Source organism: Passer domesticus, chromosome 7 (assembly GCF_036417665.1).
Source record: "Passer domesticus isolate bPasDom1 chromosome 7, bPasDom1.hap1, whole genome shotgun sequence".
In the NCBI taxonomy this organism is placed as follows: domain Eukaryota; kingdom Metazoa; phylum Chordata; class Aves; order Passeriformes; family Passeridae; genus Passer; species Passer domesticus.
In genome coordinates this window covers 10,001-124,083 of record NC_087480.1, presented here as the reverse complement: position 1 = coordinate 124,083, position 114,083 = coordinate 10,001, and the positions used below count along the sequence as shown (strand labels likewise).

The 114,083-nt window shown below is 43.1% G+C and overlaps 5 protein-coding genes and 2 long non-coding RNA genes across 12 annotated transcripts; 2 read left to right on the top strand and 5 right to left on the bottom strand.

Moving 5' to 3' along the window:
* Positions 1 to 201: 201 nt before the first annotated feature.
* CD40LG (CD40 ligand) lies at positions 202 to 8,275 on the bottom strand. The gene is made up of 6 exons (XM_064426408.1): positions 8,066 to 8,275; positions 6,109 to 6,246; positions 4,883 to 4,925; positions 4,526 to 4,582; positions 4,184 to 4,246; positions 202 to 2,290 (listed from the first exon to the last, which is right to left on the bottom strand). Exons 1-6 carry the CDS (start codon positions 8,219 to 8,221, stop codon positions 1,899 to 1,901), a joined length of 849 nt encoding a protein of 282 aa, XP_064282478.1. The 5' UTR covers positions 8,222 to 8,275; the 3' UTR covers positions 202 to 1,898.
* Positions 8,276 to 21,390: 13,115 nt separating this feature from the next.
* Positions 21,391 to 36,030, bottom strand: VGLL1 (vestigial like family member 1). Of its 3 annotated transcripts, none has more exons than XM_064426405.1 (6): positions 35,032 to 36,030; positions 32,455 to 32,518; positions 31,691 to 31,896; positions 30,677 to 31,093; positions 28,543 to 28,602; positions 21,391 to 27,915 (listed from the first exon to the last, which is right to left on the bottom strand). In XM_064426405.1, exons 3-6 carry the CDS (start codon positions 31,875 to 31,877, stop codon positions 27,875 to 27,877), a joined length of 705 nt encoding a protein of 234 aa, XP_064282475.1. In that variant the 5' UTR covers positions 31,878 to 31,896; positions 32,455 to 32,518; positions 35,032 to 36,030; the 3' UTR covers positions 21,391 to 27,874. The 3 variants fall into 3 exon arrangements, with proteins under 3 accessions (XP_064282475.1, XP_064282477.1, XP_064282476.1); XM_064426407.1 differs by having other exon boundaries at positions 30,677 to 31,090; XM_064426406.1 differs by lacking the exons at positions 32,455 to 32,518; positions 35,032 to 36,030 and having other exon boundaries at positions 31,691 to 32,446.
* Positions 36,031 to 36,623: 593 nt separating this feature from the next.
* Positions 36,624 to 51,498, bottom strand: HTATSF1 (HIV-1 Tat specific factor 1). 2 transcript variants are annotated; one of them, XM_064426402.1, is made up of 9 exons: positions 51,146 to 51,497; positions 47,435 to 47,636; positions 47,080 to 47,127; positions 45,774 to 45,928; positions 44,584 to 44,747; positions 42,893 to 42,992; positions 42,264 to 42,353; positions 41,647 to 41,784; positions 36,624 to 41,249 (listed from the first exon to the last, which is right to left on the bottom strand). In XM_064426402.1, the coding sequence occupies exons 1-9, from the start codon at positions 51,317 to 51,319 to the stop codon at positions 40,965 to 40,967; spliced, it is 1,356 nt and encodes a 451-aa protein (XP_064282472.1). In that variant the 5' UTR covers positions 51,320 to 51,497; the 3' UTR covers positions 36,624 to 40,964. The 2 variants fall into 2 exon arrangements, with proteins under 2 accessions (XP_064282472.1, XP_064282474.1); XM_064426404.1 differs by lacking the exon at positions 47,080 to 47,127 and having other exon boundaries at positions 51,146 to 51,498.
* A 2,943-nt stretch (positions 51,499 to 54,441) lies between these two features.
* BRS3 (bombesin receptor subtype 3) lies at positions 54,442 to 61,570 on the bottom strand. Its single transcript, XM_064426401.1, has 3 exons — positions 60,221 to 61,570; positions 58,689 to 59,040; positions 54,442 to 58,085 (listed from the first exon to the last, which is right to left on the bottom strand). Exons 1-3 carry the CDS (start codon positions 60,649 to 60,651, stop codon positions 57,678 to 57,680), a joined length of 1,191 nt encoding a protein of 396 aa, XP_064282471.1. The 5' UTR covers positions 60,652 to 61,570; the 3' UTR covers positions 54,442 to 57,677.
* Positions 61,571 to 65,568: 3,998 nt separating this feature from the next.
* Positions 65,569 to 95,987, bottom strand: ADGRG4 (adhesion G protein-coupled receptor G4). Of its 3 annotated transcripts, XM_064426399.1 has the most exons (26): positions 92,769 to 92,873; positions 92,224 to 92,355; positions 90,243 to 92,011; positions 88,796 to 88,876; positions 88,253 to 88,347; positions 87,807 to 87,859; positions 87,045 to 87,084; positions 86,698 to 86,723; positions 85,493 to 85,641; positions 84,443 to 84,575; positions 83,826 to 83,944; positions 82,623 to 82,833; positions 81,339 to 81,504; positions 81,069 to 81,218; positions 80,134 to 80,256; positions 78,756 to 78,845; positions 78,334 to 78,379; positions 77,398 to 77,501; positions 75,939 to 76,060; positions 75,032 to 75,300; positions 73,751 to 73,844; positions 72,395 to 72,684; positions 71,711 to 71,812; positions 70,212 to 70,370; positions 66,080 to 66,202; positions 65,569 to 65,776 (listed from the first exon to the last, which is right to left on the bottom strand). In XM_064426399.1, exons 3-26 carry the CDS (start codon positions 90,244 to 90,246, stop codon positions 65,733 to 65,735), a joined length of 2,793 nt encoding a protein of 930 aa, XP_064282469.1. In that variant the 5' UTR covers positions 90,247 to 92,011; positions 92,224 to 92,355; positions 92,769 to 92,873; the 3' UTR covers positions 65,569 to 65,732. The 3 variants fall into 3 exon arrangements, with proteins under 3 accessions (XP_064282469.1, XP_064282470.1, XP_064282468.1); XM_064426400.1 differs by lacking the exons at positions 65,569 to 65,776; positions 66,080 to 66,202; positions 90,243 to 92,011; positions 92,224 to 92,355 and adding exons at positions 67,052 to 69,544; positions 95,858 to 95,987; XM_064426398.1 differs by lacking the exons at positions 65,569 to 65,776; positions 66,080 to 66,202; positions 70,212 to 70,370; positions 90,243 to 92,011; positions 92,224 to 92,355 and adding exons at positions 70,383 to 71,339; positions 95,858 to 95,987.
* Positions 95,988 to 96,127: 140 nt separating this feature from the next.
* Positions 96,128 to 99,154, top strand: LOC135304200 (uncharacterized). Its single transcript, XR_010365626.1, has 4 exons — positions 96,128 to 96,267; positions 97,282 to 97,435; positions 97,610 to 98,872; positions 98,975 to 99,154. It is a non-coding gene; the product is annotated as an uncharacterized LOC135304200 (long non-coding RNA).
* Positions 99,155 to 99,583: 429 nt separating this feature from the next.
* Positions 99,584 to 112,895, top strand: LOC135304199 (uncharacterized). The gene is made up of 24 exons (XR_010365625.1): positions 99,584 to 100,489; positions 100,592 to 100,633; positions 100,727 to 100,895; positions 100,978 to 101,063; positions 101,150 to 102,196; positions 102,299 to 102,340; positions 102,434 to 102,602; positions 102,685 to 102,770; positions 102,857 to 103,903; positions 104,003 to 104,044; positions 104,145 to 104,298; positions 104,382 to 105,588; positions 105,678 to 105,719; positions 105,816 to 105,984; positions 106,067 to 106,152; positions 106,239 to 107,403; positions 107,498 to 107,667; positions 107,750 to 107,812; positions 107,890 to 108,956; positions 109,057 to 109,098; positions 109,199 to 109,243; positions 109,470 to 109,510; positions 109,592 to 110,425; positions 110,984 to 112,895. It is a non-coding gene; the product is annotated as an uncharacterized LOC135304199 (long non-coding RNA).
* The last annotated feature ends 1,188 nt before the right edge of the window (positions 112,896 to 114,083 follow it).

The window sequence follows — 114,083 nt, the reverse complement described above, 5'->3', positions numbered from 1 at the left end:
TGGCCCTGGCACCTCAATGTGCCCCAAGGAGCATGGTAGAATGGCTGCCTCTGGAGGCTTCTGGGATTGGCTGTCCCCACTGTGACCCCCAGTGCCACCCCACTGCCCTCTTGGTCCCCAGATCCCAAGCAGGACCCTGTGAAATCTCAGCCTGGGTTTGGGAAGGGTGAGCAGCATTCAAAACATACAGAGCCACCTATGTCTGAATCCATAAATTGTATTAATTGTGGGGTGATCAATGGAAGAAACCACAATGGAAGGGGGAATCATGAACACTGAATCATGCTGCAAAACACAGCATAATGCACAGTCCTCTCTGGTTACAAATATAAGATGGGTTTAGTTAAATAAATAGTTTTCATACAAGATGTCAGACAAGAGTGGTCCACCCCTAAAAGAGTTAGGTAGTTTTGGAGAACATTCAAAAAATACTTACTAAATTATAGTGAAACCAAACAGTCCCTGAGCTCTATTGATTTTGAAGGGGGCTGCACGAGGCACCCAGCTCTGCAATGAGCTGTGCAAAGAATGTCCTTTCCGTCCCACCAGTGGTGGCATTTGGACACTGTGTTAGGACTAGACCTGAGCCTCCAGCACAACAAAGCCTAAAGACTGTCTAAATCTAGAAGCTCTTCCATTTGCAAACTCATTGGCATCCAAGATTATTTCCAAACTTCAACACTCTGTGTGACCTGTATAACCAAAAACCCCAGGCTTGTCACATGTGTCATCTTCAAATGTTTTTAAAATGCAATAAATGTCCTTGTGCCCTGATCACCTTCCCTGCAGACTAAGCTGGAGAATACGATTGGGAAGACCTTAGTGTGCAGCGTCATCCAGGTACGCCCTGCCCAAGAGGACATCTTCATAGTCCTGCTCTCCTGAAGCTCCAGGAAAAATGTCCCTGTGGACACGTCCTCACTAAGGATAGCCAGAAGATGCTCTGCACATGTGCCTTGGAGGGAAGAAGTAGGTGGTCTTGCCACCCCCATGGCTTCCTGGTTGTCCTCCTTGGGTAGGAGGGGTCTCAGGAGAAGATGCAGCTCCAATTTTGATTGTGGTGCCCAGTGCCCCTTCCACAGGGTAGTGAAACTGTCCACCGGCAAAAGTTCCTCTGCCTGCAGAGGTGGGAGGACAGTCTGGTGAATTCATTCAGGTCACCAAGAGCAGACCACCACTAGTGCCCTACTTTCTCTCTGCCTTGAAATCTGCAGTCCTCCCTCAGCCACCAATTACCCCTCTGGTGTGGAGCGATTGTCACCAAATATGAACCCAGCCAAGGCAGTGCCACCCTGAGGAAGCTGGTTGAGTTTCACAGACAGGCATGGATGGAAAGAAGGAGGTTCTCCAGATACAGCTGACAGTTGGGGAGGCAACATTGCCTCACCAGAAGCTACCATGTAAAGGCAGTGCAGGGCTTCCTGATTCCTTTAGAGAATATGTTCTTAAGCCTTTTTATGATTTTCCATTGATGTTTGCAAGCAGATTGGTTCTTGAGATATGCATAAACCCAGCTTGGCTGAAGTGCCCTGAGCCATCCTATGTTTCTAGAAAAGAAACATTGATGGCAGAGTTTGATAAACAAAGCTCTTATGACATAACAGGGACATCAATCCTGCCAGGAAAGTGGTGTGTGGTGGACCCAGACACACAACACCAGCATGTACCGAATCACTGGCTATGAAAGAATAAAAACTGAAAGCAAATAATAACAACTCCAAACTTTGTTCCATTTGTGTTCTCAGGGCCCCTTGACCCTCATTAATAAATAACAAAATATACAAATTAAGAAACAAGAAAAACAGAGCGGCAGAGGAACATAAATAAGGGAAAAAGGGAAAGGCACTTTGTCCAAGAAAGTTGGGCTGGATTCCCAGCTCAGGACAGCCCTTTCCTCACTACAGCTTGAAGATGCCAAAGTAGGTGTTGCCATGGCTGTACTGCACTTTTGTGGAGTCTGTCACATTGACAAAGACCATGTCATCTTCCCGGAGGTTGAAGACACCTCCCACACGGATGGACTGGAGTTCACAGAGGGTCTTCAAGTGTCCTTTTTCATGTGTCTTCAAAGAGCTCTGTGTCTTTTGTCCTTTCAGCAAGAGCCGGTCCACTTCCTTGGGGATATGTAAATAAATATAGAGGGTGAAGGGTGCCAAAGACACTTCCGTGGTGCAGAAGCTGACTTGGGAGTAGATGTAGTAGAGCCCTGCTTCCTCCACCTTCAGTTTCCCTTCCTTGTTGGATATCAAGCTGTTTGTGGGGCCATACATGGTCTCCCTCCACTCCAGCACTATAGGGAGAAAGCATGGCAGGTGAGTTCAGAGAAGGAGACTTCCAGTTTGGCAGGCTGATTTGGGGGGCACCTACAGACATCTGGCCTCAAAGCCTTTGTCTGTCTGTGGGGTGCATTTAATGGGGTACCCAGCCCAGGACACCAACCCCAGCCCAGGGGAGCAGAGACCCTTCGCCAATGCTGGAGCAGATTTAACCCCTGTTGCTGATCACTGGCTTTGTCAGCCTTGACTGGATATGTGGGCGGAGGTACATGTAGCTTCCTTCATCCAGCCAAGTGGAAATGCTTAGGGTGGACGATTGCTTGTGTTCACCACAACAGACCAAAGACTGTGTCACTTCCATTTGCTGCCTTTATGGATCTCAGTGGGACACTCTCAGAGCACTACCAAAATATGCTGCAACTCTGCTCTTCAGAGCCTCCCATCCCAGTTTTTCCCAGCTGGGGGCTGCCTTTCCTCCAGAGTCTTTCCTCCTCTCGGCCTCTGGAGATGGCAAGACTTTACCAAGGAAGTACAAAAATTAACATTGCACAGTTGCTATTCCTACCTAAGTGCAGAGCTGCAAGGGCTTAGCACAGTGAGTGCTGTTTCCCATTGCCAAGACCAGGGCCCACACAGATCAGGTGATGCCATGGATTTTGGGACACTTTTGGTGTCATCACGGTAGCTCATGTGGTTAGTGCAGATGAGCCCATACAGAGATCTGGAAGCAATGGCTGTAGGGGCTGAGCTCAGCTATGACCTCTGGAATTTGGATGTCTGCTTTCCCCAGCCTACAGGTACACCTGAAAGAGCAGCCAGGGAAGCAACTTGGCTCCAAGGGGAATAATGTATTCGACTACCCCAGCCCAGAGACAGTGTGCCATGGGTAGTCCTGGAGGAGCCACGCAGCCCATGGGCCCTGACCAAGCATCCCACAGGGATATTTCCCCACACTGAGTTGAGCTCCAGGCAACTGCTGCTCTCTGGACCGTGCTTTATAGGCTCAACAAGTGTTTGAGCTGGGAGTTTTAAAAGACAGCAAGTTTCTCACTTCTCTGATCTTATCTAACACTAAGCTTTCCACAGGTAAACTGAGCACTGGGTGAAATGCTGCGTCAGAGATGGAAAGAGCAGTTGCCGATTACTGTCAGTTACTCCAGAATTAAATCAGAAGTGCTTAGATTGTGAAATCCTTGCCAGATGGAGTGACTGTCCTTGCAAGCTCATACTCACTTTGGTAATCCTTGCTGCTGTGGGAAGTCCCTCAGCTAAGGATAAGGCAAGGGATAGAGCAACAAGGGCAACCACAGTCGATACAGTGGGATGCACAAATGCAAAAGGACTCAGGTGTTTCTCTCAAACCTGATGTGGCCATGGCTGTGAATAATTGCACCTTGACTAAGCCAGTTTTGAGCCCTATGTTGTGACTCTAAAGCCCTCAGCCAGCCATCTTACTATTACTATGGGTGAGAAGAGTATTAAGTCAGCAGACGCAAATGCAAGCAGAGCCCTCCAGCAGCAGCCACCCTGGCAAGAGATGGCCAGGAGACCAAAAATATCTATTTTAAGAGTGAAAGAAAAGTGGGAGGTTGCTTTCCTTAAATACAAAGCTAAACATTTTCCACTCACAAAAAACACTGGAAAGTTTAAGTCCTTGTGGTGCATTTCTAGGAAGGGCACACACAGGGCTACTGAGGACAGTTAGGATGTGTGAACCCCACATGACGCAGGTGCACGTGGTGATGTGACCACTGGGAGGTTTGCTGTGTTTTGGGGACACACTTTTGTGCTGGAGTTGTTCTGCCCCTTTCCCCGCCCTTAGAGAGCTGCAGGGCAGGGCTGGGAATGCACACTGCTGTAATCCTCTGGCTCCCTGGTCAATGTAGGACCAAGTGAGTCTGTCTTACCTGAGCCTGCCTTGTTGCTCTGCTGACCTGCCAGGTGAACTGCAATTGGCTCCCTCTTCTCTGCTGCAATTTAGAAAAGCCAGAGTTATTGATGCCTTGGCACTCACTGTTTCCCCAGTGCTCCTCTGCAGGGACTGCAGCACCTTCTGCCCTTAATGTTTCTCTACAGGTGAAGACATCATCTCCAGATTCCACCCCCAGTGCAGAGGGAGGCAGGACTCCACTCAGCAAAGACCTTCAGGTGCCTCTGAGGTGAAAACTCTGATGGATGAAGCCTGTGGAGGAGACGATGCCACCTTGTCCACTGTTGTTGGAACAGGACCTGGATGTGCCTAAGCTCACCTGCCACAGATGTCTCATTCTTGCGCATCAAATGAGGATGCTCATGGTGCTCAGGACCTGCGATATAAAAAGGCCACAGATTTAATTTCAGGCTCGATTTCAAGAACTTCAGACTGTCTACTCCGGCACCCAGAACCGCCTGCCCTGGGGAGACAGCCATGTCCAGTGTCACCCTCTGCCAGCCCACACCAAGCTCAGTCCTATACCCATGCGGATGCTCCAAAGCCCAACCCATCCCCTTCCTCCACACCATGTCCTGAGAAACTCATGGGCTGTTGAAGGAAATCCCTTCCCAGGCCAAGGAGCTCCTCCTGCCCCAGCAAGCCATGAGTGCATTGGTTACACCAGGAAACTCACCTCTCTGCATTTCAAATTTAGGCTGCTCCTTGGGGGGTCTGTCCTGTTACAACAGCAAAAGTATATGGTTTTTTTTCAAAAGCAATGATTTTTTGAAAGTTTCTATATAAAAGATACTCCAGTCATTGCTGAGGTTTGTAATATTTGGCTTCAACAGCCCTGTCAGCTTGTGACAGAGGATACCTGAAGCCAGAGAACCCCTCTTGTACCTCCCCCAGCTTCACACATGACCATGGGCTGTTTGCAGCAGGAAGTTTGTAGGGTTAATGTTCTTAGGTTTTATTCAATTAAAATGATGGGCAAAGTTTATTGAAAACAATAAGATAAACAAACAAGAAAAATCTCCTTTTCATGTGGGAGAGACATGATGCAAGTGCTGCCAATGTACATCCCTGCCCTGCAGTTGGGGTTTTCAAGACTGCTGAGCACAGCCTAGCTTAGACATAATTTTTAGTGGTCTGTTGGGTACTGTTGCAAACCTGAAGATTTAGCTGAGGCAGTTTTAGCTGAGGCATTTGTTGTCATTGGGCAGTGATAATGAGGAAGAAATGTTCCTCCCCTGTCTACTCTGGCCAGCACAGCCACTCCTAAGCAGTGAACTCAGGGCTGAGCAGGATGAGAGCACCTCATTGCAACGCACGTTGCAACGCAAATTGGCTCTTCTGCTTCCAAATGTGAGGAGTCTGCTCCAACTAGAGATGCCATCCCTGAGTCCATGGGGTGGCAATTTGCATAGCACCCTCATGCGACTCCTCACTGGTTGCCAGGAGCTGTTTCCTGGCCCAAGCCTTGCACTGTCATTGACACCTGGGCAAAGTGGGGGAAATGTGTTCCCAGTGGCAGGTGGCCACAAGAATCCTCACAGCCAGCACAGGACTGGAGCAAGGTGCCAGACAGCAGAAAATCAATTATTTTCAGACTGGAATCAGGGAGTAGTGCCAAGGTGGCTGTAGCTCCATCTTGCCCACCACAAGCCCCAAACACACCATCGCATGTTGCAGCTGGATGTGCTTTGATCAAGGGCATTTTAGGAAAAAATCAATGAGATTTTTCAATAATATAAATATAGTGTAAAAAGAATAGAGTATAAAAAAGGGCATGTGCTACACAGCCTAAAAGTAAAGGGCACCCATGGTTTAAAAAAAAATCTTGGGGTGAAGCTCTGTGTGTGATTGGGAGCCCCTCTCCTTCTTCAGTGGAATCTTTATCCACCCAACAGTATGTACCTTGCACTGGATGTTCTGGAAGCCCTTTATAACCTTTTCACAGTCCAATAATGTTGACTTCTGACCTTCTGCTGTCTGACATTTCTGTACTTTCTTCAGGAAGATATAATCTTCATTTAAGCTCAACACCTCTTCCATCTGCCAACAGAGGAGAGAAGGGAGGGTCAATGGGATGTTAGTAGGAAACCTGCAACAGCTGGCAGCAGAGCCATGTTGCATTCCTACCAGCAATAAATCCAGCCTGGGAAGCTCAGGGTTGGATGTTCAGCATTGGGATGATATGGGTAGACACATCGTGGGCAACAAGAGCTCCCACCAGACACTCAACACAGCATCTGTGCCCTCATCCACTGGGAACTGAACCCATGAGATTCACCCTGAGATTCACCCCGAATGACAATGCTTAGGTGACAGGAGGATTGCTCAGGATCTATTTTCTATCATCTTGATAATTAATTTAAATGTCCCTCTCTGACTTCTCCTAAAGAAATGGAAATCACAGTGGGTGGCTCAGGGGCTCGGGCTTTGCAGGTCCTTCCCCAATGGCCTCAGCCAGTAGATGCTCACTCAGCCCCTCACTGCCCTGTCCACTTAGAGGGGTTTTAAAGTTTTTCTACTCGCTTATTGACTAAAAGCGCTGCTATCAAAATAAAACATGTAGGTTGGAGCTGAATTGTGCCAAGATCTTCAGATTAAAAAAAAAATCAGAAAGCCAATAAGAAAATAATTAAACGCATCCAAATACTGATTTTTATATTTACACCTGGGGTTTTTTTTGCTTGGTTTTCTTTGGTTTTTTTTTTTTGTTTGTTTTTGTTGTTGTTGTTGTTGTTGTTCCTTGTAAAAACCTAACATTCTGTTAAATGGTAAAGAGAAAGTGCAGCTGGACATGAAGGCACACAGCCAGGCAGAGAGCTCAGCACAGGTAGCAATAAGATATGGAGGATCAGGTTCTGAAGGCAAGTGAAATCTTCTTGCCACCTCTGTCTGCATTTCAGCTGCCTCTGATCCTTGGCCATGTCTCCCTGTAGTCACATTTGCCTCTGCCAGAGACCCTCTACACATTTCTTCATGGGAGCCTGCAGCCTGCATGCAGTGAAGTCCCCTTCCAGCCCTCTGATACTAAAGCCCCTCTAGCTCAACATTGTTCTCCACCCTTGTAGATCAGAAACCACACATCTAAATTTCAATTTAATTGAAATGACACGTAAAAATCAGTAACATCCACCATATCAGTGTATCAGGTAAGAAAAATGCATTCTGGATTTTTGCCACATATTTCTTTAGCTGGCAGTCATTTCTGGCTTGAAGGAAAGTAGCTTTAGATTGGTGATTTTAGGCATCATGCAGTGCAGCTGCAGCTATAGCAACCTCAAAAACAGCTTTCTGGACTTTAACATTTTGGTAGATATTGTCCCAAGTATGAGACAGGATCACTAGTACTGTGTACCTTCAAAACTGGAGAAAGTACTAAGGTCCAGCCTTTTCTTCCCTAAACTGCAAGACAGCACCTGAAGTGTGATGTTGATAAAATCACCAAAACATGAAAAAAATTTTATTTCTGGACCTTTCATCCTCTCAGTTAATGTCACAGTGCTACTAAGTGCTACAAAATCAGAAAAACCACCACCAAGCCTAAAACAGCCACTTGAATGTCTAAACCACACCCTCTTGTCCTCAGACTAGCCATCAGCTAGCAGATTTATTCTAAATGTCTCTTGGCAATTGGGCATTCTTTTTTTGTTAGCAAAGGGAACAGATCTCCCACATACGTCTCATGGCAAATTAAAGCAGAAATGAGAACATGGGTGTGAAAAATAATACTGCTGCCTCTATTCAGTGGTCAGCACCATTTTCCACCATATTCATCCTCTTGGTGAGCAGATCTCACCAGACCTGAAGTCAAAGCACGCCAGCAATCCAGCAGGGACAGAGAAAACCTTCTCTCTCCACTTACCTTATCTATCCTCATGTGAAGATACAAACAGAAGAGCACAGTCCCAATGATCTGCACTACCATAAATACAGTGAGGAAGCCCATGAACATTTTCATGGTGCCAGGAGATGTGCTGCTGATGGGACGGGGAGCCTCAGGGCTATACGGTTCGTTCATCCTCCGTGAAAATTGCTGGGGCTCCTCCAAATGCGCTGCTTGCAAGTAGCATGAGAACTGTTGTGTGAGCGCCTGCTGCTGAGGGGATACAGGGTACAGCAACCTACACTTCCTGGAAAAAGATCTTCGTAGTGGGTAGGTTTGTTCACTACCATCTCCCAGAACAAACAACAACAAAAAAGTTGCTTAGACTTTCTTCTCTCTTGCACTTCCATGCTTTTTCCTACTGTTCTACCAGAAACAGAGAAAGGTTCTTATTTTGTGTATTCATATCTGCCCTTGAATCACTCAAAAATATTCCCTGGTGGGTTTTTTTTTTTTTTTTTTTTTACTGTTGTGGATGAAAGTTTTTGGCAAATTGCCTTAAAAGAAGTGCACACTGAATACAAGTACAGAGCTGCTGAGCAGTGCTGTGGGCTGCCAGGGGCTGGGAAGCACTCAGAAATTTGGTTGTTTCTCAAAAGGGGAAGAATGGCTTTTTCCTTTTGATTTCCTCTAAGAGAAGGATGATTTCTGCAGTGAAGATGCTTGGCTGAGGCAGGTGGGTTGTGCTGGTTTCTGCTTTCCCTCGTGCTCTCCCTGGGTGATGTCTCTGCCTGGGTAGGCTGGATGATCTGGGAGAAAGGACCATCTGTACAGATACTGTAACCCTGGTGTGGGCACAGCTTTCATGCTCTTCAGCAGACAATGAGACTTCGAGCTTGGTGCTTGGCTATTAGTTTGGAGAGACAAGTTTTAAGCAGCTTTCTTGATACCCTAGTGGGGTGCTCACCCTGTACCCAAGGGCACAAGCCATCTCATACCCTGCCCCACTTATCCCTGTTACCTGTACCTATGTACCTAGACATGGAAAGGGCTGTTGGGAATGCCAGATATTCCAGTCAGCTTCTGACCACCCAGTATCACTGCCATGCAACTTTGAGAAACCCATGTCCTCTCTACACCCTGACCTCTCTCGAGCTGGCTGCAGGGATGTGAGGTCCTGCCCCCCAGCTCTTCAGGAATCCAACATTCATGAGTACATGTAACGCTGCTAAAATAATATACCAAGTAAATACCAGGGGGTCCTCATTGCTTGCAAAAGCGGACAGAGCTCATTTTCTCCATGTAAAGAGAATAAATGTGGGGGTTTGTTGGTATGCAGAGGAGGGGGGCTGCAAGAATATGTTGAGGAGGACTGGAGTGCTGGTTTGAAGGCTTCATCAACCATCATGCAGAGTTGTTTTGAAAGTGGTATGCTAGAGGAGGTGTTATCAGCTGTGCACACAGCCAATACAGGGTTGGATCTTGTTGGTGGGGAGTGCTGAACAGGTCCTGCCTGCCAGCACCCCCAGGAGAGGAGGGTACACAATGCCTTTTGGGGCTGCTTAGAGCATTGCAGGATGGAGTCCAGCATCTGCTTTTCCTATCTGCCTTCTCTCCCGCATCCTGCCCTGTGTGGTTAAGGTGCTGTGAGCTGCAAATGCAAATGCTGGTAACAAAGCACAAACACCTCTGCAACTAAATCAGGGTTTGATCTTAGCAGGTCACTGTGCTCCTAAATATAACATCCTAATCACAAGTGTGGGATGGCTCCAGGTTCTTTGTGGGTAACATTTGAGTAACAGGATAGAGGATGTCTTGGGGTTGAGGCCCTGGCTGGTGCTTTGGAGTCTTGTAACCCTTCAGCTTGCCAGGACTGTCACACCGCTGCAGTGAGGAGTTGGGCTCATCCTTTGGGAAGAGGCTGCCAGCTCTGACGTCAGCTCCCCTTTTGCCTGCTAGAGGAGAGAGTAGCCGCTGAAGTCGCTCTCCTTGAGTGCCCGTACTCTGAGGGCTGCCCACACACCCTGACCATCCAAGGGCTGCCTTGCTGCTCAGTTCACCAGGGCTTTCCAGTCTGCTCAGGAGTGTCATCCCAGTGGCAACAAGGTGACCTAAACAGTTCTGGGGATACATTAATTGTGTCCCCAAAGAGTGTCTCCTCAGCATCACTGAGCTTTAGACCTGGTCCTTCAGGCTTGCAGCTCTGCTGTACAGAGGATCAAGCCCACAAACAGCCTGGGGCCACTACCAAGTGTCTGATTTTATTTCTTTTTGTCTTAAAATTGCCATAATCTTTGGAAAGACCAAGCCTGGTCTGCTCTCAGGCATCTGGTCTGACATCAAGCTCCTGCATACTGTCCCTATCATGGCAAGTTTGCCACAGGCAGAAAGCCATTTGAAAATCTCCAATAATACTCCAGACAGCTGAGGGCCACGAGGCCACAGTGGGGAGTGGCACCAGCTCCCCAAAGTTGTCATGCTTTGCCTTAGCCCCATCACATTCACCAGCATTTTCCAGGGCTCTTTAGAGTTTCCTCTAAATTTAACACATCTGGGGGATGTCACTAAATTTCATGACAAGTCATCATTTAATACTGTTCCTGAATGTGTTAGGACAGAGGCTGTGGTTTGAAACCACAGTGCTGAGTGTTGCAGAGAGTTGTTGCACAGCTATTCCTGAGCCCTGGCTTTCTCCAGTGGACAAAACCTTTCCAAAGATATTTCTGTAGAGCCACCTGCTTCACCGAAATGAGAAGAACCTGTAGGAAATGTTGAAAAGCCCAAGCATGTCACTGGTCCTGTTGCATGCTCCTTGATGGAGGCTGGAGCCTTAGATGGGCTGACAAGTTTGGTGAGGAGGATGGGGAAGGGCTCCAGTTCTGGGTACCCGCACAAAACATCACCAGTTGGCCACCGGTACTGCAAACCAGGAAACTGAGTTGTTCCTTGGCAACACCCTGAGAGGAGAAACCAGGTGGAAAATATGACAGTGGGGATCCTGGCAGAGGTTCAGCAGCAGCAGTTCCTCTTCAGGAAACCATTGCTCCACACCACCAATCGAGCCCCTAGCTGCTGCAACTGGTGGGGAGCAACCCGTGTGAATGGTCCACTCTGCAGCACCTGGTCCTGAGGCTTCTGCAGCTCAACCTGGACCACCACAGCTGTTCTGCCAGGGGTGTTGGATCAGACAGGAGAAGCTGACCAAGCTCTGTGGCAGGCAGACCACCAATGAGCTGTTCTGGCACTGTGGCTCTTCAGAGCCAGGCAACCCAGGGACCTGCTGCAGGGTATGTGAGGTCATTGGCCTCTTGGAACATGCTCTATTGCCACCTCAAATGGATAGTAGGGATGGAGGGGACACATATCTATGACTGTTTGGCTGCTGTAGGAACATGGGGGAGCGTAGCAAAGCAGGGAGCACAGTCTTAGGGAAAGTGGGACATGATCCAGAGAGATGATGGGCAAGGAAGAGAGGATCCAACACCAGAAGGAACAGTCTGCCTTCATGGGATAATCCCAGGGAAGATGAAGTCACATCTTCATCTGGTGATGAGCCCATCACCAAGAAACCAACTGGGTTTTCTTTCACGTCCCAAACTTTCTGAACGTAACCATACCCACCCACTTGCAGACCCAAATTGGTACAGTTCCTCCAGCCAGATAACCCCTGGGTGAGACAATGGGAAAATGTGATCCACTGCTTGCATTCCTATTGCCCGAGCTGTGGTATTTCCGCTGATCAGCAAATTGTCTCCATTCGTATTCAGGGTTCTGAATTCTGTTTACTGAGAAAATATCCGGTTGCCTGCCCCTGTGATCTGTCAAAGGCTGGGAGCATCTCTGAAGGCAGCAAGGTGAAAGCTGCTGAGAAGAGAGTGATTTTTTGGGGTTTTTTGGGTGCACGCTGTGGTTTCTTGACTAGCTTTTTAAAATGTGATGCTTGCCCCATATGCTCTTTATAACTAACAAAAGTTGGGTGTTGTGCAGTGCTAAGAACAATACACTCAAAAAGATTTTATTCTGAGTCAGAAAAGGAGTTTGCCTGCAATGCTGTGGGAGTGATGCAGAAAGGAATCTATGAGAGAAACCTAAATTAAGTCACTTCAGCCCAGAGCCAGGGGCAGAAGGGAAATTTGAACTTTTCTGCCATTTGCTTTTTCACTTCTTTAGATTTTTCACTCTCCTGTACCTTCTGAGCTTTCATGTCTCCAGGACAACCCTACATTCAGAGAGGAAGAGAGAACAGAAATAGCCAGAGCACAGCAGAAAACATCACCAGCATCCAGATAAGGAAAAGTTGCATTATGGCTTCTGTTCACTACCTACATTAGTCAAATAAGATAAAATTCTTGGAGTCCAAAGCAGCAAGAAGCAGTTTCAGGGAGAGAAAAACATGTCAATGTTTGTGAAGAAGCAAGCATTGCTTCTCTCCTGTGGAAGAGAAGAGCAGAATATGCTGGTTGTAGCCACCATGGTGGCAATGGCAGGCTCCAGCACCATTGCTTGCCATGGTCCTCAGCCACAGAGAAACCCATGTGGAGATGAGCAAAAGTTCCAAGCTCCAGCAGATATGAACACAGCAGGTAGATCAGATCAGATGTACAGTGTCATCTCCACTGCATTCTCCCTGCAGATGTGAGAGAACATCTGCCCCTCCAGACATCTCTGCCACCACCCAGAGCAGCAAAGAACAATGGAAATAGAGCAAGGGGGGGATGGCACTGGGATGCTGCTGTCCCTCTGAGCAACCCTGTTCCAAGGGTCACTGTCCCTTGTGCCCCCTTCTCTCCTTACCCCCTCACCTCCCTGCCCTTCTGTACAGTCCATGGTTGCACTCCAAGCCAGCCTTTTCCACAGGGAACTGAGGTGGGTGGAGAGCAGGGAACAGCAAAGAAACAAGCCCCAGTGACCCCACAGAGGATGGAGGGCCCCAAAGGGCATGTGGCTTTCATGCCACATCTGGGTGACAATGCCAGCCCTGCTGTGCTGAGCCACAGAGAGCACCTGGCCTCAGAACTGCTGATGCTGAGTTTTGCTGTAGCTGCGAAACCGCAAATGGCACTAGAAACTTCTTGCTGTGAAGACTGCACCTACTTCTCCCAACTTCCTAAAAATAGAGCCCAGTGTGGGGAGGCCCACGGCCCCAGCCCTGCCAAACAAGCCCCTCTTGCCTGAGTCACGGCGGAAGGGAGCAGAACCTCCCGTGCCTTCCCCCATTCTCGGTCAAGTGTTGAAAGCTGCTCTCCCTGCATGGGGTGCGGGGGCCTGCACCCATCAAAACTGCACTGAAACACCCTGGTGAGGCTCTGCCTTTTCATGTTCTGAAAGGAGAAGGGAGGAGTGGGGGAAAGCAAAACCCGGGGTAGCTGCAGGGCTGGCAGTAGCAGCACTGCCTCCCACAGCACGGCATGATGGGTGGGTGGGGAGGGTCCTAGCATCACCTTTGCATCTCTCCTTCCTCACTGCCTGTCCTGTTCTGCCAAAAAGGTAGACAGAACTGCCTGTTCAGCATCCGAGTGGGGCACAGAAACAAAACAAAAGCCTTGGAAGGAGAGGGAGGATGCTGCCATTCCTCTCCCCACTGTACAGCTTAGCCCAGTCCAGCCACGACTGCAACTGGCTCCAAGAACTTGCTGGCCCCCACGAACAAACCTTGCCACTACACAGCAGAGCCTCCTCAGCTCCCACCACCCCACAAGGGTCCCTGGCAACTGGCTGGGACACGCCAGTGGATCAAGGCATTGAGCCTCATGGACAGCTAGCTTCACAGCTTTTGACCAAAGTCCAGGAGGAGATGTCATGTGCAGCTCTGGGATGGATGGGATCCCAAGGATTTAGTGGGGGTTCGTGTCCTGCGAGGTGGGTAAGACACAACCTGAATCAGCTGTCATTGTACTCAGCCTTTCCCTCCTTCCACAGGTGGAGGCTTGCAGTGAGCCTTCACCATGGCTGAGTCCTGGGCTGGCCATGCCTGGTTATTCCACTAGGGCTGCACAGCAACACACCTGCAGCAAGTCATCTGGATCCTGACTGGAAATTATCAAGACATGAGCAATCTCCTGAGGCAGATTTGGCAGCCACTTGTTCAATCTTTTTCCTGTTTCTTCTCCGTTACACCACAATCCCCCTGCCAAGGCAATATTAATGCAAATTACTCATCTTTTCCCAAACCTTTCACACATCAAGCTCCACAAGGCTCTCATCACAGGGCTTTCTTCACTGCTACAGGAATCACATCTGTGGCTCTTCACTGATCCCCTTTCAGTCTTTGCTGCCATTTCTCCTCTCTCCTCATTGATCTTTGGATCTCCTGGGGTGCTTGTGCTCCAGCCTCTGGATAACTAGGATCCCGTTGGGGGTCACACACAGCCCCAAGGTAAGCAAGAGAGAGTGACACTGCTGTTAGTGGCAGGAGATGAGCCAGGCAGAGTGAGCAGTCAAAGATGTGAGAGGCAGACTCAGGAACACTACTCTGACCTGAGAGCTTAGGGGAGGAAATCCTCAGCTCCTACCTGGGACGAACCAACCCCATGGAGAAGGCAACACCAGGGGCAGGTGGAAATTCACATGCAGCCATATCAGTCTGGGAGCCCAACCAAGACACTGTATAGTCAGAGGCAGCAAAACCAATCTCTAATCTCTTGCAAAGCAATGCAAAGGCAGAGCAGTGCTGTCTTCCATACACATTTAGACACTGCAGTGGTGTGACACAGCCCTTTTGCCTCTGAACTGTAAGCCAGGGTGCTCTGAGCACGTCATGTTGGCATCACATGGAGTCCTTTCCCTACATGCTTCCACTCCTGTCTCAGCTGTGGCATGATGATGGGAACGCTCAACCCAGCTCCAGCCTGAGCTTGCTCCTTGGTCAGGCTGAATAGTTAAGGGTATTGTCTTGGTAACAAATCTCCCATAAAATCCCTGTGAACCTGTAAGAGGAACAGCAGAGAGCAGAGAACAACTCTGCCATCTACTGATTCCTCCAGCTCCTCTCCCTGCCTGATCTACATCTCCATTGCTGCCTCACACTGCCACCCAGAAAATTGTGGCTAAAAATGAAGGGTTTCCATGCTGGAATGTGATGCCTCAGGAGATGCCAGAGAAGCCCTGCAGACAAGCACATATCTTGCCTCACCTGCCCAGTGGTCTGGGGATGTAGCCACAGTTCAGGCTGCAGAGGTGAAAAGAGCAAAATAAAACTGCAAAAGCTGCTGCTGACGTAACAATGTTCTCTGTTCTCATGCCAGGGACAAAACCTGCTTAAAGAAAATAAGAAGTCTGGTTTCCATAAAACATGGATGTTTCAGGAATTCCTCTGTCTGAAGAGACCTCAGGTGCAGGTTTCCTTTGCAAGGAAGCAACACCTCATGATTGGTGAGTGTCTTGTCAAAGTTCACAATGGCTTTCCCCACAGTCCATGGGAGCAGGGCTCGCTCAGTGTGTGCCCAGCCCAAACACTGGCAGCCACAGTGGGGAAGAGTGGGTGACAGCCCCAAGCCAGCCTGACGGCTCTGACCAGAGGGGGTGCAAAGCCTGGACTTGGGCTGACTACTGACCTTGCTCAGCTGGTTCTGCTGGTGGCCAAAGGAGCATAGACAACCCCCAGGCAGAAGTGAATGTCCTCCCTTTTGTAGAAACTCCTGACTGTGGGCTGAGTACAGACATCTGAGCAGCACAATACCCTACAGAGCCATCAGAGGTGGCTCCAACCTGGGTGGATCACAGCCAGCAAGTCTCTAACATGCCAGCAGGGTGTCTCAAGAAGGATGCTGCAGTGCCAGCTCCTGCATCGTCCTGATGCTAGGAGCAAAGCTGCTACAATTTGTAGGTACCAGACATTTTTACTGGCAGACAGAGGATGCTTCTGAGAGCTCACTGTCTATTTACAGAGGCTTGGAGACCTCAGCTCATCTCACATTTACCACAGGGGCCAGATGTGCACCCAGGTAACATCTGCAGAACACCAGCCCTTCTTGTATCCCCATGCCCAGCCTCTCTCCCACCATACTCAGGCTGTGACAGGCCAGTGACTGGAAACCCCTAAATATGTTGGCTGCTTCATCCTTGCCAGAGCTTTCCCATAAGATGTGAAAAAAAAAAAATTGTGTAGAAAAAACAGAGAAACATGACTTGTTCAAGCACTCTGTTTCAGGAGATGATGGTGCTAAGAAAACCCCAAAACAGAGATGATTATCCACATGCAGGTCCCCCAGGATGAAGTCGCACCAGAGGAACAAGTTTCTCATGGAGAAGACCCTTGAAAACATAACTCATGCACAAAAAATCAGACACAGGACTATGTGCCTCATGAGTGGATGCTACTTATGGGTCCAGATCACCACATCAAATTGCAGAGCCATGGGATTTCAGTTTCTTTGCTGGTGCCCAGTCTCATCCAGAGTCCCTGGCAGCACATCCCCATACCCCCTTGGAACAACCATGCCCTTACTTTGGCTGACGAGCCCTGGCCTGGGGACACACAGATGCTTTTCAGAACAGACATTTTCTTTCCAGAGCAGCTCCCTAATAAGCCCAGCTGTTGGACATATTTCTTCTCACTCGCTTGAATGAGTCACCAAACCCCAGAGGCTCTAATTCTCTTTTAGCAGAAAAGCAACCTTATTTCAAAGAGGAAAACCTTTGGCCTAAAACCCCCTGCGCACCTGGAGGGAAGTATTACGCAGAGGTGATGCAGTCAGAGAGGCTTGAATGATGGAATGGCCACTTGCTGTAAAATACAGTGAAAGGAAAACCCCAGACACCCTGTTCAAGGAAAACACTACTGGCACTAAGCCTAAGGACAGGGAAAAAAGGGCCGTTTCTCCCCAGTGTTCAGGGAGGGGAAGATGAACATGCAACAGTCACCATTTTGCTGAGCCACGAGAAAATCTACCCACGTAGGTATTGTGTTGTCATCTCTATGACAGTAACTGGGGAACCATACCGGAAACTGGGTTCAGTGGTTGGACAGGAAGGAAGGCAAACCTAGAGCACATCCCAATCTATGCCCTCAGCATCAGCCTCCTTGCATCCCCTGGCAGGACATGGGCTAGCCAGGATATGGATCCTGTTTGCCTTTGGGATCTGGGCATATAAATGGAAAGATCTGGAAGGCAGGACACTCACTTTCTTTTGCTGCCTGTGTCTGGTTGCTTATGATATCTTAGATAAGTCACCTAGTCTCAGTTTCATCACTGATGAAATGAGGCATCTCTGTAGCTGGATAAAGATCCAGAGATATAAACAGCCAGATAGAATCAGGCTATATAGAAAATAATCATTATGCTAGCTCTGAAATTATATTGCTCTGCAGATTAAAGTGTATTGTATCTCAAAGTGAGGCTGCAGGATAAGGAAAATCTTTCCCCCCCCCCCGCCCAATGCTGAATATGTTTTGGACATGATGGTAATTTCAGAGTCATGTCCAAGCCCTTACGTCAAAATTTTTTCATCTTATCTTCCTCCCCTGTCTTGCTGAGTGGATGGGCAGCAAAATAAACCCACCACAAGGTCTCAGCCCTCCTATGAGCTACTCCTGAGTTCCTACTCTGCAATGCAGCTCCTGAGGAACATCACTGCTCTTCCTGGCTTCCTTACTCAGGAATTCATCCTAATTTTCCAAGAACTGAGCTCAATCACTACAGCTACTAATGATGTAGTGCAATGCTGGGTCTTAGTGCTGCCACAAGCACACAGCTGTGGAGCTCTGTTGCACTGACACATAATGCAGAGAGACTCTCTAAGTCACAGCCTGGATTTGGTGCAGGAAGCCAAATTTATCCCAAATTCCCTTCATAACAGCAGAACATGCAACCTCTGGAGTGGTTGTTGGAGGTCTTTGAAAAGAGGAGTCAGGTGGGTTTTTTTTAAGTTTTGCAGGGCAAAAAAAATCAATGGAACTGAAAGTAGCTTCACACCACAGTGCCCACCCATGCAAAACTGTCATGAACCACAAAACCAGGTAATTACACAATCTCCTTCCAATGTTTACTAGGTTCATTTTCTGAGCACTGGCTGCTACTTACAGCAGTCTCAGAAGACTTTAGGTAGAAAGGACCTCTTGGTCTGCAATAGCCAGGAAACCCTTTGAGCTTGTCCTAGAGGGTAGAAGCATAAGATTCAAGTCTTTGAGAATGAGCCCCAGTTTTCAAATAATCCTGAAAGAGTTTTGTATAAACCCAGAGCTCTCGCATCACCTTCCGTCACATATCTGAGATCACAGGGAGAAGATATAAAGCAAAATTTCTGCCCTGTGTGGTGAGGAAGGACAGGCATCTCCCAGCAGAATAGAGCTGAAGTCCAAGGTGCCTGGAAAGAACTGTTTGGAAGGGTCGGATCTGATAGACAGCGGGCAATGGGTATCTCTAAAACAAACTAAGACAAACTTTAAGCCCATTTCAGTAGCTGCCAAACACTGTCCCCACTGATATGCACATCAGGTTCTCTTTGGTCACGGCCAAAGGTGCTATCACACAGAAAAGAACTGGATAATCACTCCTTGCTCTAAGCAGATTTACCAAAACCCTGATATATATCTCTCCAGACTTGTGAAGAAGCACAATTTACAAACCCTTCACACAGGTGGGGGCATGCCACTCTGCTTGCATGGTGCAGGAGAAGCAATATTCCCTGTAAACCTCCGCTGAAATGTCCTCTTCATAGCCTGTAGATAATCTGTGTTCATAGGATGGGGCAACTTTCTGCTCCATCCCGGAATGAAGAGGAAATTTCTTCCCTAACAGCCACCACAACAATCCTTTGCAATGTGCTGGTTTCCTGCTGGGTGGCCACATGCCAGTGAGTCCTTCATAAAATTATGCCTCAGGTAGGAAAAAGGCCAGAACTCTGCATAGGAAATTAAATGCTCTTGAAATTCTATAGCTGTCTTGGGGATATTAATGTACAAAATTAATGAGGAGCCCTTGAGGGTTTAATACATCGGTCCCATGTGCAGCCTTGGTAAGTACAAAATCCCAGCATTTGCAGCTCTGGGATTAAGGCCAAGGAAGAACTGACCAGAGACAATTCCTGAATTTCTGTGTTCCTGTAGGGTGTGGTGGTGGCAGGACCTCTCACCTGGATTGGCAGCACATTGCCCAGTGGTTTTGGTCCACACACACAACATTAGAGGATGCAAAATGGGTTTACCTGATGCTCAGTACACACCATCACATGGAGCAAGGGCTGGATTACAACTCCAGCCCAGTCCATCTGGAGCTCAAGAGACACAAGGCATGAAAGCCATCCTACATTAAGATCAAAGATGCAATTCTGATCTCCAAGAGCAGCTGGTAACCAAAGAAATTAAGGATTTGTGCACATCAAAGTTTGCTTGTAACTTCCTACACTGGGGGTTACACCCAGAGAGCTGCATTTCAGAGAGACCTGTGCTTCCTGCTGTCTCCCACAGCATCCCTGAGCTGGAAGCACCAGTTTGGTCACACACTGCAACAGAAACACTTCTTTCTCCTTGCTTCACCTAATCTGATCCTTGCCGAGCTGCTTTACAGCTTTCATTTCCTCATCCCCGAGAATTTGCTGGTTTTCCTGATGAAGTGCAGTAATGTGGCACTTCTCCAAGCTAAACCTGATGGAAAGTTTGCCTCCCACACTACACTGTTTGACAGCAGCTCTGGGACACAACGTGGCTCCCTGGGAAACAGTGGTAGCTGTTGAAGCCTGGACCTTAGGAAGATCTGGCTTGCCTACAGCCTGTTACTGTCTCCTTTCGAGGACTAAGGCATATGCAGAGCACTGTGCTCTGCAGGCATGAACTTTGCATTATTCTTCTTCCACTGTGCATTGCAGGTGGCTTTACCAATATTTTCCTCTTTTATCAAAGGACAAAAAGATACTATTTGTGTTCCTTGTCCTAAACCATCACTAATTCTTGGGTCTTTTGCTGTTTATACAGCCAATGTACTGTTCAAATACTGCAGCAGTAGTAGAGTGTGATAAATTTCAAAGTCCTCAGGTTCACTGAGCATCTTTTAATTCTGAATATCTCCACAGCAGGTGAGCCCTGTCTGGATGGAGTCTCTTAAAATTAACATGCCAGCATCACAACATGGCATCTGTCACCCAGGAGCTGCACATGTATCTCTCAGAAGCCCCAGCAGCACCATGAGTGCACTCACAAACCAGAGGCAAACTTGATGGTACATGTGCAAATACACTGCACACCCTCAGGCACACAGAGTGATAATTACCAGATGATGGAATATGCAGAAGTAGTCAGACATTTGGATTTGCTGTTATGCCTGTTCTCCTTCCTTCCTAGAGGCTGAAGCAACAGAAGGCAGGAGACAAAGAGAAAAACCCCAGAAAGCAAAGAGAGATGCAGCATTTGCTTGATCCAATGACACAGGGTACTATGCACACATGTGAAAACCTGTTGCAGAAAAAACATACATACATACAAAATACATACATAACAGCATGAGATCAAGCAACCTTTCTGACTAAGCCGTGCTGACACAGCTGGACTTCCCAAGTCAGGAGGAGATGCTCATCCTCTCACCTTGCTGCCCACAGACCAGCAGCACCCAAGCACAACACAGAAGCCCAGCAACCTCTGGAGTGTCCCTGCAGAATAAATGACCACAGACAGCACAATCACAAATATTATTATTTTTTCCGAAGAGACCAGCTAAGAATACACTAAATTTCTTGAAGAGTGATTTAGGGAGGTCCAAGCTCTGAAAACAAACAAAAAATAATGGATCACATTTATCCCTGAATATTCAGTTACACAGCAGCACTGAGCATTTAGAAAAAATGCAAGATCAGACTAATTTCCTAAATGGGCAATAACAGTATCTCCTTTCATGGCATAAAGACTACACACTCTCAGTATTTTTCCTGTATGCTAGATGAATGAAATAGAGCTACTTGATTTTAGAGCCACCAAGGAATTAGACTGAAGTGAGTGAAGCCATTACTTCCAAAGGGCTCTAAGAGAAGTTCAGAAACAAACCAGATATGAATGCAGGCTAGCAAGAAGTGCTCTTAGTTTTACATACAACTACATTTGATCAGTGAAAACCCAAAACCTGGTTATTATCTGAATAATTCATCCAAACCTACTTCTGAATAATCATAAATCACCAAAGTAGCTGTCAGCTGAGAAAGCATCAAGAACACACATCGAGAGCCAATGTAACAGTTTTAAAAAAATCCTGCAAATGCTTAGAATGGTTTGACTCATTTAATTGCTTAAATCAAGCCAAAATCCAATGTAATGACACCCTTATATACAAAGAATATGTCACAAATAATGCATCAACAGAAGTGCATATTTTACACAAAGAAGTAAAACTGATCCTGTGGCAGATGCTCATTTACATGTGTATTGATTTAATTATAGATTGCTCACCATCCTTTTAAGATTGCTAAAAAAAGATGAACACAATCCCAGAACTGCACAAACTGAGCCAGAGAGACTAGGGACAATAATTTCTTCCTTTGATCACGCCTACAGAGATGTGCAACATTCCTGCTCTTATTGACTTAAACGAAGTCAGAGGCATGGGCAGGACTGCCACAGCTGCAGCTCCTAATGCTCCGCTGCATCTGAGGGAGCCTGTGTCTGCCTTCATAAGCATAAAAGGCAGAATCAGGCCAGGAAATCCTGGGCTTTTCAGTCTGTATTAAAGCAGATTTTTGTGTGTGCTGCAGCTGTGTGTACGAGAGACCAGGGGGTGGATTTGCACAGGGGTATAAATCTGGCTCTTGTGCTCCCTAGTTTGCAAAACCACAGAAAACATTTTTCCCAGTCAAGGAGGAGCAATAGAGAAGGCTCTTATTTCCCTGAAACCGCTCCCTTCCCAAGCTTCTTCATAAAGACAGGCAGCCGTTCTCATTAGTCACTGTTACACGGTTGTTTTGTGCTCTGCAGCCTGTCAGTGTGGGAAAACTGCCTGGAATCAGAGCAGCCTGGCAGCTTGCTGCAGCATCAGCACCCTGCAGGATGATTCCAGAGCTGCTTCCCAAACTGTCATTTCTCAACAGCAGTTTCAGGCTGCTTTCCTGTGAAGCAAGGGGAAAAAAAAACCAAACCCCAAACAAATGTGATTGCTTTTTGGGATACCTCTACACAGTCTGTGGTCAGACAACAGGCTTCTGTGAAGGCCTGTGTCAGGAGAATGCTGCCCAGGATGCCTTGCAGGGATGAGACTCATCCCTGACTTGCTGTCTGCTCATGTGTGTGAGCTCCACTGTGACTTTTCCTCCTGATCTTCCCCATTGTCCCACCATGCCACGGGTGTTTCTGCGAGACAAGCTCCACAGCAGTGTGTTTTGAAGGGCAGACTTAGAAGCCTCCTCTTCAGACCCAGCTCATCCTCCAGCCCTGTCCTGACTCATGCCCTATCAGCATCTCAGCCCTGGCTGGGGGTGGGACAGGGGGAAGGAGTGCCACAGACCAAATCTGTTCATTGCACCACCTTAGAGGTGATATATGTGGATTTTATGCCTTAAATCTATCTAATAAACCAAATTCTCTGTAATAATTTTTTTTGCAGGAAACAGTGGTGCAGCCATGATCCTGGTCCTACAGATTTGAACAAACCCAGAAAAACAATCCCAGTCATCCAGGGCAGGAGTTGGGTAATCATTTCATGCTTTGTTTGCAAATGTAGATGTCAGCAAGAGGGTGCTTAAATCCTGCATGGAGCATAGTGGAAACAGGCCCAGCCTCTCCTGCCCTTGCTCTTTTACTCATAGTAAAACACTCACCTTTGTGCTATGCAACAAACTCAGTTTTTGGGCACCCACAAGTGGCACAATCCTTAATGCCGTTTTTCTAGGATAGTCCCTTTGTGATTTGCAAGCAAAATAATGCCTCACTGTTCTTTGCATACTTGCAGTCAGCAGTCATTAGTGCAGCCTTGGAAAGGAGAGGAAAAAGAGTGTTTTCATGCTAATATTTTCTTAAAATATGGCACAAATCCAGCACCAACAAACAATGTGGGGTGGAACTGTGATAGTATCACATGCCTCAAATGTCTTAGTTATGTGACAGCTTAACTAAAGCCAGGGAGTTTTCCTTAGAATCGACTTTGTCTACCTTGGAAAAGAAAAACCAAGAAACTTTATGCATCAAAAAGTCCAGCTGGAAGATTTTCCTTATTGCCAATCACTTCAAATTAGCTGATGTGTTTTCTCCTGGAGTGGGTTGAGCACAGCACCCAGACTGCACACGTTGTTCCTTGGCTGCAGTGATGCACATGGCAAATTTCTCTAATATATCATTTATCCTGCGCATGCTTGAGACTTCATGATGTTTGGGCAGTTCACATGGAGCCCATGTAGCATGGGTGCTTCTGCACTGCTCTCCAGGCTCAGGGTGACAGTGTCCAACAGACAGCTGGTACAGGATTATTTTAGGCTGCGGTCAGACACCAGAGATGCCCTTTGGGTGTTCAGTACATTCAGTTTCCTTCCATCCACTCAATTTGTTTTTCTGTTTGATAGAGGGATCTTTCTAAAGTGACACCTTGCTCTGGGAAAACATGGTATTGAGAGCTAATTGATTGCATTATAATTCTGAGCACAGAAGCTTTTTATTTTTGTGTGGGAAAGAGCTGTTATTTTATCCCTATCTCAGGTGGAAAGGTCATAAGCAGGAGCTGTAATACTGTTGCATTCCAGAATGAAATGCTGCTTGATAATATTTTTATAAGCCTGCACTGATTCCAGCATTAGCCTTTTGGAGAAAGATAGATGGGGAAAACACAAATATCCCTGGTCAGACACAAATCCAGCGCTCACAAATCCTGGCTTGGGGCAATGGAAGGAGATGCGGGTACAAGAGGTGAGGATGAAGGTCAAGGAAGCAGCCACTTTTCTCAGGGCTTTGCTGCACCCAACTTAACCCCCACCTAGAAACCAGGCTGGGGGACAGCATGAATCAGCAGTGAATTCCTGGCACTGGGCTCAGCCAGGTTCATGGTGGCTCACAGGGGACCCTAGGCACTCCTGCTGGACCCTGTTTTGGGGAACACCGCATCTGAGCTGGCTCACATTGGCTCAGCCAGCTCCATTATGCCTCCAGGCATCTAAAAACATTCTCTGTGCTGTCCTGGACAGCCCAGCTGCTGCCTGCCCAGCACTCAGCTAGTTTTGCTCCTCCTCAGTAAATAAATTTTGATCTGTAGCATATGACCACAGTGCAGCTGCTTGTGAGCAATATTGTCAGACCAGTAACACACAGCCCTCTGACACGGCCTGTGATACTGAAACCCCTCCCAGATACCAAGGCACAAAAACCACCAGTTTGCACCAGTTTTCTGCTGAAATCCTGCAAGAGTAATGATATATGCTAGCTCAAAGGAGTACCAAACCAAACTCTCAGTGTGTCAGCAGCTAAGTGGAATAGAGGCCTGAGCCCAAAACATGCAATGTTTTAAACCAGACACTGCAGGAAAACAGAATAAAGTGGTGAAACAACACTTTTACCCTGGACCAGGACTGCCGTGCTTGGTAAAACCTGCAAGAAAAGGGGATTAAAAACCACGAGACAGTAAAAAATTCCAGCGATGAGTGAGTGTTTACCAAAGGCTACATGCCACATGGATACATGAGATGTCCCTTGCTCATCTGGGATGAGACAAATTAATTGACACCTGAACAGAAATTAAAGCAAATTAAATCCCTTTGAAAGGGATGAGCATTCCTATTTTTTTAAAAATAAAAAATATATATAACACTTTAGGTTTTTCTTTCACAGCAAAATAATCTCTCTTGTTTGTCACAGCAGTCTGGAACTATTTTTAACACTGCTAATGAGTGACTAAAGTGGGGTGGAGTAGCTAAGCCAGCTTGCTGCTCCAGCCACCCACAAGGTTTTTCTGACAATCAGAGGAGTACCTGGACCAGAGCCAGCTCATATGAGGAGTCAGAGCAAAGTGCCTGCAAAGTGTCTGTGTCCTGGGACACACATGGCGGAAAAAATGCACCATGGTGGAAAAAATGCAGCTGAGTAAAAAAAGGCCTAGACTCCACACAGGGCAGGTATGTCCAGTGCTTGACATCAATCTCTGAGACTAATGCATCTCAGAGATGCATTAATCTCTGACCAGAGCTCATAAAGGATGTAGTTGGCATCTCATTTCTCCATCAGAAAAAGACAGGAGAAAAGCCATCTGTGCAAACAAGTTATTCCTGGACTAGAGAACATCCAATTAAAGGCAAGTAGTGGTTTCTCACAGGGTCAGTAAATTAATAGAAAATGATAAAGTCATTATGGTTGGAAAGACCTCCCAGATCATCAAATCCAACCATTAACCCAGCATCCCTGTGTTCACCATTAAACCACAGCCCTGAGACCCCCATCCACACACCTCTTGACCACTTACAGGGATGTAACACCTGGCCCCTGTCTATCCTTTGGAATGGTCTTGGCAGAGGTCCATTGGCATTCAGGGGATTAGAAGCTGTTGAAAGCAGAGCATCCAGCATCCCTTCTCCCATGACCTCCAGGACCGCTACATTCAGAGGAAGGACCGAAAATAACTGGAAAGTACCAGATGGCAGCTGGTGGATGCAGCATCCCAGTTGCCAAGTCCTTGCCAGCAAGGAGAGTACACACTGAATGGGAGCGAAGACAGTCACTGGAGCACGACAGCAGCAGGGCAGCTCAGGAACACAGCAACATCCTGGGCCTGAATGCAAGAAGCACTCCAGATAAACAATGTTCTAGAGAAGCCTATATGTGTATCTATATTGTTTTAATCTATACATGTATAAAGAAAAGCCTGCCTGATGTAGAAAACTGCTGTGAAATGTTCAAAAATCTCTTATGCTAAATCATTAAAGGCAAATTATAGTGATGGGTTAATTATGTTTATTGCAGAAGAGCAGTGAGATGTCATAAACCCAGGAACACTCTGGTGCATGGTGCTGTAGTGGTATAAGTCAAAATGCCAGACTAGCAGAGCCTCTGTGCCACAGCCCTCTATTCCATCCTCATGCCTCTAAAAGCCAGGGAAGAGAGCAAGCACCTGTGTGCCTGGTGTGGAACCTGCACTGGCAAGGGGTCCAGACACCTTTGGGTTACTTGGACACTTGTTCGCTTTCCCCAGGTGTGCCAGACAGCTGGACAACGTGGACACAAACCTTGCAACAATGGCTCATAGCATGACCCTGTCAAGGCAGAGCCACTGATGCCTCATGTTCTTGCAATAAGGGGCACCATTTAAAAACAAGGGCTTTTGTCCTCCCACACTGTCCAACCTCACTTGTCTGATTCACCAGAACCAAGGGCTTTATAAGCCATCTTGAATATTTCCAGCCTCCCAAGGGAAGCACTACATTTAAGAGCATTTTAATAGACTGTCCTTTCAGACCTTGCAGAGAAATTATATAAGCATTTTCCTTTGGAAGGGATGGAAGAGGGAGGGAAAAAAAATCAATATTTTTAAGTAACAGAATTATAATTCACTAGAATTATAGCACATGCCAGTAAGACAGATGTACACAATACAGGTTGGAAATCTTTGCTTTGGCTCATAGAGGAAGTCAAATTATATTACCATGTAGCCTTAAAAATCAGGTAATTAAGTGACTTGGCATAACGAAACAAAACTACTTGGATAAGTATTTGTAAACTTAAAAGAGAAGAAATGTTTTTTTTTTTTTTGTAGAAATATTAAAAAGGAGTGGTTTTTTTTTTTTTTCCAGCGCTCATCTATAGTGAGACAGGACATTTTTGTGTCTTTTATTAGTTTAGTTGAAACAATTCCCCTTGTGATCTCAGATTGATGTAGAACATGTGACTGCTAGAGCAAACTTGTCAAATTAAAAAAAGAATTCCTTTAAAAAATCTCAGTTTGTAAATAAGTACCATAAATACCTGATGTGGCTAAACTTGTATTATTTATAAAATTATGCAAGGTGTTATAACTGGAGTTGTGGCAGCAGAGATATTTGATGTAACAGTCATAAACATTTATACCAGCTCAGAATTTGTTCTATAAAAATCACAAGCTCTGCTATCTCAAAGGTCAGATTGCCTTCAGCAACTACATAGAGCTGTCAGAAAAAGCTAATCATGCTCTATTATATTATATTAATGTATAACTAATGGACAATGAAAGATAAACCCACAGAGCTTATTTACAAAAAGAATCTCTTACACCTGCAGAGGCTGGGAAAATAGAACATCCTACCTGCAGGTTTTTGCTGAATGGTATTGTAATCGCACCCAATGAGAATCAAGATTTCCTCTCAGAGCTACTATGAATTCATTGCTTTCCAGAAGATGATGATACATTAGTGAGAGGGCAAAATAGAACCTTCAGGCATAAGTATATTACAGATCTTCTAGAAACTGCAAGTATGGCCATAAATTGCAGCACTTTCAAAACATAAATTATGTGCTTTGCTGGCCTGTGGTTGAAGTCTCTTGCCAGTGGCCTAAGACTGTTTTAAACAATATGGAGATCTCAAATCAAGCTAAGAAGTTGCAGCATTGAATTTATGCTAACTGCATCCCTGCACTTATGGGTTATCAGCTGCATTGATAAGAATTGTACTTCTTATCAGGTGATGGTAAATTAATGAACACAAAGATTAAAAAGGCCTGGAGTCCTTTCAAGAGGGTTACATGAAAAGCCTTAAACAGCCAATCTACGGCCACAACAAGCATACTGCCCAGGTTAATACCACAAACATTAGAAATTATTTACTGTATAGAAAAGGATTGTTTTGTCATTCCCCAAACAGTATTCTTCCAGCTGAGAGAAAAACACAGGATAGCTGCAGTTCATTTCTTCTTGATTCACAGTTGCAAATAATAAAAGTTCACAGAAATAACTTTCTCATTCAAAACAAAGTAGAAACATTCAGTTGCTAGAAGTACACATCCCGTCTTCTGTCATGAATCTGAATGCCTGAAAGACACGGCAGCATCAGGACAGTCAAACAGCACAGTCCTTGCAATCTCTTAAGATGCTGTGCAAATAAAATTGCACCTTTGGGTTTGGTGCAAAAGAACCCTTACTAGAATAACAGAATAACCTATTCAAAGTATCCCCAAAACGCTGCACATCAAAGAACCAACAACGGGGTATGACCAGTACCAATACACTAATAAAACTAAGGAAGCCTGAATGCTTTGGGAATAATTTCTTAGAACAGCTCATCCAGCAGTATGGAGGGTTTGTTGGTGCAAACTGCAGCAGTGCTACCATATGTGGGCTGTTCTATCTTTCTGGGACCTGAAACTTGGGCAGCAAGTGCAAAACAGGCATTGTGAAATGGCAGACTGAAGGCATAAGCACAAAAACTAAGTAAACTAAGTAAATGAGATACATGGGTAAAAAACCCCCATGTATCTCATTTTAATATAATGTAGTGCTTTTTTTCCCTCTTTGTTAATGTAGTTATGGGAGGTGGTGGCTCTATCTGGGGGAAAAATGAGCTTTTGAAATACAAAAGCAAAGGAATATCTTTAATACTACATGCATAAGCAAGACTGCTGTCTGATTTGTTCTAAACCTGCTGGTTTCTTTACTCACCTGCAGTGGCATGGCTTACACTGGGATTTTCTGAGCCTTGGTAAGAACTTGCTTTTCTCTCTTAAAAAAAAAAATAAAATACTGGGGATGAGCAGAGATTCAGCACAGAGCTAAAAGTAGACAGTAGTTACTAAAGAAACCTTGTGCTTTTGCAGCCCAGCCTATAGCACAGGTGCTGAGGAGCTCTGTGCTGTCTGGCACAGCAACATACACTTCCATAAATATAAATATCAGCTGTTCTTAAACATGACACAGAACAAGAAGAAGTGTATTTAACACATAGAGCCAGGAAACAAGCACTCCTACAGTTGAACTAAATGTACACATCCTAGGGATTTGCCAAAAACTCCCTATGAACATGGATCAGCCATTTCTTTTTTATCTATGTTGTGTTGTTTGATAATCACAAGGATGGTGTTACATGTGTGGTGCTTAGAGACTCTCGAATATTCAGAATGGCCCTGTATACATCCTGAAAGAAACAGCTTCAATTGGTAATGGCTGGAGAACACCAAACTGTTTAATTTCCTTTTCAATTTTTTCCTCACTCATTTTCTTTCTGAATTTTTGGGAAAAAAGCCCACTGTTGTTAACAGTGCTTCCCTGTTATCAACACAAGATTAATTTAATAAAATAGCTCTTTTTCTGAAGGAGTCAGTTCCTGGGGCTCCCAAGACTTGATAGGCTCGCAGTGCCCCCTTGGGGGAAGAGAGCACCTTACCTTGTTCTTAAATGAAATCCCAGTTCAGACTAGTGTCTTTAAAGGAATTAAACTCTCATTCACTACCTACATTCACTAGGGTGAGTGCCTATGCAACACATACAGAAAACCTCTCCTCATACAGCATGAGCAGAAAGACTGAAGATACAGACACTCTCCCTTTAACATGAACAGACAGGCATTAGACATTCTAGCAGTAATGAGTTAGCAAAACATGTACAGTCACAAAACACTCATAACAACATAGATCTGTTGTATCCTCAAAAGAAGAACTGTAGATAAACTCCTGCTTGTATCCGCAGGCAGTTTTAGCCCACATTCTGCCAAATTCCTGCAGATGCAGTTTCGAAACTGGTAACCAGGAGGTATTTCACAGCTGCTTATTTTTCTAAACCTAAGCCTCAGGATTGCTTCTTCACATGCCCAATGTTTTTTGTTTAGAAGCACTGGGAAGGATGTACTGTATTTTTCCATTAGACTCCCTAAACAATTTCACAGCCCTTTTCCTTGCAGACAAGTGTCAAACTGCCTTACTAGGGAATGCCCAGGAAGAGCAATGCAGATGTACTCCAACAGGCATCAACGCTTTGGCCAGGAAGCCTGACCCCAGAGACCTTCTCAAAGACAGAATTACTCACAAGAGAACAATTTTATCCAGCAGATCTAGATGCTGTGGGGACATAAATGAACTTCAGGCATCTTTCTGCTGTGCACTGGTAGTACCTAGGATTGGGATTCCTAGTAATTGTGGATAAAAAGCAACAATCATCACTGTGTGAGTTACATTAGCTCTGGGAAATCTGCAGGGAGCAGACATAGCCTTTGGCAGGCAGGGCAGCAGCACCTCATGGCAGGGAGCTCTTAGCCAGGACGCAAGGCAAAGCTGGTCCACCAGCCCCTGTACCCTTCACCATTCCAGCTACAGACAGAAACTGAGAGGGAGAAAAACCCCTGGCCATGCTGGTAAGAGCTGCAGTTTCCCACCCTGTACTCAGAACATAATTAACAGCCTGCACAGTAAGAGAGGCTGCTCAGGGATCCTTCCTGGCCACCCCTTTCTGGCCACAATGAGGGAGTATCTGGTATACACCACACCTAATACCTATACGTATTAGAGATTAAGATAGCACTATGAATAATGCTTATAGTCACTTAAAATGTCTCCCCAACATAAGCCAGAAGGTGAAATACTGTGTGAGTAGGGACAATTTTTTTGCACATTTTTTTATTAACCCATACTATATGGCTAATTGGTTCCAAGTACCACAGTATATACCAGGGTTATTTACTGTAAAAGATTTCTGTGAGTTTGCCAGAAGTTGGATCCTGCTTGAAAAGCTTAGGAACAGATGGCATTATTCTGGCACTTTACATCAGATGTCATCAAAGAATAAAGTGATAGTATTTTCTTACCTCCCCCAGGAGCTGAACTTTGACTCATATTTTGTAACCTCGCAGGTCCAGTCATACAAGCAGAACTTGAGTGTTGCTTCATGGTGCATTCTTGCATGGATGTTAAGCATCTTTCCTGTTGCAGAAGGCCAAGAAGAGAACTGTATTTCCTGTCAGAGATCAGCTCATCAGCTGCATGCAGGTCAGGAAGGGTGTGAGGATACACTGGACCAGTGACACTGGGAGTCCCAGTTGGAGAGAAGGGCCATAAATCTGTAGGCTGAGCTGGACGACTCCGCAGAGATGATGGCTGGCACTGGCCTACCACACCAGCAGCAGAAAAATTCAGAGCAGAATTTGCCATGCTGGTTGAAGATGATGGATATGGTTTGTAGCAATGCGAAGAGAAATTCCACTGATGGGGAGACATGCTGTCTACTTAAAAAGGAAAAAAAGCATCTGAAGTCTCATCAAGTCTTACTTTTTTCCTAAGGCAAATTCCAGTGCACTTCTAAGAGAATGCTACCAGATTGCATATTCATTTTTACAGAAATACAAAATCACTTTAGTGCTGCTTATCTTAAAAATCAACCACAAACTCATAATAAAAGCAGATTAAACACTACCATCAATCTTTCTACTAAGTATTTCTACTGTGTTGTGTGCATTACACAGCCACCAATTTGTGCAGGTTTTTGACAGCTGCAGGCTTAGACAAATATATTTTTGTGAAGATGACAACTTAAGTCATAATGCACTTATTGCATCCAGCAGGGATGGGGACACTTGGCTGGAAAATGATGATCTAGTCCTGCCAACAGGCCCATGAAAAGCTTAGGATTCACTCCAGCAATCACAGGGATTTACCCAGGAATTCCCAGCCTAGGGCTTTACAAGTATGATTCTCTTGCTTTCTATTTGCACACAATTTCAAATTTAAGCTCAAGGGATCTTAAATTCCTTAGTAAAAGCCAGTCATCCCTATCCAACACCAGGCTCACATATGGAAAGGAGCTCACTGTTTTTCAGTCTCACCTTTGTGCTTTGTGCTCAGGTCTTGAGGGTTCTTGGCAGTGCTGAGAGCTCTAGAAAAATGTTCATCTACCATGCTGTTAATGTCCCCTTGGAAATAGGTGAACACCACGCTCTGAGATCCCCATTCTGTTTTCACAGGCTCTTTGCTTTTACTCAGTTTTGGGGAAAACTTCCTTGTTTCTTCCATTTTCAATGACCAAGAGTCTCTGCAAAAAAAACCCAAACGAAAACCCAAAAAACACAAACCAAAAAACCCAGACAGGTCAAAGAGACAATATTTAACTTCAAGTGCCTAGAGGGTGGCGAGCCCAGCTTCCTCCCAAAAATGGTAGGGGCCAGAAGAACACTTGGTAGGAATGGATTCTCTGTTTTTCTGCTTTTTCCATGCACCTCTTCTTTACTGATTTCCCTGTTAGATACTTCTAAAATGAAATACTTAGGTAGAATGGGCATATCTACCCACCAGCTTTCATTTCTCACCCTGACTTTTTAAGTCTGGGCTTAGGATGTATACTGTGCGAATGTGCCCTCTGGAAGAACTGGGACACTTAAAAAAATAATTCAAAAGTGGCACTATCCCTGAATGAAGTTCAGGGTGAAGTTATCAAAATGCTTTGTCCAATTTAGGTTTTTGTGTTCAAAAAAAAAAAAAAGACAGAGTGAAAAAAAAACCAAACAAAACAAGAGCAACAAAACCCCCAAATCCCACTATACTACATTAGAGCTGAAAGTAATAATTTTAGATAAGGTAAAGTCTCAAATACCTTAATGACTGTCAGCACAGATCTCCAAAACAAAAAGCCTTCTAAGAGTAATTAGTTGCTTCACCTGTTGGAAAAAGACATTCAGATTAAATTATTGGAAATTCAAATCATGGCAAATTCAAGTAAAAACACACCACAAAACAACATCAAAAGAAATAACTTTTTCTTTTGAAACAACTAACCTAGGAACATGGTGGTTCTGCCAGCTGCTTAAAACTTTGGAGCAAGACTGCTAAAACACACACTGTGGGTCAACCAGAATTTACAGGTTTAAGACAGGAACTCCACTAAAATAGTTTGCAGGAAGTTAACAGAAGAATATAAGGCTCCTTTTTGTTCTCTTTAAAAATCTCTGATGCCAGGTATGGTAAGAATAGGACAAGGAATGTCACTGCTTGCCTGGAGAAGCATAATTTTCATGCATTTGTACAGTTTCTGGCCACAAGGGAGCAACTTCCCAGCCAAAGCTCACAAGTCCTGCTCTAATCAAAATCATATTTAGCAAGACTCAGGCTACAAATGCAGTGAAGTGCCTGCTGTTTCTATTCAATTTTCCACTCTTATTGTCAGCTCATGACACTGCATAGTATAATTGATTTACTTTGGGAGCAAAAAGAAAGGCTGTTATTTTTCAGAGATCAGGGCAACCTTTGGCCAATAGCCAGCTGTATCGCATAAAACCTCATGAATCATTAGATATGAGTTTCCAACCAACTGACTCTGCAATACACACCACTGCTTAACCCAGTTCAACACATTCGTCTGATTTCTTTCCTAGTCATACATCCCCTAATCCTCAGAAGCTTCCCAATAAAGACACTCATCTGTATCTCAAAGGATATCCTGAAGTGCCTGTGTAGTCTGCCTTCAAATGATTTCTCAGAATTCTCTTGCACATGAAAAAAACTGCTCAGGCTGCAAGACAAATATTCAGAAAGTACTAGGAAACATGAAGATTAAGGTTGTCAAGCCATAATCTATCCCCATTCTAATGCTTATGCCTTCACCTAAAAACTTTTTGTCCATGTTTATTATTTCCTTCCCTATTTAGTTTTGCTTGTTTACCTCCATCTCCCACCACTATGTGCTCTGTTCAATTCTCCCTGACTCATGGTCACTTGCTCAGCCAGCCCTAATCTCCTGTCACCAACTGCTAACTCATGTCCAAACTCAGGAGCTCCTTAGTCCTTATTTTAGAATTTCTATTGCTTTGCCCCATCCTCCTAGATTCACCTAAACACAGCAGTGGGAGCAGGACTGTAAGGCCACATTCTGATTCAGAAGACAATCTTTCACAACTTTAAAACTGACCCAGCTTTCCCAGACATAGAAAACTTAAAGAAATGCTTCCTCCCAATTTACAGGCACCTTTCCAAGGCACATGAGGGGAAGCAGGAACTAGCACAAGCTAGCCATGCAGCTGGAAGGACTTTGAGCACAAGGAGAGACGCTGGTTTTTCCTAGTCTTGTTTTGGAAAGCATCCTGTGATTTGGGTTAATGAACTTTACGATTGCTCAGCCGGGGACCAACACCTACCATTGAAAATTCCAATCCTAGAAGTGAAATCTTAGCAGACATGAGCAACCAGATGACCTGAGAAAGGACAAGTCATCTTGACAGCAAGAAACAAAGAAGCTTTTCCTACTCTGTGCCAGTGCTACACATCAACGTACAATTTAGGAAGCATTAGTGCTGGCCCAGAGCATCACTTTTCCCGTTCTTCACTCAGCACAAGCCATTATGTCTTTGTACCACTTTATTAACATGCTTAACTAGCTCCTGACATTAATTCTGGGCTCCTTCAGCATCATTTACTTGTGTGCAGCAGCTTGTGTGATTGTGACCAGTTAAAATGCTGCAAAAGTAATATATTTTAAAGAAAAAAAGGTCATTTATCTCTTTTTTTTTTTTTTCCAGTGTTTCCCTTGAAAATCTCTTCCGCTTTCCAACAAGTAGGCAAAGGAAGGCTGGGTATAACCTAGGTTAAATCTCAGTCTTCTCAGTGATCACACGGGCATAAGGATTCTAGCATTCCAGGAGACAGGACCTGAATTTGCAGCACTAGTCTTCATTATCTGAACCCTCCTATTATTCCATCACCCAGCACAAGGTCTGCAAAAGGCAGAAATCCTTCCAACGTGTGTCTGACACAAACCATTGTCAAAACAGAGTAGAAGTGGAGCTCAGGATGAAATGGACTCAGCTCATATCTCACTACTTTTAGAATGGGTTAATAATGGCAAAATAGCACAAATATTTGTCCAAGTTATTTCTCCTTCAAGTGGACAATGACACATGGTCAACACAGGGTTAAGAGTGGTGGCCTACCACAAGACCTAATACATTAAAATATGTTTCACATTTCCCACACTTGCCTGCAGTATTAATTTACCAGCACTGGAGCATCTGACATGGAACTCTTCATTCTTGATTTCATGTAGCTCAAACCAGTTTCAAAAACAAAAAACCCTCCCACTTCTCAAGTATTAAACCACAATTTAACAAACAGGCATTCCCTCTCATCAAGTTACTCCTCAAATAAGGGAACATTTGAGGAAGTCAGTGAATTTTCCTACCTTAACTCACTGTCAGTCAGATTTTCCAGATGTGGAACACTCATGTTGTGTCTAGCAGGCTGGGATCCTTCCTGGGCCCAGCCAGCTCTGTGTGCACTGCAGCGACTGCAGCAGAAGACAAGCCACGTTCATGAACTCCCCACACTTTCTAGCCTCCAGCAGCGCGGAACAAGGCGTTTCCTTCAGCCTATCTGCTAAGAATGCATGAAATGCACTCCAACGAGTCAACCAGGTTAGGAGGTTTCAGGAACGAGGAAAATAGGATTGTAAGTAGGTTTAGGTTTGTTTGGGGTTTTTTTTATGACAATGTGTATACAATAAAGAAGATACTGTGGACTTTGGAAAAGTTTGGAGTAAGATAAAAACAAGATATGGCAATGAACCAAACTTGCCCAGGATGATAAAGGACTTTTCCTATGTTACAGAATATTCACTCAAATTGGTAACAACAAACACCTATGAGAAAAAGACCTGTCTCCAATCCAGATAAACTGGATAATCAATTTTCTCACTTTTCTTTGCTGGATCTGTTTTAATAACTACAGGGAAGAAAAAGAAAAAAACCCAACATTCTTGTTCTGCAAAGGCTGTAGCAGGAAAGAGTTTGTTTTGTTGGTTTTTTTGTTTGTTTGTTTTTTGTATCAAGTGTCCCAAAATTAGCAAATTGCAGCCATTCCAGAAATGCTAAACAGGGCCAAACTTGCCAGTCTCAGCTGGAAAAAACACACTGAGGAACTAGCCACCAAACTGGTGACATCTTTCATAGAGTGGCTTAGGAGTTTGTTTACTCATCCAGAAAGCTGGAGAGCACAATCCAATTCCCTCTGCCTAAATACGTACGAATCCGCCCTCTGCCCTTCCCAGAACAACTTAACTACCAGGCTGGGAGAGTTCCCGTGACGGTGCTTAGTCTTTTATTGACACACTGTGTAAACACGTTTTCATTGTGACAGACTGGATTCCAGTCCACCAGCAGGGCAAGTCTTCAACGTCTCCACTGCTCTGTCTCATACATCACAGATTTCCTCTGCTAAAGCTTTTCAAGACCATATTTGAGATCTTTCTCTCATGCTGATAGTTAAAGCTCTCCTCAGGTTAAGATGGCATCAGTTTAAAGATCCTATAAAGAACTACAGGGTAAAATGGGATTTTAATCCCTATTCTTCAGTACAGAAATTGAATGACTGATTTCCAGTGCTTTTGAAGCAAAGTGTCAAAACTTTGAAGAAAAAAAATTTAAAAAACCTTTGAGAATAAAAATTAAAATTCTACTGGTCCTTATTAAAAATATCTTCACAATCTCAATTTTAACTACAGTGTCTGCAGCGATCCCTCCTGCTCCTTTTCTCTCCCTGCAGGTCCATTAACACTCCAAGCCAGGAAGAAGGCTGAGACCAAATCCATAAATAGGGAAAAAAATACCATATTCCCACTTACAGTTCCAGCAACATGTCTACTGGGTCCCGCTGGAAGTTTTGGCACGTTAACACATGTAGTTTATAAACTGAAGCCCCTGTGTACCAAATGCTATTGTATCTTTTATTGTGGAAAAAGACAAATATGTTACCTTGAAACTAATCAGCAGAGAAGTGTTCCGTTCATGAGTTTGTTTATTAAAAAGGTAGTATAAAACATAACCCCTTTAAGAAACAAATCGAAGACAAAGTGTATTCTCAGATGCTGTCACAAGTCCAGACATTATTCAAATAGCATCTGCTTTGTTAATGTTGCTTTTCTAAAGGATAAATGAAAATGATTAATTTATTAAAAGAAAATCTCCTAAAAAAAATTCCAAGTCTACTTACTGAAAAGTTTAACCTAACAATATAGTTTTCATACTTTTCATATTACAGAATGAGCAAAAAACCAGTTTTCTGCAAAAGATTTTATAATTCTATAAATATTTTACAGAACTTTCAGAGTATTCTGACAGTAAGATGTCAAGCTATAATGAGCACTACAATATACACAAGGCAAATCAACACAAATACACAACTCACAGAATTCATTTACCATACTGCAGTATGTTTTTCTCAAACGCAGAAATAAAAATAAGAATTTAAAATCCAACTAAAATCTATAGGAATGTATTTTTAGTTTTTTTTATTCTAATTTGGTTTGGTGTAGTTTCAAGAATTCTGGGCATGAATATTGATGAAAGGCAAGTTTGGGTTTCTGTGAAGCATCCAACGTCTTCAAGTTTTCTTAAATGAATGAAGCTAATTATTTGTAACTGTTAATAGGTTAACCTTAACTGAATAACGTGTAGGATGTGTTTTAGCTAAAACGCACTGCATTTAATATACTAAAGATTTTAAGTGAATTGCAACCCTTATACAAACCCTAAGCTGTACAAGGGACTGAAATTCAATTAAAAAAAAAATTTAAAAAGCCAGCAGGAGAAACAGATAAACATTTTGATGCAAAATGAAACTAATTCTCTCTTTACACCAGTATACAAACATTTGAGAACCTGCGAAAAAAAAGAGAAAACTTTCTAAAAAGCCTTTTATTTTGAGGCTTTTTGTCTCCAGGTGTCTACTTTGGCCATGTCCCTCCAGCATGTCATGTCTGGCGAATACCTGTAACTCCATAAAAATTCCTTCCCGCCAAACTACTGAACAGCATTTGATTTTAAAGCAAACTACCAATTTATCCTGAAGCTAAGCAATTATTTTGGATGGTTCAGAAAGTGATTCTGCCAAATTATGCTGAAGGATCAGTTAATACTTTGTTGTATTGTATTGAAGTGGCTTTACATCCCTTTTTTTACACTGAAAATTGGTAGGAACATCTATCCCTCTAGTTCAAAACTGAGCAAAATGAATTATCCACAAAATGCTTCAGCCCGCTGCTAGTTACTGTTTTCATCATATACAGAGGAAAGGAGACAGATTCTCTTAAAATGAACGTCTCATCAAAAGCACAGGGATGGAGGAACATGCAGTATACTTGAACACTGGAATGGGACCTAAAAAAACCCTCAGAAACTGAGCAAAAAGGTTGTTTTTTCCACTTCTAATGAGCAAGGAAAGTAAATAGAAAACACTTAATTAAAGAAAAAATAAAGTGAGAATTCCTTTAGGGTTTTCATTTCTTACTAATTTATGTATGATGCTGATCATTAAGAAAAATACGTAAGTTTAAAAAGCAACTCTGCTTGTTCAGATGTGTTAAAATTTCTTATTAAACATTACTGCTCCATACTATAAGAACTTCATAATCATACTTCAAAATAGCAATTTTAACTTCTGTGAAAATTCTTGATTTTTGTTCAGACTGATTTATACAAATTTCATAAATTCAAAATAATTTTGTAAATCATTTCTAAAAGGAAAATATCAAAAGAATTTGGCTTTAAAGAAAATCTGCTGAAAAGAATCACAGCTGCATTAACCTCTCCTTGGACTATTAAATGCCTCAATAACTCAATTAATAGTTTATAAAAATATTTTTTTTTTTACATTTTACTGGGGAAAATGGAGGTAGACAAAACGAAAACATAAGTTTAATTCCACACTTGAGAACAACATATTTGCAAGGAAAAAGAGCTTTTATTACTTAAGAATCCTAGTTAATAGGAAAGCCAGTAAAGCATTTGGTCTCTGTCTTTGTTGGTGCTCTACTTTAGTGTGAGGTCTAAAGGAGAAGGTGAAAGGACTAGGAGCACACTGAACTTCCGCACCAAGCCAGTCAAATTTGCACATCAATTGGAGAGAGGAACATACAGCACATACAGCAATTCCTTATTTTTCAAAGTCTTATTTGAAACACTAACCTTGTTCTCCATATCTGATACCATGATAAGACTCCATAGAACTTTACAATTTTACACATATTTCCACAAGTTTCCCTATATCAGTTGTAATTCCACTGTAAAAGAAGTGATTTAACTGTGTAGTGTTACACAACTGGGCTCCCTTAAAAAAAAAAAAAAAAAAAAAAAAGGCAAACAAAACACCAGAGTAAGAACTCTAAAGCCTGGAGTCTACAAGCTGGAAAGAAAAAAGGAGCACTGAAAGCAATACTCGCCACACTAAACTACACTCCTCATATGCAAACACTTCCAGCTCTCAAAGGTCTGTGGTGCTTCTCACCAAAAAGAATAACTAAAGCAGAACCAACACAACCCAGAAATGTGTCTGAATACACCACTATGTGCAGCTACTAACTAGGCAGTGATCCAGATTCCCTGAATTCTTCAAACACCTGCTTACTGAAACACTCAATCCACACAATCTCTTGGAAAGATGAGAAAATTGACTTTTTTTAGCTGGCAAGAGCTACATCTCTTCTTTATAATGCAACTCAAAATGGGAAATTTGTCATATCAGCATACTATGAGGCCCCAGACTTTTAACCCCTAAATTCAATTATGACAGCTATTTTTGTCACAAAAGAAATAACTCATAACCACAATGGCAAGTTATAACTTAGACGCTCTTGTTGGCATAGCCACCCACACATATTGACTATGTATTAAAAACTCAACAAAATAAACTTAGACAACCATACAGAATTCAAGAAAAAAAAATCTGTATGGTAATCTCAGAGGACAAAGTTTGAAAATAACATTTTCAGAGTATTCTGATTACCTCATGATGGAAATACAGCATCTATAGTTCCCTGCAACCCAATATGAATAAAAAAAATTAAAAGGATCCTCCTTGAAAATGTGCACTGGTAACCATCCATATAAACAGCATGCTATGAATTTTTAATTGTTTAGTGCGTAAATCCATGTTCTTCTAGCCTTCCTTATCAAAACAATGGAATTCTAAATTAAGAATGACTATGCCCAAAACAGCTCCCTTCAGTTATTTTTGAAAGCCTGCCACTTATTAAAATATCCTAAGTTAGAATATCTTCTAAGTCCTTGCTTTTGGAAATATTTTGAAGAGGACTGGCATTTGTTTTTTCCATATAAGACCACTATTTGAAAGCATATTTTAAAGTATTCTAACTTTTGCACAATAAACTGCAGTTTGGGCTGCCAAAAGCATTTAAATTTTGTGAAATATGGAAGATCCTCCCCACTATGAAGAGCATACATAGCTAAATGAAAATGTTGAGGAGAACGCACATTCATCACGCTAATAAAGTTAAGAAAAAACCCTTACTCTAATATAAAAGCAAGAACTAATAAAGCCACCAAAAAATCCCAAGTCTATTTTGATACCTACTGCATACAGATGATTAGAGCGTAAAACCAATGTTCTTATGGCCTAGAGTACATGTGTTCATGCACTTCTAGTCTCCTTGAGACAATTTCAGCCTCTAACATCAACAGAAGATCTAAACAGGGCAAGGAAAACTTCATTTGCTGAATGCTGTCAGTTAGTAACCTCTCTTCGATGGGTTTGCCTTAGGGTTGCTATGGCAACACTGTCTGCCACTTTAAGCTTGTGACCTGATACTACTCATCTGCCACCTAATACATAGCAACACATCCAATGCATTCACCCTATCTGGAACATGACACATGCTCCATAAAATGATCCAACATACCAGGACACAAATGATTGAAATACTGAGAACCAAGGGAACTTAACAGGAAAATTAAATTAACAGTACAATCCACAAATCTTGTAAAACCTTTGTGTTACATAAGTTACATATAGTTACATAAATTTAAGGGTTGGAACATATTTCACACTCATATCATGAAACACTGAGAAGCATAGTCAGAACAAAAGAAGCCTGATGAGTTTTACTGTATTCTTGAAAACTTGAGTTACTTCACCTGAACAGCCAATTAATACAAACTTTTAGAACCCCATTAAATACTGTTTTTAACGAAAACTTCAAAGCACACAGTTGACGACATTCTAATACACCTATATAGGTATGAATATTGCCTGCAGTCACCCTGAAGAAAGGGATACACTCAAACATCACCCTAAAAATCATGCTTTCATAAAGCATTAGAGATGTTATGTATCAGCTTCACCATCACTGCCTGCAAGGCTGCTATCTGTGGATGGAGCTCCATCTTCATTAATACCCCCACCATTATTCTCCCTCTTATGAGTTTCATCATTTGGATCCTCCTTAGGTGTGTCATTAACCACTGGAGGTTGTTTCCCTTCAGGCAGTTTAACACTACTTGATGCAGAATCCGAATCAGATGTAGTTTGCTGCTCCTTTGCATCAGGATCCCCTAAAAATGACTCCCACACCTTGAGCCTTTCTTCCCTTTCTCTTGCAGTCTCCTCCACCTGTTAAAAAAGTGTTTATACACATCATTAGAGTCATACTTGTCAAAATTAGTATTTACACAGATGAAATGAAACAAATATTTATATTACAGAAATATTTTAAAGTTGACTGTGAACGAATTATCTGTATCATCAGATATCCAGATATTATCAGATAACCAGCAGCTAATCCTCTAAGTTGACATTTTCAGTACGCAAACGGGTCATCTAATTTTTTGCTAAGTTGAATAATTGAGAATGATTTTTGGAGACTTTCTACAGCTTTTGAAGAGAGGCAAGTTAATGCAGGCATGGGCAGGGGAAGGGTATAGGGACAGGAATGCCAAGGACACCTAGAATTCAAGGAGATTTACTGTTTGGAGTACATATTGGATAAAATAGAACCACAAAAAGCTACCTGATAATCTGTTACACCATCCCATGTTTCAGCACTGAGCTGACGGCCACCAAACCACCTTCCATTTAGAGTCAGCTTGCACAAATCAGCTTCTGTTGCTTCTTTAAATGACACAGAAGCAACGCCATCAGGGTGCCTCTGTAAGGACAGGCAACTTGCACTTAATATTTTAACTAATGCATTCATTCCAATACCCTTTATATTGTCTTAGAAAATTAATCAGGATATAGCTCCATTCTGATCATAAATAACCATGTTTGAAAAGTTCAGTTTTCAAGTTTCCATATGTTGTTCTACTGGCACACAGAACACAATTTTTGAACACAAAACAAAAACTATTTCACTTAGCTTAGCTACAAATAATGTGTCCATACGCTTTCAAATTTGCAACATATATCCAAGCTCCTGGAAAGAGCTAGTTGCCTTTACATAGGCTGAAGTATACAGGTGCTTAGACATTAAGTTTCTAAATTTTAAAAGTACTGAAAGATTAAGTCAAGTTTCCATGAAGTAAACACACCCAAATGAATGCTCCACTCATATTTAGAGCAGCCTAAATGTTTTGCACCTTTGCATATTACACCAATTCTGCCAACACAACATATAAAAATACCTACATCAAATATGAGAACCTTCTTTACTTGACCAAACTTTTCACACTCCGTCCGCAGATCTTCTCTTATCTCATTTAGCACTAGAGGGTCCTCCTACAAAGCAATTACACAGCTTTAATTAAACACAAGCACTCACTTCTCTCATCTCTATTTTAGCTCCAACAGCAGTGGTACATATCTGTCAATTTGTTAAAAGTCAATAAATTAAGTGCTGTTATGCTGCATTTTCAAAGCCACCTAGGAGTTGGCAGACAGTTCTCATCTGAATTTAATAAATACTACTTGTTAATAAAGCTATTTTGTGCTCATTTCTCCATTCTAACTATTATTGTTGTTTATTCCTCTTTCCATCCCAGTAAAGAGTATTGTCAGATATATAGGTTTTCCAGACAGTGAAAAACCCCAACTTGAAAAATACATGCTTATCAACATTTTCTCCTTGCTTTTGGAGAGAGATGAATAAATTTAAAGCAGATGTGTGGCACAGGAGAACACCCTTCCCAAACAGCAATTTAATTTTGTTTAATTTTGTTTTCATCTGCTTAGATTTTTGCTACAATTTGTATGGCAGAAAATTGAGACATGTTAACTTCTAACAGCACAAGCTACAGAAGCAAACTGCATCTTCCTACCTCAAAGTCCTTGGGGTGAAACATATTCCTGATAATAATGATGCGTTCATGCCGCATTCGAGCTGCCCCATCTTTCTTCTCCGGCCTCCAATCCAGCTGTCTAATGAAATGAAGCAACAGTAAGAAGATATTGTTGCGGCTCTCTTCAGTTTCTACAAGTATTTGTCGAAAAAAAAATTATTAATTTTGCATTTCTTGCAATATATTAACATATATTTTGACACATAGACTTAAGTTATTCTTGTAAAAAACACAGTAATTACCCAGGTTTACTACTGCTAGAAAGCATTTGAGGTTTTAAGGTACTCAAAGGCTCATAGAGGGAATATAAATAATTTTTCAAAGTAAAGTATTTTTTGGAACACTGGGGAAATATTCATGAAGTATTAATTCTTTCCTAATGTCAACTCAGATAAAGGAACCGGCTGTTGTCATGTGCAATTAAAATGTCAGTATTTCACCATTTTTTGCTAACTTATTCTGGACAAAAGGAGATCCACTAAACCCCTAGGTAAAATTTAACTGCTTTTATTTAAAAGAACATGTAAGAACGCATCAACTCTTCCACAGGTAACACTACATGATGTACTTTGTTCCCCAGTGTAGAGCTACCAACACAAACTAATCACATAACCCAGCACATCTGTTCTAGGACTTCTCACAGCAAATCTTACTTCTTGTAGAAATGCCTACTTCATATCCTATTACAAAAACCCCCACAGGTTTACTTACACTTTTAAATCTCAAGATCATACACTGGGGTGGGGAAATCTTAAGTTTCTTCTTGTACCTGCTACTTTAGCTGAAGAAAACTTGGATTTCCAATAAGAGTAGTTATACTAGTAAATTAAACTCTTCAACTCAAAAGGAACACAGTGCTTTTATTCACACAAATTGCTGTCAAATGCAATCTCATACTTTTCATACACCCACCTACACACTGGAGACTTCTTACAGCAAGAACCATCAGTGTATTTTTGGGCAAGATATATTTATGGCTTTAATTGATAACAAGTAGCCTTGCTCCCCTTAACTATGGGAAAACATTCCTGCATTACTATTTACAAGGCTTAGTGAATGCTGTTTTTATTGAAATATCAAAAATATTCAAATTTTTTTCTTCTGTAATCTACACCTTCTTGGTTCCAAAAGCATCTGCTTGGTTCCAAAAGGCAGAAGAACAATTTTTAAGAGGCAAAATGAATCAAAGTACAACTCAAAACCCAGTATATTTTATAGCAGAGAGAGATGTCTGGGGGAATCTACAGAGATAATTTAGTATTTGCTCCAAACAGCAAGCATTTCTTGACCTTTGCAACTACTGCAGTATGGCACTAAATATATGTGAGCAGCCAGAGTGTTATGACCTTCCAACAGTAAGTCCAGATATTGTGACAGGACTTGCATGCTCTCATCCACTGAGGAGGAAGAGAGTCTTACTTCCCCAGAGTTTTACTATTTCCTTCTACATCTGAAGGAACCATTACTCCCCGTGTATTGATTTAATGTGTGAATCACAAAGAAGTTCATCATATAAACTTAGGAGTTAGCCTCCTTCAAATGTGCAATAGTTAAGCTATTGCACGGTCAGGTAAGTTTGCAAACCTTAGCACTGTATTTGAAAGAAAGTACCGCTTTACTAATAGCACTTAGAATTCAAGCAATATTTTACTGAAATAAAAAATACAAACTTCTGCTGCTGCGACAACTTCTTCTTGTAGTCTTTACATTTCTTCTTCTTTTTGCTTGCATCGTACTCCCCCTTCAGCTGGAACTTTGCAACTTCCACATGCAATTTATAGCCTCGGATTTCTGCTTCATCCAGAAGCCTCAAAGCAAGTTGAACTGATTCTCTCTATTTGAGAATAAAACACAGTACAAACTTTAAAGCACATGGCAAAATCAAACTGTATTCTAATCACATGTCATTAAGTATACTGTGCTAAGAATCAAGTCCCTGTCACTGAAAACCATAATGCTGTCTTCTGACACACAGCTGGCACTGTTTTCTTGATCAAAACCTAGTATTTCTTCACTTCTGTTGTAATTAATTAATACTTGCAAGAACAGCTGCATATATTTCATTCAAATATATCACAGACACTAATCTGCAATATCTAAGCAAGCTGATGAACTTAAAAGCAAGAATAAAAAGGTTTCAGGGGACCAATTTCCTATAAAACAAGTATCACTCTTCCCAGAACAGCAGATGTTGAGACTCTTAAGTAATTTTTAATGTTTTCCTAAAAGTCGTTTAGAGTGAAGACTGTGTTTACGCTTGCGCACTCCACCATCCTAACTACTACAATTACAAAAATAGCACAGACTACAAGCCGTTTGATTTAGTACTGCCTGGTGCTTCTTGCAGAACTAAAGCCAGCTGCACTTGCAATCACCAACTTTCCAAATGATTCACAACTGCAACACATAAGGAAATAGTACTGCAGCCTAAACTTTTATGGCTTAATAAAGAATGAAAGCACAGTTCTGAACCAAGACAGTTCTCAATTAAAAGTTGTAAATACAGGACTACAGTATGTTTCTTGCTGGCTCATCACTTCTCTATTTTTGGTTACACAGTGGCATATTTTCAAAGTAAAAGATGAAAATCCTCCCATTTCAGCCCATCATCTCTGGCACCCAGACAGGAGCATGTAGACACACATTCAACAGGTATTATGGTCATTTCCAGGATGAGGGTAAGGTTGGATAAGAGGAAACAAATGAGCTAAGTGGGCATTTCTGTGTAAATGATTAAAACAAGACACCTATATTCCAAACTGTGCTTTAGATTTTCAAGAATCTTCTGAACGTGATTCTGAAACAATGGCCATGTGTGCCTTCAGTGGGATGGAAAACTGCATTTTAGCGTGCCACTGACCTTCAGATAACAACAGAGGCCATCTCCTTTAAGATTTCCTTCTTTATCTTTGTAGAGTTTGATCTTGTGTTCTTCTGTCTGAGGATCTCGCATGATGATGCCACATTTTGACATGACTTGTACAAATTCATCTTTTGTAATGTCTGGAGGTAAACCTGCAAAATAAATTCAAACACAAGGCTTAAGTATGGTCCATTTTAAAAAAAGCCTCATTAGAACAAATCTTCCCCATGCGTTTATTTAAACTCAAGATATCAAAATGGACAACAATTTACATACACTGCAAGAAAACACTGCCCTTGGGCCTTACCTTCTAAGCATTACCTCACACTAGTATTTTGAAAATCCTTGTACTTTATAATAGGTGCAATGTGCCAAAAAATCTCTGTGCTCCCTAACATGCACACCCAGAGATTTATTGTCACACATCATCAACACTGCAGCAGACAAAAAAGCCTCTGCAAACGTAACTCTCCTGCCTAAGCTTCAAATTCCACTGCACTTCTAGGTATCAGAGAAAAAAACCCAAAACATAAGAACACAACCTATAAACAGACAACTGTTTTCTCCACTCACAAATTGAATAAAAAGAGTAGCTGATAATGTATAGAGTTTTAAGAACTCAACTCTCCTTGAGGAGAAGAAAAAAACCACAATGGATGAGAAAATTGTGGGGATGTCCCATGCCAGTTTGGAGTGCATGAAGATTTTTGAATCTTTCTGAAAATGATTGTGAAAATGCAAGTATGTGCACTCCTGCGACTGCTCACAATCACCAAGTGTACCTAAGTATAGGCATCTAAAGATAGCACCACCCCACCATCCAAAAGAGGTAGGAAAACACTGTAATAAATAAGTGAACAGATAATTTCATTTGAGCTTTCACGTTACTGTCTCACTGTGTTCCCAGTATTTTTTACTGTTTCCTCCTTTTTACCTAATAATTATTTATTAGAGCAAATGAAAATTATAGATTAAGTGGTGCATATAGTTGATCCACTGTCTCATCATAAACTTGTCATTATCATATCCCTTAAAAACCTGCAGAAACCGCTTTTCTTTGAATAAATTAGTGACTTGGCTGACACAGCTCACAGAATACCCCATTTAACAGATAAAAGCATGGAATAACATCCATTCTACTTCCTTCCCACATCTGCAATTTAAAGGTCACAAAGACATTACTCAGTCAGGAATATAACATTAAGCAGCTTGCAAGTGACAGATTGAACAGATAATATTAGAGACATATGAGTCTCTTTTACCATCTTTAGCTCAAAGTAGATAAATAAACACTATTACTTACCTGTCACATAAACATTTGTGTTCCTGTCTTCTTCAACATGAAACCAGCCTAAATACAAGAGTTTAATTCAGTTATAGTAATACATTAAACATAGTACCATAAACGTTTACATTCCATCAGATTTATAGGAATTTTTGCTTGCTCACAGAAAAGTTCTGAACATGCCTTGCCGTTTTTCCTTTTGTATACAGATTCAGGAAGATACCTATGAAGGACCATACAATTACAGAACCATTCTGCAAATTACCAGCACAACCTTATCTTTGCTGTACCAGATAACAATGATCAACTGCCAGTTTTCCCTCAGTACAACACAGGTCACAGCCTACGCAGAGGGAAGTGCTTTGTCACTTACCTGGCTCTAGCTTCCTTTTTTCCAATTTTTGTTTTGGATCTGTTTGCTTTCGTCCTGTCTCAACTGCTGATGGTTGTGTTCCTGACTTCTCAGAAAACGGTTGCTTACTTTCAGTGGCTGTACCAGAAGCAGATGAAGTATCTGTCTCATCTGCATGGAAGCCATAGTTGGCATGATAGGTTGCCAGGAAATCTTCTGTTATCTGAAAAGAAATTAGGAAAAATAAATAACATTTCAAAGAAGTATAAAAGTTAGTTAGGTGATGGTCATTCTCTGATCTGGCAACATAGAAAAGAACAATATTTTAAAACTTTTTAAATGATCTTTGCAAAGCCATACACACAACAAGAACCATCACTTCAGGCATTACCTGAACTAGACCAAAACACAAATTCCAAACATAAGCATATGTAATTTTTACACAAACATTTCACAAGTTCTGCCATTTTTCAAACAAAGCTTTCTGCTTTCCATGCGAGTTCAATCTGCCTGAAGGACAGAAACCAAGTGCTCCTGGCCGTGGCGCAGTGTTAAAGTGATACTGATGGTAAGCCAACAACCGATCCACAGATGATGAATGACTGACACTTGCAGGCATCTGCCTTTTCATGGAATCATTTCCAGAGACGACATATTTTTGTGTTGACAGGCAGTAAATATTGCACTTAACCAGACATGTTAACACATTGCTTCTAAGGCAATAGGCTTTACATTATATCCTACAAATAGATAGAGAGAGACTACATTTGGATAAAATATAAAACTGGCCAATGCCTATGCTTTAGAGATCAAAATAGAAGAAAAAAAAAAAAGAAAAATTACACACAGCACTTCCAGCCACTGGCAATTCCAGGCAAAGAGATATATCATAGCTCCTTCTGTGAGCATCCCCACATTATGAAGTAATTTCTGAAGTTGCACACTCTGAAATATTTTTTTGCAAAACTGAGCCTTAACCTTTGAAAAATCTTATCTGACTCTGACCTTTGCTGCACTTGCTTCATTTGTATTGAAAAGGAAACAAAACTTCATGCCATTAAGCTATTGTTAGAGAGCAATTTCAAGTGTCAGTTATGAAAATGTAATCTCTTATCTTCCGTAGTAATTTGAAGCTTGATGTTTGAACTCTGAAATTTCATTATGACAAATCAGAAATGCAAAACTGACAGTAACAGGCTTGTCAGGAATAATGCAAGATGCCATGGAATCCCATAACTTTAAAGGTTAACACAAAATAACTCTTAGGCTAAACAAGATTTGCCACACACCTCGATGAAGAATGTAAGTGGCTGCTCTTACAGGTATGACGTAAAATAGCATAAAGACAAAGTACAACCACATTTAGTGAAAAAAAAAAAAAAAAAGAAGACTCTGCTCTAATCAGGTTCATTACCTTTGACATTAGCCATCTTAGCAAATCCTTAGTGCCACAATTGATGAGATCCAGAGAATTAAGAAGCTTCTGTACTTGATGGTGAACAGCATTTTAATTTTCATCAGAGAACCTACTCGTAAATTAGTGATTAAACCTGCAAAAGCATTACTTTTCAGTTTCTGGGGGAACTGCACTCTGTGTAAACCTCCATTTATTCTTAGCAAATTATCTACCACAGACTACAAAATTCTAACACTCCGTAAAAAGATGTTTTTTGCATAAAACGCTATCATCCTACCATATAACCATTACCACTACTTCACCTTAAAATGTCTTTTACAAGCACAGACGAGTTTATACACACAAAGGCTTTTATTGGAACTCTTGTCATACCTGACAGCACTAGAGACAAATAGTCACAGAACTACTTACTGGGCACCTCAATCCAGTTCTGGTGGAGAACATCAGAGATCAGTCCTACCTACACATGCACACAGTCACACAGTTTGGGGTGATTAAGCTTATAGAAAAAGAAACACAATACTGGAGGACATGTGAGCGTGTAATTAACTGCTGGTGCCACTGAAATGGAAAGGAATAGAACAACCAAATGAATTTGTGCTTGCAGATGACAGCCAACATCTGTATTTTCACAGCAAGTGATGCAAGCAGCAGATGAATTTCACGTGTAATTTTGTGCTATGTCTGTGAAGCACTAAAAAAGTTGGTATTCATCAATACAGTATCACTGAAATAAAAATAATTAAATAACAAACATTGTGGTTTCTTCTATTAAATATTTTACTGTCTCAAATTTTTTCTGGGGAATACTAGCAGATAATATCATCACTATTTGCACTGCTTTGAATTATGCTTTAGTGGAAGTTCAGCAGACACTGTATTCCCAAAGCAGAGCAGCAGTGCAATCCCAGTCCATAGATAACAATTACTTAGACCAGTCAGAATATTTTAAGCTTTTGTCAAGAAACAGAGATTAAAAATTTCATTACTGCCCAAGGAGAAAGAAGTACAGCTTCTGGTTACAACAGTCTCCTCGTTTATCTGGATAAAAAAATTCTGTTAGTAATCATCAGAAAAACTCTATGGGATCCAGCTGGGTAAAGAATCCTTATGCAGCACTGTGGGTCATGGATACGTCACCAACTTCTATTATACATCATATTCACTAATGAACTTTTCTGCTCCTATTTAACCTGTCCAACCTTTAATGCTATCTCCTCTCGAAGATGGAACAGACAAGAAAAGCACTTAGGAAAGACAAATGCTACTGACAAAAGACACATTTCAGAAGAGAGGCAAGACGGGGAAGAAATAGGAGCAAAACAAGAAGAACCCTCTTACAAATTACTGTACTTACTGGATATAGCACCACACAGGGAGCCAGGAATGCTCATTTCTCCACTGCTCCACTTTCTGAGTCTGTATTTTTCACATTTTTACCCCTCCGTAAGCCATCTGCTCCTCAGACACCTTCCTAGGTTTACAAGCATTCAAACTTGGCACTACAGGCTTCACTCTCACTCAGATTCTCTGGATTGCAATGAATTCAAAGTCACAAACTAGAATTGGCAGATTACATCCATCAAGCAGATGCCATAAAATGTCTAAAGATTAAATTAAGTAATTGCCCTTCTTCATTGCTATATATAAGAAAAACTACTATTTCACTCGCAAATCAGTAGATTGGCTCAACATATTAAATTTATGTTCACTCGCCCCTTGAGGAGTGTTATTATAGCAAGATCATATTTCATAGTTAAAACATTTAACAAATTATTAAAAAACGAAAAACTGTAACGTATTTCCATGCTGTGGAATGCCACTAAGACAAATACACTTATTTTTCAAGTGCACTTCTTAGACTGATGGAGATGGAACAACACATCCCTTATTTGACATAATTTTCAAATAACAATGAAAGAGACATAATACTACTCTATTTTCATCTAGACTTTGTAACATAATAATTAATTTCTACACTACCCACAAAGAGATCACCAAAGCTACTGTGACAGAGAGCTAAGCACATCCCAGGCACCTCCGATCAACATTCACAAATATAACCGTGACTTCATCCCAGGCCCGAACTCTACAGATTCTCCGCCTAGGGGAACAGCCAACGGGTAGCTCCTCACGACAGCGCAGACGGTCAAGGACGGAGACGACATCGTGGTTTTGTCGGTAAAAAGGTGTTTTGGTGTTGCTGAGACTCGCAGCAGACACAACGTGGGTGAATGCGGACACCTCCGTACCGACGAGATCCGTCATCAACCGCTCCTTCTTCTCCCCATTCCCTGGCGCTCCCCCGTACCTACCTTGGGGAACCAGGCCTTCTTCTCCAAGTCCCACTCGTAAGCAGCCCCGTCCGCTGGGTCCACGTAGGTAAAGGGGTCGGACTCCTCGCCTTCGCCCTCGGCTGGCTTGGCCTCGTACTGCTGCTGGAGCTGCAGCTGCCGGTAGAACTCCTCGTTTCCATCCTCGCCGCTCATCCTGCCCCGTTCACTGGGCTCGGGCAGCAGCGCTCCTTCCGCCGCCGCCTGAGGCACGGCTGCCCAGCCCCTCTCGGCGGCGGGAGCGCGCGCGGACAGCCCCGCACCTCACGCGGCCGCCGCAACCGGCCCGGCCCCGGGCGCGCGCACAACACCGGAAACACCCCACCCGCCGCCGTACCTTCCGCCCATCCCGCCCCTTAACCCCGAGTTCAGGCCAATGAGACGAGCGGTGTTGGGTCATGCGGGGTGCGGCGGAGCCAATAGGGAGCGGGGGAGGGCGGGGCCATAGGCGGGGCCATAGGCGGGCCCACAGGCGGGGCCGTAGGCGGGGCCGTGGGCGGGCCATAGGCGGGGCCGTAGGCGGGGCCATGGGCGGGCCATAGGCGGGACCGTAGGCGGGGCCATAGGCGGGGCCATGGGCGGGCCATAGGCGGGGCCGTAGGCGGGGCCATGGGCGGGCCCACAGGCGGGGCCGTAGGCGGGGCCACAGGCGGGCCACAGGCGGGCCCGTAGGCGGGGCCATGGGCGGGCCCACAGGCGGGCCACGGGCGGGGATGGTGTTGTGCCGCTGGGCGGGCCCTCAGGTCAGTGTGTCCATCGTGGGAGCGGGGCAGTTGCCACAGCAGCCTTGCCCGTTTTTCTCTTGCCGTGTTTTTTTTTTTCCTTTTCCTTCACCGTCAGGCTGCAGCGCTGTTTCGCCACAGGCAGGGGCTCTGCATGACGACAGCTGCCCCAGGCGCACCAGACTGCTTTGGGCGAGAAGCTGTACCTTGATCGGCTTTGCATGGGGACTGCTGCAGCTTTACTTACATGAGAAATAAAAGTTTAGGGCACAGAAAGTCCTCCCTGCTGCATAGTTTTCCCCATTGCGTCTACGACAACACCGGACATTGAAGCTGTTTGCTGCCGGTGGTGCTGTGCAAGGCTGGCTGCCGTTCGGCACTTGAAGTGTACTCATGTCCTACTAGAGGCAAAGGTAGAACCAAAAATAGAAACATGAGATTGAAATGGCACTCTAAATGTCACGAAATCACACTGCTTCTCTCTGCTGTCTTGGCTGAGGGTGTCCAGTTGTTGTGTTCCCTTAGGAAAGGGTTGGTACATCGTATTAGTGGGATGAAGCTTGACTTCAAAACACTCGATTTCTTTTGCGTTGATGAAGTCTGCAATTCCTACTCTGTCTGTGGATACTTAAATATTTTAAATACAAATTTCTCCCAGTTCTTTTAAAAGCCCTTAATCTAGTGCCATCTATTGGTTTTTACAGTGTATCCCAGACAGCATTATATGAAAACTGAATTTTTATTGCTATTTAATTGTATTTTAAAGTATTTCTATTTAGAGGATTAAGCAGCACACTCTTCATGTTTTCTTTTGCAAACCTTAACCTAGAGTTGTAAAACCCCGTGTATCAGTGTACATGTTATGAATTAAAACTGAGCTGAACAGCCACTGCAAAGCTGGCAGTGGCTGGTTGCCAGGGGTAAAGCAATATTTCCACTCAGAAATAAAAATAATAAACAGAAGTCTTCTGGAAATCAGTATACCAGGAACAAATATACAGACTGGAATGACAATAAAATCAAAGACGTGATTGTGAAGCCCTGCAGGGAGAGGTGGACATCAGCTCCCTGCCTGGGCACCAGGCTGTCAGACAAAATTGCTCAGGATATAGGATTCTAGTAACCTTTCCTGTTGCACAAAAAACATCCAGCCTAGTTAATGACATTTTTGATGCTTCAAGAATTTTCTCTAGGCAGGTCTATTACGGTAGTTGTCTAGAGATTGCTTTGTGATCCTTTATAAGCTTACCACCTAAGGGACATTTGTCTTCACTTTCAGTTATTGGATTTTGGAGTGGAGCATGAGAGTCTTGACATAAACTGTGCTTTCTTATAAAATATGGAATTGGGTATATATTTGGAAATCAGATAATGATCGCCTTGAACTTGTAAGAGAAATACAATTTAAGTCTTAAATTGGTTGCTTTATTTTTGCAAAGTTTTTAATGTTTATGACCTGAGTGTTTGCAGTGAGGTCTGTACAGGTTGCTCTGCTGTGCAGATCTGCCTACAGCAAGGCACTGGGTTAGTCCTGGTGAGCAGGAAATCCAAATTTATTCTCAATCCAATGGGAGTGAGAGAGTGCTTCTGTGCAGTAGGGTTAATGCTCAATAAATCTGCTCTGCACACTTTGATGTAGTTCAGAGGACAAACTGCCTCGTGTTCCCTCACACTTTGTGTAACAGAATGTGTCACAGCAGCTGCTGCAGCACAGCCTCCAATGGTGTCACTGTCGTCTGTTACCTCATCCTTGGAAAAGACACAGTGAACAGCCCAGGGAGATGACTCAGCTGGAAACTCATCATTTTGTGGGGTCAAGACAACTTTCTTCTCAATCTCACCCTTGAAATTACATAGATCATGGCTGCACAAGCACTGCTGCTGCAGGCTGCATCTTCTGAGGAGGGTGCAAAGAGCTCAAGCATTCCACAGCTTGGATCAGTCCAATATGTCAAGAAATGATGTTTTAAATTCTGGCAAAATGTCTCAAAGTAAATATCAAAATGAGGCATTAGCATGATGATTCTGTATCTGTGTCTGTGAGATACAAGCCAATTTTGGCTCATCGGAGCTGATTGGTGTTCTAAAGATACAACCTAAATGTTGTTCTAGAGGTACCACCTACTAAAAATACAGATAAATTGGTTTTCCTGAACTGTTTTTCTCGCTTTAATAGGGGAACCAGCAATTTGCTGGCTAATCCTTAATTAGGTAGACACTATTTTCCTGAGCTGCTTTGTTATGTTAAGGCAGTAACTAATGACTAAGTACAGACAGGCTACTCCTCTTTGAGCTTTTCAGGGGTCTGGAGCCTGTAGCTGTTACACAGATTACTGGCAGTGATGAAGAGTCTTCATGGTAGTATAAATTACAGAACCAGTACAGATGTACTGAAAATTCAATATCGTGTCCCATGCATAGAAATTCCACATCACAGTTCACCTTGCATTGAGGGAACCACCTGTGGCAGAGTAAACCACCAAATGCTGATTAAAGCCCATATTACATTTTCAAAGTAACACCGATTGAAATATGCAAGTGCTGTAGCTGTGTGTACCTTTGGGTTATTCTTTAATTGTAACATTTTCAGCAGAAACACAGGCAGCCCATGTAAAATAAAACAATTTTTATGGGAACAGGAGTTTTAAAATGGCTGTAATTGTGTAACTAACATTTATACCCCAGTCACTCTCACTTTAGTAGTGTTTTGACATAGGTTTCTTAATTTTTGTGGATTTTGGGGGGGGATTAACTAACTACTGATCTTGAAACTGTTGCTAATGTGCACATGAAATGTGTACATCTCATTCACAAAACAAACTAAAAAAAAAAGTATGTCCTAGAAGTTGTATTTACTTTCTCAGTATGACTCCACATGGACAGAACCTTTGAGGGAGTCAGCCTTTCAGTACTTTGTGCCTTTTTTTCTACCTATTCTTACGCCGTGGACATAAGTAGTGAACCCCTAATTATTCATCCCTTTTATTTGCTAGATAATACTCAGTATTTAGGTAAATAGATTGTATTCCCACACGCTCTTCTAGAATTACACTTGTATTACTTAGGGATGAAAGAATCTGGTTTTGGAACGCTGAGAAAAGATTGCAAAGGAAACAGCCCTTTTCCCCTAAATCCAGTTATGGTAATGTGGAGGCGTTTTATGCATTATGATATTGTGGGGAGTAGATGTAATAAATAATATCAGATTGGTTAGATAAAAATATACATTGACCCATATATCACTCCAATACATCATGCCATGAATATTTGAATGTACAGAATTATCAATGCATAAAGTACACAGAATAATTAAATTGTGGCTTGAAATATTGCCAGTCTTTAAACAGAACATGTGCAGAATGTAGCAAAAACATCAGTTTTGTAACAAGATATATTCACAGTAAAAAGACAATTCAGTTAGAGGAGGAGTTATGCAAGCAAAAAGTAGCTACATGCAAAGGAAGAAAAATTGTGAATTAGGAAACTGGGTTTTAAGGGTTAGCCAAAGATTTTGCAGTGGGAAATTTGGTCTCTGACAGAGACAAATTGTGAAGTCCAGAAACACGTAGCTCTGTTTCCCAAAGACACTACTAAGCTAAAATAAAAAATGCTGTAAGCAGTGGTATTGTTGGTGGATATTTCTTTTGTTTCCAATTCCCTATAGTAAGATCCAGGAAGATAAATGTAGGTTCCTAAGTGTGTATGCTGATCTACTTATTTCAGTCTCACTCTCCAGCTCCATGAAGGAAAGAGAGAAGAAGAAAACAGCAGTGCAACATGTTCATATTTGTACATGGCTCTCTTCCAGGCAATGTGTTACATTGAGATAAAAAATAAGGTCTCTGGAGTCTGCTTTGCCATAAATTATATTTCTGTATTATTGGATTTCCATTTATTTCAGTGATCCTATCCTGGTGTGCAATCCTGTACTGTGTTTCAGTACCTATCCTGGTACAATAAAAGGAGGAATCCATTTGAAAATTAGTGCTTGCGGCCTTCAAGCTTGTAACATGAGGATCATAGTAAAACAAGGCCAGGTCTGATGGGATTAAACTGGTCCGTCATTAATTGGTTTACAATGGTGACAGAGGTTGTATTGCAATGCCCCTGGGAATTATAATTTGGCTTTATTTTTCTGATTAGGGCAGGCAACAGAGAGAGCCTGTAAATACATTTTCTCATCTTGTAATCGACTTAGTTAATGATGCATAAGTGGATGGATTTCCAGCCATATGTTGCTAAGGGGCTCTGTGCAGTTGAAGGGGGGATATACCTTCAAGGGTTAGTTAAAATTGAAGCTTCTGTGACTGACAGAATTATTTTAGTTCATATGCTGCAACTTCTGCTCTATATTTTAACACACAAATTCTTTCTTGGAATAGAAGTCCCCTAGTTTAAACAATAGAAAATCTATTGTGTTTTCTATCACCAGCTTCCACAGAAGAAAATTTTGGTTCAGGGAACATAAAATTCATAAAAATAAGTGTCACTCAAATATTTTGTGACATGGGGTAGGAAGACTTGCCTCCTGTACTTCCTGATGGGAAAGCAGTCCCTGCCAGCAGTGCTGCTGAGCATGGACAGGCTGTTCTGATTTGCCTCTTCAAACCCAGTCATAAAGTCAGTGGATTTGAGATTAGAAGGCCTATGGCATTGAGACAGCCTATCCTAATGTTAAAAAGGGATACAACTTGAAGAATAGAAAATTAGTATAGTAGAAAAATATCCAGCTTTCCCAGTGTGCTCGAAGATGTGTAGGCCACTTAAATACAACCACATACACTACAGCAGGAGTGGATCTGTGCAGGTAAAGGGTAGGTCCGACTCTCCACACTGTACATTTTTCACTTCAAACTCACTCTAGTCTGGTTTGGTGGATTGGACACACAGTTCCACCTTAGAGAAATCCAGGCTGTGCACTCAAGACTACTTTGGGATATAAAGTAAGGCAGGAGCGGATCAGAAGTGCACTGTAAATTCCAAATAGAACTCTTGATACAGATCCACCCCAATTTATTGATATGCAACAATAAAAAAGCCTGCACTATTGAGATGTTTTACCCATATATCACAAAGAATTTTACAAATGTGGTTAAAGGTGATTATAACTTTCTCAGAGAAATTATCACCTGCTCATTCCCTTGACTTCCTTAGGAACATCCATCTCACTACAAAGCAGTCAGCTCTTACCCACAATTTCTAAGTCACTGACAGAGCAACAGCTACTGTGGATCTAGCGCATAATGCTTTTTCCTTTTTTTATTTTTACATTCCTATAAACCTTAGTCTTCTTTCATTTTAGCATTCTTTCTCAATGTGTTTACCCATTTTTAATATTCAGGACAAGAAAATAAATAAATCAAAAATGTGCCTGGTTGATCCTGTTATGACCAAGTGGCTTTGCTTGCTTGCTGCAGATGCATGTATTTGTCTGAGTGAGCTCTCAGTCATGATTCAAACAGCAAGTCACCAAGAACAAAACTATCCTTACAGCAAATTCTTGCACCGACTCTGCTAAGTCCCCTCCTGCCCAGTCCAAGACTTCCAGCTAGGAATCTGTGTTCATGCCTGGGAACATGAGTAATCCCTTTGAGCTTATGCTGGAAAGTTCAGCTGCTGCAGCTTCTTCCCCCCCACAATTTGATTTCTTTATTCTATATTTTGAAAAATGAGGAACTCCTGATGAACACACTTTCACAGATAGGGCAAGCCAATGCACCTTTTTCCGAGATACCAGTGGCAGTGACTTGATAGCAATGATGCAGTTTCTGTCCTTCTTCTTCCCACACGGACTAAACACTTTCCTCTTCTTTTGTGATGCTATAATCCGTTAGCAGTGTAACACTGATTTCTGAGCCATGCATGCTGCCTGTGACTGACAGGGCTCTGGTAGGAGAACTGCTCCGGGGAGCACTGGGAGGCTTTGCACAGAATGCTGCCTTGCAGCATGAGACTTGCTTTTTAAAATGTTGCCGGAAACTTTTACTCAGCCAATAAAGAGCAAAAGGATTGACACAGGAATTGCTGAAGGCCAAGGCGCGGGAAAAAATAGTTGCTATCAGATGAAAGGCGGAAGCATTGACAGAAGTGTGGTAGGTGAAAGAGCGGTACAGGTACAGGATGTGGTTGGGCAGCCAGCAGAAGGCAAACAGAGCCACAAGCACCAGCACTGTCTTTGCAACTCTCTTGCGGGATTCAATCTACAAGAAAGAAATGCATAGCTGGTATTAACAGCAATTAGTAAAATGTTTGTGTTGTTGGTGCTGATTTGCAAAGCAGGGTAAAAGCCTAAATGCTTGAGTAACCAAAAAAGCAAAAAGTAAAAATAAAATGAGCAAACAAATAAAACCAACCCCAAACCAGAAGACCTAAACCAGAAAATAAATCTATTTCGTATTTTTTTAACATTAAAGCATTCCCAGTGAAGAGCACATTTCTTTTCCATTATGCATCATATGACACTCTCATCTAGACAAGGACTTCAAAATACAGTAATTAATGTGTTGGCTGACATGGATGAGGTCCCAGTGTTTAAAATTCAGTGTTTTAACTCTTGAGTTTACAGGGTCATGATAAAGCACAACAGACCCGTCTCTCTTTAGCAGAGAGTGGAGTCTCACAAATGATGAGTCATGAGCATGTGCCTAAGTGCACAGATTAGTTTGGATTCAAATTTGGCATGGGCTAAGTTTGTGGAGCTTTTTAGTCCATAATGAGGTAAAATTCTGTACTTAAGAATTAGTATTTAATCAATAAAATAGACTTTGGAAAATTGGAGAGTTTAGTGCTTGATCAGATCTTACCTGCTTATGGGCATGAGAGTGTTCTTCTGCTGGCATGTTGGATGTACTTTTATATAAAGTTCTGGCGATAAGAAAGTAGTAGACAGAAATGACAGCTAAGGGCACAATGTAGAACACTAAGAAGCAAACCAGGGAGTGAGCTTCCTGCAGAATCTTCTCAGATACAGGATAGGGGGCACACGCCTCAAAAGTTACATTTTTCTCAGGATTGCTGAAAGAATACAAATCTGAAAAAACAGCCTCTGGGATAGCAAATATCATGGAGACAATCCAAACACAGCCTGCTTTACAGCAGGTCTTCAGGAGCGCATCTGAGGTCTGTAGTTCCAAGGGTTTAACAATGGCTCTGTACCTAAAATGACCAACATTGCTATCAGAATAAACACAGAAATAATGTGAGAACATACTGCAAAATTCTTAAGGCTAAACCCATTACTGTTCTTGCTAAACTAAAGGATGCTGGAATTCTCTTGGAAATGAAAGCAGACACTAGCTCTTTGGAATTAAAATCAAAATGTAAAAATTAATTTCAGGCATATATTTTAATGGATTGACAGGCAGGAGTTGCCATTAAAACCTTCCTATGTAAAGATGACTTCTAAAGTTTGGAATGGGATCACTAAGGGCAATCATCACTTCTAATTTTATGACACTGCCTTGAAAGATAAACGAGGGAATTAGTATGCAACATTTATGAAGGTATGAAACAGGTTAACTATTTCATAAATAGATTTAACGAAGCATGTTCGCCCCTCCTTTCTTCTGTCTTCTTAAGACCCCTTCTGAGTGTTGTGGTGATCTGATTGAACTGAAATCTCCTCTCAGTTTTGTTCATTCAGGAAAGAAGTACATAGAAGACAGATTCAGCACCTCCTGACAGCAGTCAGAATACTGATTCCTTCTAGCAATCCTGTCATTACAACCTGAGTTTAATTTCACGACACCTGGGCTAAAATATTTCTGTAAAAGACAGAACAACTACAAGACAAAACAATTTTTATATATATGCACTTCTCAAGGTGAAAATTACATTAGCCATCAAATCATGAGAGTCATTCCTTTGTCCCCCAGTCTGTTCTGTTTTCTTCTGGCTTTTTATCCCATGTTTTTATGTTCTAGGATTTTAAAGCATCCATGAGTGCATATGTTAAAAAAATTTCACTCATAATCAGTTTTAATTTTCATCTTCCTTGACTACTTCACTGTACCACTAGATAGCACCAATATACTGTTTTTTTTCCCAACTTAAGCCATTTCCTTTTTTGTGCAATTGAGGAAAACCTTTGTACTGTACCTCAAAGTAATAAATGGTCGGAAGTGTTAAAGAGTTTTCCTCACCTCACTCCCTTAAAAAGAAGCGCTACATTTTTACTAACACGCATTTTTAACATACATGGGAGGATGGTAGTTTGGGATTTTTAGTTATTACAATGTGCTGTTTAAGACTGTGCAAAATGATAATATCTGCTATTTTATTAATTTCTAATTTCAAACCTGCAGCATCTCCTGGCAAATCAGTTGCACAGACCCACCTGTCAGCACTGAGAACAGTCAGGGTAAACACTGATACTCCAACTGATGTTAACTGGATAAAAGACAGCAGCTTGCACCCAATTCTTCCGAAGAGCCAAGTATCCACAATGTAACGTGTTGCATCAATAGGCACACACGTTAACAAAAGCAGCAGGTCTCCGAATGCCAGGCTGGTGATGAAGATGTTGGGAACCGTCTGCATTGATTTAATCTTGAAAAAAACTTTGATGAGTATTGCATTTCCAAGGAGACCCACCGAAATGATCACAGCATATGTAACATAAATTGTGCACAATATTTCTAATCCTGGAAAGGAGTCTTCAGTCCATTTTTCATTTGTGGTTTCATTATCAGAGCTTGATTTCGGTTCTGTACCATCCACAGATGCACACAAAGTCTGATTAGCTGATTGTAAGTATAATTGAGACATTTCTTTAACTGTTTCTTCAACTGTTTCTTCTCCCCAGGCTGGACTTGAATTGATAAAAAAATGTTTAATATTTAGCTTGCAGCATGTCAGCAGGGTCAATGGAAAGGTACAGGTTTGTGTCTGAAACTCAGATTCCTGTTGCACATTAACTACTTTCACCCCCTTCTGGATCTCAAAACGTGCCTAGGAGAAATGCACATAGACCTTGTTCTGAACTGGAGAGGAGGAGAATTTTTTTATTGGCTTTTCAGCTAGTGGAACAGAGAGGGAGGAGGAAAAGAGAAACGGAGCTCCTTTAAGTACATTAGCTGAAATGAAGTGGGATTTTTACTGGCAAGTAAATATCATATTGTATCAAAACTGTAACATTAGGGTTTGTATATTACATAGCAAACTTTTATTACTGTTGTTCAAAATTTTCTAAAATGAGAGTATAATGAAAACCTGAAATAGTTTTCTCAGTAGTATGGGTCAGCAGAGAATATACTAAATTAACACAATATTCTTCAGTACACATTAATGGCAGATAAAATATGTCAGAATATAGTTGATATTTTCTGACAAAGCTATAGAAACAGACTATGCTCTTGTTGCAGCGTGGCAGGGTGTAGAAATGCTGCAACCTTCTTTGAAATATCTCCTTCATAAGCCGCTGAAAGTAAGGCCACAAGAGCAGCCATTTCAAGTCCATGCACACACACACGCCACAGATAGCCCAGCGAAGGAAACACAGGAAGGGTCTTTTCATGATATATTCCAGCGAGGGGTTTATTGCATCCACGATGCAAAAGGGACCAGAGAAAAAAGACAAAACCATGTGGTCTGCAGGACTTCAGTGTGGGGTCAGTGACCAATGACCGGAGGGTACAGAGGCGAGGAAAGGGCAGGGCCAAGGGCAGCAATCTGTAGGGGGCATGAGGATTGAACAATTGGGGTGCGCAGTGTCCACTGGCCAGTGGGGGAGGCAGTCTCACGTAGATTGACAGTAGTGCTGCAGAGCATCAGGGGTTAAGTCTTCTCTATCAGCCTAGGTGGGGAAAACTCTATGATATAGTCTTCTCTGAGGGGAAGGAGTCAAAGGATTCCACATGCTCTGATTAGCCTTTCTATCACACAAATGGAGTGACCTTCCAATAGGCAATATAAAACCAAAATTCACAGCCACAGTCTTGGTAACACTTAGGTTTATTTTTCCTTGAAACAGTCCCACTGTTTCAATTTATGCCAAAGTATGAAGAAGTTTATAGGTATTGCTGGATAGATGCCTATTATCTTGCAATAACCTATGTACATATTGGATTTGAATGGTACGACTGATGAGTCAAATCTTCTGAGAGAAGATTCCTGATTTCCTGATGCTTTCTCAAGCAGACATGTTAGTAGTAGTATGGGTTTTCTTATCTGTAGATAAGTCAGCAGTCAAATCTTGAATAATGTCATTATGTGCTTAAATCATCTTACGTTGATGAACTCCTGATTAACTTTTCTGTAAACTATGATACAAGAAATGTGGTGCATTGAGCCAAATTTCCTATGATTAAGAAAGCCAAGATCTGATTTCTAAATAGTGGGAGTAAAAAAGGGATCAAAGGCCTGAAGCTTTATGACTTGAAAATTAAGATCAGTCACTGGAGTATTTTTCCTTCGGATTGTTCTTGAGCTGTGACATTGGAGTGGTGAAGGTACCCTGCTCAAATCACAAAAGCAACCTTATAGCTGAGTCCCTTTAGCTGCACATATGCAGACACACAAATCAAGCTTGTTTCATTTACTCAAAAAAAATTTCTCTAAGTACTGGGCATGAAAAGCCTTATTTTTCCTCTCCCAGTCCCAATCCTTTCAAATATAACCATGCCATACATATCAGGTGGTGAAAGACCAGGTGGAAGAATGTACATCAAATGGAAGATCTGTGCTGTGGCATGGTGGGAGAAGGAGTCACTGATAGAGGTTTCATGGGTTAAAAATTCCAATTATGCTTTTTGAAAGTGCTTTCAGAAGAGAAGCTCTTGTCATCATCAACCAGAATATGTCCTTTCATGCAGGCACAGTATGTAGGCTGCTCACAGATTAAGGTACCTTTGAGGATCCCGATTATGTTGTCCGCCCACACTGGCATAGTACCATGCATTATATTTAATAGAGAGTTCAGTAACTGCAGCAGATTGTGACAGCTTAATGTCAGATACTTACATGAAATGTTTCATTTTCCTGTATGGGAGATTCAGGGTGTCACCAAACATTGGGAAGTAATTGTACTCCACCAAGTGTTGAGTACTCAAGGGTGGCATCTGAATGACGCATCAGGTGTTTAGCTGAAACTGGAATTGATCTGAAAGAAGCTCATTGCTTGTCTTGAATTGCACTAGAGGTTGGTTGATGCACCAATGCTCCACCAGCAGCAGAGATACCAACCAACTCTTACAGTCCCTGAGATTCCAGAGCTGTCCAAGAGATTCGGGCTGCCAGCGTGGACTCTGAGGTTTGGTAGTTCTGTCACTTGAGCATTTTGTATGCTGGGATGAAGGATCTGAACTGAGATCCCTCTGTGCAACTCATAATCCACAGGACTGGATTCTTGAGCTGTGAGTTGCTCCCAGCAGTTGGTATGGCGGATGATTCAGGTATGAAGGGAAAGCAGACAGACCTCCCAACCCATATTAAAGTCTCTTGAGGACATCAACATGTGTCACAGATGCAAGCAACTCCAGAAAGTGGCAAAAGCTTAAAATTCTCTTTATTCCTGGTACTTCATGTGCTGCTGGACCAGAGTTCGCATATCTAGAGCCAAATGCCCATTCTGACGTTTCATTCTTCAGAACCCCCCACTATCTGGAAAGACAAGACTCATTTTTCCCTGCTCTTTCTCTCTCTATCAGGGCACAGTCACATGTCTAACCCTGCTCAAAGCAGCATGAAATTCTACCTGATTTTCTCTTTCCACTGAGAGACTACTTTTCCTCCATCTTTCTGCCTCCCTGGGGTAATGTGGCAGCAGGAAGTTTCATCATTTCTCACAATTCTTTCCTCGATCCTTATATTACTGGAGGTTTTAGGTAGTTGCTCAGCTTCCCTCTTTATGGAGCCTAAAATACTGTCTTAGTGGAGGTGCAAACCTCTATTTTCAAAAAGGACACAAAATAACAATGTCTAGACCAAATGAATATCTGAAGGACAGACAGCAAACCGCATCTGCAATTTGTTTACAATAGCAGAATTTCAGCTATTCCTTATAGCTTTCTGTTGTTCAAATCTAGCTCTAAAGGAAGAGAATGATATTGTTATTCCAAACTGTAAAGTACTCGAAGGTATTATTTTTGAGTTTTGCCTCCTGGCCTAAAAAGCAATTTAAGTAATTCTGGCTAGTTTTTCAGGTTCCAGTTTCACAGAAAGTAAATGCTCCTTTTGAACTCCACGCTGCAAAAAATACAAATAAAATACTCAAGAGTATATAATTTCGCTGTATTTTAATGTAAATTTTCTGCTTTAATGCAGTGTGACTATTGATTTAAATCATTGCCATGTGATGCATAGTGTCACGCACTCAGAAAAATATTTCAAAACCATTTGCTCTGCAACAAGCCAAAATATGACAAAAACAGCCAAAATCTGAACTCACTCATTAAAGAAAGTTATTTTCCAGAATAGTAATTTTTTTGTTGCTTATTTTTGGTATTTCAAGGAGCATTGGTCATGCTGCATTGATCGTTATTTATAAAAATATGTCAGAATGCTTTGCAGCTAAAATGCTAGGAGCACAAAACATACTAAACTGCAGCTATATTAACCAGCCTGGTTAAGATAATTTTAAAGTTAAATTACCTTAAAGTTAAGGTAATTTTAACTCACTTTTTTTCAGTTGTTATTTGTATCAATTCTGAATAGAGCTATTTTGTAGTTTTAATTCTTCTTTTACGTCTTAAACTCATTTTAAACCCTTTGATTGTCTCTCCTAGCAGTTTCACCATCTGTTTATTGCCGGCTGATGCATCCTTCTGTCTCTCCAGTGAGTGAACTGACGTTTATGTTTGTCGGGTGTTAAACAGTAGAGTGATTCTGAACAGCTTGCCTATCCTAGTTCTGAATTGCGTAGACTCTGTTGTGTCATCTTCTCTTAAAAAAGGCGTTTCTTAGGTTAGGATCTCTCCTGGTTTCTGTCCATGTGCCCAAACTCTTTAGTGCAAAGCTGGACTTTCTGCTGGGACACCACAGGCCCATTCCTCCTACTACTCCCATGATGGAGAAAATTCATTTAAATCTAGCAGTCTGACCATGATCAATGTAAATCTGTCCCTTTTAGCAAATCCCAGTAGCCTTCCTTTTAGGTCATGTTTCTCTGACATGATGGACAGCTTTTTGCTCCTTCATCAGAAAGTCCTGACCTGGAGTCCTTTAACAACTCCAACTTGTAACACAGACTTTGCATTTGTAACTAGGATTTCTGAAATGTATTTTTCTTCCTAGTGTTTTCTGAGCGGCTTTGCCACATTTGTTTTGGGAAGAGTCCCTGCTCTAGACACAACCTTCTCTCAGGGATGGGTGTGTAATTGCCTTGTTTCTGACTTACATCAGTCAGAATGTGTTACAGTTTTAGTGTCTTCTCCTTAAACTGAAATTGCCAATGGCGTGACACGTAACGGCGAGATGAGGGAACAAAAAGCCATTTTATAGCTGTGTTCCCAATACAGTTTCCCGTTTTCAGGCAGGCAAATATTAAGTGGAAGAACCTGAATGCATGCTGGAGCGAGCATCCATGTCAGAGAGAGCAGTCCATGTTCAGAGCAGATTACCAAAACATTCAGGGCTGTGTTCTGTTCTGCTCTGTCCTTCTGGGAGGGTGGGAATACGTCATTTCCGTGTACCACATCGAATGCCTCCCAAAACATAGAGAACATCACCTCCCTGTCTTGCCAGGCATCTTTTTCAGAGTGACGAGTCTCAGGCAAAGAGGAGGAATGTTGCCGAGGGCACTGCCCACGCTGGATTTCTTCACTTGTGATGACAAGAGCTTGATTTCAGTGTCTGTCAATCTGATGGTTTTCACCACTAAGTGCGAACATCTCTGTCCCGTATTGATTTTTTTACCATTGCCCAGTCTCCTGAGCAGCTGAAGACAAAGCAACTTCTGAGGTATGAAAATGGAAAATGTTTTTAGTACACTTCAAAGACAATTTCCTCATCTGTGTCACATTCATAACAGAGGGTAACCATTTTTTGTAAAAGACTACCTATTTAGGAGAAAAAACCATTGGTTTATTTCTGGATTTATCTGTGTGGAGCTGATTTTACACCAACGGCAGAGGGACCTGTGCAGGTACTAAGATTCGGGGCATCAAATCTTGCAGCAATGTTTAATTGGAACAGTGTCCCTGTTTTTTGAAACTAAGATGAGATATCCAGTTAAACTTTCAAATACCACAAGACTTACCAGCATGCCTAGGAGCAAAAATAGCGCCATCCCAGCCCTCACTGTTACAAAAGTGAGATGGAAGGTCAGTTCGGAGGAGCTGTCCAAAGGAGCATTCGGTGATGCAGCAACAAGATGGGGTATCTTTTTGGTTAAAATATTAGAAAAGAGTTTCAGATCTCGTTACAATGCCCAAATCCAGGCGGTTCAGTGGAGTTATTGTGATGCAATTTGCCTGCAACAGGATCTCAAATGCTGTCATTAATCTATGGTTCCACATAATTCTTATCCTGTTTTTCCATTCTTGCATCCCTTCCAGACCCTTTCTCCAGGAGTTTCCTCATGCCAGTTTCAGTATGGGAATGGCCAGTGAAATATCAGTGTCATTTCTTAGAAAAGAGAGCAAAATAAACACTGGAATGAAACCCTTGCCCTTCTCTAGTTACAGGAGCAATCAGGCAATGAAGTTATATAGCAAGGATAATTCTTCTGGGCACCCTTGAAACTCTCCATGATACATTTAATTTGGAATCATTAGAGTGCCATGACATGCTAAATACTTTCTGATACCTAAAAGCACAGTGAATTGTGCATTAAGGCTCAACAGTCATATTATGCAATAGGCAATTATCTTCCCAGTATTTTAATTTTTAATCTCAAATTATTTCCCATAATAACATTTCTTTCGTTGTCCCAGTAATAACTGTCTGCTAAACGTAGAAAGAATGATACATCTTGGCTGTACTGATACCAATACTGCAGATTCACACAGGCAGGAGGAAGCTTAAACAAGCTGTACCGACCTTTAGCTGTCATCCTATGTAAGATTTATCTATCTCAGGGTTGCCAAACCACTGTACATATGCTGAAATAGAAGACAGCTTCAGCTACTTTCCCATGAAGAAACTTAAAAAGTCTCCAGGAACCCATGAATGAGCTGCCTACATCTTAGCTCTGCACTCCCTGACTTAGCTAGGAGGAAGAGTGATGGAGTTTTGTGCCAGTCTAAATAGTAAGGTGGGACTGGGGAGATTTTTGTTCTATTTGCCACAACTGCTGCTGTGATTTTACTGTCATTTTTTATTTCTTTTGTATCGTCTAACCTATTGTTAACAACCCACTGAGATCTGACTTCAAATAATTCAAATAAATATACCTTCTGAAATCCTTTTATTGCTTTAAAATAGAGCATGCGTTTCCTAGTGTTTGTATCACTAAAAATAAACAAACTGGGTGCAAATTGAGAACAACTTAGAAATCCAAGTCGCTTTTACACTGAGTCATAGAATCATGGACTGGTTTGGCCTGAAAAGGACCTTAAGATCATCTCGTTCCAGCCTCTTGCCATGTGCAGAAGTCAACTGATAGAATCCAAATGGGGAGGAGGAGGAGGATATACTTTGTCATACACCAGTCACAGCTCCAGCCGGAGCTGCAGAAGCTGCTCCCATCATTTAAAATTATCAGGATGTGAAACACAATTGCTTAGAAATTTTATAAGCTTTGTTTCTAAGTGTGTCCTCTCCCTGTTAAAACCATCAATGCACAATTCTGTGACAGAATGTCAGTGCAGATATGCTGGAGAAGAGCAAATACAACAGTGCTGATGTGGAAGATATTATTTCAGCCTAGGGAAAATTATACATTTTCATTCCAGCTGACAACCTACACAATGCCATGCTTGAAACATAAATGATACACTGTTTAGCTGGAAAAGCCATTAGGCGGGTGATGGAGAGTGGAAGTGAGATAACCGTCTTCCACACACACACAGTGCTTTGAATTTTACGTAAGCAACTTGACAGGTTTTTAAAAATTGACTTCCAGATTTTGCTTAAAAAAAATAAAAATCAGTAGGAAGAATGGACACCTTCACTCTGTGCAGCTTGCCCTTGTCCCACTGGTACACCTCCAAAGTGTGAAGCATGCTGATGGATCTGCCCAAGAAATGGTATTTCCAGACTTTTCTCGGCAGCCTGAGAAGTCTTCTGTATTCCAGCACTTCTCTTGCTGCTTTTCCAGCTATTACCTGAATCTTTGCTGCTCCTAATCCTTTACAAGGGCATGTAGCAAAAACTTTAGAAAATCAAAGTACAACTTTTATCCGGAATGTAAAGAAAAAAAAAATTACAGCATGCAGGAGACAAGCCAGTCTTATGTTGCTCTCATGTCTTGCCCTCTTCTGCTGTCTTTTTATTTTAAATTAGAGTCATAGAAAATACATTTGGGAGGACTTGCTGTAAGGCAAAATCAATCAATACCAATTCTGGCAGGTATTTATTTTATCACCCTGAGTGTTTTGTAAGACCTGCATTGGTGGCAATTTCATGTGCTCTCTAGACCTCTTATTCCTTAAAAATAGAAATTGTTACCTAACATCTATTTGAAATGTAAGCCTAGACTAGTATTTTCTGTCCTCTGAAGTGAATGTAGAAAGAATTACTGCATGAAGGAGAAAGTGCAGGTCAAAGCAGGTTGATGGAGACACATCAGACTGTCCACCCACTTGGTCTTATTGATGTAGTGGAGACAAATTGATCTCAAAGGGACTTGGGGGAGGACTAAAATTCCAGTTCCCCCAAAGAACTACAGAGCCTCCTTCCTTAGTCTCTCAGGATCCCCATGGGGTGTGCAGCAGCCAGGTTAGGGGTACAGGGAGGTTAGACACAGCTTTAGCACCACAGCACAGTGTGTTGTGCTTCACAATTGAAAGCAGGGAAAACTTGTATTAGCAGCAGCAGATTGTGGAACAAAGAGTTTTCTAAAGAAAATAAATACAATAGTTAATGCCCAACATACTGAACTACCTTTGTTATTGAATTTCATTCCCCTTGAAAGCAATTTCAAGGTAGAAGTACTGGGTACAAGGTGGAACTTGTTTGCATGTTTTTAATGCCAAGATTTCTCCCATAAAGCCAAGGAACTGAAGGGGATCAGTCTGATTTCAAGTAGATTGGCTGTAGGTACTGTACCTTAAAATATTAATATTTTTCCACTAATTGCGATGTGGGAGTTATTCACTGACTGAAAGAACCTTTTGTATTTTGTATCATACATACCAGTTCTAAGACATCACTTCACTATATTATTTTACTCCTCTGTCATGGGTACAGCTTAGTGTTCCACTATATTAACAATCATTTAAAAAACTTTACTTGAGTGATATGGAGAAGGACATTCAAAACAGAAACTAGGATTTGGCTGAGCAGGCAAGTTACCAAGTCATGGGATGTTTTAGCTCTATAATTGTGTCCAGAGTGATAACTGTACATTAGACGTAGTTCTTTAGAACTATGTTTGTTTCTATAAGTCTCAAAAGGAACCACCATTAGATAAGCAGAGGAAAACAAATTCAGTATCAGTTTAAAAATTCTACTTTCTGTGGATAGTGTAACCCTGTATCCATATATAGTATTCTTCATGAAAAAGAATGGTTGGTCTCGCCATCTTGTGGAGATACAGCACTGGGGTTGCAATGGACTTCAGCTGTGGGAAAGAATTGGGAACATTTTGGCATTCTAATAGCTTGGTTTAATGTGTTTAGAAAGAGTCTGCCTATGAAGTTTTAGTGTCTTTGGGGAAATAATAAAAATCAGCATTTTTTCAAAAAACAGCTAGGAATGTTTGGTGCTATTCCTTTTTTAGAATACAGCCCTGCAACAGTTTCTCCGTCTTAGACAGCAAAACCTTCTGCTGGGATTCTTCTGGTTTAAAAAGGCTCACAACATGACCTGTTTAGCTTTCTGTAATGCCCAATATCTTTGCTTTTTTGGGAATGCAATTCCAGTTAGAGAGCACCACAGTCCATCTCAAGACTACAGTGCTCCCTAACTGGAAATAGGCCCCATGTGAGTGTCAGTCAGCTGGCAGAGGGTAGAATATTCCTTAGGTGCCTAAGGTGGCATCTGAGCAGGGAGTTCCTGTCTTTCTGCAGAAGAACTATCCTAGGATTTTAAGAGCTTTCTTATTTTCCCTAGTACAGCAAAAGCCATCTGTAACGTTGCCTTTAATCCTCAAACAGAAGCCTGGCATGGGACAAAGCAGTGAAAGGTTTCCTATTTCTTTCCATTAGTTAGGATTTGACTGTCACCATATGGAATTTATTGTGATACATATCTATTATAGTCTATGCAGTGTACGCAGTTTTTCTTACCAATCTTAAAATTGGTATCTGGAGAAGTTGTGGGAAGCAAATCTGTATTGAAAGTTGAACTTGTTCCATTAGAATGTAGACTCCACAAAGCCTGGGATGGTGATCTGTGGTTTAAGTGCTTCGGTGTAGATCCAGCGGTTGCACCTGACCCACTCCAGTCTGAAATCAGATTGGAAGGTGCAGAAATAAAATTCTGTACAGGTGCCACATCTCAAACTACCAGACAGCAGAGAGCCATCCTCATTCCTGCCTATCGGCCAGGGATCTCTGTGCCACCCAGTGCAGAATTCCCGATCTTAATTTTTACATTAGCTCCATCACGCTTGTGTAGGTAAGGCTGGATACCAGCAATTCAGTCTTCTATTTCCCTTTGAGGACCCAGTCTAGTAATACTAATTTGATAAGGTCACACAGAAGGAGGCAGGAGTCACACAAAAGTTAGGAATTGCAGCCTCATCCTTACTGCATCATATAACACTGAGCTGGTTCCTGCTCAAGGGAGAACAGTCTGGTTGCTACCGAGAGCACTTGTGCAGAATTTCACCTCTGCAAATGGAAAGCTGCCTCTTCCTCAGCAGCACAGGGTGCACAGGATGCTGGTACAAGACAGGTATTCATACAGGATTTTTTAGTCTGGTTTCCTGAAAACCAACTGGTTAAGCTTCTCCTTTGTTATACCCATTCATAACATCATTTCATTTTGACAGACACACAGAGTTATTCAAAAAAATCAACATCACTGGAGTAGGCCAGAATAAGCCCATGCTGTTCCTTGCTGAGCTGGCAAATAGAAGAATCTTAGAATAGTTTAGATTGGAAGGGAATTTTGGAGGTATTTGCTCTAACCTCCTGCCCAGAGTTAGATCAAGCGGGTCTGGCATCTGTCCACCTAAATTCTGACTCTCCTAGGAGAGGGATTCCCCCCATCATCTCTCTGGGCCACTGCCACCCAACTAGTGAAAAAAAAGTGTTTATAAATAACGTGAATTTCCATCACTTGTGGCTTGGGTCCATTGCATCTTGTCTTCTTGCTGTGTACCTCTGAAAATCCATCTCTTTTCTGTAATGACCCCTCAGCCAAAGACAGCAAGACATCTCCCTTCTTCCCAGGCTGAGCAAATCCAACTACTGCACACAAAAAAATGACAACTTATATACCCAGTATTCTGCATAAATTTCAGTATCTCAGCTTTATGAAGACTGGAAAGCCACCAAAAATATGGCTCACATAAGGGAACACTGAATGGCATGTGAGAACAGAATTAAGAGACTGAGCTGAAATAGGTTAGGGAAATCTGCAGTTTTTACTGCATGCTGTCACCCTGTCATCATATCACAAGCAGTTAGTGCAAGAGGATAAAGACCTATTAAAGAACAATTATTCAATGCAATGCAGAAGGGCTGTTGAGAGGAGCCTTATTTCTTAATGCAGAACAAATGTGACACCAGTAGCAGACGAAGATTTATGAGTCAACTGAACAAATCCCTTCAGTGCTTACCAGAATAACTACTCAGACGAAACCTCCCCCAGCAGAGGTGTACTCGGCACTGCTTCGCTACTTCATCCTTCATTAGGCAGTGAAACACAAAGATAAAGAACCCTAAAGAAGAAAGGATAGATTCATGGGTTTTCATGTGTGTTCTCCAACCTGTTGCCCCTTTTCTAAATTTCTGTCATGCCACTGATACCAATGTGTTCTGTGTGGGTAAAGTGTCCCTGGCCCAGCATCAAGATCTTTAAGATCTCTTCCAACCCAAGCCACGCTGCTATTTTATAATCATGTTGGCCCAGAGTTGCACTGACTTCTTCGTGCATATGAAGGGTTAGTAGGAAGAGTTTTTTGCAGATTTGGTTTAAGAATAATCTGCAAGTCGATGTGGATTCTATCAGCCATTTTTATGCCCAGATGAAAAGAATCATGCCAGTTCCTGACAAGGCGCATTTACTGGGACCTGTGTTTCCAAGATATGAATTTATGTCTTTAATAGTCTACCTATCACAGCAACTTATCTAAACACTGTCATCCCGCTGCAACAGAGCTTTCCTTTTAAAATAGCTGAAGCTTCTAATACAAAAGCAGTATCAGTTCTCTTCTCCCATGCTTGACGTGATATTACAAATGTATTGTTACTTCACATCCTTAAACCCTCGTGTTTATAGCACTATGCCATTCAGAAATTACCTTGCAACGTGTTAAATATGCTGAAGAGATACAAGAAAAATATCCTCACTGCTCCCCAGGCAAAAAAGGCAAAGCCCCAAGTTAAGCCCAAAAGGAACATCAGGCTGAAAGCACTTTTGAGGTCTTGGAGAACACCCCGTTTCCAGAATCCGGATGTCTTTTGTGTCCTTGTTTTCACAGAGTGGATTTGAAGGAGAACAGTGATGAACATAGCTGTATTCATCAAAAATATTAAGAAGAAATAGGCCACAACAGAGATGTAGAACACTGTGTTGTCCTGGATCCAGCAACTGCAAGAAAGGGAGGTACGCATTCAATAAGGAGTTTTGTGAGGGGGAAATTCAGGAAGCTGGTTCCCCAAATAAACATTCTGTGTGGTTATCCAATGACTAGTTAGGGGCATTCCCTAGCGCTCATTATTTCCCCCCAGTGAGGACATTCATAGAATGCCAGCACTGGTCTTTTTTCATGGATGTTATGGAAATTTGGTAACTTTAACACATGGATATATCTGGCAAATTCAGATAAACCTGATGATTGTTTCACACCTTAATAATATATAAACAAAAAGACACACTGCCTTAGGAAAACCAAGTTGAATATGACTTAACTAGGGGTCTAAATAATAGCATACCACTTGTTAGCTTTTCCTTAGGCCTAAATTAGTGGATTTTACTTCTTTTTTTCTTTGTGTCTTTTTGTTAAAGATGGGGGCCAAATTTCCCTCTGAGGTGTCACACATGTGTGTAGCCTCTCTGATGGGAGAAAACTCAAATACTCCAGGTAATCTTCACCAACAAGTGATTGTGCTGAACAAGAAGCAGGTGAAAAAATGGAAGCATTTTTTGCTATAAAAGCATTTTAAAAAAGGATGAAAGAAGGCAGTGTTTTCCCACTGAAAGAGGGAAGAGGCTGAGATGATTGAAATAAAGCTACTTGAAATTATGATGAGACAGTGATGTGAATTGACATATTAAAAAACAAAACAAAAACAACGAAGGAAATGTGCAAAATACTGGAGCAATTATTGTGCCTTTACATTTTTACCAGAAACCCAGAACATGCAGAAGCACATACAAATATCCCATTAGACTGAATTAATGCAACAAAAGAAATTCACAGAAACTAAAAGTGGAGTTGGCTGGCAGAAACCCTCCCTGTCCTCAAGCCAGGTTCACTGATGTGAGAATGACTCCATGTAGTAGCCATGCATTCAAAATGTTCCTATGAACCAGAACCACTGAAAGGAGAGGATAAAGGTGAAGGAGAGGAGACAAAAGTGAGTTATTTCTGGTTATCCCTTGTATTCTTCAGATACTCTGGTGACCATCAAAAAGCTTAAAGTATTATACTTACAAATTGCTGTAAGGATGGCTCTCGGAGAGCGACCCATTGCCGTAGAAGTCCTTATTTATAATGAGCACAAGAGTAATTACAATAGCTGGTATTCCTGATGTGGAAAGCAAAAGAAAAATAAATAGTTTGATTCAAAAGAAAAAATTAAGAATACGGAAAGATGTCAGATAATCTCTGATATGTAATTGTAGCAGGCCTGTGCATCTTCAGATCAAATTCTATCCCCAGAGCTCCTTGTGAAACAACTGCAATTAAATGTGTAGCATAGCAGGTTTAATCTCCTTATTTATGCAAATTACAAATGAGTAGGCATAAAAATATCTGTGTTTGCAAAATGTTTCTGAGTCTTCAAACATCTCCAGAAGGGATCCAATCTGGCAAAATAAAACCAACTGATTATCACAAAAGCTGAGTGTCAAAGGATAAGGAGACCACAGCATTTTGTTTTAAGAGGTCATAGAGACACATGTTTCCCAGGCAGTGCTTTATCAGTCTTCCCTTTCACACATTTCCCAGATTTTTTCCGTTCTGGCTTTTCTGTAGAGAATAGCTGCTGCCAACAGCACCATCAGGGATGGCTGCCCCTGAGAACAATTGTGTGCGACATCAGATCTGAGGATAGGGACGATGTGCTGCACACTATTTAAGAGCAAAAAAACCCAAACCCTCTTTAAACAGCATCTAATCATGACCCAAATAATACAGCCCAAATTCTGCTGTAGGACACTGCTTCTGATAACACCTTTTCTAGCAGGTGAACCAGAATTTGGGCTCTTTTTGCTATGTTTCTTCCACACAAGTCTCTGATACTTGTCAAGGGAAGTCCTTGGGAGAGCAACGAAAGAAAGCCAAATCCACTCTGTGCATGAGAATCAAGAAGAGAATGCCAAAAATGGACACAAGGCCCAGAGAAGGAGTTAAAATGACCTCTGAGCATCCTCACATAGGGGTGAAGCCTGTGGGCAGCATTACTGCCACAGTCACACCCACTCATGTGAGGTACCCTGATAAATCATCCTGTAAAGAGAAGAGGGGTAAGAAAGCAGTGCCTTACACCCACTTTCAGTTGCATATGACTGTGCGGGGACCAACAAGCACTCTCTGCTAATGTCTCCCGGAAAGACATTTAAGCTGAACAGCCTAGGGGAAGAGATCCATCCTTACAGCACAGGGTGTGCATCACATTTCTGAGAGCTCAGTGTCTTCACTTATTTCTGTAAAAATGCCCAATCTTAGAGAAGCTGACAAGCACAGAAGTGGAGAGGAAATCAGTCGACTTACCCCAGCCAGCAATGCAGCATTTTAGGATGTACTTTGGGACATAAACATTGAAAACTTTGACAAGAGCCAAATAAAAGTGAACAGACTCCAGGCACATCCACGTGAATGCTGCAAGAAGGAAATAGTGGAGGAGCATGGCCACAGTGATGCAGAGGCCTGGCTGGTTGAATGAGGTCAGCCAGGAATTGGTGAGGAAGACAATGTTCAGCATCAGCAGCGCAGCACAAAGGTTGAGCAGGATTTTTGAGGGGTTGTCTCTCCGCACCTTCCTAAAAGGAAGGGAAAGTCCACAAGGTTATCACTGCATCATCCAATTTACAGCGTATTTACTCCCTACAGATGTGGGTTTGCAGCTTAACCCTAACCCTATACACAGGAATATTCCAGATTCTTGACGTAATATCTCACCCATGTCCAGGGGTAAACTTTTGAAATGACAGAAATTTTACTCTTTACAGACATTTTACTGTGAGTGTGGTGAGGCCCGGGCACAGGTTGCCCAGAGAAGCTGTGGCTGCTCCATTCCTGGAAGTGTTCGAGGCCAGGTTAGATGGGGCTTGGAGCAATGTGGTCTAGTGGAAAGCATCCCTGCCAATGGCAGGGTGCTGAAACTAGAGGGCCTTTTAGTAATCTCTTCCAATCCAAAGCATTCAATGATTTTGTGAAATTTAGGAACATAAAAATTGCTGAACAGTTCAGATAGGTACTTGTATTGAGGTAGAAGTATTAAAATCTATCTAATTTTGCAGCAGATAGACATCAAAATAAAGCAATAATTATACTGTCAGCTCTCAGTCTTCCCTTTTGTGCATCATAGCATCAAATACTAGCAAACATTCTCGTAATTGCTGCAAATTCCTTATTGCCGAAACATTAAAATCAGTTTGAGAAAAAGGATCATACTTACTCAAGGGCTAGGTATGTCATGAGTGTTATTCCCAAAAAAAGAGAAGAAGCACCACAGCCTGCATAGCTTATCAGAGTTAATATATGATCATGTGTGACACCTACTTGTGTCCGGGCCAAGTCCTGTGTTACAAGATAAAGAAACGCAGTTGTTTGCCAAGACAGATTTAGAAAATTCCTTTCACATTGTGAAATTACTGTTCTGCTCACTGCTACTGTTGGAGATTTTCCATTAATATATTTATGTGTTTCTTATTGTATAGTCTCACAGAATATTCAAACTAGTAAATAGCAAATTAACCGGCAGTATTTAAAGCATCCAGCAATAAGTTGTAAAGCTAGAAAAGCTATTCTTCAGAAACCACAAATTGAACATGGATTCCAGGATCTTAACAAAATTATTCCACAGGGGTCTCGCTTTGTAGAAGAAAATACTTTGTTTCAGTTGCAGCTGCCATGCTTGGGAACTGCACAAACCTGCTAAATGTCTTGGAGCATGGTAAATCCTCCCTGTCCAGAAAGCACCACTGCAAAATCAGACAGGAGGCTGGGCCCTGCTTCTCCACAGCTGCTTCCAGGAGGAACATTGAGAGGATTTTGCTGTTCCCTGACACAGCCTCTGTTCTATTTCGCTTAGTAACCTACATCTCCTACATCCCATGGATGATGTTGCTGAAGACCTGTAGCTATGCCGATTACCAAAGTGACAGTGTGAAGTGTGATCTGAAAATCAGACTGAATTCTTCTTGCTTGAACAAAAACTTAAGCAAGTGTCTGGAATCTGAACCATCTCAATTCCTTTCTGTAAAGCCACAATTTTACTCCCAGGAGAGCTTTTGCCTGTGGAACAGTCATGCTGACTTCTAGGGGAAGCATCCAAAGGCAAAGGCAGGGCCTCACCCCATCCTATGAGCTGTGTCCTACCAGGAATAGACAATTTAATTTACTTGATTTGCTTAGAACCCGACTGTCTCTTTGCCTTTTGTGCAGCCCATTCTCAGGCAGTCGTCCCAGCTTTTGACATTTTGCTTTTAGGGGCAGTTTTCTCTGTATTACAGAGAAATAAGAGGTGCTAGATAATGACATCTCCCATATTTATACTAAACTTCACTTTCTGATGCAGCATAGATAAAACTTTCAAGAAGGTGTAATGTCATTAGTTGTCACTGACAGTTAATAAATTTAACACAGTACTTCCATCACATATTAAGGTTGATTAAGTTACACTGCAAAGTACAAACTACATCTGTAAAGCAAAACTGCCTCAAAGCAAGTGACATTTACAGGACTTTACACCATTAAATTATTAAAACTGTTTTCTTTGTTATTGTTGATTTTGGCAACATGGCAGATATCTAAGAGCTTGTATAGATATAAATCTCCCATCTCTTCTGTAAAGCTACAGATGACTGTGTTTAGTGCCATGGGACTTTCTGGAAGATGATTCATGGAATACTCACCAGCAGGACTCCAAAATGGGTAAGATGGTTACAGAAACAGATTGTATAATTCATATCTGTATATTCCATTTCACACCCCGATGTATTCCAACCACCCAGTCCATCTGTGTAATAAAGAAAAATGATTTTTAAGCAGAGTTAGTCATCCTCCATAATTTATAGCTCTGCAGCATGCAGGGAGTGTGAAGACAAACTCAAGTTAGTACAGATTGCAGGGTCATTTAGCAGCACACAAGTGAGATTTCACACAGAAGCACATCTGAAGTTGCCTGAGAACCTCAACATTTGGATGAAAGCTTTTAGTGGCATGAAGAAATATTTAAAGTGATTTACATATCTGCACACATAGAAAGAAGATAAAGAACCTAGCGCTGGGTGAGATTGTGCTGGAGGATGTGGAAACAGAAGAAACGCACAGGGCACAGGGTTTTTTTAGTCAGAGTGCAGCACTGAAACAGCCAGATCTTCCCTGGTAAGACTGCATCTTATGACCCTATTTGTGCTGTCTGCGTCACATATTCAGAAGCTAAGATTCTGATCAAAAAGAAGCAAATAATTTCTAGTCCTGGTAATTGCAGAGGAAACCTCTCCTACATGCTCTGAGTTAATGCCATTCACAGTTATCTCTCTATGGTGACTGTCTGAGCCATTTGAAAGACCTGATCCCAGCAAAGCCCTGCTGTATTCTCTAAGTCACGGTAAGAGTTCATCTGACATTTCATTGCATTTCTGCCCTTTTCTTCAGCAAAATCTTATTATTCATGTAGATGCAGAACTGCACATTGCCATACCCACGTCCCTGGGGATAACACTGAGTACTGAGATGTCAACATCAACACAAAGCAGCTACACACACTCGAGTTTCAAGGTGCAATGTCGAGAAACCAAAGCCTTTGCGATGCTGGGGACAGAGCCAACTTGGCGAGTAACACTTACCGTTTTTCCCGAAGTCCCAAAATACGCAGTGCACTGCTGCATTGCCCTGGAAACAGAAGAAAGGAGGCCGTGACATTTCTTCAGGACACATGCACTCCGTCTGCACTTGCAGATGGTGTATCTCACCTCAAATTGGGGTGTATAACCAAGGCACATGGATTTGATTACCCCTTCACTGCTTGGCAGTAAAGCCCACTTATGTCTGTGATTATTTGTGTGCGGTGCTGCAGGGGGTCTGTGGGTGAGTGGAGACACCACGAGGTATGGGGCAGTCGGACACTTGGGCTTGGGGAGCCAGCCAGGATATTGGCCATCTCACCCATGGCACTAAACTAGCAGAGCCCCAATTTTGGCCTTCCCCTTTACCAAGTGCAATTCTGCGAGGCAATGATTTTCCCAGTTTTACCTGTATCTTTCAATACCTTGTAGTCTTTTAAGGACAGCAGCAAATCTGACAAATTGTTCACCTTATACCAATTCCCATGTCTAATCTCATTGGGCTCATGTGGTGCCTGAGATGTCACACCAAATTACTGGTGAAATTCAAAAGTTATGACTAAGATCTGCAAGAACAACCTGAAATTTTATACATTTGAAAAAAAAAAAAACAAAAACCCCAAAACCTACAAGAAATGTTTACTTTAGAATTTCAGGAATTTCCCCTCTCTGAAACCAGGCAGGGAAGACAAGGGACAGGTGAACAGATGTAAATGGATATTCAATGCAATGATTTCTCTTGGGGACATTCTAGTTTGTTACTCGTGATGCTGCAGCAAACTTTCCAAGGCACAGATTCATTTACTGTTATTATTATTATATCATTAATAAAGTTTAATAATGCACAGAGTTTACAGGAAGCCAGCCTAACAGATAAGCTAAGATGTATGATTTGTAGGCTGTCAAATATAATTAGGCACAGAGCCAAAGATGTAGGTTTAAATGATAATTTGGTAAATATTTAATTAAGATAATTTTAAAAGGTCAAGGAAAAAATCTGAAAAGTGCCAGATGGCCTGGTAGAGTAAAAATGACAGACGAGAGGGGATATCTGGGTGAAATTTCTGGGTATATATTTGCTGAAAGGAAAGGGCATTTTGCCACAAAAGCAGCAATTACAAGTCCTCATTAACTCAAACTTTAACCAAGTTCATCTTATTGAATAATTTTCTTCTGCCTTGGATTTGTAATAGACTCATGTGGAGGCTGGACCTTAAACATTGCCAGCACAAAATGCTGAGGAATTCAATGAACAAGTTTGACCCATGCCCACTTAAAAATAGACTTTAATTTAGAGTCTATTTAGACTTTAGACTAAGTTTAGACTTTAGGTTAAAGTCTAAACTTAAATTTAAAATAGACTTAAGCAAAACAAAGCATTTTGATTTTTAAAACACCTTGCCAAGGTTTTGGGTTTTTTTAAAGTTCCTCTCTTTTGGTGATCTGACCTATTTTCCAAATTCAGATCAAGGATAAATCATTTCAGTCCAATCCAAAAACCCACTATTTTCTGGTAAATAAACTATACTTTGAAAAAAAATTGCCTGGATTAGAACAAGGAAACAATAAGGATGTCCCTTGTTGCTAAGTATGGATTTAGAGTAGAGACACAAGCTTTAGTGACCTGCGAGGAATTATTAAACACTGAGATCTGTGTGGTCAATCAATTTTTGGGTCCATGCATCATGGAGAGGTCAGGCAGCAAGGTGTTTTAAGTTTATTTGTCCTGTTCCCAGTTAATTGAAAGGGTAAGTGAAGTCAGCTTTGCCTCACTCTATCCCTGATGGAATGAACACATCCTACCCTGTTCTGGTCTATGTGGTAGAGAGTGACAGTCACGGGCTCGTTAAGGTTCTGAATTGATGCATTTTCAATGCTGGCACTCACAACATATGTGTTCAACCTCGCCATCGTTAAACTGTCATCCTGCAGGGGGAAAACACACACATGCAAAATGAATCCAAGCTCTGGCCTGCTCTAATTTTTTTTTTAAACTGTATTCCTTGGATATGGTGATCCGCTAAAATCCTTGGGATGACCAATGTGATTTAGCTACTTGCTACATCATTAAAACATGTCGTTAGCTGCAGCTGAGGGACAGTGTCCACATCAGCTGAAGCGGAAATGAGTTTCAGATGCACCAGCTGGATTGGGAAAGCTATGTAATTGGTTCAATACATTTAAAGACTTGGTTGTACATCACTAAGCTCATTAGACAGGAGACACAACTGTGAATGCTCCTTTGTTGTGCAAATGCATTGTTTAGCACACTCTATGAGCCATCATTGCAAAGAAATGTCTCCCTTTCTAAATTATACCTACCTGTCCTTAAGAAAAGTAAGTACTGGAATAGTCATAAATCCTGCACATCACGCTGCTATGTTATTTTAATACAGACATAAGTCTTGAAATTATTTTCATGATATTTGGCATATGAAATGCATCATCCTTACTATCAGAGAAGGTTAGGGCATGTTATTTTCCTGCAGAACAGGAAAAGAATAACATCAGCTACAGAAAAAAAAAAAAAAGTCTAAGGTCTACGGGCACCTCTCAGAGCATCCTTGCCTCAGAGAAGGTTTTGCTGCCTGAGTACATTTTACCTGCACATCCCTCCATCGGTCTGATGCTAATATGCCCAGAACAGATGATGCTGGGATTGGGATTTCTTTTTGTAGGCACTGAGAACAGCTGAGCCCATTCCTGCTGTGTTAGGGTCTGCTGGGAGTCATAGTTACCAGAAAAAGTGAAGTAGTGCCAAAAAACTTGAACTGGATCTTTGAATGCTTGTCTGGGTCGGAGTACTCGATGCCTAGGAAGTTCTTCAGGGATTTTGGCAAAAACACAGAGGCCAAAGCCTTTCTGAAAGGGTTTTCTTGTACGCTGATCTGCAGGAGAAAGACGATATGCTCAGAGGTGCCATCCTCTGTCAAATTCAAAATGAGGCAAAAGAGTGGGAGAATTGTCTGGTTTAGTCAGTGGTCCCTGAGATGGTACTTTGGTCTCACCTTGAGATCCACACCCCTGTTGTAGGAGGCAATGCCAAAGGCCAGTCCTCCAAACAGGCTGGGATCTGGACGCAGCACCAAGAGGGCCAAGGACGTGGTTATGACTGACATATTTCTCTCTGTGTAGGTCACCTTATAGCCCATCTCCTCAGTCATCTTCAGGATACTTCAACAAGAGCAACGGAAAGAAAAAAAAATACAACACCTGAAATGTTCCGCTGGTTTCATAATGCACACCCAAGAGACTAAAAGCCTTTCCTCTGATTTATGATCATGAGGAGCAAGCACTAGAGCAGAATGGGTCCATTTTGGGGTAGATGGCATTTTGTCTGCACAGGCTCAGGTGATGGCAAGCAGTTGAGTTGGCATAATTCAGTGGCCTCTGGCAGGTGGAAGATACCCTCCCTGCAGGAGCCACAGAAGGAGGTTCTGAGAAGACCCGAGTCAAAATCCATACCCAGTCAAAAACTGCACTTCATCTGGAAGGCAGTAACTTGTAAAATCTGCTAACGGGATTTTTTTTCTATCATCTAATTGTACCAGGAGATGAAATATCAGGGCCAGAAGAATTTAGTCTGGTAGGAACCTCTGGAAGTCCATCCTCCAACTCCTCACCCCCTCAGGCAGGATATGCTCTGAAGGCAGAGCTATTGCTCAGGGGCTTGTCCAGCAAAGTTCCAAATGGGTAAACTCTGTGTCCTTGCATTTGTCCTTGTCAAGACCAGCTGCACTGCTCTGGACAGTGCTCTGCTCAGACATTCAAAATCAGGCAGCCGAGTTCCCTTTAAGACCTCAAAGAAGAGAGGTGTTTTTAAAGCTAAGAACCTTGATTTTAGCATGTGTGAGAATCACATAATGGATGCAGCATCCTACATGTAGATTTTGACGACTAACATTGCATAGCTGTGTTTAAAAAGTCTTTATCAGCAAGGGTACAGAGTGGAAGAGAATTGTGTCTCCAGGCTGACCTGACCACAGCCCTCACTGCTGAGCCACAAAGATCCTTGTGAGAGGAGATGGCAGCTGGGCTGTCCCTGGGCTGCCTCCAGGCTGGGAGGCCCACAGAGAACTATGCTGGAATGGGGACTTCTGCAAAAGTGGCTCTGCCAAAGGCACCTTTGACAACACAATAACCAATTTCTGCTGGTAAAAACCTCAAATATGTTTAAGACCAAAGCACAGAAATTGCTAGCGCCGGTGATGATATTGCAATAGACTGAATAAATTACACCCTAGTGCCATTTCAGCCTAGGAAGCCTCTTCTGGGCAAGTTATCTAACTTACCTATTGGTTATTTTTCTAAAGTTCTCATCTTCTATGTCTTGCTGCAGAATATAGTCTAGTATAGACAATACACTGTCTGCAAGTGTCACACTCACATCTGAAAGGTCTACAATATCAGAAATTTTACTTGCAATGATTTCTAGCTCTTCCACATGCAGTGTTGCATCAGGCAAGAGGTATAAAATATGCTGTACAACATCTTGCGCGTTCTCTGGAAAAAAAAAAGGAAGCGCACATGACTTATGTGACGTAGCTATCTGCCTGACCACGCAACTACACGTCTCTCAAGTGTTCCTGATCTATTACAAGCTTACATCCTAAGAATAAGTCAAAAAGCCCTTGATATGTCAATGATACCGGCACAAAGTACTAAGTAAAATCTGCATATCCCAGATTGTATTTTAAAGGAAGAAAATGTACTTTTCAAAAGAATACTGTCACCTGCTTTTGGATTTATGAAGACTATCTGTAAGTAATATTTAGTTCTAACTTTGGTTGTTTGCAAGAATTTGTAAATTGTGAACTACAAATTACAGAAGATCTGCCCCCGTCCCTAATGCTGCTTACCCGGTATAGCAGCAAAAACAAATTCTGAATGGTATTTTGTATTTGTCATTCATCATCTCATCATCGTTCTATAATTTTTTTATAGAAGCAGATTTTACACCCTGGGAGTCAGACAGACTGCGTGCAACTGCAGATATCTTTCCACGACCTATTATTTGATGCACTGCTGAGGATAAGGATAAGCTCTGGTATTGGGTTTGTTCACCATTCAAACTATTCTCATTGTTAGGCATAGCTTTAAAAAAAGTATAAATAAGTGGTAGAGTTTCTCTCATAGCTTACATGAATTACAGCACCAACTTTTCAACTCCAGACACTGATTTGTGCTTCTTTCCATGACATACGGTGAACTGCTTTGATGTGCTAACAGAGCACATAGACAAGCAAAACCTGCCACATTCACTGGTTTACTTACCTAGCTATAAATCTAAGTGCAGACTTTGAGAATAGATGATTCAATAGAGAATTTGGAAGCTCCTGCAAAATTCATCAACAATAAAAACCTTCAAGATGACCAGATGCGCAGGATGCACAAAAACAACCTTGTAGGTTCCTCAGATGTGCAACATGAGCATTATCTAACTACAACAATTTTTACTGTGATTCACTGTGTCAGTGAAGTATCTGGTGCCATACCTTCTGTTAGCTTGATATCTTGGAGGTCTAGAATATTATTTGGAAGTTTTTCCAGTAATTTGCATTTTGTCACGTTTGGTTTCTTCCAAGAAGCTTGCTCAAGTTCAATACTAATTTCACTGAAAAATGAAAACAAAACATGCTGTTACAAGAAAAAAATATATACTCATGGTATTCCTCATATTTCCCACTCAGGTAGCTAAGAATGCAATTTATTAACCCAACTTAAAATGGACTTTCAAGTCAGATCTGACTTAGCACTCACCCAGCAGAATGGCGGCAGAGCCCAAATGCCAGAACCACGTGAAACATACCTCGAGGTTTTGGAGGGCAGGAGCCATTAAGAGAAGGCATAAAATGCTAAGGGGCAAGATTTCCCCTTCCTGCCCAAGCAGAAAGTTGGGTCTCTGAAGTGACAGCAGGTTCTGCCTGCAGGTGGTGGGAACGATGCCACGACCTTTTCCTGCAGTCCATGCAGGACCAGCCCCGGATTTCTGTGCATCTTCCTTGGCATGGCACTGCTGCATGCCACGGCAGACTGCCACCTGATTTGCCATTACCAAATCTGCTGCTCCCTCCTGTTTTCCATGGAAGAATCAATACAAGATGTCACTCACCAGCTCCTCTGAGCAGACTGCAGAGGGTTTTTCCTGCAGCTGACCTCTGTCTCAGAGTCTGGACTTGTTACAGGCCAAGAATAATTCCTGTTGCACCTCGTGAAGAAAAAGCTTTCCGGACAAACCACTAGCTCTGAGGAGGAAATAATGTAAAGACTCAATAGTCAAAAAACAAGACATTCCCCCCCCCCCCGCCCCCCCACCAACCAGGTGGGCCAGCTGTCCTGTGGACCCGGTTTCCTGATGGGAATGAGCTCTAATTTGCAGACCATGTAAGAGCATTTTACAGGCTTACTGTCTGTAAGAAAAAATTTGGTTAAATATTTCATCTCTTCTTCTACAATTTTTTGACCTTGTTTGACAAGGTCAGTTCTCAGGTAGAGAGTTTCCCGCATCAGAAACAGCATTCAATGACAGAACACCCTCCAGGCTTCTCTAATCCATCAGAAAGTGCTTTACATTGCCCCTTATTAACCCATCAGTGTCTTTCCTCCAGACTTGTTTTATCATCTGCAACTGATATTTTGTAAATTACTGCTATAAAAAGGGTTTTGAATCTCAGGTGTAGTCTGTTAGCTCTTATCTCTGGCTTACTCCTGTTTTTTAAGGAAGAACAGAGACAGTAACCAAACCAACAAAATACTTATTTGCCATCTGAGGATTGGTCCAATATGCAGAGGCATTGAGAAAATGCTAGCAGGCAGATTTGATTTGGTTGTTTGGTTTCAGTCTCCCTGGGGTACTTGCCACCACCAGGAGCTCCTGGATTTGTAGCCGAATCAGCTTTACTCTGCCTTTGTTGCAAAGATGGTCAGACCTGCCCGGGCTCCGGGATTCATGTTTGAACTGGTCCCCATTTGTCTGGAACCCAAGTTTTTTATATCACTGTCACTGCATGATCTTCTACAGATTGTACATCACATGAGGTCAGTCTGGTTACTTGTAAGGATGTTTTCTAGCCTAACTTCTAGAATATAAATTTGACAAAAACCACTGATGGACAGAACTACAAAGTATGTGTTTTCCAATGAGGTTTCAGTGAAGTTTTACCTATTGACTTCACAGCCACATCTTCAGGTTTCACATACAGGGAAAATGGTCCCTTTTTGTAAATGTCATTCAACAACTCTTTGATCTTGAGACTCAGGACTTCTTGTATTTCCAGGGATGGGACCTTTACAGTGGCCTTACAGACGTAGCTACAAAGAGAATACACAAGCAAGGCTGCCATGTTGCTAACATTCCACAAATATAAGTGGCTACAAAATTAAGAAGTAACCCAGATGATTGCACTGAATTGGATAACATACGTATTTTTCTCACTGTAAGCGCAGCATTGAGGAAATGCTTTCTAAAGCAGAAAATATTGGAAATACAGGTACAAGAATCTCTCTATAGTTGCATGGTATATGCCTCTAAAGGTTTCCTAATAACCTTATCTTGGCAAAGGAACATCCCGTCAAAAGTAAGGGTTTTTCAGCATTCAAAGGCTGGAGAGAGGCAGTCATAAAACAGGGAGGTGCTTGTGACCCTGTGACTCCACGGCTCTCTGGAAAATCTTGATTTAACCAACCACTTTCAGTGGACCACTCCGGTGGACTCTGCCTTTCCTCAGAACAGCTTTCACTCTAAGTAATTACCCTCTCTGACTCCGGAGGGTTTGGAAAGACTGTATGTCTCTTTGAGTGGCTTCAGGCATGTCAGAAAAATGCAAGAACCCATGGATGGATCGCCTCATGGACCTGCAATTTAACTGAGTGATAATGAGTGTGAGAGTTCCTTAGGGCTGGGATATTTCAAGCTTTTTCAATTCACACCACTCACCAGGGTCTTTCTAAACCGTTCACAGCCCCTTGGAGGTAATGGGAATTCACCTCCTCCTGGCCCGGGATCAGAAGGCAATTAAGATTTCCTACAGAAGAGGTGCAGGATTTGTCCCAGTATCCCTCTTGGGCACTGTCCACTCACTGGTTCCGGCCCCAGCGAAGGACCCTGCTCAGGGCCAGCTCTTACAGGGAAGCACAAACTTCACAGCTTGCCATGGAAGCACTCCTAAGATCTGGGGTATGAGAAGGAAACCTTGGATGCCCAAATACATTTCCCCCAAGTCAAGCATTCCCTGTGGTTCTGACCTCCATGTGTGCTTTTCTAGTCACAAGAAACTCAAAGATTCATGGACGGATATAATTTCTTCTCCCCCTAGAAATGAAATCACTACAAACTATGCAAATCCAGTTCATAACCCTGGGTCTTACCTTTGTGATATTTGCTTTACCTTCCCCTTCAGTTCGCATGGAAGGACACAGAAAATTAGAAACTGGTTAGAATCTACAGACACAAATTGTTTTTTAAGGAAAGCAATTAGGAGAAACTCAGCGTGCTCTTTAAAACAGAGCCTGTTGCTTTAAATGATACTGGGACCTGACACCTGGGAGGACCCTTTGTTTCACAGTACTGTCAGGGGTTCATCAGGATAAATAAATAATTTCAACAAAACACAAGAGCATTGACATTTAGACCCTTTAACTGCTATATTCTCTATGCAGAGGTAAGAAAAATATACCTGTCTATAAGACGAATCAGAAAATAACTAATTACATACGTGAATCTTCTTATAGGCACCGTGGTGTGGATAAGTATCCCTGAAAACAAAAGAGAACAGACCAATTATTTCACGGTAGCATGTAACTGTAACATGCCCAATTCTGGTACCACCTAAAAAAAAAAAAAAAAAGACTTGCGACCACAATAAGCCAGACTTTACAGCTCAGAAGTCATCTTGAATTCAGCATAGGTATAGCTACAGAAGTTACCATGACCAAGTACTATAATTGATGTGCATGCCGACAAAAAAAGTTTCTTCCAAAATGGGAAGAACCTTCCCTTAATGTTTTATGGATTGGATTCATCCCATGTGAACATTGCATGGGATGCTACTGTATTGTCATCTATAAAACAAGCAGTACCTGTGGAAGTCAGAGAAGAAAGTAGGAAGTCAAAATAGACATAAAATGACAAAATTCTGCATCTGTTCACGTGATGTGTTTACAAATGGCTAAAATATCCCTCTCCGATGCTCACAGTTTGGACGTGAATACAGGCAGATTGAACTAAAAGGAACAAAATGGGGGAATCAGATGCAAGAAATCATTGTTTCCAGCAGCGTTTCCAAGCTATAACATCCTTTCATTAGACACTGCCACATGACAGCCAGTGTGACCCTAGCCAGTCCCCGAGGTCTGTGAGCCTCGTTTCCCTCTGTGACCCCCAAACAGACCGGTCACTTGGGAAATGGGTATCTGGAACCTGACTGCTCAAAGCACAAAAGGGTCAAGGTGACATCACCACACAGCCAGAACCTTACCTGACTTTAAAATTTGTCACAACAAATCCTTCTCCCGTAAATATGATATTAAACTGGAAAGAAAACAATAACATTTTTATTAACATGATATATCAATGCTTTTTCTAGACCTGCTTGTAAACTCAGAATTGTCAAAGTCCTAAATCCCAATGACAGTGACTAAGAATTTTGCAAAATTTTTACGCTTTTCCCTTCCTTCAGAATTTCATTTTGTCCTGTTATACGTTGAATAACACAGTTCTGGAACACCACAATTGCTACATGGATGCTCATTTCTATGTTGTCCCAACAGTTTGCATTCTGTACATTGCGTGTGGGTCTAGATGTCCTATAGGGGTCCCTTCCAACCCGTTCTATTCCAACCCAAAGTATTCTATGACCCTACCAGCTGCCCTCATGTGATACTTGCTAGAAACACATGAGAATGAGAAAAGCAAGCTACTCACCCAGTGTTCAAGAAGCCTCCTTGCATCATAGCAATCAGGTGCCCTCTCCACTTTGTAGAGAAGAGAGAAGTTCGTGTGAACGTTAAAGAATCCAACTGTAAGGAGAGGACAGAGGTGAGAAACGTCCTGCAGCTCGCACGGAAGGTGCCCGCTCTCCTTCCCGTCTCCTCAGTCTCCTGTAGGACCATGGTTGTGTTCCCATTCCCACATCACCGAGGCTCTTTGGGAAACTCCAGACCACAGCATCCAAGTCTATGTTACTGCTGCATCGATAGGAATTTTATTAAAGACCTCAAGGGCCCAAACACACAGTTACACTATCAGACCTCAACAACCAAGCTGTGGTTCATACCTGAGGTACACTGCCTCAGTTTTTAGTTCCTGCTGAGAATGCACATGCAGAGACAGGTGGATTTGCTGACATGGGATGCCTTGCTAAGCGGCAGGAGTTTAAACATGTGACTTCACTTGTCACATCTACAGCGTTAGTGAGTGTCAATGATAACCATGTTAACTTTTAAGGCGGCCCCCCTGAGCACTTACGTGGCATGGTACCATTGGTACCAGCTGGAGGTACTGGGGACAGCATGAGGGCCCTTGTTGAGGATGCTTGACTGAAGGCTGCTGGAAAGAACCATAAAAGGCCTGAGAATCCACACTGGCAAAAGGGCGAGGGAAAGCACGGTTCAGGTGAAAGAAAGGTTTGAGTACTTCTGCAAAGGTCATTGTTACAAGGACCTGCTGTGGTTCCACAGACCTCAGCAGGGTGAAGGCAAAGGGCAAAATACACCCACACAGAGTTTTCTTCTTCATAGAGAGGTCAACACAGCATAGCAAGGGAGAAAACAGGATTTCGATGACATGAAAAACCAGAGCTTATGCACCTTTATCCTTTTTCATTTCTTGTGTTGGAGGACAGTTATCTGTGTTCCCTTCTTGCCCATGTAAGCTGTGCCAGCCTTCAGGGAAAGGCATTTGTAATGCCTGTGAAAGGAACATTGATGTTCATTGTCTCAGGGTTAATGATAACCTGGCATAAAGATTCCCATTTTAAATGCTGGCCATCCTGCCTGTTGTTTTCAAAGCAAAGGACTGCAGGCATTCATTCATAGCTAATTTTCCTTGAAGTGAATCGCCTTGTCAAAGCAGATGTGACTTTTGCATTTTGCAATCTGCAAAAAAATTATGCAATCTGTCATATCACCAGGCAGACAGGGAGAAAATGGATTATGTTTGTCACCTGTGAAAGGACTGAGTGTGTCTTTACAAACAGACTGTTCAAGCCTGCTTGTAGGTAAGACCAGAGACTGATAGATAAGATAGTAACAGAAAGGAACCATAAAATTGCGAGCAATGGTACTAATTGACTGAACAGAGATAAAAAATGGGTGGGGGTGGGTGGAGGGGTGAGGGGGGTAGCATATCAGGGGGTCATGTAGCAGGTGATTCGGTAAGTCTGTATCTCTCAAGTACCTCAGCCAATGGGGAAAGAGAGAGGATGATGCGGCCAGGAAAACAGGATTAAAAGGAGGCTGTGTCTTCCAACAATTTGAGAGACCCTGGGGGAAATGCCTCACGGCCTCTCCCTTTATTTGAGGAAAATTACAGGCCTTCTCTGTCTCCTTTTTGGATGCAAACCTCTGTCACTGTGAATATTTCTGCACACACGTACAAAAGAAAATTGCAAGTGAACTGAATCACTCTGTTGCCTTACAGGCCTGGGTGCTGAAAGAAAAACAGGATCATAACATTTTGCCCCAGAAGTGCCATTTCCTCGCAAGGGTGGTAATCAGTATTTTTTACTTCACACTCTGACATGACTGTCAGAGACTTGACATTCCAGCTCTGACTATGAGAAATCAATTCAAAATATGAATACAAAGCCAAATGTCTACGAATAAGGAGCGTGGTCAGAAAGAAGCAGGGTAAGACCATGCTTCATACATAAAACATTGTTCTCTCTACTGTAGTTCAAGTTAAGGAGACTCACCCATGCTCAAAATACAGCAGTCCAACTCACTCAAATCAATGACAATTCACCCGTGGACAACAGCAGAAACAGGAGCTGGCAATAACTTGAAGTCTCCTATTTTTATCCTGAATGACTTCAAATTATCTTCTGAAGTTCCAAGCACTTAAAGGAGCTGAAATCAAAAGCCCCTTCTGAGCAGGCATGCTGCAATACCTAACCTTCTACTTGCTAGGCACTGAATTGATTTTTCCCTTTGCACTAAGCCAGAGGCTGTGAAGTCAGCACAGAGTCAAACTGGAGCAAGTGGACAATGAAGCGACTAAAATTCAGCTCTGACTCATCAGGCATGCCCTATGACTGGGATAAATACATTTTTCTTTCCTACAGAAATATAGACACGATATTAGGATATGATCCATCGCGCCACATTCCAAACTATTGGAACACCTGGGGCTTGACTCGTATCCCTGTACATTTCAGTTTTGCAGATTCTCTCCAGGTAGAATTGAATCTGCAGGGCAATCACAGGCTCCACTCCATTCCTGTTCTCATCAGTGTAATATTTCAAAAACCATTGCCTCACAGATGATGTACGCTATCACCCAGTGTTAGGCAGGATGGATCGGAAAAATCTGATGGGGGAAAAAAAAAAAAAAAAACAACAGAAAAATTGCCAAACAAAACCCAAACCCATTCTGATCAGGGATGTCACTCAGAATTTTGTTTCCATCTCCTGGCAAATGAAAGCATGATTGCAACTTCACAGATAGTACTTTATTTCTTTCGCTCTCAGTATCACCAGACGAAAAGAAATCTGGTTATTCTCACACGTCAAGGAACGCTACCAGCAGGTAGGTGAGGAACCAGTGACCTGCATCCTGCAACCTCATTTGCTTTGATTAACATGAATGTGATTCTGCTTGGGAAAAGAGGACTGAGACATGATGCCAGATGAGGTCTGAAGCCATGAGATTACTGTACACTGACTTTTTAAAGTCTAACTCAAGGATTTTGATTTAATAATTTAATAAAGAGTTTGTTTGGCATCCTGTAAACATGTATGGTTTCCAACACGTGAGCATCAAAAATTATACTAACCAATAAGAGAATTGCAATAAATATATTTCTATATTATTAGCAATCATTTTCAGATAGTGGATATTCATCCCTCTCTCAGATTATTTAAAATGAAGAAGAAAACCAGAAAGCAGCACGTGGGTGAGGTAGGGGGGAGGAAGAGATGCAGACTGAGTCAGTGAGAGAATGAGAACACACACTTGGACACATATTTATCATTCCTTCCCAGTAAAGCCAGGAGTTCTCCATACAGAGAGAGTGCTTCTGTAAACAAACCACATTGGGAAAGAGAGTAAAAAAGGGAAATAATGCACCGCTTCTAAAGAAAAAGCTGCCTTACATCCTCATTTCAGCACCTCCCTGCATTACGATTACAAAATATAGAAGTTTAGTCTATTTCTCGTTCCTGCTACCTTGGAAATTTAACTGAGCCCCCCATGTTACCAGTAAAAAGACAGGTTTAACTGCGCAATGGAAAAGAAAGTCCTCAAGTCCTCCTATGTCAAATAGGAATCAATACGTAGTTCAGCTCTAGGGTCTACATGGTCCAGTACCAGGTTGGGTGTTCAATTTTCTCATCCAAAGCTGGGAGAAAGTTGATAGATTTGGCAGGAGCTAGATGTTAATTCAGTCTTTTTATTATGAAGGTTTTCTTTGGGAAGAGTCCGAGTTTTCCTCAACAGGCCAGTATGCTGGAAGTGACCCCAGTCCTGCAGGGTGCATTTTAAAAGCACGAATTATCTCTGTGCCCTGCACTGTTCTTGAAGAGAAGTGAAAGAAAGGAATACAAAAACCAGCCTAGAACTAGTTATTGTTTTGCTGGGATTTATGTTAGAGTGAAAGGATGCTGGGATTTATGTTAGAGTGAAAGGATGCTGGGATTTATGTTAGAGTGAAAGGATGCTCACGATGCACAGCTTACCGTGTTGAACTCAGGGCCTGAATCATTACCGCAGAACTCGGTTCTGTCAGCAGCTTCATGCATTTCCCAAGACACCGAGGAGCAACTGCACAGCTCCTATTTTACGGCGACCAAAGTAAAACTAGAAAAACACTATGCAGAAATACGGTAGACACTCAGGAGGGAAAGAAGTGAATAATGACAAAACCACAAGTCTTTGCACCTCCAAACGTGGATGACGGTTGCGATGCCATCAAAACCTGACATTTCACCCCTTGATGTATTTTCTTATTTGTACTGACTCATCTGCAGCCCAGACTGAGCCAGTATCCCAAGAAAGGGTATGAATTTTGTCCTGACTTGGTCAGTGTTCTTCAGGCTGAAGGGAAAGGGCCAGACTAAGAAAAACCGCTGCTCTGGGACAGAACACAAAGAAAGTGGGCTCCTGTAGGGATAAACTGTGTGTGCACAAATCAAGACACCATCAGACACTCTCCGGGCTGGGGGATGCCCAGAGCCTGCTGGCAGCACCATCCATGTGATTAACCATAGCGGGATTACTGTACCTGTCAGGAGAAAAAGACAAGCAGCAGCCACCAAGATGCAAAGGACCTTATCAGCAGAGTGCTGTTCAGGCCAACACAGGAAGCTCTTCATTTCCTAGGCGTGTTCTGAAAAAGAGATGTTGGTGAGCACCTCCTTCCCACTTGGCTGAGAAATTCAAACTGCTCCTGCAATCTGCTGGAATGGCATTGACAGCACAGAAGCCCAGAAGTCCTCCTGACCGGGCTGAGTCACTAGATCAGCCATCTCTGTAAAGGTCACAGCTACACAAACCCTCTGCGTTCTGCCGGTTTCTAAAAGAGGTGAAGTTTATACAATGACACCGAATGTGTTTTGGTCATCTGCCACAACTCTGTAAGCTTGTTAGCAGCTTCCAGTCTGTTGACAAAGTGGTGAAGTTCCTAAAAACACAGAGAAAAACAACAAGAGAAAGCCCTGACAGTGCCTCTAAGCTGGGTGTGCAGACCCTGACTGAATAGCCAGCATCCTGCATCCATTTCTAGTCAAAACTTTCACGGAAAGACTTAGAAGATAACCTTTAGGACTTAAAGCGGGAAAAGAGTGTGTCTGAGGAGTACAATGAAATGAAGCAGAGAGCCACCACAGAACACATTAAGGCTCATTAAGGCCATTCGGATAAAAATAAATTTTGCTTTACATAGGATGAGCGAAGATTTTTGCCAGGAGGTTGCTATGGTGATTTTTCAGCTCTCCCAAACCTCCTCATAATGTAATTATACCTCAGAGCCCAGGAGCTAAGAATCTGTGATTCTTTGGAGGAAGAATGTGGGTGGCTGACTCTTCAGGATGTTTTATTCTAAAACAAAAAGATTCATATACTCGTGCTTTTAACAGGTGCTTGCAGTTTCTGTGAACCCTTCAGGCATTTCTGGCTGCCATGCTCCAAGACCTTCTTGAATAACTTTTTAGCTAAGAGGCTCCCTTTTCAGAACACCTCCATCCTGCAAAGGTTAATTAAAGGATGTTTAGCTCCATTTGGGCTGAGCGTTCTTCAAATCACTGCACGTTTCACTTTGGTACCTAAACTAAAAAGTGCACAATTACGGCAGTATTTTTGCATTTCCTCAGCTTTTGTCATTTACATTAGTTGTCACTGACCGAGCACCGAAAATACAGAGGCTGTGCAAATATTATTCGTGCTCTCTAGTCATCAGACTTACCCAGTTCTGGACAGCTCCCCTCAGATAAGGCACCATTAAAAAATAATTAAAGCTCTAAATACCTATCCTTTGATTTAGAAACAATCAGAAGGCCATTATTCAAAATAAACAACGTAAAATACTGAACAGCAAAGGGAACCGGTACTAAGTGTCAACACACAAACCTCACTCTTCTTCTTCAAAACAGATGCACCAGCTGCCTTGCACAGACACACGGCACAGAGGCCTGGTTGCGCAGGACAGCGGGCCAAGGGAGAGCTGGAAGTACCCTCAGAACACTGACCTGTAAATAGCATCATAAAATCGTAACTGATACCATTTATGGCTTATAAACCAGAAGCCAATAAAATTCATTGTCAAATATTAGATTGCTTCACTATGTAAGGGCAAGAAAAGTTAGCAGGGTGCTCAACTTCTCTTTCGACAACCTTGAAAGATGTAAATACTAGGGAGTATTTCCTGAGAGCTGACAGGTAGTCCATACAAATTTCTGGATTATAAATTTCTTTCAGTAAAAAATTGACTTCTCAGTTTTTTGGTTTGTTTGTTTGTTTTTCTTTTTGATTGGGTTTTTTTTGGTTTTGTTGGTTTTTTAATGGGTTTTTTTGTGGGTTTTTTTTGTTTTTTTTTTTTTTTTTTTTTTTATTTTTTTTTTTAATTTCACAGCCTGGAGAAAATCTTTTTGACCATGAGTTACTGAGTCCTGCAGCAAGTACTCTATACATCTGGCTAAAATCCCCTACTCCAAGGTGCAGCAGCTCCAGGTGTGACCAGTGAGAATGAGAAGGGGGCAGCTCCTGCCAGAGGCTGCTTTCAGACGGTTACTTGAGCACACCTGCACAGGAAACTGCTAGTCCGGAGCAGGCAACGGAAGTATCCCGAGTGTCCCTCCAGGAAGTACTGTTGGCGCATCCCGCAGGGGCTGCAGAGCAGCCGGATGCGCCGGGGGACGGAGAAAATGCCGAGGGAAGTGCCTTCTCGCCAAGGGGCAGCACCTGAGCAGGTAGGGCAGCATGCGGGGTCCCGGGGGGGGCTTTCAGCTTTCCCCTTCTACCAGTCCCTCCCCAGTGCCCCCAGAAAAGAGAGAGGCTATTAGGAGAAACGGGATTTAAATTGAGGGGAAAAGCTTCCCTTCCCACAATTGTCTGCATTTAAAATTGAAGAGGAATCTGCTTCACCTGCAATTTTAATGGTCTCAATTGAAGGAAACCCCGCCTTTTTCATGCTGTTAGGGAATCCCCATCTTCCATTACTGGACAGTGTAACCAGAAGGGAAAAAGCTTGATGATGCTTTTTTATGGATTTGAATTAAGAGTAACTCCCCCCTTTTCATCATCCTAAGGCTTAAAGTGAGGGGGAAGCTCAACTGTCCCTCCTTTTTAAGAGTTTGAATTGATGGAAAAATCTCCCTTTTTCCATTACTGGAGAGATTTAAATTGAGGAACACATCTCTTTGCCCAATAATTTAGGGGATTAAATTAAAGGGGAAAAGCCATTTATTTGCCATTGTATTAGTCTAAGGGGAGGCTACTGCCCCATTTCCTCATTTTAAGGGGTGCACTTGAAGGAAGTTCTGCCTTTTCAGCATTTTAAGGGTTTAAAACTGCATTTCAAGGTACTTCTACCCATACCCTTGTACCAAATATCTCAGAAGACAGCAAGCCTAGCACATATGCAATCCTAATACCACCTGGGAGCCTATTATTTTTCTTATTTTTATTTATAACATAACCACTGATTAGAGGTCCCAAGGAGACTTACACTATTCATATCCTTGCTGTTCTTCTCCACCCTATGTAGTCACATGCGGAGTACTGCTTAGCAGCTACTAAGGAATAATTATGCAAGTTAACAACAAATTATCCTACTTATCTAGCTATACTACCTAAACATAAAGTTTTATGTCTTACCAGCTTCCCGCACTTTTGTCCCAAGTAGCTGTAGCAAAAAAGAAAGTGTTGTCATTTCCCTGAAGAGTTTTCCCCTATATCAAGCCCTTTACTCCCTTTGAATTCAGGTCAGAGGAACCAAACAGCTGCAGCCGCTCAGAGGGCTTTTATACCTGGTGGGATTTGCCCCCTCCCTTTTCCTGGGTGCCGTGGCAATGAGAGGCGGGCACCATCAGGGGTATATTAACCCCAGCCTTTGCTGAGGGGCTTCATTCCCTCTCTGGGATCTGCTGGGATAAGAGCTCTCCTCTCATTTTGGTGAAGAGGCTCTTTCAGCTTACCTCTGCTTATTTTCAGCAGGTGCTTTTTGGGCATATGAAGCAACAGAGGCTTTGAAGATGCTGTGAAGAAAACAGTATTGGACACAGGGAGTATTTAAGTTTATTATTTTGGATTGTATGTTCAGGGGTGGTAAGGTGCTTTTGTAATTTCTGGTTTTGTTTGTTTTTGTTTTGTTTGTTTTTGTTTTGTTTGTTTTTGTTTTGTTTGTTTTTGTTTTGTTTGTTTTTGTTTTGTTTGTTTTTGTTTTGTTTGTTTTTGTTTTGTTTGTTTTTGTTTTGTTTGTTTTTGTTTTGTTTGTTTTTGTTTTGTTTGTTTTTGTTTTGTTTGTTTTTGTTTTGTTTGTTTTTGTTTTGTTTGTTTTTGTTTTGTTTGTTTTTGTTTTGTTTGTTTTTGTTTTGTTTGTTTTTGTTTTGTTTGTTTTTGTTTTGTTTGTTTTTGTTTTGTTTGTTTTTGTTTTGTTTGTTTTTGTTTTGTTTGTTTTTGTTTTGTTTGTTTTTGTTTTGTTTGTTTTTGTTTTGTTTGTTTTTGTTTTGTTTGTTTTTGTTTTGTTTGTTTTTGTTTTGTTTGTTTTTGTTTTGTTTGTTTTTGTTTTGTTTGTTTTTGTTTTGTTTGTTTTTGTTTTGTTTGTTTTTGTTTTGTTTGTTTTTGTTTTGTTTGTTTTTGTTTTGTTTGTTTTTGTTTTGTTTGTTTTTGTTTTGTTTGTTTTTGTTTTGTTTGTTTTTGTTTTGTTTGTTTTTGTTTTGTTTGTTTTTGTTTTGTTTGTTTTTGTTTTGTTTGTTTTTGTTTTGTTTGTTTTTGTTTTGTTTGTTTTTGTTTTGTTTGTTTTTGTTTTGTTTGTTTTTGTTTTGTTTGTTTTTGTTTTGTTTGTTTTTGTTTTGTTTGTTTTTGTTTTGTTTGTTTTTGTTTTGTTTGTTTTTGTTTTGTTTGTTTTTGTTTTGTTTGTTTTTGTTTTGTTTGTTTTTGTTTTGTTTGTTTTTGTTTTGTTTGTTTTTGTTTTGTTTGTTTTTGTTTTGTTTGTTTTTGTTTTGTTTGTTTTTGTTTTGTTTGTTTTTGTTTTGTTTGTTTTTGTTTTGTTTGTTTTTGTTTTGTTTTGGGTTTTTTAGGAGGAGTGCAACTTCCAGAAATTCTAGGCTGTGTCAAGTGCAACCCTTTTATCAGCAGATTCATCATGTCACAAAAGGGAGCTGCCCTGTGTCAAAGTTCATGTTTGAGATTGAGGCTTCAGATGAACTGAGGATTGTGACTAGGAGAGGGAAGGTGAGCACATATTGGGTTAGGAGTTATTGTGGGGGGTTTTGAAGGCAGCAGGGTGAGAAACAGTGTCCAAGCCTTTTCACAAGCGTAGCAGAGGCATTCACATGTCTTGCAGCATGCAAGCTCATCCACTGCGGTCACAGAAATGCCACGTAACTTTGCCTCTCTCTAACCCAGGTGCCGCTCATAATAACAGCCACAACCTTGGACTCGGGACGAAGCCGGAGACTCGAGGACCCAGACAAGCTCAGGAGAGGGCAAGTAGTTGCCTTGCTGGGATTTGGCCCACATAACACAAAACTCATATGTTGTTTTTGGTTTACTTTATTGTAACTGACTGAGAGGTTAACAGGTGATCATGGCAGACCTGCTCTGAGGCAGACTCATTTCAGGTCCAACATGGATTCACATCATCGGTCATCCAAAAGATAAGTCGGGGGCCAAGGCCTGGAGATGGGATGATAGGAGAGTAGTGGGTTGGCAATTCCTGGGACAGACCTAAAAGTTTGCAGAGGGTAAAGGGATGTCCTCTAAGGGGCCTCTTAAGACAGCTCGAGGGAGATGCTCTGCTTCTGAATGCAGCTCTAGGGTGTGCAGTGCAGAACAGTTCCGGTCTATGTTGTGTTGTCCAGTGTATACTGTGTTACCTAGTGTGTCTCTGGGGCCACTTGGATCAGATATCTCTGCCTTTTCCCCTCGAGGCCCTTACCACAAGCATCAGCCATCATCTCTAGGTTCTCGAAGGCTCGCGCTTCTCGGCGGTATGCCAATGTCATTTGTTCTTTTACCGGCGGGCTCGGCTGCGTCCAAGTCACATCTCGGAAGCATCGAGTCGGACGCCTTTGAGGCCTTGTACCCGGCTGCATCACCACCTATCCTATCCAGCCATGAGTTGTGATGTCCTGGGGCTTACAAGATTGTATGCTATGGAGAACATTCTAAACAGAGCGTTGTCTCACAGCCGTCTTGATCATTGTGATCAACAGGTCTTATAACAGGTCACTCTGTTCTAGTCTTTTCTTGTGCTCCTTAGAGGAGTCTCCTCCGTTCACTGTCGCCTTGGCATCCGTCATCTCTTTTGACATCCTCTTGGTCCTTGCCATTATAAATCTTGCCAGGAACTTTTTTCTCATCCTTGTCACACCGTGTGTAGCATAATGTGTGGTGTTTAGCGTCCCCTTGTTTGTCATGTCCTGTGTCACTGGTGTCTGCACCTATTTGTCCTGGAACTGCTCTGCCCTGCTGCATAGTCTGGTGTGATAGGACGTATCTGTGGGACTTGAAATTTGTAGTGTGGGGTGTAGTTGGATTCTAGATGGTATTCCTAGGTTGACCCAAGATATCTGCATCTGTGAAGTTGTCCTGCAGCCCTTTGACTTTTGTCCTGACTTTCTTTCAGAGGCAGACGGATAAAATCCATGGCAGAGAGCGCCATCCCAGGTGAGGGGGTTCCCGCGAGCAGGTCACTTACCATTTGTCTTTGCAGGGCAAGTGTAAATGGTGACTCTTTGTTACAGCATTGTTCTTTGTCTTTATTTTTAGGAAGTAATGCTCAATATCATCAGACTCAGCATCCATTCTCATTTGTGTGCTTTGGGCAGTCCACTTGGAGGGTGCAAAGCCCCCATCACACACTGGCTGATGGACTGTGATTGCGGCTCTTGTGAGCCCAGTGGAAGTATTGCCGGACTCTGATGAAGCCTCTGCCTTTTCTATTTAAAGGTGTCACCCGGGTAACCTTTGGCACTGCCTGAGGAGTTGCAGTGAGTTGGGGAATAGGGAGGAGGAGCAAGGGTCCACTCTGGTTTCAGCAATGCCACATCACCTTGCCTCATCTCAACCTAGGCGAACCCTGCGACAACGACGTCGGCCTCCGAGCGCAGCCGAAGCTTACGGCCGCAGGAGCCAGGCATTGTTAGGAGAATGGTGAGTAGCAGAATTGTTAGGTTGGCTGATGTGCTGCCATGATACTGCATTTATGTTTGGTTTTCTTTAATGTAGTTGACTAACAGACAACAGCCCGGTGACAGCAGGAACTTCCCAGATGGCGAGGCGGCCTTCTTTTGCACCTGACACGGACCGGCATCTCTACAGATAAGTCGAGGGCTATGACCCACAGAGGGGAGGATAGTGGGGTGCTGGGTTGGGACTTACAGGGAGGGGTTTTTGAGTCTGCTTTGGAGATGGGGATGTCCAAGAAGTGGCCCCTTAGGCCACACAAAAGCCAAGTGTCTCTTATGATCACAGTGCTGAGGCGCTCAGGGCAGAGCAGTCTTGGAGTGTATTGTGTCACGTGGCTATCGTGCATTCTGTGTTTTTGGCTGTTTCATGTCTTTTCCCTTAGCCCTTTGAAGGGCCTAACAGAAACCCTGGCATCATTCTTAGCATCTGTGATCTCTGCATTTCTTGGCCTGGTACCAATGCCATAGGACTTTTGACTCGGGAGCTCAAACAGGCATTGGAATTGCATTTCTCTTTAGGAGCATCCGGTCTGATGTCTTTGCAGGTCTTGTTCTGAGCAGTACGTACTGCTGTGCATCGCAAGGATCCATTATGGCAGATTAGGGCTTGTAAGAATACAAAGATAGGTAGAGGATTCTGGCCGTAGGATTCTCAGACATCCATCTTTGTAGTTCTTGGAATAAACCATTGTCTTAGCAGGTTCTTCCTCCAGGGTTCTGTGAGCCTCATCAGCGCACCATCGGTCTCATCTATGTCCTCTCATTTTGCATTCTCTTGGTCCTTGCAGTCGTTCCTCTTGCCAAGAGATTTCTGTCCCTGTTGTGTCCCCATTGTTTGTCCTGTCCTGTTCTGTGTCACTGGTGTCTGCACGTGTTTGTGCCAGAGCTGCTCTGCCCTGCTGCATAGTCTGGTGTGATATGACAAATCCTGTGGGCTTGAAATTTGTAGTGTGGGGTGTAGTTGGACTCTAGATGATATTCCTAGGCTGACCCAGATGGCTGGAGCTGTGAAGTGGTCCTGCAGCCCTTTGACATTTGTCCTAACTTTCTTTCAGATGCAGATGGATAAAATCCATGGCAGAGCACCCCATCCCAGGTGAGTGGGTTGCCCTGAGCAGGTCAGTCCCTGTTTGTCTCTGTAGGGGGAGTGTAAATGGTGACTCTGTGTTACTGCATTGTTCTTTTTGTTTCTTTTTAGAAAGTAACGCTGAATATCAGCAGTCAAGGCGAGATGGTCAAGGTGAGCAGTGACTAGTGAACAGAAGCTGTTATTGCTGAGATCTGAATCTCTGGTGCAACTGTAAGCATGCATTCTCGTTTGTGTGTGCTTTAGGCAATCCATTTGGAGTATGCATAACTCCCCGTCACACACTGGCCGATGCACTGTGATCGTTGCTCTTGTGAGCCCTGTGGAAGTATTACAGGACTTGGTGATGAAGCCTCTGCCTTTCCTATTTAAATGTGTCACCCGGGTAGCCTTTGGCAATGGCTGAGGAGTTGCAGTGAGTCGGGGAATAGGGAGGAGGAGCGAGGGTCCGCTCTGGTGTCAGCAATACCACATCACCTTCTCTCCTCTTAACCTAGGTGAACCCTGCGATGACGGCGTCAGCCTCCGAGCACAGATGAAGCGTGCGGCATTCATAAGAGACCCAGGCATTGCTCGGAGAACGGTGAGTAGCAGAATTGTCGGGTTTTGGCCGATGTGCTGCCAAGATCAGGCATTGATGCTCTGTTTTCTCGAATGCGGCTGACTAAGAGACAACGGCCCGGTGACAGCAGGAACTTCCCAGATGGCGAGGCGGCCTTCTTTTGCACCTGACACGGACCGGCATCTCTACAGATAAGTCGATGGCTATGACCCACAGAGGGGATGATAGTGGGGTGCTGGGTTGGGACTTACAGGGAGGGATTTTTGAGTCTGCTTTGGTGATGGGGATGTCCAAGAAGTGGCCCCTTAGGCCACACAAAAGCCAAGCGTCACTTTTGATCCCAGTGCTGAGGTGCGCAGGGCAGAGCAGTCCTGGAGTGTATCGTGTCAGTTGTCTATTGTGCGTTCTGTGTGTTTGGCTTTCTCATGTCTTTTACCTTAGCCCTTTGAGGGGCCTATCAGAAACCCTGGCATCATTCTTAGCATCTGTGATCTCTGCCTTTCTTGGCCTGGCACCAATGCCACAGGACTTTTGACTCGGGAGCTCGGACAGGCTTCAGAATTGCACCTCTCTTTAGAAGCATCCAGTCAGATGTCTTTGCAGGTCTTGTTCTGAGCTGTATGGACAGCTGTGCCTTGCAAGGATCTATTATTGGGGATTAGGACTTGTAAGAATGTGAGGATAGGTAGAGGATGCTGACCGTAGGATTCACAGGCATCCATCTTTGCAGTTCTTAAAAGAAATCATTCAGTTAGCATCATTTTCCTCCACGGTTCTCTGAGCCTCATCGGCTCACCATCGGTCTCACCTATGTCCTCTCATTTTGCATTCTCTGGGTCCTTGCAGTCATTCCTCTTGCCAAGAGATTTCTGTCCCTGTTGTGTCCCCATTGTTTGTCCTGTCCTGTTCTGTGTCACTGGTGTCTGCACGTGTTTGTGCCAGAGCTGCTCTGCCCTGCTGCATAGTCTGGTGTGATATGACAAATCCTGTGGGCTTGAAATTTGTAGTGTGGGGTGTAGTTGGACTCTAGATGATATTCCTAGGCTGACCCAGATGGCTGGAGCTGTGAAGTGGTCCTGCAGCCCTTTGACATTTGTCCTAACTTTCTTTCAGATGCAGATGGATAAAATCCATGGCAGAGCACCCCATCCCAGGTGAGTGGGTTGCCCTGAGCAGGTCAGTCCCTGTTTGTCTCTGTAGGGGGAGTGTAAATGGTGACTCTGTGTTACTGCATTGTTCTTTTTGTTTCTTTTTAGAAAGTAACGCTGAATATCAGCAGTCAAGGCGAGATGGTCAAGGTGAGCAGTGACTAGTGAACAGAAGCTGTTATTGCTGAGATCTGAATCTCTGGTGCAACTGTAAGCATGCATTCTCGTTTGTGTGTGCTTTAGGCAATCCATTTGGAGTATGCATAACTCCCCGTCACACACTGGCCGATGCACTGTGATCGTTGCTCTCGTGAGCCCTGTGGAAGTATTACAGGACTTGGTGATGAAGCCTCTGCCTTTCCTATTTAAATGTGTCACCCGGGTAGCCTTTGGCAATGGCTGAGGAGTTGCAGTGAGTCGGGGAATAGGGAGGAGGAGCGAGGGTCCGCTCTGGTGTCAGCAATACCACATCACCTTCTCTCCTCTTAACCTAGGTGAACCCTGCGATGACGGCGTCAGCCTCCGAGCACAGATGAAGCGTGCGGCATTCATAAGAGACCCAGGCATTGCTCGGAGAACGGTGAGTAGCAGAATTGTCGGGTTTTGGCCGATGTGCTGCCAAGATCAGGCATTGATGCTCTGTTTTCTCGAATGCGGCTGACTAAGAGACAACGGCCCGGTGACAGCAGGAACTTCCCAGATGGCGAGGCGGCCTTCTTTTGCACCTGACACGGACCGGCATCTCTACATATAAGTCGATGGCTATGACCCACAGAGGGGATGATAGTGGGGTGCTGGGTTGGGACTTACAGGGAGGGATTTTTGAGTCTGCTTTGGTGATGGGGATGTCCAAGAAGTGGCCCCTTAGGCCACACAAAAGCCAAGCGTCACTTTTGATCCCAGTGCTGAGGTGCGCAGGGCAGAGCAGTCCTGGAGTGTATCGTGTCAGTTGTCTATTGTGCGTTCTGTGTGTTTGGCTTTCTCATGTCTTTTACCTTAGCCCTTTGAGGGGCCTATCAGAAACCCTGGCATCATTCTTAGCATCTGTGATCTCTGCCTTTCTTGGCCTGGCACCAATGCCACAGGACTTTTGACTCGGGAGCTCGGACAGGCTTCAGAATTGCACCTCTCTTTAGAAGCATCCAGTCAGATGTCTTTGCAGGTCTTGTTCTGAGCTGTATGGACAGCTGTGCCTTGCAAGGATCTATTATTGGGGATTAGGACTTGTAAGAATGTGAGGATAGGTAGAGGATGCTGACCGTAGGATTCACAGGCATCCATCTTTGCAGTTCTTAAAAGAAATCATTCAGTTAGCATCATTTTCCTCCACGGTTCTCTGAGCCTCATCGGCTCACCATCGGTCTCACCTATGTCCTCTCATTTTGCATTCTCTGGGTCCTTGCAGTCATTCCTCTTGCCAAGAGATTCCTGTCCCTGTTGTGTCCCCATTGTTTGTCCTGTCCTGTTCTGTGTCACTGGTGTCTGCACGTGTTTGTGCCAGAGCTGCTCTGCCTTGCTGCATAGTCTGGTGTAATAGGACAAATCCTGGGGGCTTGAAATTTGTAGTGTGGGCTGTAGTTGGACTCTAGATGATATTCCTAGGCTGACCCAGATGGCTGGAGCTGTGAAGTGGTCCTGCAGCCCTTTGACATTTGTCCTAATTTTCTTTCAGATGCAGATGGATAAAATCCATGGCAGAGCACCCCATCCCAGGTGAGTGGGTTGCCCTGAGCAGGTCAGTCCCTGTTTGTCTCTGCAGGGGGAGTGTAAATGGTGACTCTGTTACAGCATTGTTCTTTTTCTTTATTTTAGGAAGTAAAGCAATATAGCAACAGTCAAGTTGAAGTGGTCAAGGTGAGCAGTGGATAGAAGCGGTTGTTATTGCTCAGGTCTCAAGTTGTGGTGCAGCTCTAAGCCTCTGTTCTTGTTTGTGTGCCTTCGGCAATCCACTCAGGTTATGCCAAGCCCCTGTCACCAACTGGTCAATGGACCAGGTTTGCTGCTCTCATGAGCCTGTGGAGGTATTGCGGGACCCTGCGATGAAGCCTTCAAATTTTCTATTTAAAGGTTGCTTCTGGGTAGCCCTCAGGAATGGCCAAGGAGCCATGGTGAGTTGGGGGGGTATCGAGGAGGAGCTGGGGTCCGCTCAGTTCTCAGCTATCCTACATCACTTCATCTCCTCTTTACCCAGGCGTACCCAGCGACGACAGCGTCGGTCTCAGAGCACGGCCGAAGCGAGCGGGCCGAGGACCCGGTCATTCTTAGGAGGCGTTGAGTAGCAGAATTTTTGGGTTTTGGTCGATATGCTGCTAAGATGATGCACTGATGTCTGGTTTCCTTTATCTTGACCGACTAGGAGACAGCAGCCCGGTGACAGCAGGAACCTCCCAGACAGCCTGGTGGCCTTGCTTTGCACCTGATGTGGATTCTCATTCCTGGACAGCCAAGAGATAAGTTGAGGGCTGTGACTTACAGAGGGGATGGAAGGGGGTTGCTGTGTCAGGACTCACCAGGAGGGATTTTTGAGTCAGCTTTGGAGCTGAGGATATCCAGGAAATGTTGTCTTGAGGCCACACAAAAGCAAAGTGTCACTTTTGGTCCCAGTGCTGAGCTGAGCAGAGGAGGGCAGTCCCGGTGTGTTTTGTCATGTGGCTATTGTGCATTGTGTTGTGTGGCTGTCTCATGTCTTTTACCTTAGCCCTTTGAGGGGCCTATCAGTAACCCTGGCATCATTCTTAGCATCTGTGATCTCTGCATTTCTTGGCCTGGCACCAATGCCACAGGACATTTGACTCAGGAACTTGGACAGGCATTGGAATTGAATTTCTCTTTAGGAGCATCCAATCAGATGTCTTTGCAGGTCTTGTTCTGAGCTGTACATACTGCTGTGCATTGCAAAGATCCATTATGGCAGATTAGGGCTTGTAAGAATGCAAGGATAGGTAGAGGATTCTGGCCGTAGGATTCTCAGACATCCATCTTTGTAGTTCTTGGAATAAACCATTCTCTTAGCAGATTCTTCCTCCAGGGTTCTCTGAGCCTCATCGGTCTCACCTCGGTCATCTAATCTTGCGTTCTCTCAGTCCTTGCAGTCATTCTTGCCAAGAGATTTCTGTCCTTGTTGTGTCCCCCTTGTTTCTTGTGTCCTGTCCTGTGTCACGGGTGTCTGCACATATTTGTACCGGAGCTGCTCTGCCCTGCTGCCTAGTCTGGTGTAATAGGACAAATCCTGGGGGCTTGAAGTTCGTAGTGTGGGCTGTAGTTGGATTATAGATGGGATTTGTAGATGGACCCAAGATGTCTGGAGCTGTGAAGTTATCCTGCAGCCCTTTGACATTTGTCCTCACTTGCTTTTAGATACAGGCGGATAAAATCCATGGCAGATCACCCCATCCCAGGTGAGTGGGTTGCCTTGAGCAGGTCAGTCCCTGTTTGTCTCTGCAGGGGGAGTATAAATGGTGACTCTGTTCTTTGTTTTTATTTTTAGGAAGTAAAACCACATATCAGAAGTCAAGGCGGGGTGGTCAAGGTGAGCAGTGACCAGTGGACTGTAGCTGTTGTTATTGCTGCAATCTGAATCTCTGGTGCAACTGTAAGCATGCATTCTCATTTGTGTGTGCTTTAGGCAATCCATTTGGAGTATGCATAACTCCCCATCACACACTGGCCGATGGACTGTGATCGTTGCTCTCGTGAGCCCTGTGGAAGTATTACAGGACTTGGTGATGAAGCCTCTGCCTTTCCTATTTAAATGTGTCACCCGGGTAGCCTTTGGCTGTGGCTGAGGAGTTGCAGTGAGTCGGGGAATAGGGAGGAGGAGCAAGGGTCCGCTCTGGTGTCACCAATGCCACATCACCTTCTCTCCTCTTAACTTAGGTGGACCCTGCAATGACGGCGTCAGCCTCCGAGCGCAGCCGATGCGTGCAGCATTCATAAGAGACCCAGGCATTGCTCGGAGAACGGTGAGTAGCAGAATTGTCGGGTTTTGGCCGATGTGCTACCAAGATCAGGCATTGATGCTCTGTTTTCTCGAATGCGGCTGACTAAGAGACAACAGCCCGGTGACAGCAGGAACTTCCCAGATGGCGAGGCGGCCTTCTTTTGCATCTGACACGGACCGGCATCTCTACAGATAAGTCGATGGCTATGACCCACAGAGGGGATGATAGTGGGGTGCTGGGTTGGGACTCACAGGAGGGTTTTTTGAGTCTGCTTTGGAGTTGGGGATGTCCAAGAAGTGGCCCCTTAGGCCACACAAAAGCCAAGCGTCACTTTTGATCACAATGCTGAGGTGCTCAGGGCAGAGCAGTCCCGGAGGGTATCGTGTCAGTTGTCTATTGTGCGTTCTGTGTGTTTGGCTTTCTCATGTCTTTTCCCTTAGCCCTTTGAGGGGCCTATCAGAAACTCTGGCATCATTCTTAGCATCTGTGATCTCTGCATTTCTTGGCCTGGCACCAATGCCACAGGACTTTTGACTCGGGAGCTCGGACAGGCTTCAGAATTGCACCTCTCTTTAGGAGCATCCAGTCAGATATCTTTGCAGGTCTTGTTCTGAGCTGTATTTACCTTGCAAGGATCCATTATGGCAGATTAGGGCTTGTAAGAATGCAAAGATAGTGAGAGGATGCTGACCGTAGGATTCTCAGACATCCATCTTTGTAGTTCTTGGAATAAACCATTCTCTTAGCAGATTCTTCCTCCAGGGTTCTCTGAGCCTCATCAGCTCGCCATCAATCTCATCTCGGTCATCTAATCTTGCGTTCTCTCAGTCCTTGCAGTCATTTTTCTTGCCAAGACATTCCTGTCCCTGTTGTGTCCCCCTTGTTTGTCATGTCCTGTCCTGTGTCACGGGTGTCTGCACATATTTGTGCCGGAGCTGCTCTGCCCTGCTGCATAGTCTGGTGTAATAGGACAAATCCTGGGGGCTTGAAATTTGTAGTGTGGGGTGTTGTTGGATTATAGGTGGGATTTGTAGATGGACACAGGGTGCCTGGAGCAGTGAAATTATCCTGCAGCCCTTTGACATTTGTCCTGACTTTCTTTCAGATGCAGGCAGATAAAATCCGTGACAGAGCACCCCATCCTGGCTGAGGGGGTTCCTCCGAGCAGGTCATTCACCGTTTGTCTCTGCAGGGGAAGTGTAAATGGTGACTCTTACAGCACTGTTCTTTGGTTTTGTTTTTAGGAAGTAAAGCTGGATATCAGCAGTCAAGGTGAGCACTGACCAGTGGACAGAAGCAGTTGTTATTGCTGGGGTCTCAGTTTCTGGTGCAACTCTAAGCCTTCTGTCTTGTTTGTGTGCTTTAGGCAATCCATTTGGAGTAGGCCGAGCCCCCCCACCCCCCAACCGGCCGATGGATCGGGTTTGCTGCTCTTGCGAGCCCTGTGGAGGATCGCAGGACTCTGCGATGAAGCCCTGAACCTTTCTGTTTACAGGTGCCATCCGGCTGGCCTTTGGCAGCCGCCGAGGAGTTGCGGTGAGTCAGGGAATAGGGAGGAGGAGCGAGGGTCCGCTCAGGTTTCAGCAATGCCACATCTCCCTGTCTCCCCTTAAACCAGGCACACCCTGCCACGATGGCATCGGCCTCCAAGCGTCGCTGAAGCTAATGGCATTAGGAGATGGTGAGTAGCGGAAGAGTTGGGTTTTGGGCAATGTGCTGGTAAGACCATACACTGATGTTTTAATTTCTTTCATGTAGCTATGAGGCAGCAGCCCAGTGACAGCGAGAACTTCCCAGATGGCAAGGCGGCCTTCTTTTGCACCTGATGCAGATTGGCATCCCCAGATGTCTGAGAGATAAGTCAAGGGCTACGACTTGCCGAGGGGGTGAATGCGGGGTGCTGGGTTGGGACTCACCGGGAGGGGTTTTTGAGTCTGCTTTGGGGCTGAGGCTATCCAAGTAGTGTCCCCTTAGGCCACATAAAGGGAAAGTGTCACTTTTGATCCCAGCGCTGAGGTGCGCAGGGTAGAGCAGCCCCAGTGTGTATCGTGTCACTTGTCTAACGTGCCTGGTGTTGTTTATATGTCTCATGTCATGCATCGTCTACCTTAGCCCTTTGAGGGGCCCATCAGAAACCCTGGCATCATTCTTAGCGTCTGTGATCTCTGCATTTCTTGGCCTGGCACAAATGCAGTAGGACTTTTGGCTCAGGAGCTCAGACAGGCATCAGAATTGCATTTCTCTTTAGGAGCATCCAGTCAGATGTCTTTGCGGGTCTTGTTCTGAGCCGTACGTACTGCTGCGCATCGCAAGGATCCATTATGGCAGATTAGGGCTTGTAAGAATGCAAAGACAGGTAGAGGATTCTGCCCGTAGGATTCTCAGACGTCCATCTTTGCAGTTCTTTGACGAAATCATTCTCTTAGGAGATACTTCCTCCATGGTTGTCTGAGCCTCATCACCTCACTGTCAATCTCACCTCAGTCATTTCATTTTCCATTCTCTCAGTCCTTGCAGTCATTCTTCTTGTCAAGAGATAGTAGTCCCCGTTGTGTCCTCATTGTTTGTCCTGTCCCGTGTCACGGGCGTTCGCACACGTTTGTGCCGGAGCTGCTCTGCCCTGCCGCGTAGCCTGGTGTAATAGGACACATCCTGGGGGCTTGAAATTTGTAATGTGGGGTGTAGTTGGATTCTAGATGGTATTCCTAGGTTGACTCTAGGAAGTTGTCTGGAGCTGTGAAGTTATCCTGCTGCCCTTTGAACTTTGTCCTGACTCTGTTTCAGATGCAGACAGATAAAATCCACGGCAGAACTCCCTATCCCAGGTGAGTGGGTTCCCCTGAGCAGATCAGTCCCTGTTTGTCTCTGCAGGGGGAGTGTAAATGGTGACTCTGTTACAGCATTGTTCTTTTTGTTTATTTTTAGGAAGTAAAGCCATCTAGCAGCAGTCAAGGCAAAGTGGTCGAGGTGAGGAGTGACCAGTGCACAGAAGCACTTGCTATTGCTGGGGTCTCAATTTCTGGTGCAACTCTAAGCATCCACTGTTTTTTGTTGTTTTTTTTTTTAGGCAGTCCACTTTCAATCCGTGCCGGCTGAGGATGCCCGATGCCAGGTGGGTGCAAGCTTATGGTGTACTTGTGGCTTATTTGTCAGGTTAGGGAGGTTAGGCAAAGAAACAAAGCAAGAGCATGCTTTTTTGCTTTGTTTCTTTGCCGGTTCCATCACTGCCCTTGGTGTGCCAAGGAACAGGTGTGAGGGGGTGAGTCTGTTTAGGCAGGGTGACTCATAGGTGAGCGTTATGCAGAAGCACGCTAAGCGTGTACCTTTTCGTTTTGCAGGTACCTTCCAGGCAGACTCTGGAGTCAAATCAAGATTTGAGGTGAGCCGGGGCAGTGGTGTGGAGGAGTCCCGGGGATTATTGTTTTTGAGGGCAATAGTCACATTTTCTGTTTTGTCTTAGGTACCACGAGGAGCTTCGTAGGCAAAGTTTGGAGAGAGCACCACCGAAGCACACGAGACCGTCTCAACGTCCACGTCCCACCGGGGATGGATTTTGTCAGCTCGTCATCCAAAAGCTGAGTGTTGGGGTCCATAGTTGGGAGAAGGGGAAAAACCTTTACTATCACAGGAGGCCATGTGATGTTAGCTTAGCGGAGCAATCCGTAGCGGAACAGGTCCCTCGGATGTAAAGGGAGAGGGTTTCTCCTCGGCCTCACCAGAGCCTTTGCCGGGCAGGGCAGTTCCGACCCGTCTCCGCGTTCTCGCGAACTTTGCGTCGTCAGCCTCCTTCGACCCTCGACATCGTCGTGGATCTTTCTCCCGAGGAGCTCGCCTTCGGGTCCGGAGCTATAGCCACCGTCACCCGGCAGTCTTTGCTTCCTTCTCTAGGCCCACCGAGCCTCTCGAGCATCCTCTTAACTGCTTTGGCACTAACTTCTTTTAAGGAGTTGCATTTCATCGTCACACGCTATTGCCATAGGACTCGCTTTACTTTGGCATCTTTGGCCTCTGGCTCATCTTGCGCTAGGAATCTTGAGTCCATAAGGTGAAACTGCTAGGCAGTTTCCACCTGTGTCTGTGTTATGTCAGCTGTGTCTGTGTTACGTTGTCTGTGTCCATCGTCTTCCGTGTCGTAGGCCTTTGTTACATCTCGACGCCATATCGGCCTCATTCCGTGCCGTATCGGCCATATTTTACTCGCGTTCCTTCCCGGACATCGCTTATTCTGCCATCTCTCTTTTGAGACACAAAGTAGTACACAAGAGGTTCTCATCAGTCTTCCGTCTCAGCTGCGGTAGTGCCTTTTTCTTCCTGTGCTATTCTCTTGGGCTTCTATAGGGAGTGTCTTACACCCTCCTCATGTGACTGCCATAGTTCTGTAGGTTCCATCTTCTCAAAGGGTACGGTGCTCAAGAATTAATCTTCCAGAGAGTTATCCGAAGTCCTGGTTTACATTGTATGTGCTTATGTTGTATGTACCTATGTTGGCTTATATTGTATGTAATTATATTGTATCTAATTATGTTGGCATATATTTGCATGTACTTGTATGGTATGTAATTCTGTTGGCTTATATTGTGCGTACTTGTATGGTATGTAATTCTGTTGGCTTATATTGTGCGTACTTGTATGGTATGTAATTCTGTTGGCTCATATTGTGCGTACTTGTATTGCGCCACTTACGGTCGGAGCTGCCCTGCCCTGGCATGTAGTCACAGTTAGGTGGAACAGTTATAAAAACTTTACCATTCATCTATCTTCTATGGGATTTTGGGTAGAAAACTTAGGGGCCCGGAGCAGGGACAAGTCCTAGCCGTCAGCCACTCGTTGACCACCTCCCGTTGTCTCACAGGTCCCTGAGGCGACCGATTTTCCTGGAATCTACCATTTGACGTGAAGGAGCAGCAGCCAGATGACACGTCGAAGCACGTTCATGGTTTCAAGTAGGGCTGCAGCGAGCATTTAAGTCGAAGAGCATGCGAGTCTGCGTGAGTGTGAGCGACCGTCTGCGTCCGCTTGTCTCTGCGTGTGCGAGTGTATGCTGACCAGATCTAACCTTGTGCGTGTGACGTTTGCCTTTCAGGTTTTTCAACACATTTTAAAATTTAGAATAAAAAATCCCCAGCCGGGGGGTTTTTTTTTTTCCCCCCCCCGGCTGGGTTTTTTTTTCCTCGGTCCCGGCCGGTCCGCGAGGCGACGTTCATCGCCAAAGTTTGGGGGCGGACCGTCCCGGGACCGGGGTTTTTGTCAGGCAGGAGGATTTTTTTGGAGGCTCCCGGGAACCACGTTCCCGAGGAGCGGCACGAATGCGTGCCGGGGGTCAGCAGGGCGGTTGAGGTGCGAGCGAGGGTGGGTTTGTGTGTAAGCTGAAGGAGAGCTGTGGGTGCGTGTGTTGATGACTGGTTCTAACCTTGTGTGTATGACTTTTTCCTTTCAGGTTTTTCAACACATTTTAAAATTTAGAATAAAAAATCCCCAGCCGGGGGGGTTTTTTTTTTTTCCCCCCCGGCTGGGTTTTTTTTTCCTCGGTCCCGGCCGGTCCGCGAGGCGACGTTCATCGCCAAAGTTTGGGGGCGGACCGTCCCGGGACCGGGGTTTTTGTCAGGCAGGAGGATTTTTTTGGAGGCTCCCGGGAACCACGTTCCCGAGGAGCGGCACGAATGCGTGCCGGGGGTCAGCAGGGCGGTTGAGGTGCGAGCGAGGGTGGGTTTGTGTGTAAGCTGAAGGAGAGCTGTGGGTGCGTGTGTTGATGACTGGTTCTAACCTTGTGTGTATGACTTTTTCCTTTCAGGTTTTTCAACACATTTTAAAATTTAGAATAAAAAATCCCCAGCCGGGGGGGTTTTTTTTTTTTTCCCCCCCGGCTGGGTTTTTTTTTCCTCGGTCCCGGCCGGTCCGCGAGGCGACGTTCATCGCCAAAGTTTGGGGGCGGACCGTCCCGGGACCGGGGTTTTTGTCAGGCAGGAGGATTTTTTTGGAGGCTCCCGGGAACCACGTTCCCGAGGAGCGGCACGAATGCGTGCCGGGGGTCAGCAGGGCGGTTGAGGTGCGAGCGAGGGTGGGTTTGTGTGTAAGCTGAAGGAGAGCTGTGGGTGCGTGTGTTGATGACTGGTTCTAACCTTGTGTGTATGACTTTTTCCTTTCAGGTTTTTCAACACATTTTAAAATTTAGAATAAAAAATCCCCAGCCGGGGGGTTTTTTTTTTTTCCCCCCGGCTGGGTTTTTTTTTCCTCGGTCCCGGCCGGTCCGCGAGGCGACGTTCATCGCCAAAGTTTGGGGGCGGACCGTCCCGGGACCGGGGTTTTTGTCAGGCAGGAGGATTTTTTTGGAGGCTCCCGGGAACCACGTTCCCGAGGAGCGGCACGAATGCGTGCCGGGGGTCAGCAGGGCGGTTGAGGTGCGAGCGAGGATGGGTTTGTGTGTAATGTGAAGGAGGTGTTCACAATGGATGTGTGTTGCGTTCTGTGTGCTGCCTTTGTTTTGGGGTTCCTGTAACAATAAATCCAAGTGTAATGAAAGTAGAAAAAAGGTTGTCATCTTGTGTTAATATGTGTTTGGCTTATGTTTGGTGTTGTCTTGTATTTGCATTTCTGTATATTGCTCTGTATGTAAATTGGACTTTTACCAGCATGTGTATGGATTGTATGTGTACTCACATTTGTATACACTCTTTCCATGTGTTTTGCTCAAGTGTAAATAGGAAAATTCATTTAATAAAGTTGCATCAACCTGAATAAAGATTCCCCCAACCCCCCCTTGGCTCCTGTCTTTATTTGGTGTGGTTTAGTAATTTTTTTCCACTGCCCTTCTTCCTTTTTCCTCTTGCTTTACTTTTCTGTTGCTAACTTCATTTCTGTCTGTCTCTAACTGTGTGTTTGTTTTTCAGTGCCTGTAGCTGTGTGCTTCTGTAACTGTTTCCCTGATTTGTTTTCCCTCTGTTTCTGTATTGTACTATTTCTCTGTAACTATTTTTCTTCTCTCTAGCCTTAACTGTAGCTTTTTGTTCTTCTTTTTTACAGTCACTCATTCTTTGTCCCCTCTCCTCCCCTTTTTCGCTCTTTTTTGGTCTTACTCCTTTTCATTTTCACTTTAACCCTAACCAGTCTTCCTTTTCCCTCTGAGTTGGGTCTTTCTTAACTCTCTTGCTCTCTTGTTTTCACTCTTTCTCTCTTCACTCTCTCTTCTTTCACTCCTGTTCTCTCCCTTCTCATTTCACTATTTTCTCTCCACTGACTTCTGTTCTCCCTTCTCTTTTCACTCTCTCCTGTTTCTTCTCTTGTCTTTTCACTCTCTACTCTTTTTACTGTCTCCTGTTATCTCATCTTATTTCACTCTCCTCTCTTGTCCGTCTCCTTAGTTCTTCTCTGTCTTCTCCATTTCTCTTCCTTTCTCTCCCTGTCTTTTTCTCTACCTATGTCTCACTCTTTCCTTCTCTCTATTTTCTCTCTACCTTTCAGTTCAATTTTGTCTCTCTTCCTAGATATTAAGAAAAAAAAAAGCAGCAGTAGAACCTTTCAGGCTCCCTGGGAGTAAAAAAAAAAAAAAAAAAAAAAAAATTATTTTAAATTTAAATCTACTTACTCCCTGGGAGCCTGAAAGGTTCTACTGCTGCACCAGACATATAGTTTTTCTTGTTTTTATACATACAGTACATTGGGGGGGCCTCTTCCTCCCCCGCCCCCTGTCGGGACCCCAAAACAGTAAACAAGCACCATAGCATCAGTATCCGCACCCACATTACAAGTCAAACAATAATCACACACCTACGTACACAAACACACCACCCCCGTGAACACCAAACCCACCTAGGCTCAAAAAACCCCACCGCGCCGGGCACATCCCGCCGACGGCAGTACCACAGCGCCCCCTGCCGACCAGCATGAGGTACTGCCGCTACACCGCCACCTACTGCCCGCAGCGCGGATCTGCAAGTACAGCGCCACCTGGCGAC

Bases quoted from the DNA above. Each gene is read 5' to 3' on its own strand.
- BRS3 (XM_064426401.1), bottom strand. From the start codon at position 60,651: ATGTCTCAATTATACTTACAATCAGCTAATCAGACTTTGTGTGCATCT. The intron at 59,041-60,220 runs GTGGGTCTGTGC...TGGTCATTTTAG, and splicing joins ACTGTTCTCAGTGCTGACAG to GTACAGAGCCATTGTTAAAC. The intron at 58,086-58,688 runs GTAAGATCTGAT...TCTTTCTTGTAG, and splicing joins ACTCTCATGCCCATAAGCAG to ATTGAATCCCGCAAGAGAGT.
- CD40LG (XM_064426408.1), bottom strand. From the start codon at position 8,221: ATGAACGAACCGTATAGCCCTGAGGCTCCCCGTCCCATCAGCAGCACA. The intron at 4,926-6,108 runs GTACATACTGTT...CTGTTGTAACAG, and splicing joins TCCAGAACATCCAGTGCAAG to GACAGACCCCCCAAGGAGCA. The intron at 4,247-4,525 runs GTGAGCTTAGGC...TCTAAATTGCAG, and splicing joins GAATGAGACATCTGTGGCAG to CAGAGAAGAGGGAGCCAATT.
- VGLL1 (XM_064426405.1), bottom strand. From the start codon at position 31,877: ATGGAAGAAACAAGGAAGTTTTCCCCAAAACTGAGTAAAAGCAAAGAG. The intron at 28,603-30,676 runs GTAAGAAAATAC...TTTTTTTTTAAG, and splicing joins AAGTTCAGCTCCTGGGGGAG to AGAGAAAAGCAAGTTCTTAC. The intron at 27,916-28,542 runs GTGAGTAAAGAA...CGTGTCTTTCAG, and splicing joins TGTAAGCCATGCCACTGCAG to GCATTCAGATTCATGACAGA.
- ADGRG4 (XM_064426398.1), bottom strand. From the start codon at position 92,859: ATGAAGAGCTTCCTGTGTTGGCCTGAACAGCACTCTGCTGATAAGGTC. The intron at 86,724-87,044 runs GTATGTAATTAG...TGCGAACTGAAG, and splicing joins GTGCCTATAAGAAGATTCAC to GGGAAGGTAAAGCAAATATC. The intron at 71,813-72,394 runs GTAATTTCTGAA...TTTCTTCTTTAG, and splicing joins CATATTTAACACGTTGCAAG to GGTTCTTTATCTTTGTGTTT.
- HTATSF1 (XM_064426402.1), bottom strand. From the start codon at position 51,319: ATGAGCGGCGAGGATGGAAACGAGGAGTTCTACCGGCAGCTGCAGCTC. The intron at 42,993-44,583 runs GTTTGTATTTTT...TCATTTCATTAG, and splicing joins AAGTTGTCGCAGCAGCAGAA to ACAGCTGGATTGGAGGCCGG. The intron at 42,354-42,892 runs GTAGGAAGATGC...ATTGCTTTGTAG, and splicing joins TTCACCCCAAGGACTTTGAG to GAGGACCCTCTAGTGCTAAA.